The 144,179-nt window shown below is 37.0% G+C and overlaps 1 protein-coding gene across 1 annotated transcript; it reads left to right on the plus strand.

The window, feature by feature from the left end:
* Positions 1–67,809: 67,809 nt before the first annotated feature.
* Vsx1 (Visual system homeobox 1) lies at positions 67,810–112,583 on the plus strand. The gene is made up of 3 exons (XM_073972552.1): positions 67,810–69,268; positions 99,364–100,001; positions 111,269–112,583. The coding sequence occupies exons 1-3, from the start codon at positions 68,623–68,625 to the stop codon at positions 112,106–112,108; spliced, it is 2,124 nt and encodes a 707-aa protein (XP_073828653.1). The 5' UTR covers positions 67,810–68,622; the 3' UTR covers positions 112,109–112,583.
* Positions 112,584–144,179: the final 31,596 nt, after the last annotated feature.

Here is a 144,179-nt window from a genome sequence, read left to right on the forward strand (position 1 = left end):
CATATTTCATAATGCCGAAGCAGAAAAAAGTCATTTGACTCCTTCCCGCACTCTTTAATGGTTATTAAAATCATTCCTCTTCATTGTTGACCAATAATGAAAGTGTCATCTTTAGCACTTATCAAAAGTTAAGGCCATCATCACCATCATCCGCATCATCAACAACCAATTTAGGCTTCCGCTTGTTTCTCCCATGAAGACCCACATTTCAATGGACTTTGTCAAGAGTCGGAGAGTGGATCAGAAGAGTTGTTTTGTGGGAAGGAGGAGAATATAATATCCCGGAATGTAGAATATTAAATCCATCAAAGGCTAACATCTTCTTGATTATGTTGTTAGACAACTTTTGATTGATTGGAAAAATGATTTAATTTATTTTGTACGCATGACTCGTTTTCCTGGCTAGCTAAGGGCCTAAGGCTCTTTCCCATAATATGCTTGTCGTTATGGCTACATCATTGGAGGTTTCTGTTTGTTGTTGCTTTGTTTCTTTAAATGAGTTGTAAATTATGTTGTCTATTTTCAGCTTCAAACACAAAGTAAGTAAATTTTATTTGACATAAACGTAATTAAGCGTTAAATTTGCTTATGAGGTCAACGGGTTTGGCGAGGGATTTAAAGATGTAATTGGATGTCAAGGAAGTTGAAAGGAGTTGTTGTTTGAAAAATATTAATAATGTTCAAACGGAAGAGTTGACAGATGGTTCAAATATAAAAAAATTGGAACCAATGAAGGTGTGGATGTGATATCGACTGTTGGGCGCCATTTAATATTAGGAATTTATTCACCGAAATCGATTTCCATCAAAACTTCAGTTCATATACATATTCCTCCTAGCATCTAACATAATTTTTCGGTAGTTGATATCAAATGAAAAAAGAATTCCAAAAAAGAATTTGATAACACACAAAAAGGGAGAAGATAAAATGTACTTGACCACCTGATGGAACATCTTCTTATTCCGCAATGGTGCAAACACAAAAGGAGAAATTCCTGGTTGTAGTCAAAGGGTTATGTAGTTATGAAATAAATATCCTCCAATGAAACCAGTACTTCCAAAATCTATGTGTGTGGCCTTCGCAAATTCTCGGAGGTGCGATACAAGCTTTAGAGAAAATTTCAGCCAAATTGCTGAGATAACAAAATGCCAGGACAAGGAACCGACGAGCACAAAGCAAAGAGTAGATTAGTGATCTAACTCTCTGTCATCAGAAACTGGAATGTATCTGACAAATTTTCCTTTTCCAACCATATGAAGGTACTTTTCGAAGTCACTTTTAATTGGGCTTTGGCAAAATCCTTGTAGAAACCCGAGAAGAACAAACTTACAGAACTTACAAGTTCTCAGTTGTCGATTATTGAAAATATAGAAAAAAAGCGTGAGACCTTAATAAAACTGTGGGCAACCTGACCGATGTTCTTCTTCGCTGTCATAAGGGTTCCTGTCCACAGACTTACCGTAGTAAGAAATACCAATCGGTGTTGTGGAACAATGATCTTAGCGAATTGAGGACAAAACTTTACGTTTATTGGAATTCGTACAAGGCGATCTTCAATAAATATAGGAGCTAATCAAACGGGCCAAGAAAAGACTTTAGTTTCCGTGAATTGATGGAAGTAGTCAACGACGCAGCTAGGATTCGAAGAGTACTCTTCATGGATCCCAAATGTATTGGGAAATCAATCGAGACTCTAAGCCACCTAGCGGGGACCCATTTGACAGGCTGCAAGAACGTTGATACCGTTCGCACGAAGTGTGGCGTCTTCCAAATTCAAGCCGTGTGAATATGGATTATAACGAGTGGTTTTATCGAAGGCTGAGGTTAGCTCAGCCGCTGCCTGGGTTGACTTAAGGACCCAAAAGCCTTATGTAAGGAAAGCGATTAATTGCACTTCAAAGCTTTATTGATACAATTCAGTAAGCATGAGGATTAATTGTGTTTGCAGTTAGGTGGAATATGTTGGCTCGATGGTGATCGGGTTGATAAGATCGTTTCGATGTGTGTGTCGGCTCGTTGGCAGTCGTCGGGTGTGTTGCTCGGCTCTGTGGTAATCGGATACTGTCGGCAACACTCGCCTCGACAATACTCGGCTCGGTAATACTAGGATCGGCAATACTCGGATTGGTAGAACAATCTGGTTTCGGCTGGGTGACGTTCGGATGAATGGTGGTACTCGGTTGTGTGACGATCGGTTGTGCTACTCCATAAAGAGAAGAGTCGGGAGTGCTTAGGTAACGGAGCGAACGAATCGCAGAGAGCGAACGAGTTGAGAGGAGCGAACAAATCGCAAGGAGCGAACAAATCGCCAGAATCGAACGAACCGCAGATAGCGAACAAATCGCAGGGCCGACGTCTTATTTTGTACTTCGTTTAACGCCAGCTCTCGACAAATTTGGCGACGAAAACCCAACATCTTATTCATCCAGCTATTTGAAGTGAATGAGAATTATGTCCGAACATAACTCACAGATTGTCCATTGAAGTTAAAATTATGCATGAAGTTGTAATTATGCATGTACTTATGAGGTATTTTTGTACGGATTTGGGTGTCATATTGGGGAGGCGGCTGTGTAATGTAGCGGTCACGTTACAAGATCTCATTGGACAGGTTTTAAACAGAAACAAGATAAAATGGGCAGTAATTACATTCAAACCTTATAAGTCACCTGGTCCAAATGTTATAAAACCCGTGATGTTCCAATTTGCCTCACCGCGAATATACAAAATTCTGGAGGAGATCCACAGGGATAGTCTATCTTTTTCGTGAGCACCCGGTCTATGGAAAAAGGTGAAAGTTACTTATATCCCGAAAACTGGGAAATTTAGTAACTCTGCGCCGAAAGACTACAGACCTATTAGCTTATCCTCCTTTGTCCTCAAGACACTCGAAAAACTGATCGACCTGGAGATTGGGTGCCATATGGACACCGCCTCTAAGCAAATCGCAACATGCCTACATTGGAGGCAAAGCTATAGAACCAGACCTTCAGAAGGTGGTTGGTTATACTGAGAGGGACAGGGAGAATTCAAATTTTACCTTGACATAGAGAAAGCCTTCAATAATGTAAAACATGAATCAATTCACCTCTCATTTAGAAATGAAAACACGCCGGAACCCCGACAAATTGTATAAATAAAATGCTGGAAAGCAGAATTATAAAATTAAGTCCCCAGAGTGGGGTTCTCTCTCCTTTGCTGTGGCTACTTGTAATCAACAGCAACTGATTACTGGAAAATTGCTCTCTACAATTTCGGAAATTATGCAGAATGCCTTATGAAAGCTGTCCCGATGGCCTGGCAAACGTCGTTGGAGAAAATGCAAAGAAGATTCATTACGGCAGAAATCGATATGCAGCAAATTAGACAAGGTGCAAAGATCTTGACTTTAAGAAGTACTCAGCACGCTGCTCTGAATGCAATGCTGAACTTCCGGCATTTGGCACTCAGCATTTAATGTCAGGCGGCGTGTAGTGCTGAATAAACTGAATCTTTGGTGCGATAGCACCTATGAAGGTATGGAGGTATCCTAAGGGAATTAGGGGTAGACTTTAAAGAGGACCTAAGAGGAAATCTAGCGACTTTATATCACCAGTCTTGAGATTTGAAGATGTTAAGGTTACTATTCCAAGTAGAGAAAACTGAAAACAAAGAAACTCTCCTCTGGACGGCCTGGCTTTCTATACAGACGGCTCTCAGATGGAAGAAGATATTGTGAAAGGCTAGCTCTTGGCAACTCATACAAGTTGGAAAATGACTGTAGTATATTCCAAGCTGAGATCTTCGCAGCAAAATTGATAAATACCCTACATGCTGAGATCTTTGAACCCGTGAGTAACTTTGTGGCAAGTCAAGCGGCTATAAAACCAAGTGACGTAGTCACAGAAGTGACATTCCCTAACCATACTTAACGTTGAACTTCAGATAAAATTGTTGTGCAGTCATCCTCATACGACATCATCGATATATTTGCTGGGGAAGGTGGGAGATTTACACGATAAATGTAACGGTACTCCCATTTTAATCTTGCGGAACTTGCATTTTTTCCTCTGAATTTAAATGAAGACTTGCCTCTCCTTTAATTGAAAGCAACCCAACATTTGGAATCATTAGGAAGAGTGGACTTCCTGACATCAAAAATCAGCCTCGGGTGGCCGACCTTATCGAAAGCCCTGGACAGATCAATAGCTGCCAAAGGGATTCTAAAACCTTTGTTGCAATTGAAAGAAGGGAGATCGGGCGGCACGATTTTCCATTTGAAATGGGAATTAAACCTTCCACGTACCACTCTGGCGCCGCATAGCTTACCACAGACGGACCTATAGTGTTAGACGAGGTCAACAAGGTTTCTTTGTCTGCACAAATCAGACCAGACCATCGACAAATATGTTCAAAGGGAGCCTCAATTCAGCCGTCCAGGTGGTGAACATTGCGGAAATGGATTTAGCGGAGGATATTTTCCTATTCCTCAGATGGAAGAACGGTGCTAAGTCAGCTATGTAGACATTTAACCTATCACATACATATGTCATCGATAATAGGACTCGAAGCCAAGATTGTACGATCTACGCTGTCTGGAGGGTGTGACATTTCAGAAAAGGTAGAGATTAAATAGCTCTGAATTCTACAAACGAATGGCGTCATTCGGGATCACCCTGCTATCTTTCCAAGCTTCTGTACAATATGGGTGGTTAACGGTAGATTAAGGATTGCGGGTTCATCCATTTGCTTAAGCATTACCATTAAGATTCCGTGTGTGCCCAATACTTTGGATGATTTCACATTGCGGATGACATCTGCAACGTCGCTCATCGCAAATTGTGGCGGTTTCTTCTCAGCTGGAACTACTATTATATGGCTTAACACGTTCCTCTGCATTAACTGCCTTAATTCAAATTAATTCGTGCATTATCCGCATTCTTAATGCTCAAAATCAAACTGAATTTATACTGAATTTAGGTATTTCAATATGACAATACCGTACAAGAGAAACAATTTTCATATAGGAGAGAGAGCATATTCATGTTCTGAGATACAACGAAAACAACAAATTGCAGGGCACACAACAACAAAACAGTTGTCTACCAGCAATCAGCTCTTTCGTAAAGGCAGAAACTATCGTCTGTCATGGTAAAATTAAAAGCAGATCTTAATGCAAATTAACGCTGCCGTCTGTCTAGCGTATAACTCTTGGTGTTCTTGGGTGTTCAGGGTACGACGAAACCCATCACTCTCTCTTTTAGCTACCCAATAATCTGGGCATGGGCAACTCTCTGAAGCGGTGATTGGTAAATTCTCTGAACCCTTGCCAATAAGCTTTACGGCAGTCAGAGGTTATGAAGTCGTGTGATCTGTTTACGGAAAAGATGATCAGAAGTTGGCCTGAACCAATGAAAATAATCGGTTGCTAGGACACTTCATTTCACAGACCGTATGCCACAGTGGTGATGTTTAGCGAGCTGTTGCAATCTCCTCTTATTCTCGCCGGAGAGCCCTCGTTCACCGTGCAAAACGTGGAGCTATAAATTTGGTAGGTCAGCACTGTACCCCTCTGCTCATTGTCTAAGATGGAATGTCAAATCTCATGGTGAGCATTAAAGTCCCCTTGCACCAGTTGGTTATTGCACTCCAGAAGCGAATTAATGTCGGGCATGTAATGGTAAACATTAAGCAACTCAAAATCGGCAGTCCCACCCTATATTTCTACACTAAAGTCAAGCTGAAGCGAGATAGGTCTGTACTGGACTGACTGATGTACACGCAGAGCAAAAATATTTTTCGGTTTTGTTGGAACAAAAATATCTATTTTGGTTCCAAAAATGTGTTTGTTTTGTATAAACATTGTAATCCAAATCCAAAAATACCATCTTTTGTTCCGAACATAGAAAACAAAAACAACTTTCGAATTTCCGCAATATTGTAAAAATCGTTAACAATACCGATTGTAGGAACAATCATAATCTAAATTTTTTACAAAACATATTGTCAACCCTGAAAACCAGATACTAAATTTTTTGATTTGAGTGTATATACTTCTCATATACACTTTCCACACAACTTTGATATAAATATCGCGTATAATATTACGAGCATTGATGAACGCAATACATGGTTTGCTACTTTAGCTGACAACAAAGACAAACAAAAAGCCACAAGCAGCCACCACAACATAAGGAATAATTAAACACCATAACAAACATGAAAAGGAAAGAAGAATGAAACAAAACAGAAACAAATAAAAACAAGAGTTGGTATACATACACACAAAAACAAAGATAAAGGCAGCATGTCATACAAACACCACAACTCACCAAAATTGTTTTTTCAACACGGCATCGAATAGCGAGAGAAGAGAAAAAACTTTCGAAGAAAAGAGAGAAATATTGTTCAGTTGACACAAACTATTTTTGGATTCACAATACTACATAAGGAATCCAACAATATGTTAACAATACATATTTTGCTCTTGGAATATTGTTGGATCAAACATATTTTTTTCTCTGCGTGTATAAGAGCGCAAGTCCTCCAACCGAAGTCCTTCACAACTTCATTGATATTGCCACGAAGTCCATCACAGCAAATTTGCGGGAATGTCACATTGTCAAAAACTGCAACAACAATACGCGGTGTTTAAGACTGTGTCTGGTACTGGGAACGTTGCGGGGGAGTTTTATAATCCGATGACGACGAAAAATCACTGGGGATAAAACTGGCGTAGTAAGGAGAAATATAATCCCTATCGCTATACGCCCTCAGGAAGGTCGGGTCTGAACAATTCTTGAAATGTACCCATTCACGGCATCCGTTGCATTTCGCCCACACCGATTTAGGGTGGATGAAATGGTTACAAACGTAGCAAAACCATGGTCCAGGGTTACTCTCTATTCGGGCACAGACTAGAAGAATTCGGAGCAAAAATCCGGAACATACCGTTCACAAAATAAAAATAAAGACGAATAAGAGCATGTAGTTGCTGGGTTAACGGTCCCTGGCCCAAATAGTGTTAACTTGGATCAATCTGGTACATAGAACCGGACGTCGTGGGATTGAGTGCTGCTATTGTACTTTTCGTTTGGGGAATCCAGGATGATGATAGGCTTCTGTATAGCTATTTCTGATTTTGGGGAGGAGTAATGCCTTAAGGGTGACGTAGGGGATGAAAGATACCAAGGAACGGTCCTGACCGGCTTTAACATGGTAAAGTCCAGGATTTATCTTGGTCCCTCTCTCATCTCAAGTGGACACTGACCTCCCAGTGGTGTCACCTGGGGAGCTGCCTTTAACACCCGTTAAAGGTAGTGAGCTAACATGTGCCGCGCGTTCACCCATAAGAACGTTAAAAACTTGGGTTTGGGCGTCGGGCTAGTAACAAAATTCTTCAAATTCTTATCTGCGCTCATGCTCCAACCGACGACAAGGACGAACAGACCGAAGATATATTCTACGAGCGCTTAGAAGAAACATATGACCGTTGTCCTACCCATGACATTAAAATTGTTCTAGGCGATTTTAATGCCAAAATTGGAAAGGAGAATATCTTTTGTCAAACAGTCGGGAAATTCAGTCTTCTAAGTGAAACATCAGACAATGGAATGAGGCTGATAGACTTCGAAGCGGCAAAAAACATGGTAGTTAGCAGTACCAGATTTAAGCATCTCGATATTCATAAGGGCACTTGGCTGTCTCCAGACCAAAGAACAATAAATCAAATTGATCACGTTGTGATAGATGGAAGGCATTCATCGAGCGTGTTGGATGTACGATCGTTCCGAGGAGCAAACATAGATTCGGAACATTACCTCGTTGCAGCAAAGGTACGTACCCATCTTAACGTTGCAAATAAAGCACGGACAGTCACAACACGAAAGTTGGACATCGCTAAGCTGCAAACACAACAGATAGCCACAGCATATTCCACTCAACTGACCCAATTGCTTAATCAAAGCACTACTCATCCCGATAATATATCAGCGCAATGGCAAAGCATTGCCCACTCCATGCAAACAGCCGCAAAATCCATACTTGGATACCAGAGGCCTCCACCAAGGAATCCATGGTATGATCAGGAGTGTCGTGCTGCCACCGAAGAGGAAAATGCGGCATATAGGGCTACTTTACAATCCGTAGCAACGCGTAGCGCACGAGTGAGGTATGGGGAGAAAAGGAGAGAGGAGAAACGTCTTTTCCGCAGGAAAAAGAGAGAGATGGAAAAGAGGGAGTGTGAATAAATAGAGATGTACAGGAGAGAGAACGAAGTCCGAAAATTCTACCAAAGAGTGAAGCATCAAACTGATGGCTTTGGTACAGGCATATCCTCCTGTAGAGACCAACAAGGTAATTTGGTATCTGATACAGATAGTGTGCTCAGGATATGGAAAGAACATTTTTCCAAACTGTTGGTATCCGATAGCAGTGAAGACGGCGAAGATACCACAGATCCAATCCCAGAAGATGGTATTGAATGTATACCGCCCAGCCAAGATGACGTAAGGACAGCAATAAACCGGCTAAAGAATAATAAGGCGGCAGGGGCAAATGGCCTACCAGCCGAACTGTTCAAAACCGGAGGCGACACGCTGATGAGGTGTATGCATCAGCTAGTTAGCACCATCTGGCAGGAAGAACGCGTACCCGACGATTGGAACGTGAGCATCCTATGTCCAGTCCACAAGAAGGGTGGTAAGACTGTGTGCTCCAATTACAAGGGCATAAGTCTGCTCCCTATTGCATATAAGATAGTATCTGGTATATTGTGTGAGAGACTAAAGCCTATGATCAATGAAATTATTGGACCCTATCAGTGCGGCTTTAGACCTGGCAAATCCACCATTGACCAGATATTTACCTTGAGACAAATCCTGGAAAAGACCCAAGAAATGCAGATCGACACCTTCCACCTTTTCGTCGATTATAAAGCAGCATTCGACAGCCCTATACGTTCAAAGGTGTTCCAAGCCATGTCTGATTTTGGTATTCCTGCAAAGCTCATTCGGCTTTGTAGAATGACACTAACTGAGGCGAGATCCTTTGCAAAAGTCGAAAGAGAATCTGCTAAAGTTGGTCTGGCAGTAAACGGCGAAAAAACCAAGTTGATGGTATCGACGCGTAATATTTCCACAAACCCCGCACCATTTGTGAATGTTGGTACCTACAATTTTGAGGTAGTAAAGGACTTCGTCTACCTCGGCACCGCCATAAACACTACAAATAACATCAGTTGTGAAATACGAAGAAGAATAGTGTTGGCTAACAGATGCTACATTGGGCTGAGTAAGCAGTTTAGGAATAAAGCCACCTCTCGTCAAACAAAAGTAACACTTTACAAAACACTGATACTACCCGTGCTAATGTATGGTTCCGAAGCATGGGTACTTGCTCAAGCAGATAAGGCAGTGCTTGGTGTGTTCGAGAGAAAAATTCTTCGAAAGATCTACGGGCCAATCTGTGTTGACGGCGAATATCGGCGTCGTATGAACAACGAGCTGTACCAACTATACAATGACATCAATGTAGTTGAACAAATCGAGATACAACGATTGCGATGGCTAGGCCATGTTATAAGAATGAGTGATGATGAACCCGCTAAAAAGGCGTATAAATACGGGCCGCATGGAGGTTCTCGCAGATCTGGAAGGCCAAAGCTTCGTTGGAGCGAACAAGTGAAACGAGATATCAGTAAGCTACATATCCCAGATTGGGAAAATACAGCAGCAAACAGAGATGATTGGAGATTTTTTCTTAGTTCGGCTTATGGAACAAATGTTCTGTAAAAGGCCAGCTAAGTAAGTAAGTAAGTAATGCCTCAAGGGCCTTTGCTTAAATATTTTAAATAAATTTGGGTATAGTTATGGGACCACCCTGCTTTTTTCAGACTTCACGAACGATGGGGATGGCTATCAATAAGTTGGGCACTATCATGAGATACACGACAATCGTTTCATTCAGCTGTTTCTGCTCTGGATAATTTAGCTTCTCGGATGGTATTTTCAAGATATGTGAACGTGTTTTCCGTCATATACCAGCTCACTACATTTGACGGGTGTTAAAGGTAAAGGGTGCCACCGTGGTGCAATGGTATGCACGCCCTCCTTGCACGCAGAAGGTCGGTGGTTCGATTCCCCGGCCAGGCAACACCAAACATTTTTCAACGGTGGCAAAATACCCCTCAGTAATGTTGGCGACATTTCCTGAGTATTTCAGCCTTGAAAAACTTCTCTATAAATGGTGTCTTGGGACACGCCGTTCGGACTCGGCGATAAACAGTAGGTCCCATATCATTGAGCTAAATATGAATCGGGGTGCACTCATTGATATGAGAGAAGTCTCCCTTGTCCCGTATGGGATGTTGTGGAACAATGTTTTTTTTTTTGTTTTAAAGGTAGCTCCTCAGGTTTCAATACTAGAAACGAATCCAAAAGCCTGGATTTGCCATAATAAAGTACGACCGTTTATTCCATTCCCTACACATCAAAACTAGGTCTAATCGGCCAAAATACCAAAAAAAAGTCAGTTCCGTTATACAGTTACATATATATTGTGTATGCCATCCATCATAATATGTGTACCCGCACATAATCTATTCATAAAACATTGCGAACCTTATTACGAATTCAACAAATGAATGGATTCTTTATATAAGTGGTCCTTCTGCTTGTCCCGTTAAATTTCATATAACCCAGTATTACACCATACCAACCCAGTATTATATCACAAGCAAAGCAAAATAAGCATTTGTTATAAAACCTACCCCTATAATTAGCACAAACAAGCAAAGGCATCTACCACGAAAAACTTGCAAAGCGACCTCTGCCGTTAAAAATTTTGGCAATTTGGGGTTGTTAAGTTGCCATAAAAAAGTTATTGTCTAAAGCTTTATGCCATACGATATAAAGCTTATGAAAAAGGACAACAGAGTAAAAGAAACTTGATGTGAAATATTATTTCAAAACAAGCAACAACAACACATTGAATTTAAATACTGTCGCCGAACTTTTACTAATAAAGCGAATGTAGCTAAAAAAACAAAATACAATAAATTAGCTTAGATGATATAGAAAGAAAATAGATTACGAATGAGAAAATAGATTACGATGAGCCTTTTAAAAGGACCCTTTGAACATATGTTTCAGAATTAAAGAATATTTAAAATATTTTTATACTTGTTAGCAAAATAATTTTTAAATAAACAAAATTCTTAAACAAAACCGGCATTATAATTAATAATAACACTCTAATAATAATAAAATTCATTGTTATGTAAAAGACAGAAAATTGATGGATGTTTCATACGTTGCAACGCATTGTAAAACAAGGAGTAAAGGAGCGCTTTTCAGACAATATATGTATAGACAAGATGGTTTCAAAATATTATGGGTTTTATTATTCTCTAACAATTTCTTCCACTGTTAATTCTCTTCATAAAAAAATTTGTTATTTTATTTATGAAACAAACTTCAAATTTCATTTTACTAATCCAATAGCTGAAACAAACCCCAAACACCAAAACATTTATGAAGCATATGGTACAAGCTCTTCATAATTTTTTTTTTTTTTTTTTTCTTTCTTCCATGACATTTATGAACACTTTTTGCAATTGTTTTTTATATCCACATGTCCTTGTTTTGGCTTCAAATTTTTAATTGGAAAACTTAACGTGAAAATAAGGAAATGATATAATTTTAATTCCTCTTTGCCACAAAGAATGTGGAAAATTGAGCGGGCAAAATGTTTTTAAATTGTCAACTCTATAATAAACATTTTCGACAAATGAACCAACACACACAAAGTCATTATATTTGTTTTGTGAAAGAAAAAAAAAAGAAAAAGAGTTATTTAAGCCAAGTTCTTCTTTTTTTCTCGGCTTATGTATATTATGAAGGGATATCCTTGTCTAAGCATGTTTCTTCTTTTTTTGTGAGAAGAGTTGTTGGGGCAGGTATAGCTGCTTCACTTTGTATTCTGTTGGCTGCTTGCTGTCTTTGTGCCATTTTATTTGACTTTATTTCAAAATCTTTTAATTACATTTAAACAAAAGTAATGTTCAAATTAAAATCTTAACGGTGATTTGCTCATTTAGTGTGCCAAAGCAGCCGTGTTATCAAGGCTGCTTAAGAATTATATACAATTATGTACTCAGCAGATGCATTCAAAGCGAGAGTATATTAGGGCGTATAGAAAAACCAAAATTGAGAAATTGTTTCATAGCTACAAATTGTTAATAAGTTAAATATCACCAGCCTATGATTGTAAAATAAACAAGTGAAAATGGCATTAATTTCGACCGGGACGAATTTTTTTTTATGCCCACTGGGTACCTTAAATGTCAAATTACAGATACATCGGAAAATATTTAGCTAACATCGGGAGGTACCGTTCTGCGGGGGCTATACCAAAACGTGGACCCACGTTGTCAATTTTTGGGGGAGAAGTTTTGTGAACACTGGGCACCTCAAACGTCAAATTCAATGTAGTTCTCAAAATACCTAAAATAAAGAAATACCCTTATATGCAGGCTATAACAAAACATAGTTATACCAAAATATGTTCAAAAATTGTTAGGGAAATATTATTTGACCAATAAGAACATCAAGTATCAAATTACAGATAGTTCAGTCAAAAAATGTAGCACAAATCTTCAAAGTCGGGAGGTACCGTTCTGTAGGGGCTAACAAACAAAACATGGACTTATGTTTACAATTTTTTATGGTAAAGTGTTGTAACCGCTAGGAACCTGAAATGTCAAATTAAAACTAAAAAAAAACACAAAAAACATTGTTCCACAACATCCCATACGGGACAAGGGAAACTTCTCTCGGTTCGGTTAAAAAATGTAGTAGAAAATCGGCAGGTACTATTATATGGGGGCTATACCAAAACAGGGACCTATATTGACAATTTTTGCGGGAGAAGTTTTGTGCCCACTTGGAAACTCAAATGTCAAATTATAGGCAGTTTTTGGCCAAAAAATTTAACAAACATCCTCAAAATCGGGAGGTGCCGTTCTATGCGGTCTATAACAAAACATGGACCTATGTTGACAATTATTGTGGAGAGGTGTTGCAACCTCCAGGAACCTCAAATGTAAAATTACCCCTAGTTTGGACAAAAAAATTTAGCTAAAATTCTCGAAATACTAAACATCCGAAGGTACCGTCATATGGGCGCTATACCAAAACTTCGATTGATATAGCCCACTTGGCCTTCCTATGGAACGTGATGTAACAAAATTTCGGCCAAATCGGATAATCACTTCGTAAATTAGTGAGCAAATTACTCATTTTAGCCGGGGACGGCACAAGTTTTTAGAGCTTTTGGGCTGCTATCTTAAAAAAGTATGAAAATTGTACCGTCGTCGTAGCGGCCACGTGGACAACCTACTGCAAAAAATTTAAAACAATCCAAGATATTTCTTTAAACTGCACTTTTGTGAGAGGTATCCGAGAGCTTAGACCTCATATACATATGTATGTGTGGCAGAAATATTACGATGTGAGTTCGAGAGTTATCGTGTGCACCTTTGAGCGAAAACTTGTATACTTTTGAGGGGGGAGGTGCAAAATATTACAAGCGAAAATTTGGGACCAAACTGGTTAATCCGTCCGAGAGTGGGCACCAACCAGACATACCACCAAACGAACCAAACGGACAAACCCACAATGGCACCGTATTGACTCGGAGGAATCTTGGACCAAGGGCCGTCACCTCAACAATGATGTGTTTGTGTTCGTATATTTTTTCACCATGGTAGCGGCAATATATCCCGGAATGCTTGCTCCGAACCGTTTTGGTCCGTGCCGAGATAGAGTAGAATCCCGGGACATGGATCTGTTCCGTTTTCCAGATTAGATTAGGTGCACTTCACAGACTGATCTGGTCTTAGCTGCCTCCAGGACTACTGCAATAGAAGTTATGTTGCTGCTTGCTACGCCATGACATCTTCCAGCGTGTCTGCAACTTTGTTGTCGTCGGAATATGAGACACCGCAGTTTCCTCAATAACAACAAACGCATCATATAACACCCGATGCAATTGTTCATGGTCGAAAAAGGTCCGAAATGCATCACTCCTGGAATGCAATTGCAAAGGTATGCGCAACAAAGTCTGCGGAGGAACAGAGGATCTTACAAGAAACGGATGAGCTGGAGGACTAGCCTTCCTTATACACCAGTCTGTGCTAGCGGAAAAATGTGGGACTGCCGAGGTAGAGTTGCTTAATGTGTAGATACCGCCTATCAATAGTTATACCCTGTTTTATATGCCTGATATTAGTTCGCTTTTGGAAGGCAATAACCATCTGGTGCTAGGGAAACTTCAATGTTCATCACGAGTTTTGATATGCCGGCCTAGGCAATGACTAGAGGGGTACAGCGCTGGCCGAGCTAATTGATAGCTCCACATTTTGCATGTTGAACGATGACGTTCCTACGAGTAAAAGAGGAGATTACCATTGTGACAACCAGTCTGATAAATGACATGTCCTGGCAACCTGTTACTTCCCATCTTCCTACCATCGTCTCAACAAACCACCCGACTTCATAACCTCTGATCGCCGTACTTTTGAAAGCTGATTGGCAAAGGTTCAGAGAATATACCAACCGCCGCTTCAGAGAGCTGTCCATTCCCTCAGAACCCAGGGTAGCATAGAGAATTTTCCGGCACTTTATCACAGCGGCAGCCACTCTCTACATACCTGCTGATCGATTACCCGAAATAAGCAACTTACTCTTGAAGTCAACAGACTAATAGACAAACATAAGCGAAAAACTGACCAGACCACCCGAAGTAATGCAACGATTAAATCACTCTGGGAATCCGGCGTGACAATGGTAGATCCAAAGAGGTGCTCGTGTTTTTTTTTTTTTAATCCGTACCCAGTTTTGTTTTTTATAGAGTACCCTGAGAGAGATAGGGCAAAGAAGAGTGTGCTACTATAAGAGCTCTCTAAGCCCATTAGATACCACCACAATTTACAATGAGCGACGTTGCAGATGTCATCCTTGATGCAAACTCACCCAAAGCCTTGGACCCACATGGAATATCAAAGTTAATACTTAAGTAACTAGATGAAACCGGAGTTGACCATTCGACAATTCGCAATCTATCGTTAGCCACCCATATTGCAGCAGAAACCTATAAAGTTGAGAGGGTGGTTCCGCTACTTAAGCCAGGCAAGAATTGCAGCAGAGGTGAATCCTGCAGGCTGATCTCTCTCTTGACGTCAGTAGCAAAGCTTCTCGAGACAATACTCCTCCCCATGATGATAAGAAGTTTTTCAGTTGCCCAACATTAGCATAGATTCCGGAAAAAACAGAGTACCACAACAGCATTACAGGCCATATTTACACATATCAGTCGAGGACTGAACCAGAGCAAGCCGTGCTACCGAACTGTTATGGTTGCTTGACCAATCGAAGGCCTTTGATACCGTCAACCATGCCAAACTGTCCGAGGAAAACAGAAAACGTCCCTCCAGCCGTGTTTGAAAGGTTGGATAATCAGCAATGTTTGAGGTTGCCAGTCGTTTATGGAATTCAGAAGTGAAAAGTCCAAGACTCGTAAAATGAAAGTGGGAGATCCCCAAGGTGGTGTGATATCTCCGGAACTGCTTAAATTCCACACCATCCAGACGACATAGAGATCGTTATGTATGCGGTTGATTGTACGATCTTGTGCGACGGATCTTATCGTCGATGACATATGTGATAGATTAGTACAGTTCTTCCATCTGAGGAATTTCTCACACTGTTCACCACCTGGAAGGCTGAAATGAGGCTCCCCTGAACACATTGGTCGATGGTGCCCTGATTCCGATCACTAGAGAATGTGTGTAACGTTCATAGCATATTTAAGTCACCAGCTACAAGATAAGAAGTAGGAGCAAGGTTCTTAAGTCGCTGGATGGTAGCACATGGGGTGCGCTCAAACAAACCTTGTTGACCTTTTATAAACCAATAGGCCAGTCTGTGGTACGCTATGGCGGTATGCAAATATTAGCACTACGCAGTGGAAGAATATTAAAACCTGCCAGAATGCAATCCTGAGGACTGCAACAGGTTACCTCCTCATGAAACTAGTGGACCATCTTCATGAGGAGTCGAAGATTTTACCACTAACTGGAAGGGTGTTACTGCCAAGAGCATCCTTGCCACAAACTAGTGGAAGAACTTTCCCACCCAGGCATGTCAGGTCCCATGATCTAGAGAGAAAGAGAGGTGCAAAGGTACAACCGAGAACTTCTACATCAACGAGCCTATCAGGTAGGCCTGAATAGCATCCACACATATACAGTTAGGCATATCTTCATGATCTAGATGTCAAAAGGTATAAACGAGGACCTTTAAATAAACGAGCCTCAATTCGAATCAGGCCCAAATTGATGGCATGATACCCAACACATGCCCTGCATGTGGATCCGGACCAGACGCACGCTGCCCTGCTAACCCCACTCACCTGTCTTCTGATTCTTTATGGACGCAGCCAGTTCAGGTTGCAGAATTTTTGATTCTGAACACAGAGGAACCAGACAACTGAAAATGATATATGACAGAACATATTTGCGTTGCTACAACAACAACCAGACGGACAGGGCTAAGTCGACTCCAAATTATCTAAAACGGAGTTCGTTCAAACATGGATGGGGTCCAAAACCATTATTTTGATTAGGCACATTTTTGGTAGCTTCAAAGTTAGGCTAATGGCTGTGGATTTAGAAAGCCCAGCTTCGTGTCACGGTTGGTATGACTCACACTGTATAGTCTGCAGTCTTTTCGACTGCATGTCGTTCAAATACCGAGTACAGGCTGAGTCGGTGTACTTATAGATCTGCTGATTGCTCTATTGTTCCAATCGGTACATGTTAGAGCTTCGAATTCCTTTCTGGACCTTCGATTTCACGCTAGCCACTTGCTTGATAAAAGTAAGAAGGTGGTCGAGCACTACTCTTAGCATTTTAGGGTTCTACCATTTCAATTTTTCACATTTGAATTCCATGTAATGATCGAAAAATTCTACCCACACAACAGACAATGAAAAACGTTAACATTTACGCCGCCGTCAACGCAACGACAGCAGTTAACGTAGCAGCCGCTACTCTATCTCGCTGTCAACGTCCACAATGACGTCTACAAGTCTAATAATAATGAGCCACGACCATTTAAATTCGAACCGGCAAAATGGTTGCAGTCATCCATCCATTCACCGCTGCTGCTACCTACCATTCCTACCATTGAACCAACAATCAAATGAACTGTACCAATGACTGGCTGACTGACGGACTGGTTGGCTGGCTGGTTGATACAATTTTGGCGTCTGAATGACTGACAGAATAGCCAACAATTTCATTTCAGTGGGAATGCAATACTTTCATGTGTGTGTGCGCGTCTTGCCTTTCATTGTGATGAACACTTGCCCGACAAAACTTGGTCCAAAAATACCAAAGAAGAATAAAAGAACCAAACGAACAAAACAAATTATGATTGTGGGTATGAGACCACATGAAACATGTAATTATGAAATTAACGTTTTTTTACAAGTGGCTGAAATGTGTGGCTCATAAGAAAAAGAAGAAGCAGCAGCAGTTGAAAAAAACTCAAATGAGAAGTATTTAATTGGGGAAACATTCGACTTAAGTCAGCCATCTAAGGCAAGGCGTGTAGGTACTCAACTTATTTACAACGCCAATAGTAAAGTGTAGGAAGGTGGGAATGAGTAAAGGAAGAAGAGGGGGGACTTTCTTACAAACGGTGGTGGTTGAAATTTTTGTAGCCAAACGTTGGCTACAATATAAAAATCCGTTAATAAGTTGGTTGTTACACAAAAAGTGGTAGTATTATGGATAATAAAAAGGAATGGGTAAGAGTGCGGAAAGAAATCGCACATTTATTAATAATGAAATAATAAGGATGTGTAGACATTTCTTTAAGCAGGTCCTTGAATATGACAATATGCAGGGGGTGGTGATATTTCTTGTTTGCAAAAAATCTTCTAATTGAGTTTTTAATAATTATCCATTTATGTGAAAATGAAATAAGCGGGATTTGGAATAAAATACTACCCTTGATATGTACATATATATGTATGTGTGTATGTAAAGTGAGCACAGAAAGATTTATACAGAAGTCAGAAATGAAATATTTCGATTTACATACAATTAGAGCTGATAAATCCAAGTCCATTTCCGAATTTCAAGAATATATTGACGAATTCTATACAACTTGCATCTGTTAACAGTTACGTGTCATCAACTGTGCTGCTCCAATAAGGTTCCAGCTAGAGCTCAGCAATATTGACCAGTAGCCCTAGGAACCGACCATGAACACAACTAAATTTAAGTACATCTGATAAAACAGAGCTTCGTATAGTGATTCCTCTCCAAGATCTGAATTAAAAACATCTAGTTAAGAACCACGATCTGCGAATCTGCACCTAAAATGTTAGGACTCTTTATAACAAAGTTGCAGTTTGAGCTCCGGCAGATGTACTTGCTAAGCACAAGGTCTGGAATACAATGGCTTGGGATGGACGTCACAACAGTCATAATATAAATCAAAATATTTTTAAATAATTCGCGACAGATAGCAAAAACCATATTTTGGTGGCTGATGTAAACTTTTTTACTTAAGTAACCAAAATTACAGTCGGACTATCGACTTTAGTTTCACATAAAATGCTTCAATGTGTGGCACTAGAGTATGTGAAATGTACTGAATTGGTCGCGGAGGTACTTCCGTACTATTTATAGTGATATGGTACTGAAAAATACTATTGTACTGAATTTTCCATACCCGTAATGAGGTGCTGAAAATCAGGCTTAATAATTCGCGCATAGGAGAAAGTTCCCTAAGGTAAACTTTTAACAGAATCCTATACTCTGGCTACTGATGATAAATGAAATCCAGCCAACTGAAGACTAAAGTGGTGGCTTATGCTGATGATATAGCATTGGTAAATGTTGGGGACTCAGACCACAAACCATACACTAGCTGTCTGTAACAGTGGTTCTGTCCATCTTAACTGACGGTGGATTTGTTTGGTGACAAGCCCTTGGGAATATGGAATTTCTGTCCAAACTATCAAATGTGCAAAGGGTTGCGTCAATTTTTATTATCGGAGCAATCAAACGCGCTACTCCTGTAGTGCGATTCTCTAACTTCCTATCGGTAGAACTCTACGACTACTATTTTTTTGGTCGTTAACTTACCGATTGTTAATTAGCGAAATTATAAGCATTTTAATTTTACCGATTTTTGTCGGTAAATCAGAAAATGAGTTAGAGAATCGCACTACTGGTCTAGTTTTAGGCTGCGGTCAACGCTTTTAAGCTCCGAGAGTCGGCTTTAACATTTCGGACATTTGAAAGTCTCAAAAATAATTCATAGTCAAGATGAATCAAACGACAGGAACCACGTTACCGATTATATGCCCACTTCCTCCAGGTTTAACACCCTATCCGTTATTTTTCGAATAGGTATATTTGGACTGAAGGTAACTATCCTCTGGGCAGTCTTTCAATGTTTAACAATAGGTCCACCACCTTAAGAAAGCACTGTCGAAAAAAACTTTTCAATTTTCTGGTTTCCAAGTGGTGGTCAGGAAAGAGAACTGCCTCCGGAAGCTCCAATATAAAAAGCCACACCACAACGTATAGTCAAACGAAACAGGGAGTCCTCACGACAAATTTACCATCGTCAAGCAGCTAAGAGAGGAACCCCTATGGGTACACCTAAGGAGATGACGACGGGAGGAAATTTTTGTTCCATCGTCCACAGCGGCTAAGTCGCAAGAAGGGGTTAAAAATTAAAATTTAAACTCAACAAACAAATTTTGTGAAAATATTCCTGGCGCTAAGTTGTTCTTGTAACAGTGTTATTATTATGTTCGTATGTTCGTTCTTCTGTTCAAACTGGCTCTGGGTCTATCTCCAGATCCAGGAATGTGGCTGCTTCGATGGGATGAAGCCACAGATCCACTGGAGTTAAATGAGTAGGTTTGACAGGGCAGTTGAAAACGTGCTTTGTATCGTGCGGGCCCATACCGCATACTGGGCAGATGTCTTGCACGGCGCGTTCGATTTCCGCCGAATAAGAATTTAGTGGACTGCAATATCCCGAGCGTAGTTGAGCCAAAACTACTCTGGTTTGTCGTGGCAGATGACGCTCTTCAGCTGCGATAGATGGGGGATGCACTCCGGGGACATTATTCACAATATAAATATTTGCTTATAGCCTTAGCAACTGTGTCCGTGTAAATGCCATTTTAAACTGCCTGATATGCCTGTTGATGTAGAGGTTCTCTCCTGTATTGTTGGACCTCTCTCACACTAGAGCATGAATATCCTTCTTGATGTGCCTGAATGTGTCGGGCCTACCCACCAGATGGTAATTGGGATGGCTCTCGCCGTAACACCCGAGAAAGTACTGAAACGCAAGCATCTCATTGTGTTGCCGTACTGGAAGAATCTTTGTCTCCTAATGTATATGGTCCACTGGAGGCACCCTGTTGCTTGTTCTCAGGGCTCCATTCTGACAAATTTGAGTCTTATCCCACTTCGTATCACATAAATTTGGAGACCAAACTGGTCTCTTTATCTGCACCCCAAGTGCTGCCGGCTAGGGTCTTGATGTCCTTAAACAGGGAGTACCAAAGTCTTTTGATAAGTCAAGTGCCACCATCACTATTCTATCACACGGCGGTCTCTGCTTGAGTCCTCGACAAATACGTGTGGAGATGGCGTGCAGCGCCGATGTCGTGCTGTGCTTCTTACGGAATCCATGCTGATGATCGGCAACTAGATAGCTATTTCTGACGCTGGGGAGGACTAAGGCATCAAGGATATTTGCTACAGGCGACAAAAACGAAATCGGCCTGTACGATTCACTTTTGCTGGCATCCTTGCCTGGCTTCAGTAGCGAAACCACCCTGTCCCTTTTCCAGACTTCGGTAACAATAAGGGTGGCTAGGGACGGGTTGAGAACTTTAGTTAGATACTCCACTTTCGGCTCATCCAGCTGCTTCAGCATTACCATGTAGATTCCATCAGGGCCCAACGCTTTGGATGATTTAGCGTTCCCGATGGCATTGGCAACATCATCCATTGTAAACTGTGGTGGTTCCTCCCTGGCAGTAAGAGATCTGATGCGACGTAATACTCTTCTCTTCGCCCCGTCACTCTCGGGGTGCTCGACAAACTGTCGATTGAAGTAACTTGCACACCTCTTCATACGCAACATCATCCCATATAAACTGTGGTGGTTCATCCTCGCAGGAAGAGATCTGATGCGACGTAATACTCTTCTCTTCGCCCTGTAACTCTCGGGGTGCCAGACAAACTGTCGATTGAAGTAACTTGCACACCTCTTCGGGTCAGTCAACGTAACGTCGCCAAACGTGACTGAGCTCCTATTATCCCTCCTTCCGAGGTTCGAGAGTGACTTAACCGTTGCCCACCATTTACTTATTCCGGCTTCAATGTTGGAACTCTTCAGCTGATATAACAACTTGTTCCGCTTATGCTCGCAGACCAGCCTGTTAACTTCCAGTGTCAGCTCCCTGACTCTGGTGTCACTTGAGTTGGTACGACGAAGCTAATCACTCTCGTTTGCTAATCCCATCGCCTCTGGCGGGAAGTTTGGCCTTACTTCGGGTATTCGACCAGCAGGTATGTGACGAGCGGCTGCAGCAGTGATGATGTCTCGGAACGTCCTTTCCGCTACCCGAACATCAGAAGGATTGGGCAGTTCTCTGAAGCGGTGATTGGTGAACTCTCTGAAACTCGCGCTATCAGCTTTCCCATGATTGACGAAAGTGCGGCGTTCAGACGTGATGAAATCGGATGGTCTGCTGATGGAGACAATTATGGGGACATGAACTCATCCAAGAGAAATGACGGGTTGCCAGGTGACGTCATTTGTCAGACCAGGTGACACGATGGTTATGTCTGGCGAACTGTGACACACTCCTCTAATTCTCCTCATTGACCGAGCAAACCGTAGACCTATCAATCTGCTCAGCCAGCACTGTACCCCTCTGGTTGCTTCCGAGGGCCGAATGCCACATCTTATGATGCGTATTAAAGTCCCCCAGGATCAGACGATTATGAACCTCCAAAAGCGGGCCAATGTCAGGCTTGTAATCTGTGATACAGCTACGACATTGGCCCGCTTTTGTTCGGGGGAACTTTAATGCGCATCATAAGATGTGGCATTCGGTCCTCGGAAGCAACCAGAGGGGTACAGCGCTGGCTGATCAGATTGATAGCTCTACGTTTTGCTCGGTCAATGAGGAGAATTAAAGGAGTGTGTCACAGTTCGCAAGACATAACCATCGTGTCACCTGGTCTGACATATGACGTCACTTGGCAACCCGTCATTTCCCTTTGATCAGACCATCTCCCCATAATTGTCTCCATCAGCAGACCATCCGATTTCATCACCTCTGAACGCGCACATTCGTCAATCATGGGAAAGCTGATGCCCGAGTTTCAGAGAGTTCACCAATCACCGCTTCAGAGAACTGCCCAATTCTTCTGATGTTCGGGTAGCGGAAAGGACGCTCCGAGACATCATCACTGCTGCAGCCGCTCGTCACATACCTGCTGGTCGAATACCCGAAGTAGGACCAAACTTCCCTCCAGTGACGACGGGATTAGCAAACAAGCGTGATTAGCTTCATCGTGCCGACTCCAGTGACCCAGAGTCAGATAGCTGATACTAGAAGTTGTTGAAGTGGTTAAATCATCTGAAGAGTTGCAACATTGGAGCCTGTACAAGTAAATTGTGGGCAACGGTTAAGTCACTCTCGAACCTCGGAAGGAGGGATGATAGGACCTCAGTCGTGTTTGGCGACGTTACGTTGACTGAGACGAAGAGGTATGCAAGTGCGAAGAGAGGAGTATTACGTCGCATCAGATCTCTTCCTGCCGAGGATGAACCATTACAATGGATGATGTTGCGAATGCCATCAGGAACGCTAAATCATCCAATGCGTTGGCCCCCGAACGGAATCTCCATTGCAATGTTGAAAAAGATGGATGAGCCGGGAGTGTAGTATCTCACATAACTTCTCAACCTGTCGCTAGCCACCCTTATTATTCCCGAAGTCTGGAAAATGGACAGGGTGGTTCCGCTACTGAAGCCAGACAAGAATGCCAGCAAAAGTGAATCGTACAGGCCGATTTCGCCTTTGTCGCCTGTAGCAAAGACCCTTGAGGCCTTAGTCCTCCCCAGCATCTGAAATAATTATCTAGTTGACGATCATCAGCATGGATTCCGTAAGAAGCACACCACGACAACCCATCGACGACAAGTCATTGCAATCACCATCTGTGGTAGGCCCGACACATTCAGGCACATCAAGAAGGATATCCATGCTCTAGAGAGAGAGAGGTCCAACAATACAGGAGAGAACCTCTACGGGTTTAAATAGTATTCACACGGACACAGTTACTAAAACTATAAGCAAATATTTATATTGTGAATAATGTCCCCGGAATACATCCCCCATCTATTGCAGCTCAAGAGCGTCAGCTGCCACGACAAGTTTTTTCACAAACATTTTTTTGAGTTCAAATTTTAATTTTTAACCACTTCTTGTGACTTAGCCGCTGGTTACGGTGGAGTCTCCTTTTTCGAACAAAAATTTTCTCCCGTCAGCATCTCCTTAGGGGTACCGATAGGGGTTCCTCATGTTCTTGATGTGCGAATTTCGCTGAAAAGATTTGCCCTCTTAGTTGCTTGACGATAGTTCCTCTGAAACTTCCTCAGGAACTTTAGGTTACATCTTATCACCTGAAATTATCTTACGCTGATGGTGTTTTGATGTTTGTTTGCATACCGAGTGGCCTTCGAGGACTCCCTGTTTCATTTGACTATACGTTGTGGTGTAGCTTTTTTATATTGGAGCTTCCGAAGGCAGTTATCTTTCCTGACCACCAGTTTGAAACCAGAAAATTGGAAAGTTTTTTTCGGCCGTGTCTTCTTAAGGTGGTGGACCTATTGTTAAACATTGAAAGACTGCCCAGAGGGGTGTTACCTTCAGTCCAAATATACCTGCTTGGAAAAATAACGGATAGGGTGTTAAACCTGAAGGAAGTGGGCACATAATCGGTTACGTAGATTCATGTTGACAATGAATTATGTTTAAGACTTTCAAATGTCCGAAATGTTAAAGCCGACATGATTCTAAGTCTTGGAGCTTAAAAGCGTTGTTGCAGCCTAAGACTAAGGAGTGCTTTTTATTGCTCCGATAATCACAATGGACGCAACCCTTTGCACATTTGATAGTTTGGACAGAAATGTTATATTCCCAAGGGCTTTTCACCAGACAAATCCACCGTCAGTTAAGATGGACAGAAACACTGTTACGGACAGCTAGTATATGACTTATGGTCGGAGTAGAGTTCAAGAAGACAGCTTTTCGCCCCGCCTCATAATCGTCGGGTTCGGGGGAACTTTAATGAGCATCATATATATTTCTCGGCGGGATATATACGTTCAGCAAATCTATCTCGGCAGTTCCACACCTGAGTGCTACCCCCATAAATACCATGCACGGGTCACTAGAGTTAGGCTCAAGCGAGATAGCTCTATATTAAACAGACTGGTGCAATAGGAAAGCTAATCCCCCACCTCCACTTCTGGTGCTAATGATTTTAACTAATTCTTTAAAATCGAAAGATCGAAAAGTCGCCTTTTTAATATCCCTATCTCGAACTATACTCGTACCTTAACAGCCTTTCTGTTTATTGGAGAAGCTTTTAATAAAGTTAAGCTCGATTGCGGTATCAGGGAAGATATCATGCAAGATCTGAGACAGAATCTTTACTAAGAACCTTTTCAGTCTTGGCAACCCACATATTTGCCCACAAACCTTAACAAAATTTATATTCGTTTTTCTATGATAAAAAATGTAAGAACACTAAAAAGTTGTCCTTACCTGCAACAACAGTAATAAATAATGTGTTAATTATTACAACCGCACACACACACCGATAAATAATAATGAATTAACATTAAAAACTAATTTAAAGTATTGCGATTTTTGAACTGTTTGTCATTTGGTAATTTGCAGTATTTTTGTCCAATGAATAGCTGATTAATTTATTATCGTGCAGACCAGACGAAAGGAGAGAGAGAAGAGGCGAAGGGTAACAGTCTACTAAATGGGTTAATTTTATGCTTAATTACAGCACTTAATTGGATTTTAATAAATTTGCTATTTTACGACAATTATTTATGCATTCAATTAAAGATGTTAACAATTAAATTATTGTTGGAATTTAAGGGCGAAAGTAGGAGAGAGGGAAGGAAAGCGAGAGATGGACTACAGATGAGTACTAAAGAAGTAAGTTTTGGATGATTTCGTTGAATAAGTTATACTACGTAAACAGTTGAGTCGTACGGAAGTAAAATGAGCTGGGAGTTGAGTAGCATTTACATCAAACGGGTTTTAAGGAAACTTTGTCAGTTCACGACTTAAGGCCTCGGCACATAAGAAGCATGGCATTCTTGCTTAAGTCATATCTGGTAAATGACTAAAGACCAAGTTCGACCTAATTTAAATGTGATTCTGAAATCTTTATATTAGGTCGAACTTGGTCTTTAGTCTTTTATCAGATATGATTTAAGCAAAAATGCCATGCTTCTTATGTGTCGATGCCTTTATTTTAGGTGCCAGTAGCTATGACAGCTAAAAGAATTAGCGACTTCTTACAGAAATTTGATCTTAAAACTACAGTAGTAAAACTACAGTATTAAGAAACCAAGTTGATCGATTTCACGTTTTGAATTTAGAAGATGATTTTCTGAATTCGTGATAAACTATGAACTCCAACCAACTTCTTATGAATTTGAAAAAAATATTTCTGAAAATGATAAATGGAAACTCCGTTAAGCCTAAGCACCATGTATGAATTAGTAAATTTAAGTAAAATAAAAAATCTCCTCCATTTTATTCCACTTACAAACCTCTCCCCCAAAAAGTGGTCCATAATATGCGGATATTATTATTTTTGCTGTTAACAAAGATCAAAGAATTCAATCCGCCAAAATAAATATTGGGGGCGGAGACTGAAATGCAATGAATGAGAAGAAAAAACGCAGCATAGAAGCTACATAATGGATATTTGTACAAGTGGCGAAAAACATTTCTTTTTTTTTTTTTTTTGTATCGCTTCTTACCATGCCAAGCCAAAATGCAAGTGTGAGCTAGAATTGCATTGAACGAACGAATAGCCGAGATGTAGAGAACAAGAAAAGTGCCACTTGTATGCAAATGATGCATAAATCAGATTGCTAAAATATACTCAGGCGACAATCAAAGAAATACAATAACAAAAACAACAAAAAATGAACATCAAATTTATGTTATAGGCAGTATAGACGAGAAGAAAAGTATTCAGACAACAATAAGCAACGATAACATGTTTCATATTTCGACAAAAAAAGTGGATAGATGTTTGGTAAATAAGTCCTAAATCAGTGAACGAAAGTGTTGGCAACTAGATTTTGACGCTACTGCTGCTTATAATGTAAATGTGAATTTTGTACAGCCTACAGATTGAGGCTGGGGTATTAGAATCGGTGGGCATGGAGTTCCATATGAAAAATCTGTTCCAAAACAAAAAGAACGACATGACATCGCTTCTGCTATTTTGGCAACACTAAACTAAAAAAAATACTTTCCACGAACAACCCTTAAAGGGCAAAGGAAGACTTCTCTCAAACAATGAGTTCAGGCCGATTCTACATTTAGCCACCGGGATTGATCAATGTAGTTCTAATGAGTACATAGTCGACATAGGCTACGCTTTTAAGCCGAAGACACATCACATGTTTCAATAAAGTGTGGCGTCGATCTATTTTGCCCCCGCTCTTTTATTCTTTTATCAGAAATTACCCCAAACTTGATTACTAAAGGGCTCAGCACATACGGTCCGTTGAGTGTCGCGTTACAACAACCACATGAAAACTTCCAGAACAAACTTGGCATCACTTGCACATTTTTCATGTGGTTGTTGTTGGAGCAGCTTCTACATGTATGTGAATGTCTTCATTTTATTGATTCGGCTCTGACTCCAACTCCAAGTTCAGAAAGAACGCCACCTGAAAAGGATCATAGGATAGGGTTGGCTGGGCAGTTAAAAAGGTGCTGCGTAGTATGCGGACAGATGCCGCATGCTGGGCAGATATTCTGCGTGCCATCAATCTTGGCCCAATAAGAATGGAGGCGGCTGCACCATCCAGATCTTAATTGTGCCAACACGACTCTCGTTTGCCTTTGCAGCTGTTACTCTTCCGCTGCCAGGGGTGGTGGATAATCTTCGAGGACTATATTCGCACTATAGGCTTCTAGGGACTCAGCGACCGCATCATTGTGAATATCTCTCAGACCTGACTGATAAGAACGCTAATCTAGGGGTTCATCCTGTTGTGTCGACGCACCGGCAGGATCTTGGTCTCCTCATGTAAATGGTCCACTTCATACATGAGGTGAAACCCTATAGCTGTTCTCAGGGCAGCATTCTGGCAGATTTGTAAGTTACCTCATTGCGTATCACTTAGGTTAGCAAGCCACGCTGGCGCCGCATAGCTTACCACCGGTCTTGGTCTCCTCATGTAAATGGTCCACTGCATACATGAGGTGAAACCCTATAGCTGTTCTCAGGGCAGCATTCTGGCAGATTTGTAAGTTATGTCATTGCGTATCACTTAGGATAGCACACCACGCTGGCGCCGCATAGCTTACCACAGACCGACCTATCGCGTTGTATATGGTTAACAAGGTTTCTTTATCTGCACCCCAAGTGCTGCCGGCTAGGGACTTAAGGACCTTGTTCCTGATTCTCAACTTTTCGCAGATAACTGTAGCATGCTCGGACCGCTTGCTATATTTGCTATCAAATGTGACCCCCAGAACTTTGGGATAGTTTGTGGTCGGAATAATTGAACCGTCGACCTGTACATTCAGTGGGAGCTCATTTGCGCCGTGCATTGGTGAACAGTGTGGCTGCTAACTTAGTGGTGGATAATCGCGTGGAAAACTCTACTACAGATCAATGAGATAGGCGTTTAGCCTGTCACAAAAGTTACCGATGTTGGAACCTGACGCCATGAGTGTACAATCATCAGCGTACGTAATTAACTCAATGTCTCGGGAGGGCGTGGAATTGCAAAAAGGTTGAGGTTAAACAGTTCCGGAGATATCACCCCTCCTTGGGGAACTCCCTGCTTCACTCTACGGGGTATGGACTTCCTGTCTCTGACTCCCACGTATGACTGGCGACCACACAAATAGTTGATGTCCCAGCGTTTTAGACAAGGCCAGAGGGTATTATTCTCGATATCCTCGAACAGCCTAGCATGGCTGACCACATCAAACGTTTTGGTCAGATCCAATGCTACCATCACTGGTCTGTGGCATGGTCTGTGCTGGTTGAGTCCTCTGCCAATATATGAGGAACTGGCGTGCAGTGCTGTTGTGGTAGTATACTGCTTCCGGAACAGTGTTGATGATCCGCAACTAGATAAGACGTTCTGATGCTGGGGAGGAATAACGCCTCAAGCATCTTTGCTACTGGTAACATAAGTGAAATCGGCTCGTATGATTCACCTTTGCTGGCATCCTTGCCAGGTTTCAGCAGCGGGACAACCCTGCCCATCTTCCAGGCTTCGGCAACCATTGAAATTCCGTCAGGTCGAAGCGCTTTCGATGACTGTGCGCCACGGATAACATCGGCAACATCATCCATCATAAATTGTGGCGGTTCTTCTTCGGTTGGAAGAGATCGCAAACGAAGTAAAACACTTCCCTTCGGCAGAAATAGCTCGCGCACCTCTTCGGATCTGTCACAGCCACGCCGTTAAACATGACAGATGTCCGATCGTCCCTCCTACCAGGTTTCGATAACGCCTTAACCGTTGTCCACAATTTATTATAACCGCCTCCAATGTTGCAGCACTTCAGATTTTCTAGCAACTTTTTCTTCTTGACTTCCACTGTCAGTTCTCTGGCTCTGGGGTCATTAGGGTTCGTGCGGCGAAGCTCATCACGGGATTAGCTAATATCCCGTCGCCTCTGTTGGGAAATTAGGTCTTATTTCAGGTATTCGACCAGCAGGAATAAAGCAAGCAGTTATGATGTCTCCGAATTTCCTCTCTGCTACCCGAACAACAGATGGATAGGGCAGCTCTCTGTAGCGATGGTTAGTGAACTCTCTGAAACCTTGCCAATCAGTTTTCCCATGGTTAATGAAAGTACAGCGTTCAGAGGTTATGACGTCTGGTGGTCTATTGATGGAGATGAGGATTGGGTGATGGTCCGACCCAAGGGAAATGACGGCTTGCCATATCACGTCATTCGTCAGACCGGGTGACACGATGGATATGTCAGGCGGACTCTGGCAGTCTCCTCTAATCCTGGTGTATGCGTCCTCGTTCTATTTGCTCAGCCAAATATGTGCCTCTCTGGTCATTCCCTAGGGCTGAATGCCATAACTCATGATGCGCATTGAAATCCCCTAGAACCAGCCAGTTATCACCTCTCAACAGAGGTCTGATGTTAGGCGAATAACACGGGGCGCAGTTATTAATCGGCGGAATATACACATTCAGCAGTTCTATATCGGCGGTTCCACACCTCACCGCTACCCCATATACTCCAAGTATGGGACCCTAGAGTGTAGCTGAAGCGAGATAGGTCTGTACTGGACAGACTGATGCAGTAGGAATGCAAGTCCACCACAACCACTTCTCGTACGATCCAGACGAAGAACGTTGTATCCTGAATCGCCGCGACTATGATATTTCTTCGACTCATAAAAATCACGATCTCACTGATCTTGTTCCGAAGACCATCGCAGTTAAACTGCAGGAATATCACATTCTCAGGAACTGGAACAGCAAAACAGCTAAAACTCAGTGATGCTTGGGACCACATCAATTTGAGGAGAATTCCAGCGCAGGATATTCCAATGAGACCTGGTGCCAGAGTTTGGTTATCCAGGATAGAATGCGACGGCCCAAATCTGCTAAAAGGTCAGGCGTAGATAAACAAGGATACTCCAATGGACGAGTGGTCCGTAATTGGCACTGAGCAACCCAAAAACAACAGCAAAAGTCTAGTTCTCTCGATAACAGATACTGGAGAGAGGCAATGGAGAGTCTGTTTTTGACATAAAGGAGGCCAAAGTTAAAAGCCTACGAACGTACGTCACGAATGGAGAAGACGACGTAGATGAAGTCGACAATGCCGAAAAGCAGCCAGCATCGATCCACAAAAATGATGCTTAAGGTCGTGCAGATCAATCTGAAGCATCATACAAGAATCCTAAGCTTGCGAACATGAAGTTAAGGGTCTGGATAACAAATGCTAAAAAAACTTATACATTAGGGCTAACGGTAAGCCTACCGTTCCTCGAATCTTTTTATGTTCTAGAAAGTTGTTTGTTTATTGAAGTCTTGGGTACATTTTTGTAGTTGACTGTATCCTTAATTTTTGGGCGGTTCCGTATCTGTGGACCGGAATCGGAGAAAAAAGTATAAAAATCGAATATTTTCAAAAGTTTTTGGCTATTTTCACATTTAAAAACCGGTCATAGACATTTCGTATGTTCCAGAAAGTTATTTGCTGATATACAGTAATTATTGTGGTCCATTGTTTTCTTGAATTTTGAACGGTTTACAATCTATGGAGCAGGGACCGAGATAAGAGGAGAAAAATCGCAGTTGATTTGCTTTTTTGACCATTAAGAACCGTTTCTACAGAGTTCGCATGTTCTAGAAAGTTGTTTGCTAAGATCTAAGGTACATTTTCTAGTTGGTTGTTTGCTTCAATTTTGATTGGTTTGATATCTGTAACTAAAATCCGAGAAAAAATTAAAAGGGAAGTTTGAGATTGACGATTTTGACCTTGAAGGTGAAGTTGAATGGATTTTATGTGTTCGCAATTATTATTCTTTAAGACGTGAGCTAAAACTTTTCCTCTACTAGTAAACCCAAATTCTTAGCGGTTAAGAAGATATGTGACTGAAAAAATGATCCCTTTTGACATCAAGGTCTTTGGGGCCCATGACGTATCTTCTTACTTTAGGTCTTCTATCACGCTGCGGTGTCAGAATATGGTTAATAATTTTCGTGTCGCATAGTGAGTTTTTCAAAATATCTGAAAAATCAACGCCAATTAAATGTGTCTGCAATCCCTAATGAACGAACTGGGAGAAATTCAATAGGGAGATAAACTTCCGAAAATTCCACATAAAACGCTGTACATATTCAAGAGAAATCCCTAGATACAACATCAAGAAGTACAAAAAAGCTATAGCTAAAGCAAAAAAGCAATCCTGAAATGAATTCTGGGGTTTCGTGGATTTGAAAACTCGGTCTAATCTTTTAAAATTCTTCTTATGTCGCACTTCATCGGTTGCACGGATAGAACCATCGAAGAGCAAACCAGTATTATAGCACTGTGCAACACTGAAAATGCAAACAACTTCTAGTATGCATTTTTTGAAAGTACATATTTAGACTACAAAAACCCTGGTAGGGTTTTGTCCTGTCAGATCCAGTTCGGATTTTATGGTCTCATCTAAACCGGGCCAAATCTACACTTTTTTGCATTTATCAGGCCTTTACCTCAGAAACGAATAGGAATTTGGCCTTGCTGTCTTTAGCAATATTGTAGCCCTAAACTAGTAGAACTTATCTTTTGAAAAAACCACATAAGAAAAACTCCATCTAGGGCATCAAAATCTATAAAATATAGAAAATTTTACATAATTGCTGAAATTCTGGTCAGTATCGGCTAAACTGTTGGGAGTTGAACCAAGTAACCTTTTGCAAAACTCTTCCAAATAAAGTTCTCAATAATTCTTCAGAACATTCTGAAACTCTAAAATGCTTACTTCACGTTGTTTCGGACGTATTTTGCATCATATCTTTTACAGCACATATCTCAACCACAGTTCACACCAACAGTTTATTCTCGCATTTCGGATTTCACTACATTATTAACATTTTTATAAAATCGTCGTTGAAAAATGTACTGAAAACAACGGCAAAGAGACATTTTACAACAATGACATGTTCTGAAGAGTTGTGTATTACATTCCAGGGAATATTTTCCCAAAAGAAAGTACTTAGAAAAAATTAACGGTTTTTGAGATACGGTGCGAAATGTATAAAAATTGTGGAATTTTTGCATATATTTTGAAATTTGAGGTAGTAAATGTAGTTTTTCGAGTTCGTTATTTCTCCAAATATTTTATTCTTGTCCTTATCTACAAATTTGCTTCAGAGGTCAGAAGAAGATTCGTATTGGTTTCAGAGATATAGCCCCGGATTTCTTTAAAAACTCAATATTTAACCATGTTTAGATGGGGCTATAAAATCCGAGCTGGATCTGACACAACAAAACCCAAATAGGGTTTCTTGTCGTTTGGGTCTGTACTTTCAAAAAATCCTCAGTTCGAATTGTTTGCACAAGATCACCTTAAAAATGTTGCACAGTGTAGTTCATCAAACCATAATAAATAGTTCACACAAAGTCACATAGGCTTTTAAAAGCTTCTCTCTCTACAAATCTCCGGAGCCGGATGGGATTATACCTAAAATGCTAAAATTTTACAGTAGATGTCTATCCCTTAACTACGTAGCATCGAGTTGGAGATAGGTTAAGATTGTCTTCGTAACCAAAGCAAGACAATGTAGTGACGAATATGCTGAAGACTTTAGGCCCATAAGCTTTTCACCACTTCTGCTTAAAACACTCGAAAGGCTCATAGGCATGAAAAGATGGAAAACTCAATCAACTCATCTTTCAATCAGCACACTCACCTTAAAGGGCGCTCGACATACACACCTCCACACGAGGTCGTTAGAACTACTGAGAAGTCCTTGGAGCACAAACAACACACCTTAACTGCCTTTCAGGAACCTTTAATAGCGTCAGCAATCGAACAAGCTGGACAACCACCATGCTGCAGAGTTGTCAAAGCACGTAAATCGAGGTACTCCACAGGGAGGATGATCTCGCCACTGCTTTGACTCCTACATGATCTCGCCACAGCTTTGACTCCTAGGCAAACTTGACAACATGGGGTTTAAGGTGGTTGCTTATTAGAACGATGTAGTAATACCTAACAACCTCCCTAAGTTTCTGAAGTCATACAGCAAATTTTCTGTCAATCTGATGAACTAATTGTGCTAGCGAACTTTATTACTGTAAGGTAATGCAGCTTATTCTCTTGCGAACTCTAATGAAAATAGTTATGCTAGTGGCCAGTTTTTGAGATGGCAAATTATAGTTGAGCAGTTCTAGTTCAGATAGGGAACCCTTGTTCAGCTATCAGAAACTGCGAACTATGTCTTTTATACTATACACTTATACGATCAATAAGTGCATTATCTCGATTTATTTGGCATATATTGTATGAAAATGACAAGTTAAATCCACTGGATTTACTAAATTCAGCATTGTCTAAATGTACTGTATGATTGAGTTATCGAATTTTAGCTGAGCTAGCGAACTCTATTTGAGCTTGTGCAATTTAATCAAGGTTGAGCTAGCAAAACAGTACTTGAGCAGCCAGACTATAGTTGAACAAATAAATGGAAGTGAAATTGATGAACCCTTGTGAAATAAGCTAATTCTTTTAGAACTGGTGAACTCTTATTAAATAAGCGAAGTGTGCTGATGCTAGTCAGTTCAGATTGAGCTGCGAACTACGATAAGAACTCTAGTTGATCTAGCTGAATCAAGTTTAGCAAGGGGTTTCTAGTTGAACTAAGGGATTATATTTGATCTGTCTGACTCTCGAGTCAAGTTATTCAACTCTAGTCGAACCGACACACTGTAGTTGGGTAGTTATGTTGTGGTAGAACTAGTTAACTATTAAACAGATGAAGTCTAGAGACGGAAAGAACAATAAACAAGTAAAAAAGTATCAGTCGGCTTTGCCGACAGAGATATACCCTCAGCCTGTGTATATTGAAATAATTTTTTTCCATAAAATGCATGTATTTAGGGAGTTTTAAAAATTTTGGGCGTTTGAACTGACAAAAATGCTGATTAGGATTTAATATCAAAAGTTTTGCGGAGGAGATACTAAAAAGAATGGATCTCCAGCCACTACATATGGTACCATAGGGGTTTTTTAGAACATCAGGGATGTTTGCTCAAGAAGTATGAAATTGCCCATGAAACAACTTTTACCATCGCAATTGAGGCAGCAATGCAAGTTGCTTCAACAAAAATCAAAGTGATTCGAAAGCAGGTCTTAAAGTGAACATGTATCCGAAATTTTGAGTGGGAGGTACCGGATGGAGTGGACAAATATAGTCCATATTTGAACCTGATCTATATCTGGTAGATATATTAGGATGTGTAAAGTATGGACCAATTCGGCCACTCTCTTCAAGAGTTATCGTACGCACAATTTTTCCGAACATTTTTGAACTTTTGTGGGGGAGGTACCTGAAGGAGTAGACCGATATGGCTTATCTTCGAACTTAAACTATGTTTGGACAAAATATTACTAAGGCCAAACTTTGGACCGAATCGGCAGACCTGTTCGAGAGTTATTTTGCCCTCCAACCTCCTCACGGTGTCATAGGGGTTTTTTGCAACTTTCAGGCTATTTTCTCAGGAAGTATGGACTTGCCCCTGATGAAACTTATACCGTCGTATGGAGGGCAGTGAATACAAGTTGCTAAAGCAAAAATCAAAGCGATTCGAGAGATGTTCCTAAACTGAACTTTTCCAAAATTTTGTGTGGGAGGTACTCGACGGAGTGGACCGATTGAGTCCATATTAAAACCTGATCTAAGTCTGGTACACGCTCCACGATGGGCAAAGTATGGACCAAATCGGTTACACCCTTCAAGAGTTATCGTGCGTACAAATTTTCCGAACATTTTCGAACTTTTGTGGGGGAGGTACCGGAAGGAGTGGACCAATATAGTTCATCTTCGAACTTAAACTAAGTTTGGACAAAATATTACGAAAGCCAAAATTTGAACCGAATCGATTCATCCCTTCGAGAGTTATCGTGCGCTCCAGCCAGACAGACAGACAGACAGACAGACGGACGGACATTGCTCAATCGACTCCAAATTGTCTGAAACACATTTCGTCCAAACATACTTGGGGTCTAAAACCATTATTTCGATGAGGCACATTTTGCCCGTATGAAAGTGTATATACCCTTCATAGCCTAAAGGCTGAGGGTATAATAAGTTTTGTTCCTTTACTTTTTATTCCCTACACCACACTGTGGTAAGTAGATTTGTATAGTTCATGAACGAACTAGTTCAATTGAACGATTCATTGAAAAGAGCATATGAACTAGATCAGTCGATATAGTTCATTATAGCTCAATAGCTCACTGAGCGCTGACCGAAAGATCAACGAAGAACGATCAACGAACGAACGATTCACAATCTATGTAGTTCAGCATGTCATTCACGTATGAATAAAGTGGCGCCGTCTTCTCTGCTAAGTGATGCCTTCATAATGTAATGATTTTTGTTTATGTTTTGGACCAATGTGAAGTGTCAACCCCCATTGAAATAAAAGTAATTTCTACATAAAGAACATTTTTGACATAACATATCCCAATATATCGAATCCATTACCTATTCAATGTGCCTTGTCTTGGATAGAAAAAGGACAAAATAAAAAAAAAATACATACGCAAAGCTTTTTTCGCAGTGATAATATACAACATATGTTTTTGGCCATCCATGAAATTCTAATTACAATTTTTTCCCAAGGACGTTTTTTCTAAATTTAATGCAAATGTAATATTTTTGTAGTTTAGTTATACTATTCTAATATTTGTTCCTATTTGGTGTATGTGTGTTTTCATCAAGTGAAGGACTAAGAGTCCGTTAACGATTCTGATCCGAATGACTGAACTGGATAGTGAACTATGAACTAGATTACTGACCTAGTTCAGTTGAAAGAGCTGAGCTATTGAACTAGATCTTTCAAATGAACTAGATTGTACCACTCTAGTGGTAAGGGGTATTATGTCTTTGTGCACTTGTATGTAACATACAAAAGGAAACGAATAGACCCATAGTTCCTTTTGGGGATATACATATAATCTCTTTCCAATTCGATTTATGCATGTCCGTCCGTCTGTCTATGTATTTTTGTTCGCAACGTCGCTTTTTTTTTGTCCGATGCAGCTGAAAATTGGGGAATATAATTTTTTTAGCCATAGAAAGAACGCTATTGCTTTTGGTGAAAATCGGTCCAGATTTGGATATAGCTTCCATATATATTTTCGGCCGGTTTGACGTATTTGCTGCACCAAACACGCTATGTACGTCCGATTTTGACGAAATTTGGAATGTATGACTGAATTCGGTCTAAAAATTAATGTGCCAAATTACATCGAAACCGGTGCAGATTTGGATATATATATTTTTGACCGATTTTATGTAATTGCTGCACCAAATACGCTATATACGTCCGATTTTGATGAAATTTGGTATGTATAACTGAATTTGGCCTAAAAATAAATGTGCCAAATTTGATCGAAATCGGTTCAGATTTGGATATAGCTCCCATATATATTTTTTTAGGCCGATTTTATATATTTGCTGCACCAAATACGCTATGTACGTCCGATTTTGATTAAATTTGGTATGTGTTACTGAATTAATAGCTGCCATATATTATTTCGACCGATTTCAGGAATTTGCTGCACCAAACACGCTATATACGTCCGATTTTGATGAAATTTGGAATCTGTGACTAAATTCGGCCTACAAATAAATGTGCCAAATTATATCGAAATCGGTTCAGATTTGGATATAACTCCCACATATATTTTCCCCTGATTTCACGTATTTGCTGCACAAAACACCCTATCTCTGCAATTTTGATGAAATTTTGAATGTGTGTCGGAATTTGGTTATATCGAAATCAGTATATGTATATGAGGAAAAGTCAAAATTTTTTAGTTTCCATGAAGCCAAGGTTTGCACTATTATAATACGCGAACTATTGTAGTTTACCAGTAACTATGACTATGGCTGGATTAATTTAGATGTTTTTCTACAAAGCTCAAAAATGTAGCAAAAAAAATTTAATTTACGTGGTAGTTACGACCGCGTAAAGGAAAAAATATAGGTAAAAACACGTTGAAGCTAAACAGGTTTTTTTACATTGCTATTCGATTTCTGATTAAACCATTCAAATGACGGACATCTGTCCAAAGTAAAAGTAGGAGAATACAAAATGAAGATTCCACTTCTAATGTATCACTTTCCAAAATTTCCACTGCATCCACCTTTTATGGATGCTGACATTTTGAAGCCGGATTTCAGGTGTTTTTTGTATTTTTTATGTAACAATTATAGGATTAAAGAACTCGCGATTTCGCATAATCTGATATGTATATTGAGTATGTAGCCCACACAGCAGCAGAGTAATCTACTGCCAAAGGCCAAAATTTAGTGCGATATTTTTTCTAAAAAACCTATTTTTTGGGTACAGTATTTACAATATCGTTTTGAGTGTGCTGGTACCCCGCGATATTTTAGTTTTTCGACGATCCGGATCATATGAATCACAGATCGTAAAAATCCATCTACTAGAACGGCGAAAACAGCAACTGCAAAAATTTAAAAATTTGCGAAAAATGTTTTTTAAAATATCGCTGACTAATTCGCGTTTTATGTGGATCGTTTCCATTTCAATGAAGAAAGTGAATCATCACTCGCGTTTGTGCGAAAACAGCGGTTTGAAAAATTTAGTGGCATGGGAGCTGTATCCGATTTATCCAAAAAATACTGTGTGATGCTACATCCACGGTTCTTGATGGATTTTATTGAAATAAGTTTAGATCGATGTATTTTTTCACGGTTGATAGTGAAATCGGATGCGCATAAAAAGTGTATGCACTTTGTGCAAATTATAAGCATTATACAGTTTTTTGCACACTACGCTGTAGGCGATGCTACATCTTAAGCGCCAAAGTAAATCCTGGCAAATGTGTACAGATTAAAAGAGAAGAATTCGCCGTATTGATAAACCGCATGCGCATCAAGTGCTTTTGAGGATTTCGCGATTTACACGCATTTCAAAATGAACATTACCCGATACAGTTTTATTTGAAGATTATACCCCATTCAAAGGAAACCAAAATTTATTATAACGTTGCCCATATCTACCGCTAGATGTTAGCGTGTACTCGAGAAGTGATTAGAATAAAAAATGTGATTTTTTGCGTGAAATTTAACTGAAATAGGAGAATAACTCCGACCTAATTTTACTACATTTTCTTCAACTAACTCACAAAATAAATTTGAAAAAATATTTTCTCTTACAAAAATTTTATAAATTCTCTCAATATAATTTTTGCTATAATATGCAAACCGCTAAACAGATTTGTATAGCTTTGGTTTCATTTGAATCTTCGCGATGTTTAGATTACGTACATATTTTTAAAATATTTCTCCGATGCATAAACAGCTTAAATTTTATTAAAACAATTGGCAAGCCAGCAAATTTTTTTAACTCTTTCTCAATTCTCGCGAAAACTTAAAACTTTTTTACTAATGTTATGGGGCCTCAGTAATCATATATTACGTAGGGAGCCCCTCATTAAGAGAGTTTCTCAATATAACGATTTGAGTCTTTTAAAGATTTTTTTCTTTTTATCAGAATTGAAACCGCGATAACTTTTGCGCGCAACAACCAAAATTAGTATCTCGAACAGATTTAAGGATGGGATTTTTTCCCCATCTATGTACCAAAAATCTTTCATGTAGCTTAAGAAAAAATTTTTAATTTTTTTTTATGGAAAACTAAAAAATTTTGTCTTTTCTTCATATATATATTTTACGTAATCACAGTGGTGTAGGGTATCATATAGTCGGCCCCGCCCGACTTTGATCCTTTCCTTAATGGTTTAATAGTAAAAAATGCAAAAGAGAGAACTGTCCAAATTGCTCTCACTTAAGAAGTTTTGTACAAAAGTAAAGGAACGGAAAAATAGTAGATCTGGCAGCAATGCAAAAAAAGCACATCGCTGCTTAAAAAATAACAAACGAAATAAATTTCGTTGTTTTTTTATTTCACTGGTTTAATTTTTTTATTATTTTACATCACGGACTTTGTCGAGCAGAAAGAAACTTTACACAAAGGATTATTTTATTACTTTTCGACTTAATAGAGTGAGCGTTAAATTGGGACGCGACGTACAAAAATACTCAACTTCTCAAAACAACAGATACCTTTAATCGACGCTGATGCGTACATCAAGATTTAGGTTTGGGTGTTAAATTGGCAAAGGTAAAGTAGGCATGTCTAGATCAATTTCAGTTTGTCAGCGTTTGAATACTATGTAGAGAACCCTTTATAACTACATAGGTTTAAAATCTGACAGAGATCAACGTATGCATTATGTGACCCAATGCTGTAACTCATAACCAGACATGTATTATTTGAAGTATCATACACTAACAATAACACATCAAATCCTGTTCAAAGTGGTTATGGTTGCTCATATAAGTAGAAACCATGAAATATGTACTAGAGAGAGAAAGGGAGAACGAGAAAAAATAAATAAATTTATAAACGACAAAATGGAATACAAAATGAAAAGAAATAAAATAATATTTGATTTGATTTGTTAATGCGTCCGACTTGTTTGACGTAATGCATTTAAGTGAATTTCCTTTTATTTGGTTACAAGTGAGAACTTCATATTCGAAAAATGAACGGCTTAAAATCCATATTCTCAGCCATTAAAACACTTCTTTAAGTCATCGAAAAAATAAACATTAAAGAAAATAATGTAGGCGTGGTGAGAACATTTCAATTCTCAAGTAAATTTTCATTAAAATAAAATCTTCCATAGACTGAAATCGAACATCAAAGGATTTGGTGGCACTTTGCCAGGAAACAGTATTTATTTTGTTATAACATTAAAAGCAATCACAATTGTTGTGGGGGGATTTTTGTTGGTGAGATGGTGGGGAAAAGTATAAAGGGGAGGGAATTCTATATTTTCTAGCAGGGTAATGGGAAGTTTAGGAAATAGAGTCTTTTGCAGGTAACGGTTGCGAGATGATAGGTAATTTTAGGATAATGTCATTTATTTGCTGAAAATAATTAATTACGTTCTTAGATCAGTTTTCAACTGATACTTTAGATTTTGGTCCTTCGTTAGGCGTTGTAATTGTATTACAAGGTGTAAAGTCGAGTTTCATAGTGTAAACACGCCCTTAACAGTGAACATAACCTAGAAATCGCAACAACATCACATTCATCTGAGAACAGAATTCGCCTATCTCATGTGTGTATTTCTAGGAATAAAAAATAAAGACAAAACAGCCGCATATTACTAATTAGAAAATTGACTTGCCACGCCCATATGGGGCGCATTTATAATAAAGATTGTTCTGTATTTCATGGTATTTGCACTGTAACTCCAAAATGGAAGAAATCATGTTCCTCATATGAATAGCAATTCCACAATGCTACCTAACTAATTATTTTGAAAGCTTACTGCAAGTGAAGCAAAGCCTCGAGCAAATATTCCACATTGTCCCCAGATTTCAATAAAACTCATAAGTAAAAAATAAAAAGACTTCTTTTGTCCAATTGCATTTCAAAACTTGCACAAATGCACAATTTTCAAATGGCCTTCCACCTTAGAAATTGGCATTTGCGGTTTTTTTCTTCACATTCACAAATTTGTAATCAACGCCGAAACAATAGAAGTCCCTTGGGGATATACATGTGAAATAAAAAATCTTTTGTTAAAAGGCGAAAAGGTGTAACCAAATGCATATTAGCCGACACCGTTCAATGGATTTTTCTAAAAAACGAAGCAAAGATGTGTGAAATTTGCAGCATTTACTGATTAAAATTGCCTTTTTCTGAAGGCAAAAGTTTGGGAAGTATAGCAAGGAAGTGTTAAGATTTTTATACTTATGGAATAATTTTTGTTTCAGGGAGAGGATGAGGAGAAATAATTTGGGTATTATACACATTTGTTCAATTCTTATACACTTGACTGGGAAGGCAATTATGTAAATGGCTTCCATAAATGGTACATTCGGGACTTGCAATCTATGGATTAAAATAGCATGTACGAAATTGCGTTGTAATTTGCCCTTAGCAGAGGTTATACATTTCTTCAATGCTACAGAAATTTCCCAAGTACTTAATCAGCACATTTAGAATCCGCCACACCATTCTAAGATGGATAAACAGACGTTTTTGACATTACACCTTTCTTACACCTTTCTTTCTATGCTTACAGTTATAATTTCCCAGCAAATCTTGGAAGCCGTGATTTCAATGCTTGTTTTGATGCAAACATAGCCGTAAAAATGGTACTGAAGGCCAATACTCAATGGATTTTTCTTGTTCGCTTCGCTTTCTTGGCTTGTCATTTCTGGTAAAAGAATAAAGAACATACTTACTTACTTAGCTGGCCCATTACAGAACATTTGTCCTATAGATCGAACTAAGAAAATATCTCCATTTCTCTCTGTCTATTGCTTCTCTTTCTGGAATACCGCGCCTTTTCATCTCTTCATCCACTTGTTTACACCATCAATTCTTTGGCCTGCCAATTCTGCGTGCACAGCCTAGCGGCTCATACTTATACGCCTTTTTAGCGGGTTCATCTTCGCTCATTCTTATGATATGGCCTAGCCAACGCAATCGTTGCATCTCAATACGTTTAACTATATTAATGTCGTTGTATAGCAGATACAGCTCGTGGTTCATGCGACGTCGATATTCACCGTCAACGCAGATTGGTCCGTAGATCTTTCGAAGAATTTTTCTCTCAAACACACCAAGCACTGCCTTATCTGCTTGCGCAAGTACCCAGACTTCGGAACCATACATTAACACGGATAGTATCAGTGTTTTGTAAAGCGTTATTTTTGTTTGACGAGATGTGGCTTTGTTTTTAAACTGCTTACTTAAGCCAAAGTAGCATCTGTTAGCCAACACAATTCTTCTTTTTATTTCACAACTGATGTCGTTAGTTGTGTTTACGGCGGTGCCGAGGTAGACGAAGTCTTTTACTACCTCAAATTTATAGGAACCAACGTCAACAGTCTGCCCGATCTCTATGGACGCACTGCGCTCGACACCATCAACTTAGTTTTTCCGGCCGTTCACCGGCAGACCCACTTTAGCAGATTCTCCTTCGACCTTCATAAAGGTATCTGTTACTTCTGTTACTGATCGTCCCATGATGTCTATACCATCAGCATAAGCAAGTAACATGTGGCTATTGGCGTAGATTGTGTCACTTCTTTTGATGTTTGCCTCTCGAATAACCTTTTCCAGCAGGATGTTGAAGAGATCACACGAGAGGCTGTCTCCTTGCCTCCTTTGGTACAAAATTCTTCGGAGAGGTTCTTTCCTATTTTAACTGAGGATCTCGTGTCAATTAAAGTCATTTTACAAAGCCGAATGAGCTTTGCGGGGATACCAAATTCAGACATGGCTTGGAATACCTTTGTACGCAGCGGGCTGTCGAAGGCTGCTTTATAATCGACAAAAAGGTGGTAGGTGTCGATCTGCATCTCTTGGGTCTTCTCCAGGATTTGCCGCGGGGTAAATATCTGGTCTATGGTGGACTTGCCAGCTCTAAAGCCGCATTGGTGTGGTCCAATTATCTCGTTGGCCATAGGCTTTAGTCGTTCGCACAATATAATCGACAAAAAGGTGGTAGGTGTCGATCTGCATCTCTTGGGTCTTCTCCAGGATTTGCCGCGGGGTAAATATCTGGTCTATGGTGGACTTGCCAGCTCTAAAGCCGCATTGGTGTGGTCCAATTATCTCGTTGGCCATAGGCTTTAGTCGTTCGCACAATATCCCTGACACCTCGTCATCTTGTATGCAATCGGGAGTAGACTTATGCCCCTATAGTTAGAACATACAGCCTTATCTCCTATCTTATGGACGGGGCACAGGATATACAGGTCGGGTACTCGTTCTTCCTGCCAGATGGTGATAAATTGCTGATGAATACACCTTATCAGCGTGTCGCCTCCGGTTTTGAACAGCTCGGCTGGTAAGCCATCGGCTCCTGCTGCCTTATTATTCTTCAGCCGGTTTATTGCTGTCTTTACTTCATCTTGGCTGGGCGGTATACATTCAATACCCTCTTCTGGGATTGGATCTGTGGTATATTCATCGTATTCGCTGGATACCAACAGGTTTGAAAAATGCTCTTTCCATATCCTGAGCACACTATCTGTATCAGTTACCAAATTACCTTGCTTCACTCTTTGGTAGAATTTTCGGACATCATTCTGGCTCCTGTACATCTCGATTTTTTCACACTCCCGCTTTTCCATCTCTCTCTTTTTCCTGCGGAAAAGACGTTTCTCCTCTCTCCTTTTCTTCCGATATCTCTCTCGTGCGCTACGCGTTGCTACGGATTGTAAAGTAGCCATAAATGCCGCATTTTTCTCTACGGTATCAGCACGACACTCCTGATCATACCATGGATTCCTTGGTGGAGGTCTCTGGTATCCAAGTATGGATTTTACGGCTGTTTGCATGGAGTGGGCAATAGTTTGCCATTGCGCTGATATATTATCGGGATGAGTAGTGCTTTGATTAAGCAATTGGGCTAGTTGAGTGGAATATGCTGTGGCTATCTGTTGTGATTGCAGCTTACCGATGTCTAACTTTCGTGTTGTGTCTGTTCGTACTTTGTTTGCTACGTTTAACCGGGTGCGTACCTTTGCTGCAACTAGGTAGTAGTCCGAGTCTATGTTTGATCCTCGGAACGAGCGCACATCCAACACGCTAGATGAATGTCTTCCATCTATCACAACGTGATCAATTTGATTTCTTGTTTTCTGATCTGGAGACAGCCAGGATGTCGAGATGTTTAAATCTGGTACTGCTAACTACCATGTTTTTTGCCGCTGTGAAGTCTATCAGATTTGTCAGATGTTTCATTGTGGAGTTGGGCCAAAAATAAATATTTTTCCTTTCCAATTTTTCCTTTCCATCGTATTTCCTGTATGGCAGTAATGTCGGCCTTGTACTTTTCAAGTACATCTGCCAATGCGTAAACTACACCTTCTCTATAAAGAGTGCGAACATTCCAGGTGCAGATTCGCAGATCATGGTCCTTAAAACGTTTGCGGGGGTCAACTTTAGAGGGATTTGTTCTTCTTTTCTTTTGTTTTTTCATAGTAGGCTGCTTTTTCTAGGGGAGGGTTTCTAACCCGGCGCCAAACCCAAGTTTTTAACGTTCTTATGGTTGAAAGAACGGCCGAGACAAATTCGATCTAGGTTGCCGGTTGTCTTTTATTCATTTATGTTCATCCCTACTCAAATCCAAGCCAAATCAAGTTTATAGATCCCTACAAGCAGCGGCATCATTTGCCTCAAAACCAAAACGAAGAACATAAAGATATAGAAGCGGTGTAGGTAACCCTGTAACCCAGTACCGGCGGGGACCTATGAACTGCCTGCAAGTCACACCTCGTCATCATCAAGCAATAGGTAACAACAAACTCTCACAGATGAGGGTATCTTGGCGTCTGTGGTCGATAGGAAAAATGGAGACTTAAAGCTGGATCCAACCATTAGAAACTGGGACTCCGAATCTGAAAGCGAAACAGACACTATTCACTGCTAAAGAGGATGTCCACAAGAGGGGCTCAACGATGAAAACTCAAGAAGTAGATCAACAACACTCCCTCCACTTCCACGGAATCGATGAAAACGATTAGATTCCCCGGAGAACTGATAAGTGGTAAACCATCAAAGAATTAATAGGTCTCTTCACTTTTAAATGTGCCAAGTAAAACTTGACAAAAGCCACGCGGATGAGATTGTCCCAAGTTTCCTTTGGCAGATGGTGACCAAGTGAGCTCGAACTTATGAAAAAATCTGGGCCCCCGAAAAGAAATCCCGAACGCGGATGGCGGGGGACTGCAACGGAGCCGCCATCAACCTACGCCAAGGTAGTAAAAAGGCACTACATGCGCACGCTGTGCTATGCTAATGAGGATGTCCACGAGATGGTGGATGAGGTGAGCAAGTTCAAGAAAGAGATCAAAAACACTCCCTCCCCTTCCGCGAAATCGGCGTGGAAAAATAGATCGCCTTCAGGACAGAACACTGCTTAACCATCGAAGAAGAAATAGAGCTTTGTACCTTCAAATGTGGGAGTAAACATTCTCAAAACCCACGCGAAGGAGACTGTCTCAAGAATCCTTTGGCAGAGGGCGACAAAGTGAGTTCGGATATAAGAGGGTGAGACCGACCACTGAATCTTCTGAAAAGATTGATACTTTGAAAGGAAATCCTGGACCTTCTCCAAGGGGAAAAGGCCGGAGAGACTGGAAATGAGCCGTCATCAACTTACGCTAAAGCACTCAAAAGGCACTAAAGCGGCGCGCTGTGCTATGCGGCGACCGACTTCCCCAAAATCACTAGGAAGCAGAGGGCGACTAAGTGAGCTCGGACATGAGAGGGCGAGACCGACCACTGAATCTTCTGAAAAGGTTGATACTTCGAAAGGAAATCCTGAACCTTCTCCAAGGGGAAAAGGCCGGAGAGACTGGAAAGGATTCGTCATCAACTTACGCTAAAGCAGTCAAAAGGCACTGAAGCGGCGCACTGTGCTATGCTACGATCGACTACCCCAACATTACTAGGAAGCCATCGAAAAAATGGTCAACGACAAATTGTTGGAACGTATCCGTCAAGGACGCGTACCTATAAAAATAATCTGCATTGAGATTATGTGCTAATATACCACTTGGGCCCGAAACCGATAACCTTCCGACACAAATCCAAAACAAAAGTACTAGGTTCGGAAAGCAAGTAAGAGATAGACTATGGCAAGATATTTAAAATGAATAAGCACGGAGGATATATTAAAATAAAATAACGGAGGATAAAGTATAATCATTCAAAGAAAGTTGTCAACTGCGATGACAGGGAAATTCGTAACAAGGGCAAAGAGGTCCCCACAATAGGACAAAGATGCTGTATTCTGGGACAAACACCAAACTAAAGGAATACAGAATTTCTAAAATAATGAAGTTAAAAAAAACAATTTAGATCTAACCACCTCCAGACCTACGGAAATGCGACGATTAAATCAACCTAGCCTAACTTTTCGAAAATGTCTGATAAGAAGATAATAGTACCTACCTCATGTAAAGCCATTCTGCAATCATGGTTACGTCGTGAGTTTATTGCCCATGCCTTGAAGGGATTTAGGGCCGCCTATTGATATATATAGAGACTGGCCTCAAGTCCTCATACCAACTCTGCCTTTTTCCCGATAGCTATAATTCTACTTTAAAGACGCTACAACTATTGTTAAACTTATATGCTGGTGCAGTAAATATCGGCACTAGAGTCTTCATCTATCTTTGATACGTCTGTATATATTGACAGATCAACCAGGTGTGAATTACACTCCGTCCGAATGTCTCTGCTTGGAATAGTTATTGTGATCACTGGTGTGATTACAGTTATATTCAAGACCTACGGATGCCCAAAGTGTGAAACTCGCCACTTTCCTGATAACCGAAGTCTAAAAGTCGTTCTCGTAGCTTGAAACTGAACCAGCATATCGAGAGGTCGGAGATCCAGGATCGCATTCAAAGTAGACCTGGCAAACTATCGATAGTGCTACTATCGTTTTTAGTGCTGTCGTAAAACACAAGTTAGATCGGACACCAAAACCAGTTATTTGGGTTATCTGTCGCGAATTAATTAAACCATAATTGCTTCTGAGTTCAATATAAACAAAGCTTTACGACAGTGACCAAAATCATAGTCCGATTATCGATAGTTTGCCAGCTCTAATTCAAAGCAGATGGTTTGAACAGATGTGACCTATTCCCAAGTGTCTGTCACCAGTCAAATCCACCATAGGTTAGAATGGGCAGAACCATGGTTACATAGAACCAGTGTATGACTTGTGGTCTGAGTCCCTAACTTTTGACAATAGAGTTCTTGCAGGAACAAATGTTTCTTTTCTAGTTCATGCGGCGGTCGAGGATTGTGAAGAGATATTTCGCTTCGAGAGAAAGCTCTAATCTAACTGGAAATGGCTGGAAATCAGGAACTTGTGTATCCTGGTGTATAGGTTAGGTTCAAGGACTTGTAGTTATCTAAGTATGCAGCTACTTCACTAGGGCACGTTGTGATCCATTGTGTTCACCGTAATAGAGTGCTGAAATAGAAGTTATAGAAAATATATATTTTGGACAGAGGGAAGATATTACAGAACTTTAGGAAAGATGAGTGTTGTGTAGGAAGTAGATGTCAGAGAGAGAGAGAGAGAGAGAGAGAGAGTATTGTGGTGTGGCAGTTCCTTATCGCTTCAGCCATCTCAAACCCTTGGCAAGGAGAAGAAGACTAGTTGGATCGGTTTGGGAGAAGGTTGTCAGATTGTTGTCATCTGATCGTGAGCATTGGACAGAGACCTGGTGTATAGTACGAGTTCCTTACTAGGGCCCAGCCTTATAATTGTAACAAAGCAATCGTCTTGGCTATTGGATCACAAACATTTCAGTTAATAACAAAAGTCAGGGTAGTAATTCTGTGTGAATTAATGATTCTGTTTTCAACATCTCATCAGGATATCCAAAGGACGGAGAAAATTCCAGTACTATTGGGAGCGTTGTGGATCGATTCAAACTTTTCGATATTGAAAGACTGCCAAAGTAAAGTTTGAATTTTCCATATTCTTCTCAATATGTCCAACCACCTCATGTAAGGCGGATTCTATGGACTTGCCTTTGATGTATGCAGAGCATACACCGGTTCCGCTGAGTTTTGAAGTACACATTGCTTCTTGCAATTTGTAAGGCGGAAAGCTGTTTATCGGCCATTAATGTCTTGGGAGGCTATTTAATTTGTCTATCAGCTATTCATTCTATTCTGTGCGGGATTGATTATGGCTTGCTGATTGCCGGTCACAACCTAGATGCATGCAAGCGGAGAAGTTAACCTCTGATAGGAGATCCATACACTTCGTTCGGAGTTAGACCGCGTTCCATTGCTTCGCTTAATGCTACCTATGCATTCAGGATTCTTAGATAGTATCTTGCGAAACCTGGCCGCTTCGTTAACTCTCTCTATAGACACACAAAGGAAACCCAAGACTTACACCTAGCGAGCTTGATTCCACTCTTCTATTTATAAAATTATCCATATAGGGATCTTAATCAGTACTGAGTTTCGTCTGTGCTGTATGACCTTTTTAGTGAATTGTTTAAGATTGGGCAGGTTATTGGAGTGTATTCCTCATAGCATATTAGGATAGTTTTGTTAAAGACATCTAGATATACAATATCGACCTCTTAAACTGTGTGTAAATCAATGTGTTTACATAGTTTTGGCTCCGCCAGCGCTCTGAATTTGTCCTATTCTGTTCTGATTCCAAAGTATGTTTATATCAAATTATTTAAGTGGTTGCGTAAGCCGTTCCTGAATCTGTCTGGTATTGGGTTCCCTATTTCATTCATGGTTTTCTGGTGGTAGAGTTCGTAAAGAGTTCACCTGCAAACATTCTAAAAGGAAACTAATAAAAGTACAGTTTCATGCATACGTGATTTGAAAATATATCTTCAGGAAACTTGGGAAGTAGCCTTTGGGTGTTTCACAACACCCAAACTGACCAAATAAAAAAGCTTTAAAAACAACAAATGTATCAAAAAAGATTATTAGTTGACTTTAATAAAACTGAAAAAATATATAAAAAGCCGAGCAAAAATACCACTAACAAAACACCTTACAAAACCATTATAATAAAAAGCATGTCGCGCGAAGTGATTATTTTTTATCACTAAAATAAGTAGTTTCAAAATAACTAATACATATATAAATCAAATAATAATTTAGTAAGGGGTTTTGGAGGGGGTATTTTTACTAGGAATGTATGTATATTAGGTTGTCCCATAAAAACATTTTTTTAACGAAATACCCTCTAAATTTTTCTATATTATATTTCCTTGGATTTCTCTCAGTGTAATTTACTTTTGCTCCTTCAAATCTCTTTATTAACTTTCAACTTTTAAGTAAACTACAAGTCCCAACAACAAAAACACTTTAAAATATAACTCAACTCTCAACAAAAGTTATAAAGTAGGACTCCATTGTCAAATACCATGACCTCCTGACATTCCTTCCTCTATCTCTCTCATCCGTATAAACAAAGATAATTTTCTTTGTCATTAAGTCAAATTCTTCGCTCGCATTGTCTATGAAAATTTCTCCTTTTGGATTTTTCTCTCATTACCCACATAATTGGCAAGCCAATTCATGAAAATTGCTAAACATTTCTGCTCTCCTTTTTGGTCGGAGAAATAGGAGCAGCATACTTATCAGGAGAATAAATACTCATCATTTGCCACATTTCTCCTTCTTTCATTTTCTTCCTTTACGTCTCATTTTCATTTTATTTTTTTTTTTGTAAATGCTATCCTCTTGTATGGTGTAGTAGATGTTGTTGTCTAAACATTGAATAATTTTTGTGAATATATAAGCCAAATTACTGGCTTATATACAAGCAATTACATGCTAACATACATGCACATAGTAGTACACTTTAATACATACCGCACTCTTATGTGAGTAGCTAACTATTACAAACATTACAAACTTCAAGTACTCAAATTGTCTGGTTGAATTTCCAATTTTTCACTGCAACACAGCCACTTTCGTTGTTATTTTGAGATTGTGTTTCACCAGAATTTGAAGGGATAAATAAATTGGTGGGCCTTTTTGAATATATGATTGGAGCACATTTTTTCCACATCATGCAGATTTGATAAGGTGATGAGAAGAGATATTGTACGAGCAATCATATTCTAACAGCAAAATAGTGTATTTTAAAAATTTGAAAATATATATTATTGTCTCATCCACATAATTTGTGTCAGGAAACATAGCATAAAGGGTCAATAGAAGAACCCTTTCTTAGAGAAATCGTCTATAGAAGCTCAATTTCTTAGAGAAATAATCTATAGTAGTACCCTTTCTTACAGAAAGGGTCTGTAGAACCACTCTTTCTTACAGAAAGGGTCTATAGAACTACGCTTTCTTACAGAAAGAGTCTATAGAACCACGCTTTCTTACAGAAAGAGTCTATCGAACCACGCTTTCTTACAGAAAGGGTCTATAGAACCACGCTTTCTTATAGAAAGGGTCTAAGGAAGCACCCTTTCTTACCGAAAAGTTGTATGAAGCACCCTTTCTTACCGAAAAGTTGTATTAAGCACCCTTTCTTCCAGAAAGGGTCTATAGAAGCACCCTTTTTTACAGAAAAGGTCTAAAGAAGCACACTTTCTCACAGATAGGTTCTATAGAAGCACCCTTTCTTACATTAAGATTCTATAGAAGTACCCTTTCTAACAGAAAGGGTCTAAAGAAGCACCCTTTCTTACAGAAAGGCTCTATAGAAGCACCCTTTCTTACAGAAAGCGTCTAAAGAAGCACCCTTTCTTAAAGAAAGGCTCACAGAGGCACCCTTTCTTTCCGAAAGGGTATAAAGAAGCACCCTTTCTTACAGAAAGGGTCTATAGAAGCAAAAATTTTACAGAAAGTGTCTATAGAAGCACCCTTTTTTACAAAGGCTCTACAGAAGCACCCTTTCCCACAGGAAGGCTCTACAGAAGCACCCTTTTTCACCGAAAGGGACTAAAGAAGCACCCTTTCTTACAGAAATCGTCTGAAGAAGCAACCCTTCTTACAGAAAGGCTCTACGGAAGAACCCTTCTTACAGAAAGGCTCTACGGAAGAACCCTTTCTCACCGAAAGGGACTAAAGAAGCACCCTTTCTTACAGAAAGGGTCTAAGGAAACACCGTTTCTTACAGAAAGGCTCTACAGAAGCACCCTTTCTTACAGAAAAGGTCTAAAGAAACACACTTTCTTACGGAAAGGCTATACAGAAGCACCCTTTCTTACAGAAAGGGTCTAAAGAAGCACCCTTTCTTACAGAAAGGGTCTAAAGAAGCACCCTTTCTTACAGAAAGGGTCTAAAGAAGCACCCTTTCTTACAGAAAGGGTCTAAAGAAGCACCCTTTCTTACAGAAAGGGTCTAAAGAAGCACCCTTTCTTACAGAAAGGGTCTAAAGAAGCACCCTTTCTTACAGAAAGGCTCTACAGATGCACCCTTTCTAACAGAAAGGCTCTACAGATGCACCCTTTCTAACATAAATTGTCTATAGAAGTACCCTTTCTTACAGAAAGGCTCTACAGAAACACCCTTTTTTAACGAAATGGTCTAAAGAAGCCCCCTTTTTTACCTAAAGGGTCTAAAGAAGCACCATTTCTTACAGAAAGGGTCTATAGAAGCACCATTTCTTACAGAAAGGGTCCATAGAAGCACCATTCTTACAGAAAGGGTCTATAGAAGCACCATTCTTACAGAAGCACCCTTTCTCACCGAAAGGGTCTAAAGAAACACCCTTTCTTACCAACAGCGTCTAAAGAAGCACCCTTTCTTACCGACAGGGTCTAAAGAAGCACCCTTTACTACCGAAAAGGTGTATGAAGCACCCTTTCTTACAGAAAGGGTCTATAGAAGCAAGCTTTCTTACAGAAAGGGTCTAAAGAAGCACCCTTTCTTACCGACAGGGTCTAAAGAAGCAACCTTTCTTACCGACAGGGTCTAAAGAAGCAACCTTTCTTACAGAAAGGGTCTAAAGAAGCAACCATTCTTACAGAAAGGGTCTAAAGAAACAAGCTTTCTTACAGAAAGGGTCTAAAGAAACAAGCTTTCTTACAGAAAGGGTCTAAAGAAGCAAGCTTTCTTACAGAAAGGGTCTAAAGAAGCACCCTTTCTTACAGAAAGGGTATATAGAGGCACCCTTTCTTACAGAAAGGTTCTGTAGAAGCACCTTTTCTTACCGAAAGGGTCTAATGAAGCACAGTTTCTCACAGAAAGGGTCTAATGAAGCACAGTTTCTCACAGAAAGGGTCTATAGAAGCACAGTTTCTCACAGAAAGGGTCTATAGAAGCACAGTTTCTCACAGAAAGGGTCTATAGAAGCACAGTTTCTCACAGAAAGGGTCTATAGAAGCACAGTTTCTCACAGAAAGGGTCTATAGAAGCACAGTTTCTCACAGATAGGTTCTATAGAAGCACCCTTTCTTACCGAAAGGGTCTAAAGAAGCACCCTTTCTTACCGAAAGGGTCTAAAGAAGCACCCTTTCTTACCGAAAGGGTCTAAAGAAACACCCTTTCTTACCGAAAGGGTCTAAAGAATCACCCTTTCTTACCGAAAGGGTCTAAAGAAGCACCCTTTCTTACCGAAAGGGTCTAAAGAAGCACCCTTTCTTACCGAAAGGGTCTAAAGAAGCACCCTTTCTTACCGAAAGGGTCTAAGGAAGCACCCTTTCTTACCGAAAGGGTCTAAAGAAGCACCCTTTCTTACAGAAAGGGTCTAAAGAAGCACCCTTTCTCACCGAAAGGGTCTAAAGAAGCACCCTTTCTTACCGAAAGGGTCTAAAGAAGCACCCTTTCTTAGAGAAAGGGTCTAAAGAAGCACCCTTTCTTACCGAAAGGGTCTAAAGAAGCACCCTTTCTTACCGAAAGGGTCTAAAGAAGCACCCTTTCTTACCGAAAGGGTCTAAAGAAGCACCCTTTCTTACCGAAAGGGTCTAAAGAAGCACCCTTTCACACCGAAAGGGTCTAAAGAAGCACCCTTTCTTACCGAAAGGGTCTAAAGAAGCACCCTTTCTTACCGAAAGTGTCTAAAGAAGCACCCTTTCTCACCGAAAGGGTCTAAAGAAGCACCCTTTCTTACCGAAAGGGTCTAAAGAAGCACCCTTTCTTACCGAAAGGGTCTAAAGAAGCACCCTTTCTTACCGAAAGGGTCTAAAGAAGCACCCTTTCTTACCGAAAGGGTCTAAAGAAGCACCCTTTCTTACCGAAAGGGTCTAAAGAAGCACCCTTTCCCACCGAAAGGGTCTAAAGAAGCACCCGTTCTTACCGAAAGGGTCTAAAGAAGCACCCTTTCCTACCGAAAGGGCCTAAAGAAGCACCCCTTCTTACCGAAAAGGTCTAAAGAAGCGCCCTTTCTTACCGAAAGGGTCTAAAGAAGCACTCTTTCTTACCGAAAAGGTGTATGAAGCACCCCTTCTTACCGAAAAGGTCTAAAGAAGCGCCCTTTCTTACCGAAAGGGTCTAAAGAAGCACTCTTTCTTACCGAAAAGGTGTATGAAGCTCCCTTTCTTACAGAAAGGGTCTATGGAAGCACCATTTTTTACAGAAAGGGTCTATGGAAGCACCCTTTTTTAAAGAAAGGGTATAAAGAAGCACCATTTTTTACAGAAAGGGTCTATGGAAGCACCTTTTCTTACGGAAAGGGTCTACAGAAGCACCCTTTCCTACAGAAAGGGTCTATAGAAGCACCCTTTCTTACAGATAGGGTCTATAGAAGTACCCTTTCTTACAGAAAAGGTCTATAGAAGTATCCTTTCCTTTCTTACTGGAGGGGGTACTGGAGTACCCTTTCCTTCAGGGAGGGTCTATAGTAGGACCCTTTCTTACAGAAAGGGTCTATAGAAGACCCCTTTCCTTTCTTACAGGAGGGGGTACTGGAGTACCCTTTCCTTCAGGGAGGGTCTATAGTAGGACCCTTTCTACAGAAAGGGTCTATAGAAGACCCCTTTCTTACATAAATGGTATATAGAAGTACCCTATCCTAAAGAAAGAGTTTAAAGTTGCACCCTTTCTTGCAGAAAGGGTCTATAGATCAAAAGTTGGGCCCTTTTCCAATCCCTATCCCTCCCTGCAATTTTTTTTCATTCCAAATATCCTCGCGCACACACACAGACATTTTTCAACTTGTTTGTAGTTGTCTGGGAAACATGTTAATTAAGCTTTTAAGTACTAATACTCTGATGCTTTGGCTGGTTGGTGCTTCATGTTATTCTGCGTTCGTTCTCTCTTTTTCCCTCCCGTTATTTCCTCTTTATGCTAGTATGTCTGTTGTCCATGTCTTTTTTGCGTTTTCCAGGGCTCCACTGCACACAGTTGTTTTTTTTTTCACTCTCCCAGCTGAGGTTGAGGTTTTAATTTGACTATTGCCAATTAGGGACTGGCAAAGCAGCACTTTATCGATTGGCAGCTAATGGAAGATTTATTGTTCACCAACGTCATGGGTCATTGGGGAGTGAGTTTTTTGTTTCTTTATTTTCTTTACTGTGATGGCGTTGCTGGTACTAGTACCTACTTTTGACCTTTTGCCCCACACCACAGCCATGATGAGGTCATCATGGAATTTGTAGGGAAGGGCTATTTTATGTAGTCTTACTTATGTAAATGTGTGTACCTTTTGTTTGAATAATTTAATTTATTCATTAAAATGAATTTTGATAAAGTAATTTTAACAACTTAAAGAATGTGGAAAAAATGCAAAATTTAAAAATTTTGTGGCTTTGAATATTTGGGAATTAATTTTAATTACTTGTAATCGTATGACGGTACCTTCCGATTTTCGATATTTGGAGGATTTAAGTGCATTTTTTAACCGAACTAGGTGTAATTTGACATGAGAGATTCTCACGTTTCAGTATTTTAAGGGTTTTAGCTACAATTATAACCGAACTATCTTTAAGTTGACGCTTTCGAGGTTTCCAGTGGTCACAAAACTTCTCCATCAAAAATTGTCAACATAGGTACATATTTCGGTATAGTCCCCATATAGCGATACCTCACAGTTTTCGATAGAATTTTAGCTATAATTTTTAACCGAACTAGCTGTAATTTGACATTTGAGGTTCTTGGTGGTCACAACAATTCTCCAACGAAAATTGTCAATATAAGTTCATATTTTCGTATAGACCCCATTTTACCTCCACATTTTAGGTATTGAGAGGTTTTTATCTGCATTTTTAGACCGAACTACCTTTTATTTGACATTTGACGTTCTCAGTAGTCGGAAAACTTCTCCATCAAAAATTATTAATTTAGGTCCATATTTTGTTATAGCCCCGATACCGATTTTTGATATTTTGATGGTTTTAGCTAGAATTTTTAACCGAACTAGCTGTAAAAGGCGAACCGGCGAACCGGTCATAAAACGGTTCTTACCGATTTTTGATATTTTGATGGTTTTAGCTAGAATTTTTAACCGAACTAGCTGTAAAAGGCGAACCGGCGAACCGGTCACATAATGGTGGTTGTGCGGGTTCGAATTTTCGGTTTCCTTTTCCCCTTGTAAAAAATCATGGGTCATTAAGCTAGACTCGAACGAGAAATTAATTAAAATCAATATTAACAAGTAAAAAAGTATCAGTCGGCTTTGCCGACAGAGATATACCCTCAGCCTGTGTATATTGAAACAATTGTTTCCCAAAATACTTATGTATTTAGGGGGTTTTTGAAAATTTTGGGCATTTGAACCGACAAAAATTTTGATAAGGATTAAATATCAAAAGTTTTGCGGAGGAGATACTAAAAGGAATGGATCGACATTGACCATTATGGAAGTGGATCTCCAGCCACAACATATGGTGCCATAGGGGGTTTTTACACTCTTCGGGCTGTTTGCTCAAGAAGTATGGACTTGCCCCTAAAAAAACTTTTACCATCGTAATGGAAGCAGCGAATACAAGTTGCTTCAACAAAAAACAAAGTGATTCGATATTAGGTCTTAAAGTGAACTTATCCGAAATTTTGTGTGGGAGGTACCGGATGGAGTGGACCAATATAGTCCATATTTGAACCTGACCTATATCTGGTGGATATATTAGGATGTGTAAAGTATAGACCAATTCGGCCACTCCCTTCAAGAGTTACCGTACGAACAATTTTTCCGAACATTTGTGGGGGAGGTACCTGAAGGAGTGGACCGATATAGCTTATCTTCAAACTTAAACTATGTTTGGACAAAATATTACTAAGGCCATATGTTGGACCGATTCGGCAGATTCGTTCGAGAGTTATCTTGCGCTCCAATCACCTCACACGGTGTCATAGGGGTTTTTTGCAACTTTCATGCTATTTTCTCAGGAAGTATGGACTTGCCCCTGATGAAACTTATACCGTCGTATGGAGGGCAGTGAATATAAGTTGCTAAAACAAAAATCAAAGCGATTCGAGAGATGGCCCTAAACTGAACTTTTCCCAAATTTTGTGTGGGAAGTACCCGAAGGAGTGGACCAATTGAGACCATATTGGAACCTCATATTACTCTAGTAGAAAATTTACGCTATACAAAGTATGGACCAAATCGGTCACTCGCTTAAAGAGTTATCGTGCACACAAACTTTCCGAACATTTTCGAACCTTTGTGGGGGAGGTACCGGAAGGAGTGGACCGGTGTAGCTCATCTTCGAACTTAAACTAAGTTTGGGCAAAATATTACGAAAGCCAAAATTTGAACCGAATTGGTTCATCCGTTCGAGAGTTATCGTGCGCTCCAGCCAGCAGGACAGACAGACAGACAGACGGACGGACATGGCTAGATCGACTCCAAATTGTCTGAAACACATTTCGTCCAAACATACTTGGGGTCTAAAACCATTATTTCGATGAGGCACATTTTCATCGTATCAAAGTGTATATACCCTCCTTAGCCTAAAGGCTGAGGGTATAAAAAGACACTCGCCCTAATAGGCAAAATTTTCAACTAAATAAAAATCAGCTTAAGCTAGGCTGGGGTATGAACCCACGTCCTTGAAAAACATTTTGTGAACGCGAACGAATTTGAAACCGAAATTTGTTTCTTAACCTCATACCAAAAATCGTAGTTAGTAGGAAAGTTATTTTTTACCATATATATTTGAACCCAGTGCGCTTCGCTACCCCGAATAAGGAAAAATATATTTTGACACATTCATTTGTAGGCAAATTTTCTTCACACATTCCAACTTTCATAAAAATTGGGTATATATAGCGTGTTTGGTGCGTCAAATAGATGAAATCGGAGGAAAATAACCGATTTCGATATAATTTGGAAAATTTATTTCTAGACCCAATTCCGTCACACATTCCAATTTTTATTCTAATCAGACATACATATCGTGTTTAATGCATAAAATACACGAAATCGGCCGAAAATATATACGGGAGCTATATCCAAATCTGAAGCGATTTCAACATAATTTGGCAAATTTATTTCTAGACCATATTCCTTCACACATCCAAAATTTGGCGACATTATCTGTTACCATTCTGTAGATATTTGCATAAAAAAATCTAAAATTTTTGGAGGTACCTCCGATTTTGATGCTATATCTCCAAACGTACAAAAATTTGTCTACTTTATACATAGATGACTGAAGAACTGAATCAAAATAATTAATAATTCTTCTATTTGACTACTGTCGACAATTTACTTGGTACTGATTGAAAGCTTTGCTGGTCTTGTTGATTAGCAGTTTTATCATTAAAATAAAATCTTCAAAATATTAAAATTGGAATAGCATAGCGCCTTTTGCAATAACTCTGATATTTTACACAAATGCCATATTTTGTATTATTTTAAAGCTCAGATGGTCTATTTTCATTATCAAGCCCTCCCCTTGGAATATGGCCAAGAGAAGTCAAAATATACGACATGGAAATAATATTCCGCAAATTGGAAATTGGGATGTATGAGCGTCTTTTTCTACATCGTTAGTATTTAATAAAAATGGGATACATTACCGACTATTGTGATACCTCCGTTATTTGACCACCTACTCCAAACTACTTTGCATCAATGTAAAGGTGTTCTTTTCCTTTTCCATGGGCGAGATATTTTCGACGAAGAGATATTTGCATATGAATAAAACTTTGAATTTTCTTCACATAAATACGTTTTTTGCCCATTCCGACCCCTGAATAATATATTACCTTGAACAAACTCAAATGGCTTCAACTCCCAAAATTTCATGACGACCCGATCAAAATTTCGACCTGTAGCGTGATTTAAAAAAAATGAAAATGGAATGCATTACCGAGTTTTGCGATATCTCCGTTGTTTGACTTCTACTTTCATTGTCAGGTTTTGCTTTTGGTGCACCCCTTATAGAAGCGGAGATATTCGCTTTGAAATAAAACGTTGACTTTTTCCCCAAATAAGTTTTTTACCCATTGCCTGAATATTATCCGACCATCAATACGCTTCTTCGGAAGCCTCATCGAGACATTAATGTTGGTATGTTGTATATGGATGAACATTTCGAAAAGACTTGTTTCTGTGTCCCGACGCATTTAAGGTTGAAAATATTGAAAAAATTTAAATTCTTATACAAGGAATAAGTAAAACAAAATGTCCTTAAACGAGGCTCGAAAATCAAAATAAAATATTCTACATATTTATATGAAAAAAATTGGTCGCATGGTGCAAATACTCATTACCGTGAGATGTGTGTCCGTCTGACCGTCCATTAAAAACTGTACGCACGCTACAGGCCACAATTATGGACCAATCTGCACGAAATGTATGGAGGTCGGGTTAAGACCAGAATAGACCCCTTTAGTATTAGGCGATGATCGTAAAATGTTAAGGGGGGCGAAATGGACCCAAAACAAAATTTTAATTCAATTTTGTAGCGGCTCTGTAGGTCGCAATGATAGTCTGATCGGCGCGAAATTTTATGTAAGGTTTGGGTTTACGACCGAGAAGTAGGTTGCAATTCAACGTGATGATCAGATAATATTTAGCGGGTTAAATAGGCCAGAACTTTTGTGTGAAAATTGGTATAGTTTTTAGTGAAATGACTATATCCATATTCCAGTTTATGTATTTCGAAACGAAAATGTGTGCGCATGAAAGACACCCCAACTTTAGTTTTTGAAATATTATTTCATTTGCTTTTGCTTCAAAACAAAAAACAAATTTGAAAAACACACACAAATTTGGTAGTTTTTCTTCCGCATTCGTTTTCTTATCGACATACATAAACAGGCCCTAAACCATTGTAAGTTATATTTAGGAGAGGCACGCTTGACCTTTCCATTAATGCTAATTATGTTGATGTACGTGGTCAGATAACTGAGTTATAGCCTAGTATATACAGGGATCCCTCAGTTTTAATTGTGGGTAGTGTAACCTTAATCACGCTAGAAGTCGCAGTTATAGTTCAATACTGACAAATGTTTGCACGATGTAATAGTTTCGGTTAAGGATAGTGCCAATAATTGTTGATAATGATCGGATAGTATTTAGCGTGTAAAATTTGCAATAAGTTTTGTGGGAAAAATGTTCAAATTTAATTTTTAATCAGTAATCTAAATTCTAGGGGCATATTCGTACAACTTACGAAAACTAAACTTGAAAACCAACTCTTGACTTCTCACTTGATGCAAGTTATATCAATGAGGCAGTTAGATATAGGAATTACTGCATAACATCACCATGCGGTTGAACCAACTTTATCTGGAAGGTGCTTACATCTGGGAAGTTTTTGCAGATTATGAATCTACAATGTTTATAGAGAAAAATAAAAAAACAAGTAAAAACGTATCAGTTGGCTTGGCCGACAAAGAAATATCCTCAGCCTCAGACCTAAAAAAAGAAGTAACACACAATACTTCTGACCTCTACATAATAAGATGTACAATGTTTGGACCAAATCGGTTTCTACCATCGAGGATTATCTTACGTACTACCCAGGTCAGTTGGTGCCGCCAGACTTTTTGGAGCGTTTGGATCATTACCTCAAGAAGTAAGGACTTGCCCCCGAAAAAACAAGTACCGTCGTAATTGGGAAAGCGAATACAAGTTGTTACAAGAAAATCAAAGGGATTCGAAACCCAAAGTTTGAACCGATTCGGCGAATCCGTTCGAGAGTTATCATGCGCTCCAGCCGCTACACATGACGCCATAGGGTTTTTTCAGCTTTCGGAATTTTTTTTTTCACAAAGAATGAACTTACCCCTGTAATGGGTGCAGCGAATACAAGTTGTTACAAAAAGAAGCAAAACGATTTGAGAGCAGGCCACAAACTGCACTTTTCCCAAATTTTATGTGGGAGGTACTCGAAGGAGTGAACCTATATAGTTCATATTCAAACCTGATCTATGTCCCGTAGAGATATTACGATATGAAAAGTATGGCTCAAATCGGTTACTGCCTTTCAAAGTTGTCGTGCGCAACATTTAAGCGGAAAGTGTTGAACTTTTGTGTGGGATGTACCTGAAGGAGTGCACCGATATGGCCAATCTTCGAACTTATACTAAAATTGGACAAAATTTTATGAAAGCCAATTTTTTGATCGAATCGGCCGATCCGTTCGAGAGGTATGGAGCGCTCCAACCACTACACATGGTACCGTTGGGGTTTTTACAGCTTTCGGACTCTTTTCTCAGGAAGTATGGACTTGCCCTTGATGAAACTTGTTTTGTCGTAATGGGGGCAGTAAATACAAGTTGCTATAATAAAAATCTAAACCATCGGAGAGCAGGTCCTAAACTGAACTTTTTCGACCGTTAGAGTTCATATTGGAACCTCATCTATGCCTGATAGAAATTTCACCATGTGCATAGTATGGACCACATCGGTTACTGCCTTCAAGAGTTATCATGCGCACAAATTTCCGAACATTTTTGAACTTTTGTGGGGGAGGTGCCTGAAGGAGTGGACCGATATGGCCCATCTTTGAACATAAACTAAGTTTGGACAAAATATTACGAAACCAAATTTTGGACCAAATTGGCTCATCCGTTCGAGAGTTATAGTGCGCACCAGCCAGCCAGACAATCAGACGAACAGACGGATGGACATTGCTAAATCGACTCCAAATTATCTGAAACGGATTTCGTCCAAATATACATACTTGGGGTCTAAAACCATTATTTCGACGAGGCAAATTTTGCCCGTATAAACGTGTATATAGAGTTATAACTTTTCTGCAATTTTTGCAAATATCAAAAATAACACCGCATAGCCGTGTAGAACATGAAAAACTACTATGAAATACGGTGTCATTTTTTCTTTACCGCGAAAAAAGTTTCAAATGGATTGAAGTTCAGTAATGCATTATTTAATTTTATTTGTTATAATGACGTATACGTTTTTCGTAATAACTTATTAATAGTTTTAATCTTATTTAAAATCAATATCAAACCATTCCGGACCAAATTTGTTATCAAACCGCGACATTTAAGGGCATTTAATGCACCTTTGAAAATATTTAATTTTTTTGTTTTTCTTTACAAACTCGCGAATTTTATATTTATATTTATTGTACCTATGGGACAAGAGAATATGGGATCACTGGTAACGAATTTGCGAAAGTTACAGACTGTTTTTAATGACTTTGCATGTGCAAATGGTATTTATTTTCTATAAATATTTATTCAAACAAACCAAATATAATTTAATTAATTTCTCGTTTTTAATTAATTTCTCGTTGGAAATCGAGCTTTATTATCAATAATGCATCTGAAAAAGGAAAGCCGACGACTCGAACCCACACACCCACCACTATGTGACATGACTGGTTTCGCCTTTTGGTAAAGAAGGCTCCTCAGACATATCGGAAGTGGGGGCGGCTTATACCCTTAGCATAAATGCTGAGGATATAAACAAGAAAATGCTACGAGGTGCCTTTAAAATAACCCGCGGTCTTCTTTCCGTTATTTATATTATAATTTCCAAATTGATGGTATAGGTATGTTCATTTTTTATATTTTATAAAAAAATTAAGATTTGCACATTTAAATCCAAGAATAGTCATGTTTCCTTTATTACTATGTGCTCATTACCGTGGGTATTTTCTAACCACGGACATTTTCAATATTAATCTGATATTATTCAATCTATGATAATTATTTAATAAATTTATTGTATAATTATTAAACATACCATCAAATACAACATGCACCCTCAAAAAATATTGTTAGAAATGCAGAGGAAAAAATGTAATTTCTGTGGAACTACTGTCATTCCCGTGGTTTTTAAAAAATTCTCAAATCCCATATATAAGTATAGGTTTACGACAATTATTTCAATGCGTTACAATGCTTTTTGTGAGCTGTGTAGCAAAAATTCTTCTTGTGAGAGAGTTCTTAATAATTGTCTTTGCTACAATTTTCCTATTAGTTTTGGATCAAAAATCTCGATGGTTTGTTTAGTTGTTATATGCCAAAATAGCCAAAATAGTGGATAAAGATTTCAAGTCAAAAGCGGGAGGCTCAATTTTCACCTTAGACATATGCTGTTGTAGACTTTTTTGCTCAGTACAATCCCAGGAATCAGAAACGCGACGCGCCTATTAAGGTTTTTTCTAGAGTTGTGCCAAAGGAACTATATGGAACTATCTCGTTCACTTCGCAGTTCCAATACTTAATATTACACTTTATATTTCATGATTCCGTGCGGAGTTTTTTTTTTTCTTTCTTTTTTCTCCCATCGGACGCCCCTCCAGGTGGTGGATAGGGGAACGCTCACCAGATATGGCGGGTACCGCAAAAATAAAATATCGGGGCGAACCAAAAAAAAGGAAAAAGGCAGCGTCTGATCGAGATTCGGCGGCAGCAAGCAGCGTCTGTACTCCAGTGGAGCGGCTGAAATATAGAAGGAAACTATAAACCCATCAGAAGGCAAGGGGAAACCACTGATGTATAATCCCTTGAAAACCGTACAAAACATGAACAATACAACGCAAAACAAACGGCCCTCAGTCTCCGGCAATCAGAGGGTGCTAAGAATCCCCGGAGGTAAAACTAAACAAAAACTTGTAATTGGAACTTGGAATGTGAGAAGTCTTTACGAAAGTGGAAAACTTCATAACACAATAAGCGAGATGAACCGACTCCAAATTGATATCTTAGGTGTCAGCGAAACATGGTGGACGGATTGCGGTGATTTCAGATCAGAAAATATGACGGTCTATCATTCAGGAAACCAGGAGGGTGCTCACAGAAGAGGAGTATGAGTTATTGTTAAAAATCATATAGCGGCCTGTGTCACGGGATTTGTTCCAAAGTCAGGCAGGACAATGTTGTTAAAAATAAGCGGAAAACCGCTAAATTTTAATATCATACAAGTCGAAGAATTTTATAATGTTTGCTCAGTTACTAAAGATGACAAAAAAACACGAAATAACAATAATACAAGGCGACTTTAATGCCAAGGTCGGAAACCAATAATTTGAAAATGTTACGGAAAAATATGGCCTAGGCGAACGAAATGATAGAGGAGATAGACTAGTGCAATTTTGTCAGAGGAGAGGAGATAGACTAGTGCAATTTTGTATGAAAGTGACCAATACGTACTTTTCCCTACATCCCAGACGATTATACACTTGGAAATCCCCACAGGACAATGAAAACCAAATTGTGAGAAACCAAATAGACTACCCAATAATAATAAATAAAAGATATTTCTCCAGTGTTACAAAATGTTCGACCTACCCAGGAGCAGATGTGCTATCGGATCACAACTTACTCGTCGCAAATATACGAATTAAGCTCGCATCAAATCGGACAAAACAGCCTCAAAATAAAATGAATATTGAAAAACTTAAAGACTCGGCAATCAAACATGAGCTGCTAAACAATATAATTGGCAATTACAACAGTTGAATGAAGAAAATATGCACGCATTGTGGAACAAGGTGAAAGATGTTATAAACACGACTGCAAAGATCACTCTGGGAAAGAGAACATCATCAAGAACAGAAGAATGGATTACCGACGATATTCGAGAACTATGGAATGAGCGAAGCAAATACAGAAATAAAAACTATGAAAAATACTGGGATATAAAAAAGGAGATACGATGTGCGACCCGAACAGCCAAAAATGCTAATTTGAATGCCAAATGCCAGGAAATTTAATTTCTACAAAGTATACACGATGATTTTAACCTCCACAAGAAGCTAAAGGAAGCCGCCGGAGTATATGGAAAGAAAATAACGAATCCAGTTCTAATTAACAAAAACAATGAAGCTGTCTTTGACTTGGAGGGAAGGAAGCAGATATGGGAGGAATATATTACCAATCTTTTTACTGATAGCGAACGATCACCTTATGAGGATGTTTCGGAAATTCCAAGAAGAGGGACGCCTATAACGCAGGGCGACGTAGAAGGCGCTATAAAATCATTGAAAGACAAAAAGGCTACAGGACCGGACGAAATCCCATCAGAATTACTGAAACTTATTGATTCCAACAATATACACCCACTAGTCAACCTTTTTAACTACATATACAACACTGGAGACTATCTAGAAGAATGGCTAAAATCAACCTTCATCGCAATACCCAAGAAAAATAATGCAAAACAATGCAGTGACTTCAGACTCATTAGCTTAATGAGTCATGCCTTGAAGATATTTCTAAAAATTATTCATAGTAGAATATACAAAATATGTGAAGCACACATGGGAAATACCCAATTTGGGTTTAAAGAAGGAATGGGTACAAGAGAAGCATTATACTGCATCCAAATTATAACACAAAAATGTAGGGATGCCCAGAAAGATGTATTCATGCGTTTTATTGACTACGAAAAAGCATTCGATACCGTCAAACACGATAAATTAATGGAAATATTACATGATATAGGAATGCAAGACAATGAACTTATGTGCATAAAAAGTCTCTATTGGAATCAGTCGGCAAGAATTGAAGTAAGTGGAGAACCAACAAAAGAAATTGTCATCTCAAGGGGTGTTAGACAGGGCTGTCTTCTATCTCCCTTATTATTCAATGTATATTCAGAGAAAATATTCCAAGAAACGCTAGAAGGAGAAAACGTCGGAAGAAAAATACATAGGAAAATAGTCAATAACATAAGGTATGCGGACGATGCCACGTTACTGGCTGGAAGCATATCCGGTCTCCAGAAACTTGTAGAGAAACTTGCACGTGTAAGTGAGAAATATGGCCTTAAAATCAACATGAAGAAGACGAAATATATGGCCATGCAGATGTCACCTTAAAAGTACAAGGTACAGCAATAGAAAGAGTGCGATCTTTTAAATATCTAGGGATACTGATAAACCACCAATGGGATCCCTCGAAAGAGATTAAAAGTCGTATAGAGATGGCGCGAGATGCTTTTTGTAAATACAAAAAACTTATGAAAAGCCATGACATAAACGTAACAACGAAAGTACGTTTTATAAAATGCTATGTTTGTTCGGTGCTGCTATATGGAACAGAAGTTTGGACGCTCAAATCCTCTGATGAAAGAAAATTGGAATCCTTCGAAGTGTGGATTTACCGGCGAGTACTGAAAGTACCATGGACTGCGAAAATTTCTAATGACGAAGTACTAAGAAGGATGAATGTAAGCCGACAATTAATAACAACAATAAAAAGGCGCAAAATAACGTATCTTGGACACGTATTAAGGAACAACAAATACAATATTTTACAAGCAATTTTAAAAGGAAAAATTGATGGAAGGCGTGCTGGAGGAAGAAAAGAAACATCCTGGCTCAAAAACATCATTGATTGGACAGGTTATACCGATGAAACTGATGTGCTGAATGCTGCAAGACACAGAGAGCTGACAACCACTATACAATAACATAAATATAATGCGATAAATATTAAAAAACAAAATGAATTGTACGATCACTTATATTCGGATAACGGATGAGTAAATAAAGAAGAAGATATTTCATGATGTTACTCATACGTTTTGGAACTCGTACAAGGAACTAGATTACCCAACTCTAGTTTTCTCTTCCATACAAATCGTCCCTTCCTAATAGGTATATGGGGATTTCTGAGTGAAATCGGACACTTTTTTAAAATGAGGTTTTTGATTTCTTTTACTTTTTGCTGTGGTGAAGCAGCTCATCAGCAAAACATTTTAGTATATTTTCAGATTTTTTTGACAAAAGGTTCCAGAGATATAACGCCTTGAAAAAGTCAAAAAGTCATAACTTCTTTAATATTGATCCAAATAGAAAAATCTTTATTGTATTTTTTATTTTCTTATCAGCTATCTAATAAAAAATAGAAAGAAAAATTTGCATAGGGGGCTTGGATGCAATTTTCACGATTTAATATTTAAAATCATTTTTTATCAATGATTGCACTCCTCGATTTTCTGGAACTTTTTTGTATTAAACTAGGATTAATTACAAATATTTTAAGTCCTATTTGGTAGTCGGATTTGCATAATTACTAGTTTTTCTAAATTTTTAAAAATTTGTCACTAAAGTTTTTCCTATATACAACTGTGCAAAATATGTTATTTTACCAAAAAAAAAATAATACGTTGTATTTAATAACATTACATATAATTTTGCATATAATTTTTACAGAATTCGACTTTTTCGAGGAGCGAAATATCAGGAACCTTCAATCAAAAAAAAAAAAAAAATCTGAAAATATACTAAAATGTTTTGCAGATGAGCAGCATCATCACAGCAAAAAATAAATGAAATCAAAAACCTCTTTTTGAAAAAGTGTCCGATTTCGCTCAGAAATCCCCATATTTTTGACACCATTTATTTTATACAACTAAGGGCCATTATTATTTGTGTTCTTTTACTATCTGATGGATTTGAAAACGCAAACTAAACCAATTTGGAGGTATTAAAAATACATTTTTTTCATTGAAAGTTAATGCCAAGAAGCTCCTCCTTGAAATTCAATTATCAATTTTAACTTTAAGTTGAGCGGAACGCTCTAAATCTGTTCGGTACATCCAAAATATAACATAAGAAGACTTGTAATAATGGGGGTAAGAGCCACAATCCTTGAAACAAAAATAAAATCCAAAACTTTTCAATTCAATCCATGTAATTTTTTCTGTAAATAAATCTGGAATTTCCTTGACGCCTGAAGAAGAAAAACAATTTACACTAAATATGCGCATAAGCAGCGAAAAACAAAAAAATCCTTGGCATGGGTTGGTAATTTTTTATTCCTTTGTAAGTATTTTAATCCTTTATAAGTGTAGTACAGTACTTTATATTTATTATTTTTTAACTGTCATATTTTATACAATCATACACAACGATTTCCCATAAGTTAAATTAATTTTTTCATTGCACAAATTATTCCAATTATTTGTTTATTACGCACAACAAAAATTCCATTATTACTAAATTTCTAATTTATTGTATTTGCTCTTTAAATTATCATTTCAATTAATCAAAACTGAATTAAAGAGATCTCTTCCACAGCGAAAAGAAAAAATTAAAAAACAACGGCAAATTATTAGCAAAACTGAATGCCAGTTATGCGGCTAAAAAATTTTATTCGGCAAAGCAGATGAATGAATGGATGGATGGTTGTTAATAAAATAATAATGATACGGGTTATACTACTACGGAAGCAGCATAATCAAATTAAACATTTGCTAGCTCTTTCGCACTTGTGCGACAAGGTTTAATGTATTTCCAGTGCATAGAGATTCGATTAGAGTAAAAAAGATGGCATGATTTTGTCAAGAAGAAAGAAAGAATTTTTATTCCATTGACGATTTCAATGCTCAGTTGAGATAATTTCCGAAGAGAATGAAATTCTAAATGGAATTGAGCCATTTAAGGGGAATTTTTACTGGAATTGCAATAAGAAAAGAGTGGTACAATGTCATATATTGTGAGGTTAGAGAGAAAGAGATAGGTAACGGTATCTAACCGTTAAGGGACAAATTAGAATCTTTGTATGGGAATATATATCTCATCAAAGTATCTCTCAGATACTTTCCTGAGATATCTAATTGGAAATTATGCCATGAGTTGTGATGTACAAATTGCCCCTCTCTCTTGTCATTATTATTATTTAGTGCGTTATGAGAATTCTGATTAGTTAAAAGGTAATAGCCTTATCATGTTGTTTCTTTCTAACCTTAAGGATTGGCTTGGATTGCTATGGATTGCTGTGTGTTTCATTTAAGGGTAAATATGGCGTTTTTCTTTTGTATGCGGGGGATTTGTTTCACATCTACTCATCATCATGAATGGATGGATGATGAGACGGCGACTCTTTTTGCGAGCTCTGTTCAGTTGTATGGCTTCAGTTCATTTTGGTACTTTGAGCATAACAAAACGTTGTTTGTAATCGTCCGTGGTCGTCGTCGTGTCACATTCATACATAAATCAATGACGACAAATAACAGTCAGTTCAAAAAGAACAACACTCCACCAAACAACTAACACAGCTGAGCAAGAATTTTTGCTACACAGCTCTGAGGCATAACGGAAAATCAAGTGTCGCAGAATCATAAATACGCGATTTTTTAGGATTGAAAAAAAAACATACAAAACGAACAAAAAACCAACAAAGAACGCCACTCAATGGAAAAAAACACGTGCGGAGATTAATTTCTTAAAAAAAAATAAAAATTAAAAAGTGCAATATTTAATAAAAAAAAATCAATAGAAGTGACTAAAAATACAAAAAAAAAAAAAACAAAAGTTACGACAACAAGTGTAAAATATAACAAAAGCCTAAAAGTAGGCATTGCTATTTTTAAATTGCAAAGCCCCAAGACAAGCTATGAAAAACACTGTGAAATTTGAACAAGTTATCAAAAATAAATAAATTATTAAAAATAAATACATATAAACAAAATCAAACTAAAAAATTATGGAAATTTTACAACAATTTTAAACGATCAATTGGATTTTAAGAGTTTTTGTGCTAGTTTGAAACAAAAGAAAAATTGTGAGGAACCAATTTTTTTGCCGTCGGCAAAAACAACAAAAATTTTCTTTCAAATTTAAAAACTAGCCAGCAATGCAAGCCACCAAAATGCGTACCCCATTTGCCATACAAGAAATTTTGGGCCTAGGTGTTGGTTCAGCAGCAGCTGCAGCAGCCGCCGGCTATGCCCATCCAGTACATTTGCATCAACATCCCGCCGCTGCAGCCCTGCCTCCCAGTGTTAGTACACCTCCACCCTCCTCGGGACACAACTCATCGTCATCGGCCGGTAACAATAATTCATCATCGCAACATCTTTCCGCCCAGGGCCAGGGGCAACAACAACAACAACGTTTATCCACCTCATCACCCCCACCAGCCCATACACCTAATGATTGTACAAATGCTGCCCCCATATCACCTGCCTCCTCAACAACAACACCGGGACGTCATCGAGATTCACGTTCCATTTCACCGGATGTAACCCGTTTATCGGCGGCAGCAGCAGCTGCAGCCGCCGCTGCCCATGTCCAATTGCCCGTGTTTAATCCAGCGAATTTTTATGCGGCCGCCGGTTATGCTGCCGATCATGCTGGACCGCTAAATGTGGCCGCTCATCATCATCACATGACAACGCTGGCTGCAGCCGCTTATCTCAGGGGATTTCTACCGCCGGGTTTTAGTACACCGCATGAATTTCGCGGCCACTTTCAACAGCATTTTGGTACACAATTTGCGGGTAAGTTTAGAAGTGTTTTTAATTTTTACATTTTGGGATTTAATAGTAAAGTATTAGGTAGGCAATTGATTTGCACTGCAAATCCTGAACTTTAAAAGAAGAATGTCACAATTTTGAAATGAACTTATTACCAAACCAAAAGGATGTCTATTTAAGGAACTCTTCCCCTGAAATTTTCAAATTCAACCAATTCTTCCACCAATCTTTTCCACGCTACGAAGTTTTAACTAGGAACCCTCTCGAATAATAATTGTTGGGATCCAAGAGTTTCTTCGGTAGTTCGTTCAGAATTTAGATTCGTGTGTGTGTAATTTTGTGAGGAAATTTAAATCTACTTTTAAGAAACTGTCCGAATTCAAATTCGTTATAAGTTGAATCCATCCAAATTGATTTGGTGTAAGAATTGAAATTCTTTTCTAAGAGTATTTGAAACAAGTGAACCTTAAAATACTCGTATATCAGATTCATTAAAGCCTTAAATTTTTTAATCTCCAACAAGATATGAAGATTTTTTGACTATAAGTTATAGAAGTCCGTTTTGATATTTGTTTGAATTCAGATTCGTTCAGATCCAATGATCTTTTTTGGAATTTTTCTTTTGAACTTTGCAAAGTTCACCGAGTTTTCGGTCTCTTCAAAATATGAAGGATGTTTTACCTGGGAACCATCTAGAAATGTCATTATTGCGATCCTAGAGTTTGATCGATAGTTCAGTGACTGTCCAAATTCAGATTCGTGTAGATCTCATAATGCCTTGAATGCAAACGAATGAATTTTGTACGAGAATGGAAATTTATTTTTAAGAAACTCCCCGGATTCAGAATTATATAGGCTTTGTGTAAATCATCAAATTATTCAAAATTGATTCGTAATTGAAATTAATTTCTAAGAATATTTGCACCAAATAGACTATATATCACATTTCAGTGTTTCCTTTAGGCGTCCAAGTTTTAATCTCCAACAAAATATGAAGATTGTTTTGATTAGAAGGAATTCAAACACGTGTAGATCTCATGACGCTTTCAATCACTTCGAATTAATTTTATATCCGACTCGAAATTTATTCCTAAAAAAACTGTTTGAATCTAGAATTCTCTTGGCTTCATTATTTCTTCAATTCATCCCAATTGATTTGACTGAATTGAGATTTGTGTAGGCTTCAGGAGCTCTCCAATCGCTCCAAATTGATTAGCACTTGAATTGAAAGTCATTTCTAAAATATTTACACAAAGTGGGGCAAACGATACATGAGAATTTTGTTTGACCCTTATCGAATTATCATTTCTGGGATCCAAGGAGTTTCTTATGAAGATTGTTTTGACTGGAAACCACACAATTTTTATTTTAGAAGTGCCTATGTATTTGATAATTGTCCGAATCCAGTTTCGTACTGATATCATGACGCTTCAATTCATCCCAATTGAAATTCATTCCTAAAAATTTTCAGAAATATGTATGATTTTGGTCTCCAAGGAGTTCTTTATGATGCCTCTTCATAATGCCCTGAAACAATGCGAATTAATTTGATATGACAATTCAAATTCATGCCTAAAAACTGTCTGTATTGAGATTTTTAGGCTTTAAAATCACACCAATATGTCCAATATTAGCCGTAGAAAATGTCAGCCAGCGCACACCTGGGCTGCAGCTTTAAAAAGACATTGAAAGAATTGGTTTGACTAAAAGATTATAGTTGTTCGACGTTGACTTAGGAATGTAAAGGTTAAATTCGAATCGGACATAGTAAATCTCGAAACTATATCACCAAATAGATTTAAAATCACTTGGATACACATTTGCGTCAATTTTGCTAAAGGTTTTTATTTTGAGCGGGAAAACGACTTTGTCCAATCAAAATTCTTCTGAATAACAATTTTTTGGGGAATTTGAGACGTATATTGGGATCAGTCGAAATCAGATTTATTTTGCCTTTGTAAGGCACCACAAGAACTTGTTTTCAATTTTAATGTGTCAATATATTTTTCTAGGACGTATTCATCCCGTCTTATAGCAAAATATTGGAAATTTTCGACTAGGATGCAGTGCCTTAAGATTGAAAGCGAAGTGTAGATCGAATAGTTGAGTTTTAGAAAACTTATCTAGACGTTCAGCGACTCAAATATGACTTTTGGTATTCAAAAGTTCCATAGTCCCCCTTTGAAATTCCATGCATTTAGGACTTCATTTGTCGTTGTGGCATTTTTGGATTTAAATGCAGATTCACCTGTATTCAAACTTCAAACCAAAGCGCTGAACGGATAGTTTAATTTCTGAAAATTTTCCTAGCCATTAACCATGTTTTAATTCGAAATCAATGGCTTTATTTCTGGAGATACAATTCATAACAATATCCTCGAATTTTATTTTGGGAATTCGAGAGATAAGTAACTTTGGGATCAGTCCAAATACAGAATCAATTTGGTCTTTTATAGGCATCACAAGAAGAAGTTTTCGATTTTAATGCCCCTATACATTTCTCCTCATACACCTAGATATTATTTTTGGAATTTCATAGTATCTTGCAATCAGATTCAATTAGCATTTCAGATATCTTTGTGTCATGTTTTCTATTTAAATGCAGATTCGCCTGTATTCAAACTTCAAACCAAAGCGCTGAACCGATAGTTGAGTTTCTGAAACTTTTCCTAGACATTGACCGTGTTTTTATTCGAAACCAATGGTCTTACGTGAGGAGATTCGATTCATAACAATATCCTCTTTTTTTTTTTTTTGGAATTCGAAAGGTAAATAACTTTGGAATCAGTCCAAACACAGAATTAATTTGGCATTTAAAGACATTACAAGAAGATGTTTCAATTTTAATGCGCCAATAAATTTCTCTAGGATGTATTTATCTCGTCTTACAGCAAGATATCGAATTCTTTTCTACATGTTGCACCTGAAATATCACTTTTGGTATTCCAAAAGCCCCAGTCAGATTAATTTAGTATTTTAGATATCTTTGTGGTATGTTTTGTATTTAAATACAGATCCACTTATATTCAAATTCAAAACGAAGCGTAAGTTTTATCGACACAAATAAGATTTTTGGAATTCAAAAGTTTGATAGTTCTCTTTGCAATCAATTTACGATTTTCGATATCGTTTAGTTTGGGGTGAATCAATTCCTAAGACTCTTCTTTTAGAATTCAAGATCTCATTAGTTTATTGGAAACTTGAGTCCAGATTTTCCTTCCTTTAGCCTTCTTTATGAAGCTATAATCGAGTAGATTTCATAAATAGATTGATTCCAACTTGATCGTCTCACCAAAAAATAGAAATCGCTGCGATGTCCCTGATGATGATTTAAATCCAGATTCACCTGTAGTCAAGACTCAAGACGAAGCGTGTAGTTGACTCAAATAATATTTTTGGAATTCAAAAGTTTCATAGTTCTCTTTGCAATCAGATTCATTTAGGATTTTCGATATCGTTTCTCTAATGGTTTCATTTGGGGTGAATCGATTCCCAAGACTCTTTTTTTAGAATTCAAGGTCTCATTAGTTTCTTGGAAACTTGAGTTCAGATTTTCCTTCCTTTAGCCTTCTTTATGAAGCTATAATCGAGTAGATTTCATAAATAGGTTCAACAGAGTCCAACATGATCGTCTCACCAAAACATAGAAATCGCTGGGATGACCCTGATGATGATTTAAATCCAAATTCACCTGTAGTCAAGACTCAAAACGAAGCGTAGATAGTTGAGTTTTAAAATCTTTTCCCAGACATGGACAGTATCTGTAGTCAAGACTCAAAACGAAGCGTAGATAGTTGAGTTTTAAAATCTTTTCCCAGACATGGACAGTATCTTTATTTGGAACCAATGATTTTTTTTTCTAAAATTTGAAGTCACTTAAGCTTCTTGGCTAGTTAAGTTCCGATTTTTCTTCCTTCAATCGTCCGTGTGAGCTAAAGACGACTAGATTTCGTAAGTAAATTCAACCGGCTCCAAGGTTATCGTCTCACCAAGAGATTGATTGTGAATTTAGAAGTCGAGTCGAAAAAGTCTGGTCAACATACTGAATTCAGATTCAACGTATTATTTCTTTGGAATTCTAGGACCCATTAGTTTAGTGGCATGTAATATGAATCAAGATTCAGTTAGTCCTTCTGACTGTCTGTCCAGTATGAAACTGAAGAGAAATGTATAAGGGGTGGCATGGTTTCATAATGCGAAATGAATTTGGAGATATTTCCAAAAACATTCGAAAACTATTTTTTATTATTTTGAAGACTATACTTAAAAACAAGTGCCATGGGATTTTGTAGCCAGGGCCAGCATGAAGCTGATGTGGAATATCTTACGGAAACAGATTGAACGGGCTCGCAGATCGAGAATAAGAAAATTGGAATTGTTGGCATAGTTTCAAATGCAATGTCTATATAAATATTTCTCCACAAAAATGTTTGTTATGCTTTTTAAAGCGACAAATAAGTGGAGAACTTTTGTCTGGAAAGCATTTCAAATTATTGTTTAAGAGCGGAAGAATGTTCATTAGGTACAATTGTTTCCATTGAATTCACATATTTTTAAAAGTTTTAATGAATTCTCCTCAACTATTGTTTGATCGGAATGTTCAATAAATATAAGACGACAAGCCTCTTGGGTCTTGTAGCCAGGGCCAGCATGAAGCTGATATCGTATAAATTGCCTAAACAGATTGAACTGCTTCGCATATCGATGGGAAAAATGGTACGGGTTTCAAAATGAAAATCAGAAATGAGGTATCCCATATAAAGAAAAGAATATTCCCGTTGAGGTGGGCACACATTTTCTTGTGTGCCTAAACAGATTCAACTGCTTCGCATATCGATGGCAAAATGGTACGGGTTTCAAAATGAATGTTTTAGAGCGGAAGAAGGTTCATTAGGTTCAATTGCTTCCTTTGAATTCACATATTTTTAAAAGTTTTAATGAATTCTCCTTAACTATTATTTGATCGGAATGTTGAATAAATATAAGACGACAAGCCTCTTGGGTTTTGTAGTCAGGGCCAGCATGAAGCTGATATCGTGTAGATTCAGAATATAGGTATCAGAAAATCAGAAATAAGGTATCCGATATAAAAAAAATATTCCCGTTGAGATGGGCACACATTTTCTTGTGTAGACCTTAATAGACTATGTTTTCCGAATAGTTTGGGGACAGCTACTGCCCAACTATTGTTAGATAAAAATGTGTGTTTTTTGAGTAGTTTGAGGACTGCGACTGTCCCCAATATCAATACAGACTTTTGCTAAAAGTTACAGAAATGTGATTATCCCTGGATACAGACAACGAAATTTTAACCGATATTAAGATGATCGGTGTGGCGGATAGGAGTAAGATTGATTCTTCGAGATTGCTTTCTATAGGGTCCTACTAAGATAAAGAAATATAATGTTCTTTTGAATAGTTTGAGGACTGGAATTGCCGCCAATGTCATTATAAGCTATTTTTAAAAATTACAAAACAGTTCTACTTGTCTAGTGATCGCAGGAGATACATATGTAATTTTTTTTAATATCTGATACTAAAATCATTTATTTTTTGAAGTGTTTACCGCACATCTCTTCTCCATTCTAAAGGCACATCAAACTGCTCTCCTTTTCAGACTGCATGCAATTTCCTGAAATTTCCCCAACCTCCTCCTACCTCTTGATTAGCTTTACACTCAAGATCTCAAGCTAATTAGTGCATATACGGGCTTTTGTCATTTGTTTTTTTTGTCGCTGCTCTTGTTGGGTGTGTGTCTGGGTATGATATAAGATGTTGCAGTTGCCTCTTTTGGTTTCATGCACTCTGTGCAGAACTCTTAGACATTTTTTAACCCATCCATTGGATGTACTTGACGCAAAGACAAAAGAAATACAAGATACAAGCTTACAAACATATATAAAAGCGGGATCCAAACAAAATGCAAAAAAAAAAACTCTAAGAAAGGCAATAAGAAACAAAATGAAAAAAAAGGTAACATTTGGGGGCGCCAGCCTAGCTAGCCATGCACAAAACAATGCCGGTGGTTTCTTCAATGTCAAACAAAGAAAAAAGACGAAGAAACAGACATTTATCATACATACAGATTTACATGGCAAATATACATATATACATATATACACACATGTGTATTTATGTATATATTTTTGTATGTGGAAAAAATTGCCTCAACCACATTCTATCACAAGTGGGCTAACTTAGCTATCTAAGATGCAACAACACTTCAAATGCAACATTTTGTTAAAATACACAGTAAAGAGAAGTGGGAGGAGAGGGGAAAGATACACACATGTGTGTGGGAGAAAGGCATATATACATAGGGTCGGTTTTGGTTTTGCCTCCTAACTGTAACCAAGACCTTTTGAAATGGTCCCTGCATATGGCCATCAGGCCGTATGGTGGCTTTACTCATCCGTTCATAGATTTCTCAAGACCTTTGTGTGTGCGTTTCTTTTTTTCAAGACTGTTGCCATTCTTAAAGTCTTCTTCTTGTTGTTTTTCTTGTGTATTTTGTCTAGAAACAATGCCGCCCCTAACAAAATAAGCTTATAAAGCTTATGAATACATAATTCGCTCTTCTTATTTACATAGAATGCATTCATGTAACTTGGTTTTTTCGTTAAGATATGTTGGCTAGAGGTTTTCACTTTATAACTAAAAGCCAACCAAGTGGCAACTCTAATAAGCCTTATGCATAGAACGCCATGCATGAATAGAAAGAAATAAAAACAACAGCGGCCAACTAAAAGTATACTTTGGGTTTAAAGAGAATTACCATACGACAAGACACTAAAAAGGCAACCGCCAGCCTAAATACATGCTTGCGGTTTAAAGGAAGTATCCACATGACAATAAGTAGGAGCTTTTTGAAGTACTAACCATGCAAAGGCAGTTTAAAGAAGTCGGCTTAGTTCAAAGCTAGAAAAGCGCTAATTTCTAAGGCATCCTACCAAAGTCGGCGGTTCTTTTATTTCGCGCTAATCAAATTCCAAAACATTTTATAGCATAAATGACACAAAGCATAAAAACGATAGAGAGTTTCTAGCATGAGAAGAATATTCAGAGCATGTTTCACTTTTATGTAGGGCGTATGTATAATAACGTCAAGGGACAGCCATTGAAAACATTAAAGAAAGAGCCAGCATTTGATTAGCTATCTTCATGAATAGGTTGAATAACAAAAGCTTCGTTATGACAGATCTGTGGAATGATTGGAATTGTTTCTGACGAATAATATCAGACCATAAAGGCTGGGATTTTTGTCATCATAAGTCAAAAGTTGTGTCTTAAGTACGAAGTGAAGGCGAAAAAATCTCAAACAATATCCAAATAGTATCGAATTTGACACAAAACTCCCTCATAGGTTAACATATGGTCCAGCTTTCCCGACTGTTTTTCTGTCGGCACTACAAGAAATTCTTTTCAGGTTGGCAGAAAGTAGCCAACTTGTGGCAGTGGCGGCTGGTATTCTTGCTTAAGTAATTTCTGATAAAAGTCAAAGGGCAACTTAGATCGAATTTTGCTCGGCAGTCCTTTATTCTTTTATCAGAAATAACTTAAGCAAGATTGCCATGCATCCTTTTAAGGCCTCGGTACATAAGCGGCATGCATTCTTTCTTATGTCTCTTTTGAAGAGAGAATAAAAAAACAAAGGCCAACTTAGTTCGAATTTGGCTCTGCCTTTCCTTTTTCTTTCGTCAGAAATAACTTAAGCAAGAATACCATGCTGCTAATGTACTGAGACTTTTGGATTTCTTCTTGATTTTCTTCAGAGCATTCAAGGTCCGACCATGTCTGGATCAACAAATCCTTTGTAAGTCGTCACTAAGGCCGATACTTTAGGGTGATTGCACAGCAACCTATTTAGAATTTGGTTCGTGCCGTTCTTTATTCTATTGCCAGAAATGAATTAACCAAGAAAACGAAGCGGAAACAATAAACAACAAAAATCTATTGAGTTTTGACTTCAGTCATTTCTGGTAAAGGAAAAAAGAACAGCAATCCTCGAACTAATTTGCCCTTTGCGTTTTAGTCTTTTACCTGTAATAACTTAAGCAAGAAAGCCAGCCGCTTATGTACCGAGGCTTTAACATCGTAGCTCTCTTTACTTTCCTCACGTCTTGAAATTGACTTTTAATTTACCACTTTCCTAAATATCGCATTCAGGATACGGAAGTTCTAAATTCCCAAATCGACGGATGGTTCCGAAAGCTTTTTTGGTCTAGGAGAAACATCAAGGATTTTTGTCTATCCTTTCACCTTTGAATCGCAAAATTTTTCTAGGAAAATGACCTCAGATTAGATACGTCGGTACATGTGAAATTAAATTGAAATTTCTACCTTCCAAGAAGTCTTTGTAAAGGTCCAGCTCAAGTTGATGTACATATTAAGTTCCCATCTTCACATTCATACTTAATAATGTATTGAAGATGGAGCGATGTTCAAGATCCCCAAATCGATGGGTAATGTTTCGACGTCTTTTTTGGGATAATACTGGGAGAACGATCTGTGATTTTCTCATATCCGTACGTCTTTGAATCAACTTTGATTGCTCCCAGAAAAACTTGCAGTGGTCTCGCCCACACTTATGAATCCTCAAATTAACGAATAATATTCGCAATTTTGATAGGAAGATTATACTCTGGCTCTGTAATTATCTTCTGAATCCGAATACGGATTTAAACTGTAGAATATTATTTTTCGTATTTTTAAATGTCATCGATATGCAGGCACATCTCCACTGCTAAAATCCTTGATTAATCAAGCACAGTCTAGGCGTTAACCAGAAGAATTCAATGTGCAAGTCACTCATCCATCTAGAATTGGTGAAGAGCATGCATGTCCTTCCCGTGACTGAAATACTTTCTCCACCGGTCTTCTGCGTTCCGTCTCTAGCTGATATTTATTTATAATTTTGAATAGGATTCATGTTTATGGACTCATTGTATGCTGTAGGGTTTAATTTGTCTTTCGAAGTTGAATTCGTCTTTCCAAATTTCATAGTACGTTTATATATATCCGGATTTAACAAACCCACTGGCTTTCAAATGTCAATTCCTTTGCGTATACGTCAAAAAAAATCCTCATTAAGAACGTTAACCCTCCAAAAGGCTATAATATAAACATGGCCTTAGCTACAGAGATTTCAATTTTCCAGAGTCGCATTGCCCAGCTTATTTATTGAACTACTGAATAGAACTCCAATACCTCAACTACTTGTATTGGGTATATCCGTCGAGTTCTGTAGAATTTCTGTTGATGGTCATATTGAAGTCTGTAGTTATACATTTCTACATATTTCTTAAGTCGATGGTCAGACTAGCACGATTTCAACATGGCGACGTCAAGTTTATAGGCGAGGGGTATGAAGTAGTGAAACCCATGTACATGGTTTTCTGTGTTTGTTGTGTTGCCTCTTCTTGTTCTTCGTTGCAAGATTTTTTCTTCAATTTTCTTTCATTTTTATTTTCTCAAGCAAACGTTAACAGCAAAACAAACATAAATATATTTAATAAAAACATTTAATTAATGAAATAGTGAAAATTTAACTATTAATATTAATTTAATTATTAATGTTAGTTATTTTGTGTTGTTTTTTGGTTTATTTACATATGTCTTTTTTTGTTTTTATTGACATGAGAAACACAACAAACGCGAATGGTAAAATAAAGAGGACACGCAAAGATCTTAAATTTCGCGTTAACGTGTGTGGACATTAACGAAATTTGAAAAGAAACTTTAACGAACTTGTTTTCATGAAACCTTGCTAGTCTGACCATCGACTAACGTGCATGAATGAGGAAAGACTGAGCCAATGCTGATTTTTTTCCCTCGATCAATTTTTATAGTACTGTCGTCGAAAATTGTCGAAATACTGCAGATGATTTTCAAAATCAAATCATGACTTGAACTCCTATTTCTCCCCTAGTTCTGGCATTAGATATCGAGTTCTTGAAGCTGGCATTGTGGAATTCACAGATTCTTTTAAGATCTTCTTCGATTTGTCATCTCAAAGTGTGGAGTGGGCGTCTTCCTCTTCGACTTCTCTGTGGATTCCTGACATATTCTTCAATTATATGCTCCTACTTTGTCTACTTATGACCAGCATATAAATGCGTGTGCTTTAACTCAATAGGACCTGTTTATGTAGGCTGACGGCGCATACAAACGCCACTTGGCACTATTGGTTTTATATGCTTTGCAGCACAACATGTTAACAGTGCAAATTGTTTTTCAGCTCGAATAAAAAAGCTTCTATAGGTTTAGTAGAATGTAAAATCGGTTTAGGCTCTGTAGAACTTCTGACATTATTTTCATAATCTTCGTGCTTTTATATTATATAATTAAAGATAACGGTATTTAATCCTAGATTTTGTTTACTTAATATGTTCTTAATCATAACAATAACAATCCTTAAAACAACAGCTGCTACTTAAACTACTATCAGCTGATCAATATTAAGGTAGATCACATTGATTGATTCATCGTTAAATAATAGGTAAATCTGCAAAAATTCTTTTAAAAATACTAAAATTTTAGAGATATGTATAATAAAGGGCTCGGCACATACGGTCGTCGTAAGTCGCCTCAAGCGTTAAAAACAACAACCACATGAAAAAAGTGCAAGTGATGCCAAGTTTGTCTTTGAAGTTTTCATGTGATTGTTGTAACGCGAACGGACCGTATGTGTCGAGGCCTTAAAGGTTATGTTCAAATCTTTCCACACCACACAATGTTCATAAGTCTTAAATCCCCTTTATACCTTTCTCCATTAATTTCTATTCCATTTTAAATTAACTCCGAGTTAAAAATAAAACACACGTTTTTTTTATAAAAATAACCGCCATTTGTGAACCATAACAATTTGACACCTCTGGTCTGGCGGTTAGACTTGTTTTCCCTGTCTTGCTGCTGCTGCTTGTTCTTGTTGTCATTGGAGGTGCGTGTGTGTTAAAGTATTTGTTTATAAATATCAGTCGACGCATACATTTAAAGATTCCAATTAAATGCCATCATCCCTTCAACGAAATTACGGGTTTTTGTTGTTGTTGGTTTTTGTGTTTAATTAGCATTTAACACATACAAGTATACATATTTTTTTAATAAAAATAGGTGTGAACATTTAATTTGATGAAAGGGGTAGGTAGATTTTATTACTACGAAAGGTGTTTCTTTTTGTTCAAAAGCACTCAGAGTAATGCTTTGTTTACATTTACAAAATCCACTCGATTTAAACAGTCAATTCCTTTGTGTATACGTTAAATTAAAACTCATTTGGAATACATTGGATTAAGAAGGTGTTACATCAAATCATACCAAACGTCAAAATTGTTCACAATAACGCATTACTGTGAATTGCTTGTTTACATTCTGTATGTGATTTTATTAACAATAATGCATTTTGACAACTAGTGTGATAATCAGCTGTTTCCCCCGTTGTACCTGTATTATTGTGCCATGATTTGACGTTTAAGCAATGGATTTGACAGTTGAAATCGAGTGGATTTCGTAAATGTAAACTTACTATAAGATTCACGGAGAAACATTTTGGTGACAGTTACATAAGGAACAGCTGATCTGTTTTAGGGACTACAAGGTAGATTTTTACCTCATAACAGATAAATGACACTCAATGGGGATAAGAAGAGCGAATGAAACCATCGATCAGGCCACAGTCTATACAGTCGGCCATTCAGAGTTCTGTTAAGAACTTTTGACAACAAACAAAATAGATTGTTCATTATTGTGATTTGATTTCCTTTGTATTTTCATGCCACAATAATGTATTTGACAGCAAACTAAATAGTTAGGGCTAACTAGTTTGGGCTGAGTGTCCGACTGTATAGACTGTGGATCAGGCTTCGCAGCTCAGAAGAGCTAAAAGCTAAGACTCAATCAATTCTTTGCTTTCCGAAGCCAAATTATAGAGGAGATCGACGGTAGAATGGCAAAGAGGCCCTGGCATTCCTTTATAATTTGACATTTGGAAAGGAGATGAGCTGATTGAGTTTTGACTTAATATTTCTTTATTACAGCACATTTACACCAAACGAATTTTTATAAAAGTCATTACAGTTGTCATCTACATGAGATATATGTCAAATAATTTATGCGATTTCCCAAAACACCAGTTTTAGTCAACTTTGACCGGATTATGTAATTAAAACCTCATGAAGAAGGTTAACTCGGCAAAAGCTCCAATGCTAATGGGATATAACTAACCAGTTGTTGAGTACTAAACAGCTTTAAGTTGATTTATGGATACAATAGTTGCCGCTACACAATCATCAAGACATTCGTGCCAAAATTAGAAGAAATGTAAAACAGAACAATTAGTTTTAATAAACAATTTCACACATTTAACTTCCTCATAATTGTCCTTTTCTCTATCTTTCCCTTTAATAGTTAATCAAATACCCTCTTTATTATAATCAAATTAAGCACTTCCTTTTACCGCAAAACTAATAGACAACTTCAGTTATTTTGAATGGCATTAGGATAGGAAAAAATATAACAACGGCAAAAACTACAATAGTCATAGAGTAATCAAATTATGTTTTCACTGTAATTTTATACTACAGAAGAAGAATGAAAAGAAGAAATAACAGACTAAAGAATAGGATGTCCGGACTTAACACCTATTGTGCGAAAAACCATAACTTAAGTACCTAAAGAATCAACAACACCTTCTTAAGTCATGGAGGCATAAACACACGTACACACACTCAAAGAATAGTCTCAAATAAATCCACGCCATGATAGAAGAAAACCTCAATGATTGTGTTAACCTGCACTTCCTTATAGACTGGCATAGCATACTGACTGGTTGGCTGGCTGAGCAATGTGGTTTCTTGCCTTTTTTCGTGCTACCTGCTGATATTCTAACAACATCAGCTTTCTCAACTGACAATCGCTTTTGCTTTGACGAAATGTCTAACACAACATCAATCAAAACAAAGCTGAAGGATACTCACACACGTTCTAAACAGTTCCTATTATTGAAAAAAAAGCAACGGCTAAAATAGATAATCATGTGAGGTGTGAGAAAGTGAGTGGTATAATCAGTAAAGAAAATCAAAATAATTAAAAAAACTGATGGTTCTTCAAAAACATTCCAGCAATTCATAAAATCTTTTCTGGCAAAAGAACAAATTCCAACTAGGTTGTCCTTAGACTTTCTGTCTTTTATCAAAAATAACTTGGGAAAGAAAGCCAGCCGCTCATGTTCCGATGCGTATACAACAAATAAATCCTCATAAGGAAAGTTAAACGGTGTTTGCATTAGAGCTTTTTGCCGGGTTAACCTTCTTTATGAGGATTTATTTGACGTTTACGCTATGGAATTGATATTTGAAACCGAGTGGGTTTATTAATTTCGGGTATAAGGCAAGAGCAAAAAGCTATATTGTGAACATGGCGTTATACCCATTTCCAGTTTGTGCATGTGGAAGTTGGAGATGATTCAAATTTTTCTTCTTTTTTTCTTTTTATTTCATTTTACTTTTTATCACGACGTTCTAAATAGTTGTTGAGTTCTAAGCAGCTGATCTCTATTAGGGATCCTTAGAAATGCCTTGGACTCATGGCACAATAATAAGGTACAGCGCCAAAAACGGCTGATTTTCAGACTAGTTGTCATAATGCATTATTGTGATTAAAATCTCATACAAAATGTAAACAAGCAATTCACAGCAATGCATTATTGTGATCAAATTTGACGTTTGGTATGATTTGATGTAACACCTTCTTATTCCACCATGCTTGGACTTAAAGATATTCTTTCAATTCATGGCTTAAGTTTTGATATCTTTACCCAATTTGTTTCATGCACCTCTTAAATTTTACCATATTTTCTTTGTCATTACTATTCCAAAAAGAAGGAAGTACATTGTTTGAATACGAGAAGAATGAAAACACTAAAGAATGTTAATGACACATAAACTAACCAACAAAGAAAGGTGCAAATTGTTGTTTGCTCATCATAAACAAACAACAACAGCAACATCACTGACACGCCATGTCATCCCTACAACAAAACACTTGGCAGTAGTAGTAATAGGAAGAGAGTAGAAGTGCCAAAAAAGGTGCGAAAAAGTAGGCGTTTGCCCATTTACTTTTATGTAAACATTAGACCTCCTTTACACCACACAGTGGCACAATACTCTCAAAGCAAATATGAGCCTTAGTCAAGGCCTGGCCTAAGTAGGCAAAGAAACTACCTAGCTAGCTATCTAATTCTCTATTGTTGTTTATCCTCAACACACTTTACAGTTTCAAGTGAGGGCTAACAAACGTTAACCACAAAAACCACATAAAGCCCAGCATAGAAGTGGAAAAAGGTACGTATGTTTTGGCCAAAAAAGAAATTCTTGTGAATTATCCTGTTTTCTTTTCACACTCTCAAGTAGGGAATTTATTTCTTCAACGTAGAGTTTGGATTATTTGTAAGTAAAAGGTACTCAAGTAGTAGTTGCTACTGTTCCTCAGGAATGAAAGTATGCAACGTAAAAAGGTATAATCTACAAGAAGAAAACCATTTTTCTTCAGGGGCAGCCAAAAAGTCAATATTATTCTTGTAATAATCACCCATTATACGACAACAACACATGTCCTTTTTTTCTTCTTGTCTTACTAAAGGGTCAGGATATGTATTAGAAATCAATCCATATGCCTTTTTCTTTTTGGGAGTTTTCACACATTTTTTCCTTTTCAATTTTTGTTGTTAACACGTATCCACTTATTTGAATGACCCTAAGCGAGCAGCAGTGAGGAGAGAGGTAAATGAAACTATTATTAACACCCAAAATATTGGTGATATTTCTTACGCCTTCTAAAGGGATGTTGGACTGTAAATGACAGTGTTTTTTCTATTTTTCAAGTATTGTTTTGGGTGATTTTCTTCCACTTTTTCCATCAAGGGGTGGCAGATCATTTGTCACAAATTGACCAATTATTGAACGGTTGCATGTGTTGGATAGTTTTTGAATGGAAAGGTTAATGGAATTTAGGTAGGAAGAATAAATCGATTACAGAGAATGGGATTTAAATATATTTTGTTTATGGGAATTAAATGGATTACGTTTGAGGGGGATTAAGAGAGCCAAACTTGTGGATTGTTGAGGATTTCTTTGTGAAGGTTCCGTAGAGTCATAATCGTGGATTATTGAAGGATGTGTTGTAAATTTTTCAAGTTCAAACATTTTTATAAACGGCTGACCCAGCTATACTCGTATAGTATTAAAGAATGACTATTTATTCGATTACTTTTTTCTTTTTATTTCATTTTACCTTTCCGAAAGTTGTGGAAAATTATCGCTGCATCTTAAATTCTAAACAGTTGTTGAGTAGTTCTAAACAGCTGATTTATACAAGGATTCCTTAAGCCGAAAAAAAATAATTGTTTGAGTATAGGTTTGCGTCATATCTGGTAAAAGAATAAAAGACAAAGCGTAATTTCGGAAATCCATTTAATTTCATTTGACGTATGTATAAGCAATGGAATTGAAGGTTAAAATCGAGTGGATTTCGTAAATGTAAACGTACGGTTAGCTGGATTTATCGATCAGAGTCTGCTGTTTATTTTCTCTTCTATACCCATTGTTGCTTTCTTGCAGCATGATGCAATAAATAAGGTAAAGCAGTAACTACAACAACCAGACTATTTTGATTGAAAGTACTTCAAGCTGTCAAAATTTTTGTTTACGTGTTCACACGATTAATTCACAATAAAAGCGAATTTGGCAAATTGTGTGAAATCAGCTGACGTTATTTATTTTAAATTTGATTTATAGATCCCCATCTCAAACTATGTTTACATTAAAGTAATAGAACTAAAACATCTGTATCTATCTAAATAAAAACTGATTTACAGTGGCACTTAGATCTTGATATTTATTTGACATATAAGCAATGCGATTGACAATTAGATATAAGAGCGCTGCCCTTAGCTTTCAAAAGAAAAAAAAAACATATATTCCAAATATTTGTCATATAAAGCGATTACCAGGAAAAACTACTTTAAAAAACTGCTGATTAAACCTCAAGTACCTTCATCGAGAGAAAAAAATTGTTACAAATTTCCAGCCACCTTAGAAACCCAACAAATTCAAGTGGCACACTTCCTAGAATTTTCTTAACATAACCAAAATTGTTTGGTGATTATTTTTCTTTGGCACTTGGAATGAAAACAAACCACAAACAAGCAACCTGGTAACACCAATGTTCTTGCTGGTGTCTATGTTAGAAAAACAAGACCATGTGAAACAATTTTCTAATAATTTGATCTGTTAGCTACGCTGGCCATAATGGTTATGGGGATGACAATGACAATCTGAAGTATCTTGTAATGATCCCAAAAAATAAAAGAAAAATTAGGACTTACCAAACAGTTGGTTTCTTAAACTACGAACTCAAGTGTCAGGGCCTGACAACAACAGCAGCAGTGGCAACCTCTAAAAACAACCTGTGAATTTGATAATTTGCTTGTTTGCCTTTTTCTGTTGTTGTTTATTTTTTCTAGAAAACCAATTTTCAAATTATCTCTTAAGAAATGTTTATTTATTTTAGTTTTATTAAAAAAAGGGGACAGACACACAAACTACACCTAGAGTATGTGTTTGAGTAGGGGATTTTTTCTTCTTGTTACTATTTTTTAATTAAAAAATTATTAAGAAAATAATGACTAAAGAGTTTTTGCTTTGTTTTCTAGTGAGAGAGAAAGGTCAGGCAATTTTACAAAAGGTTTTTGGGGAAGAAGTAATTAAAGAAGTCATAGCTAGAGACTCAGGGATATTTGGCAAACCTTATAAATATCAATATTTTACATGTTCACCAAAATTTTTGTTGTGTGGCCTAAAACACATATTATTAAATAGTTTTTCTTTTTATTTCATTTTGCCTTTTTAAAGGTTCTCTTTTTTGATTTGAAGGCTGCATTTTTGTACCACAAAAAGATCAATTTTGTTGTGGGTTTTCCTCAACACTTAATCCTTGATAATGATCTTCGATCCTTACTTTCCGGCAACATAATTGCCTTTACTGCTCATATTTCTTTGCGAAAAAATACAATTTTTACTAGAAAATATCTTATTTCACCACTATTTAACAAATTTTGCCATTTCCTGCTTATTTCCCTTTACCTTTCTTTGCAGATTTTTATCTTCATCACCAATATCAATTGAGTCTCTCTTCCTTATGCCTTTTTTATTGGAGGTAAAAACTCCCCCTTTTTTCAAATGCCTATGATGGCAACTCGATAATTTGTTTAAGTTATTTTTCAATTAAATTCTAATGGATTGTTTTGTGTGAACGTTGAGTAAGAAAGAGAGAGAGAGGGAGATAGAGATATTATGGCTTATATGCTGTGTATTATTGGCGTGCGTGTGTGTGTGCCGGGGTATAATAAATTTTTGTCACAAACATGTAATTTCATTAAATTTTAAAAACGTAATCTAACTACTAATTTTGTCAACATTTATTGCCTATTAGATAGCAATTTTTATTGAAAACCCTTGGGTTGAGAAATAAGGTTTACAACATACGCAAATATTGTGTGTAAAAGGTGGGAGTTTTTAAAAAGAAAAGGGGAAATAATTGAAAAGGGAACAACTTGAGGATGAAAAAAGTCTTCTCTGAACAGGGAGAGACTTAGAATACGTTTATACAGGTACTTATTATCATGAAAATCATAAATCAAGATAGTTTCATTATCATAACAAGAAACTCCAGTGTAAAGGTACTCTAAGTATTAAGTCACATTTACATCTAACAGGTTTTACTAAACTGCGCCATTTATGTTGTCACTTCCATTGCATATCTGCTTATAAATTACGTACATATTTGCCCAAAAATTTGTTTTAGGTGCCAGTGTAAATTTTATTTTAGGCGAATTAGCGCTGAATTTCTACCATGGTGGAATAAGAAGGTGTTACATCAAATCATACCAAACGTCAAATTTGATCACAATAATGCAGTGCTGTGAATTGTTTGTTTACATTTTGTATCAGATTTTATTCACAATAATGCATTTTGACAACTAGTCTGAAAATCAGCTGTTTTTGGCGCTGTACCTTCTTATTATGCCATGATTTCTACGAAAATATTGCCATGATCGCGCTTTGCCATGATGTGCTGTAAATTTTTCTTTAGAATATTTAATATTTAAAATATTTAAAAGTTACTTTTCATTAGATTACGTATTTCAGTTACTTTTCTACAATTTTATTATAATTTTTAGAGAACATCTACTACATCTTAAATTCTAAACAGCCGTTGAGATTTATACAGCTGATTTACATACACATATAAGGCTTCCTTACGTAATGTTTACAACAAACCTTTCAGCTGGGTTGCTTTTAAACGAATTTTAATAAATTTCAATTGTCAATTACGTAGGCTATATGTGAAATAAATCATTATAAAGAAAGATAAATCGGAAAAAACTCTAATTTGCATGGCGTTTCAGCCTTCATTTATTTATTTGACAGATATACAATAGAGTTGACATGCCTATATCACAGAACTGTTCTTATTGCCGTTTGATATAGTCTTTATCCTCTTTGTATTTATTAATTTGCAAAATTTCGATTTTTTCTCTTTATTTCATTTTACATTTTGAAAAAACAAAAAACATTTTTAAAGTCGCAACATATAAGGTGTTCAGGTCACTCTTCTAGTTTATTCTTGACTAAATCTAGAGCTAAATCTCTTAATTTACTTTTAACTTGTTTCGTTTCTTATGTAATGTCATTTGGAGATTGAACGAAATGTGCAGTTCATCCTCCTTTCCCCATGTTCTGTACAAAATTGTTTCCCCAGCCATCCCCGGTTCAATTTCAAAATTAAATTTCCACAAAAAACGAAACAAGTTATCTTCAATTATTTTAAATTCGTTATGCCTGAGGCTATAATCTGACTTTTTCGGTAAATTTAACATCCTATTTAATGGGTTAATAAATATTTAAACAACACACATAAACCAGTAACATATGTTTGTGTTTGTTGTATTTTATCCACATTCAATGTGTGAATGTGTTTTGTGAGTGTGTCTTTATAAAATCAACCCTTTTTTATTTATTTTATCCAAAGTCATTTGTTCCGCATAGTAGAACCACAACACACATTTACAACACATACACACTAGGTGTAAACCTGCCATTATAATACAGGGTGGTAATTCGCACAAGGACTGTGAAATTGAGTGCAAAATAAAAAAATACTACACATTGAAATTGAAAAAGGTTGACAGGCAAATTTGTTAGATTTAGGATTTTTATTTTACCCCACCACTCTTTCATAAATCGAGAAAAACAAAACTTGAAAATTGAAGAAAGTCAGTCATACTACAGAAAGTAAGCCGCCGATGAGTGCGGGGGCATGAGAGATGTACTCATTTCAGTAAATAAATAACTGGATTAAATAAGAAGAGGAAAAGCTCATTGGGATGTGTATTTTTGTCGGTAGCTTACTTTGTTTTAAGTACAAAAGTTAAGTATGTGAAAGGTGGAAGAGAAGAAAATTGGGGTTGTATATTTAGATATGTACTTGCTTGCAAAAGTACGTGGGTTGTAAAAGGAAGTAATAGCCTGTTTATATTATAGCTTTTTGCAGGGTTAACCTTCTTCATGTGGATTTATTTGATGTGTGATGAAAGCGACATTTGAAACATAGTGGGTTTATTAAATCCAGTTATATGTAACCATACTATAAAGGCCCAAACACAATGAAATCTTCGCTCGCTTTATTTACTTTCCGAAGCCAAATTATAGAGGAGGAGGACGACTGAATTGCAAAGTGGTTCCTTTATATGTATGTACATTGACATTTGGAAAGCAAAGAGTTGATTTTAAACATTTAACTGGATTTAATAAATTCAGTGGGTTTTATTTATAAACGAAATTCCCCGTTTGCACTTAACCGGTTTTATAAAACCACTAGCTTTCAAATGTCAATTCCATAGTCCCGGTCCATGTTAGAGTGATTTCATTGAAATAATTTCACGAAATTATGCGTCCTTAGATCGAGTCCCATACTAAAGTAGTTTTATGAAATTGCTGTAGTCGGGAACTCGATCTAAGAAGCCCTAATTTCATGAAATTATTTCAATAAAATCACTGTAGTGTGGACCGGGACATAGCGCAAACATCAAATAAATACTCATAAAGAAGATTAACCCGGCATCTTTCTTAAGTATCACAAAAAGATCGTCAAAATATTTGGCTAAAATCACAAGTTTTTTGATTAGTTGTTCCATACAGGTGTCAAGTAGTTTCTCCATTACTATATCAGCTACAATCGGAGAAGCCGATGAATCCATTAGTAGTAGTCCTTTTTTCTGTTTAAAAACTTTATAATATGTATGTGAAATGGCAGCAAGTAATAATACTAAAAACTAAGCGTTCATATTGATGTATTCTTTCAGTTCATTCAATCTTTCTTCTTTTATTCTGATTTCTAGGTCAACTTGTTTGAAATTTGTGGTTAGTTTTTTCTTTTTATTTCAATTTACTTCATTATATTTATGTGGTTCCGGGGAGGGGGGGGGACAATTCTTTCTTCTATGGACTGTTTTCTCTGAAATTAAATTTTATCCAATGGCCGACTTTTCTCTGGCTTTTCGGCAGTCCCTCCATCCAGGAATTTATAAACATACAAACATATTTATAAATATTCGCCCATCGTTTTATATAAAATCACATGAAGCCCCCAATTAAATCTTAATTATATTGACTCACACCGATTTTTTCCCATCAAAATTGACAACAATTCACTTTAACTTCTCTCATTTTGTTTTGTTTCTCTCATTCATTCAATTTAATTGGCAATCACATCAAATATAAGTCTACTCATTTTACAACAAAAACGTAGAACAAAAAAAAAAAACAAACCAATTTTGAATATTCAATATCATGACAATCATTGAGTAAGGAACGTTGGATTTGTGTTAGCAATTCTTGGTACAACATTTTTTTTTCTTTTTCAATAAATTCTTGCTCCCATTGCCTTGGTGCTTTTGTTTTCAATCTTCTTCTTCTTCTTCAATTTACTTCTTATTCTTATTTTTGTTCAAATAACAATACCCATGCCAACATTTCTAACATCTACCTCAGAATTGAAAACCTAAACCTCTGCAAATTATCCAATTATTTAATTTAAGCTTCACTGGCGTTATAAATAAGTCTGTCTGTCTGTTTGGGGTATGGATGGTATAACATCTCAAGAGAGCGAGAGAGGCAAACAAAGACAAATTTTCCCTCCTTTTATTGTAGACAACAATACATAACAATCATTAAAATGTAAAAAGCCAAAAATATGTATATACTATAGTAGAAATTTGTTTGTGTATAAATAAAATTTCTGGTAAATGGTGGAAAACTCAATGAAAGTCTGAACTAGGGAATTTTTTTGTGTATAACTGTGACTGTATACATGTATGTATGTACGTTTGTATATAACTAAGTATATAGCCAAAACAATACTAGAAGAAAATTGGAAAATAAGCGTAACATAAAACCAACAATGCTTATTCACAGCACATCACACAGTCTTTAACTTTTTGCTTCGTTTGGAATTTTTCTCTGTTTCTCCAACTTGGGACGTCTCCTCGTTCTGGCGTTTTGCCTTTAACTAACTGGCTGACTTAGTCGTGTCGCCATTATACTCGTCGTCTCCCATGCCGTCAAAAGGAATATTATTTCCTTCCATATACTTTTTCACATCACTGGCTAAAACCCAGGGTAAAAGTACAGAATAATAATGGCAAAACGACAGAAACAACAACAACTACTTCTACTACTACAACAGCCAGCACTAGTAGTATTACCTACCAGCACTCGAGTATCAAATGATGAATAGCTGCAAAAAACAGTCATGCTAGTTAGCAATCAGTAGCTTTGGAAAATTGGCAAGCAAATAGAGCAAGCACCAGCACAAGAAAATAAACCAGCAAAAAAAAAACGACGACAACAACAAAAATATGAAAACAAATACTACGGAAATGGTTTCGAAATCAAATCTCTTACTCACTCTGCTGGAAATTGGTTGGCATTGTTGGTATTATTTTATGCTGATTTTTTTCTTTTTATTTCAATTAACTTTTCAAAAAAAATTGCCTCTAATGAATAGCAAATATTTTCCCTCTCATTTCCGTTGGCGATCAATGCGCGACAGAAAAAAAACCTTTTTCCATTTTTGTGATTAATTAACGTTCAACTTTAATCAGACACTTGATCTGTAGTTTTGTGTTTACCTTTACTTGGCAAATTGCAATTCATTAATTAACTTAAATTGCTTTCATGTCATGCGATTAGATAGTAAGTTGAAGTGGTAAATAAAGAGTTAGAAACTAATTAGAGGAAGAGAGAGAAAGAGACGGAAATACTATAAAATTATTAGAGGTGTAACCACTTGTTTAATTAGTACAAGGGAGATGAAGATTCTTTCTTCATCGTCAAAAGAGTTGTGTCACATTTACATCAAACTATTTTTAATAAACTGTGTCGTTTAGGTAGTAATTTCCAAGCAATATCTGTGAAATATATGACGTATTTGCCCTAGGGATACCTAGTAAAATTCAAAAACGCGTTTTCGGTTTTCGTCTAATACTATGTTTACATTTACGAAACCCACTCGATTTCAACTGTCAATTCCATTGCTCAAACATCAAATGAAATCCAATCGATTTCAGATGAGTTTTCATTTGACGTATACACAAAGGAATTGACAGATGAAATCGAGTGGATTTCGTAAATGTAAACATAGTATAAGGCTTAAAACTCGATTTTCGGTAAATCGTGATTTTAAGAGTGTGACTACGGACTTAAGCTGTAAACAGATACAACGTTTGGGTAAAGTTTTGTGTCGTTTTGGCCGTTTTTACACTGTTGCGCATGATGCCGAAAAATTCAAATTCATTTGAAATATATGCCGACAAACAGATAAACGCTGGACTTTGGCATCGTCGTCGCCCTGTTGTTGTTGTTTTTTTCTCGACGCCCAACGCAAAACTTTAATCAAACGTTGTATCTGTTTTAAGCTTTACTTTCTCACATCCACAAAACCGAAATGTCGCGTAATTTCTATAGATTTTAGGTCAGGGGGTTTTAATCCGATAATATCGATAGACAAAACTATCTATCGATATTGAATTTTTAAAAAAGAATCGATAGTGCCATCTATTTATGTCAGTTCATAGTGGAATAAGAAGGTGTTACATCAAACCAAACGTCGAATTTGGTCACAATAATGTGTTTTTATTCACATAATGAATTTTGACAACAGGTGTGATAACCAGCTGTTTTTGCCGCTGTACCTGTATTATTGGGACCTGTGTTCTACTTTACGTAGTTGTTGTTGTTTTGACAAAGGGACACTACAGTGGTTTCATAGAAACTTTAGGAATTTTTGGATCGAGTTCGTCAATTTTATGATATTACTCTAGTATGCAACTCGATCTAAGTCAAAGGTCACACTAGAGAGGTTTCATGAAAATTTCCGTTTAGATAGGCGTTCTTCGCTGATTTCGGCATCAGCTCCATTTTCTTTGTCGCCTGGGGAAAACAACCTCCTCCTGTTTTGGATTCCTCACCTTTCCCGCGTTTGAGAAAGCGACTGGCTTTCTTGCCGATAGTGCTTTTGCATATAACCGGATTAAATAAACACACTGGGTATAGGTCAAAATATATCCTCAGAAGGATAGCTAAGCAAAAAGATCTAATGCTAACAGGAATATTCAGTAATTTCTAGCTGTGTTCCTTTACTTACCTGAAGTTACCATTTTTAACATGCAAAGCGTTGCTTAACCCCAAAAAGTGGTAAAACTGGCAGCAATTGTTAAGAGAGTGAGAGAGGAGAGAGATCACATATGCCTTTCTCTTCTACCACAGGCTACCAGACAAATTTCTGCAGGTAAAAAATGGCACAACTGATTTTTCGACTTTTGTTTGACGTTTATTTCACAATGAAGAAAAAAATGGACAAAAACAGAAGAAAAAGTCGAACGCTCACAAAACTAAATTAGAAACTGTGAAATAAAAGACGAAAATTGATTTTTTATGTTTCTTTTTGACATTGCTACCAGATCTAAAATTTTTCCGTTCCTTTACTTTTCTGGTAAAAATGTTCATAAGAGAACAATTTTGATACCTGTCTCTTTTACCACTCTTACCATTAAAAAAGTAAAGGAACAAAGCTTCTGATAAATTAAAAAGACAAAGTTTCGAATTTGGCTCGGCCGTTTTTTTATCACAATTGACTTAAGCAAAAAAGTCATGCTTCCTATGTGCCCAGGACTTCAGTCTTCGTCAGGCTGTCCATGGAGAGTTGCTTAAAACCGACTACAAGGGTAGTACCATGGTGGAATAAGAAGGTGTTACATCAAATCAAGTCAAATTTGCTCACAATAATGCATTACTGTGAATTGCTGTTTACATTTTGTATGAAAGTTTATTCACAATAACGCATTTTGACAACTGTTATGAAGATCAGCTGTTATTGGCGTTACACCTTATTATTCCACCATGGGTAGTACCGTACTTCTGCTCCTCCCTGTGGAAAACTTCCCATCTCTTCACGTCAAAAGTATTATTTTGGGGATCAAAGGCTTCTACCAAATACGGATGCCTTAGTTGTGGAATTGGATATTTCCCCACCAGCAATTTTTTTTTTTTTTTAGTTTGCGTTTTCCTACTGCTGGTGACAATATCCTTAAGGGCGACAATGTTTGCATAAGGGAACACCGTAATGTCCGCTTTGACTCCGTCAAAGGTCTTGTTTTTGGTGATCAAAGGCTTCTAACAAATACGGATGCCTTAGTTAGTTGTAGAAATTGATTTTCCTCATCAGCAATTTGTTGTTTGCGTTTTCCTACTGCTGCTGACAATATACTTAAGAGCGACAATGTTTGCATAAGGGAACAACATAATGTCCGCTTTAACCCCGTTGCTGATAATTTTAATTGAGTTAACCCCTGCATTAGATGATCCAAAATATTGTTGTTAACCCGTTCCTGAATACCTTAAAAATGGTCTTTGGGCAACTTGCCGTAATCTTTACCTATTGGAATCGATCACTGCGTAGCAAAGTACATCTTTATAGATTTTATTGGCTATCTTTGGGTAAGAGGAGGCACCCTGGAGGCTTGCATTCTGCGCAAATTGGAACACCATCTTATTCCATTTGGCCTCTGAGCCGATGATTTGAATTAAATTACCTTGTTTCCTCGCCGCCCTGAATTAGATGATGCAAAATCTTGTTGTTGATCGTTTCCTCATGGCTTTTGGGTAATTTCACGGAACCTCAATTGGTATCGATAACTGCATAGCAGAGTTCGCCCCCCTAGAAAGAAAAGCTTGGCTACCTTGCCTCACTCTTCTGTCTGGTCCGGGATTTCTTGGTAGAATCCCCAGGTTCTGCAATCCATTCCTCGGCAGAGTACACCTTCTTCACGTTTGGGCTCATTTTGTCTACCTCTACCAAAGGATTCTCGAGAGTGTTCATGATGCTTTCGGGAGCAATCTGCGATATTGGATTTTTGCTTGCCTCTTGTTTTCTGAAATTGCGCCGTTGAGCCCCATCTTGTTGACCACTTTCTAATTTGTGATTTCCACTACGGCTATATTTGTTTTGCTTTCGCTAACGGATTCGGAGTCAGAGTTACTACATGTATTAGTTTCTCACTCTTCTACTCCCCGTATTTTCCCTTAGGCGGCGTGCTTGCTTGTTTCCTGTGTGGTGGGCTCTGCGATGCTCTTGCTCACTTCATTTACCATCTTTTAGACATCCTTCTAATTTGGGATTCCCACGACGGCTGTATTTGTTTTGCTTTCGCTATCGGAGTGAGGTTCTCTACCTGTATCTGAAGGCTGGGTCGGGCTTGAACTTCTCCTTAGTTTCTTCCTCCCAGTATTTGCCCCAGGCTGTATGCTACTAGCCGGATTACTGGATTATTTAGGTCCTGAGCCGTAACTTTCTAAAAGTTTTCCAACATTCTTCATTTTTTGTTCTAGGGGTGTTCCTACATATAGTCAGAATTTGGCAAATATGTAATATACTTAACAGATATACAATGGAACAAGATCTATTTAACAGGTCACGTAAGTAGCACAACAACAACTCTATTTTGGCCGAAAATTCTTCAATATGTCAAAATGTTTGTTTACGTTTTCATACAATTTATTCACAATAACAAAATATTTGACAGATTGAAACCAATCAGCTGGCCGTTTTACGCCACCTTATAATTTCATCATGCAATGGAATTGACGATTCATTAAAACATGTCTGATGTAAATGTTGCTTAAGGGGTAGTTTACACTATATGTAAGTGGCATATGACAGAAAATAAAATCAGTCCATATCTACCCACGGAGGCAATGTGGAGACGTAGTTTTATTACATTATTGCTTAAGGAAAATCTCCAATATTGCACATATTAGCGAATATATAACGATGGAAAAGTTCATGTCATATGAAATTTACATATAGTGTAAACTACCCCTAAGTTGTTATAAAAACTGTTTTGCTATTTTTTCTTTTTCTTTCATTTTACACCCTTAATGTTTTTCCACACATATGCGATTACTTCGCATTGATGTTCATTTTGTTTTCCCAATTTTAATGTTTTTTTTTTCTTTTTATTTCATTTTACTCCACAAAAATACCTATCGAAATTTTTGATGCTTTCCTATAAATGACTCAACATTACAAATAATTGCTCATATTGTAGATTTAAGTTTACAATGGCGGCTTGTCGTAGCAAAAACCTTCATTTCCATGGCTTCTTAAGTCTCTGCTCCAAAGGAATAAATATTGTAGCCACCTTTACTAAATGCCTTGGAGCATAAAAATACCAATTTTGTTGTTGTCATCGGCAACAGCATGTCTTCATTGCAAAATATACATTCCTTGGTGGTAAATGACGACTTTACTCCACGACTGCCTTCTATACCTTTAATACTTATTTATACAGACTATACTAAAGATGTTTGTAACTGTTGTAGCAGCACGAAAAAAGGACGAAAACATAAAGTAGCAGTAAAGTACATGGCATCGGCAGCAGCAGTAGTAGTAAAGTAGCAATACTAGTAGTAGTGTTGTTCCTAGTAAACACGCTTGAGTATTATTAACGTAAATGCAAAATTGCCAATTTCAAGTGTATTTCCTGTCAACAGTAGTTTCCGCTTCTACTCGTTTTTTTTTTCCTTTGTTGGAGTTTCCCTTTTTCGCTGCTAAGTACATATTTGTTGTGAATGTTACACAAAAAGCTGAAGAGGGAGTAGAAAATCCGCCAAGGTCTATGTAAATTGCCTTAAAGGTATTATTGGTAATCATCTAAGAGACGATTGCCTATAATTGGAATGTCTGGGTAATATTGTTGAAAATAAAATAATCAATGTTTTTAAATTTGATGGGAGATGCTGTAGCGATATTGTAGACATTCACTTAATTAGTATAAAAAATATCTATAAATAAAAGCTTGTGGATTGTTCTTTCCACTCTTTGCTTATTTTCCTCATAATTGCTAATAATCCTTCAAAACTAATTAAACAATTTCCTCTTTTTTCCTGCTGAGCAAGCACATTAGCATGCTATGGCTTTGGCTCTACTAACCGGCCACTGGTCATCATTACCATCATCAGCATATTATATACACATCAATTAACAATTATGTTTTGTTGCTTGTGTGGTGTTTCGTTCGGGCGGCCAGCGGCATTCCATCCCTCCTTCCAAGTCCAATCTTTTTTCATACTAATTGATTACAAAATTGGTTTAACCCAAAGACCAGCCAACCGTTGTTGTTGCTGCCACATCCTTTTGTTGCTCTGCTTCAATGAAGCATAGCAAAACACTGACCCTTCATCCATTGTTTCAATGCCTTATTTATACCTTTCTTTTGTTTTGTGTATATTTTGGGAGTATTAATTTCAATCCATATGTTTTTCGTTCCTCGGATGGAAACTCTTATTAAGTGACGAACTAGAAAATGAAAGCATTTTCCACGACAACAACTTTTGCTAGTTTTGTGGTCATGCGATACTTTAACAAGTTTTTCTTTATTGATTGCATTAGTAAATTTCTAAACATGCTTTCATCTTCGATTCTATTCAGAGTGGGAAATTGGCAAATTAATTGTTCAATTAATTTGATAGGCCCTATTGTCATTGAAATGATTTTGAAAAAGAAAAGTATGTTATTGGCAGCAGATCTAGAATCGCACAGGATCATATTACCGCAAATCAAAGAAAGTGAAATGAAAATCGAATGGGAAACAGGAAATGCAATAAAATTAACGTCGGTAATTTCCAAATTGAAATGAAAACAAATGAAGTGTAAAGTTTTCTACAATAAGGCTTTGCTTTCTGTTTCCAGAGAGAATCTGCAGATCCGCACTGTCATACCCTTTCTTTATAGGAGACAGAAAAATAAATGCTGGAACGCTTTTCTCGCGGAAACTCCAGTGTTGAAGTTTAGATATTTTTTCTTTTTACTTCATTCTACATCTCCTATTGTTTAGCTCGATCGCAGAAATTACGCTGCATTGTGATTTCTTTGGAATATAACTGTAGAAAGTCGTATGGACTTGAATTCTTTACTCAGTAGTAAGGTTCTCTAACTTCAACAAAAACTTCATGGAACAGTAGATAGATGAATGTTAGAGTGTTCTTTTCTGTAAGAGAGTGAATTAGGATGTGGGTAACAGCGAGGTAAGGGTGTGGGTAGTTAGAGTTTCTTGGAATATATTTTTTGGACATAAGTAGGTCAAGTTGCCCTTGTTGGGCGGGCAACGTGTGGTAACAAGACACCAAGTTCCCTTGTCGCCGGAAAATGAACATTGCGGCGACAAAATTTGACGGCGCAGGCGAATATTGCCGTACGGAATCTAAAAATTGCATTTGGCAACGCGACACGACTCGCCTCGCTGTACGGAATCGGCCCATAAGCCCAGACCAAGCGTAATGGGAACCCCACCATAGCCCCACATTAGGCGGTACGCAACAAAACTTCATAAAACATTCAGTTTTCGATACTTTATGACCCAAAAACAGGCCTGTGCATAGAATATTGTTTCTGTGCCCCCAAATACTTGGTTTAGCTGTAAGTGTAAATTAGGTTTAAGATGTCTAGTAGAAACTTCACTGTCTTTTTGTTTTTGAATTTTTCTAAAATATGTTGCTCTTTTTACCACAATGTCTCTTTAATACAATCTCTCTTTACCTCAATCGCTTTACATCTCATTTCTAATCCCTAATGAGTCTTAATTTATTTAATTTAAATCCCTTTTTCCTACTTAAACTATTTCAAAGAGCCATATTTTCCTCAAAAAAAAAAAAAACTATCACAACAATACACCCATTAAAGTAACGCCTTTTGTCCGCCATCCTTCCTTATCTGCCTTTCTTTAAGCGAAAATCACAATAATTGCCTTCACAATAGCCACAAGAATAGGGAAATTCTCTTAAATCGTCAATTCAATCTAAGATCAAATTTTGTGATTGTGTGCCAACAAACAGATTTCTTTTCGCACCTTTAACTGTCATAATACACCGCACCCATCGTACAAACGGAATGGAAATCTCATAACACAAAAGACAGCAGTTTGAAGGATCAAATAATGGCACGTTGCCTTACAAAACACATGTATGTTATTCCAAATAAGGAAGAAAAAGGAAGAATTTGTTGAGCAGAAAGTAAACATATTTCCTTGTAACCAAAATCCTTTTTTTTCTTTTGGCAAACTGTAAATACCTTTGCAAGATTTTTGAATACAAGATAAGCTGATGTTTTTGGCAAATGTTTTGCTCCATGAAACATGAGTAGAAGATTGATAAGTTGCCGGCTAGAGGATTATTGAAATGTCAATTGGTGGTGGTGAGGAAGAGGGAGACAATTGTGTTATTGTGGAAGGGTTAAGTGTAGGATTTTCACACATCTTAGAAGCAAAAAGTGAATGGAAGGTTATAAAGGATTTAAATTTGTCGTAAAATGAATTATTGTGCTCAATTATTTTAAACAAATCCTTATGTTTTTTCTTTTTATTTCATTTTACTTCTTACAATGGATTTCCTTTAGAGTGTTAATTAAGAAAAATGTATAATTTTTCCATTTTCTTCACTTCTTTGCAGACCAAGCCACCAGAGCCAATGCCTCAGATTATGCTGGCAACCTAACCGGCAACAATAACAACAACAATGATGAAAACTCACCCAGCAAATCAAGTTCAACATCAGCTAGCAGCCAAAATAACTCATCCTCCTCCGCCAATAATACACCAAATTCCACAAATAATTCCTCCACCAATCAGCCTACCACCCCCACCAGACCAACATTGTCGCCTGCGGAGCATGCTGCTGCTGCATTGGCTCATCATGCTGCTGCGGCGGCTGCAGCCCATCATGCCCACTCACATTCCCAGCATCATGGCCATCCGATGGCGGCAGCAGCAGCCCACCATGCAGCTGCAGCAGCCGCTGCTGCACATCATCATGCCCATCCAGCCCATGCACATCATGAAGCTTTTTTGAATGGTGCAGCTGGGGCAAATGGCTTGCTTGGCCATCATCCTGCCACTGGGCCAGATGGTGTTCTATTGGGTCCCGCTGGCAATAGTAAAAAGAAAAATAAACGTCGCCATGGTCGTACCATTTTTACGAGTAATCAATTGGAAGAGTTGGAAAAGGCATTCAAAGATGCCCATTATCCCGATGTCAGTGCCAGGGAATTGCTATCAATGAAAACTGGTTTAGCCGAAGATCGTATACAGGTAAGCATGAAAAAGAGATAAATTTTATGAACTTGAATTTATTGCCTTATAAGGCACAAAGGAAAAAAAAGTGGCACATCTATGAGAAAATGCAATGTTTGCGGTTAACATGTACGCTAGAAATAATTTACAGCTGGCAAACATACTCCAAGTTTATGTTTAAAGATTGATTGAGTTTGCTAAGGCCGCCTGCCTGCATGGCTGGGATGCAGCAAACCAGGAAATGACTTTCATTTGAAATTCTATTAAAGGCAACTTAGAGATTGCTGCAGTGGCCATAAAGCTTGAGCAGCATACACCACATAAAAGTCTAGATTTAGAAAATTAAATTTTACAAATTTAATGAGCTAAAGGAAATCACACGACCCAAAATATAATGGAACATATTTCAAAGACCTTGCGAATTTTCAAGAGCAACTTAATTAGTGACAAAAATCACACGTTTTCAAACTTGAAATTCATTTCCAAGACTTATTTGTGCTCTTTGTAGAAAATTTTGCCGAAAATAACAGATTTTTTGAAACGAATTTCTTAAAAAACCAAAATGCTACTTGAACGAAGCAACATACTCCCACCCTCCTCTAACTCCACAGGCCACTTATAAAGGCAAAATTGCATTAAGCAGCCATTATGGTTGCACTTCACACCCATTATAAGCCTTACCATTAAATCCACCACGTACAAAAACAAATGAGAACAATAGGCTACGGCAGCACACAACCATCGGCATATTCACAAACTAAGTGCATACATTATGGCCGATGGTAACAAGTCACTACTGCTGCAAACCAAAAAATTAGCAACGCCTTCATATAACAGCAAGTTCAAAACCTTACAGAACCCCACTGATACTCTTTTGCAGATGAACGAAAAAATTGAAATTAAAATTCAATTAACTACAACAATTGCCAATAACCTACACTCCATAACGGCAGAATTTTGCAACGCTTGCATTTATTGTTTGCATATCACCAACCAAAGAACAACAACGGCCTGCCGTACACCAACCATTCAAATACACATCACTCTTCAATTAAAAATTCTATAGATTGATTCCATACGAGTACGAAGGAAGAAGAATGTTTGCTACGAATGACAATTTTTTCATTTTTTGAAAAAGAAACCCCTGTTTACTTCCGAAAGGATTACAATTCTTCCCCTTTACACTGCAAATACCAAGACAGAGGCTTATTGAATTTCGATTTGGTACACTGTTGAACTTCTGCTTCAAAATATAATTGCCATGGGGCGTTATAAAATTTTGCACACACATCCTTGATATATGAATATGGTTGTGTTGGAAAAAAGTATGGCATACACAATGTGAAATGTGGAAAAAAATTCAGCCATTAATTTGTACGTCATTCACTTAACACACACACACCCAGCCAGAAAAAACTTTGAGTGGTTTTTTAACAAGTTTTCTTCCCTGTGTTTTTGCGTAAATTCTACCGTATTTCAAGGATAACTTGGAGTTGTTGCTTCCTTTTCTTGCGTAGCTGGGTATGGCATGGTAAAACAAATATGGCTGTCTACAAAGAAACAACAACAGCAAAAAAACGAATGGCAATAAAAAACGCGCCTGTGCAGGGCAAAGCTTTATTGGTTTCATAAGTTGTACTCTTTGGCATGGTAATTATTTTTAACAAATATTAGCTTATTTTTTCTTTTTATTTCACTTTACTTTTAAGGTAGATTTGTAAACTACACTATGTTTACAACAGTACGTGGTGATCTTTGTAGGTTCTTTAATAAAGACGTATGATCAGAGGCAGCTTTTACACCAAATGGGTTTCAAAGACATGCATCTTTTTTGTCAGTTCTACGTAAACGCACGTATTTTACAAAAAAGTTTTTTTCAGATGGCAGGAAAAGATTTCAAGACCTAGACCTTTTTGGACGATACGAGTATATAAAGGCAGCATTTGCCAAATTTCCGTTTAAGTTGTATTAACATCTAATGACAAAAAAAATGTCTCATTTAAGTGTTCAATTCCAATTAGGACTTTCGTTTTTTCCTGGTTTAGCTCTCTTTATAGCATGTTCACATTAGATCTTGAAATAGTTTACAATGAAATTGAAAATTTTTCTATGAATTCGCTAATGATTGAGCGTGCGGCAAAATTAAAGTCCATTTTGGAATCAAAGCACGTCTTTTTTACGGAGCGCTTTCCATATTTGCGGTGATAGATTTGTAGATTTCCATCCTGATACAGTTGATCTTCTCTATCTACTGTAGTCACGCTACTTGGTGCCTAGTAGTTGTACTCGATATGACATTCAGTATTTTTATTCTGGTTGAGACTGTTAATTATAAGACTGTCTCTCGGAGACGATGCCTTCCCAAGGAAGGTCAGTGCAAATACATCTATCCGGTCGAAGTAAATATACTTCGGTATTGTGAAGCAGCCTCCACATTCTATCCTCACCCCAATTGAGGCCTCTTGCGAATACAAGACCTTCTTCTTTATTTGCCTATTCGTCATGCGAATTTTAGCGATCAATTCAATTACAATAAAAATTCGATTTTAAATAAAAATATTAGATAAATTCATACATTTTTCACAATATCGGCAAATATGTCTCTACTTCTGGCAGCACTTAGTAGGTATCCAACATCTCGTAATTCAGTCCATTCTTGAATATTCGCAATCCAACATAATTCTTTTCGGCCTTTAGGATTTTTACCTTCTATTTTTGATTTTAAGATATCTTGCAGTATTTTTGAATTTCTCATGATATGACCAAGGTAGTCTGTTTTTCGTCTCTTGATGTTTATCATGATCTCTCTACTTCGATTCATTTTTCGCATCACTTCATTGTTTGTAATGAAGGCCGTCCACGGAATTTTTAAAATTCGGCGGTATACCCACATTTCGAAGGATTCTAATTTCTAATTAGATCTAATAACCATTATTTCCATTTGATGAGAGGTGTGCCCTTTCAATTAATAAATTTATTTCTTGGCAAAGGCGGCTCGACGATCATATTATTATTCATTGGTATGCCCAGACCATGGTGGAATAATAAGGTGTAACGCCTTATTGTAAATAAAATCACATACAAAATGTAAAGCAATCATGATGAAATTATAAGGTGGCGTAAAACGGCCAGCTGATTGGTTTCAATCTGTCAAATATTTTGTTATTGTGAATAAATTGTATGAAAACGTAAACAAACATTTTGACATATTGAAGAATTTTCGGCCAAAATAGAGTTGTTGTTGTGCTACTTACGTGACCTGTTAAATAGATCTTGAAAGCAATTCACCGTAATGCATTATTGTGAACAAATTTGACGTTTGACATGATGTGATGGAACACCTTCTCCACCATGGCCCAACCCATTTTCTTTGCCTAACATTACGTTTACACAAAACCGGATTTAATAAGCCCACTGGGTTTCGAATGACAATTCCATTGCATATACGTCAAATAAATCCTCATAAAGAAGGTTAAATTTGCAAAAAGCTATAATATAAATAGGCTATTAGCCAGTATGTAATCTACATGGTAGGTATTTAATTTGGTCAGTGATTTATATATTCTGCGCTACGTTGCCTAAATTCTCTTGTTACTTCAATGATAGCTTCTTGAGCCCTTTAAATAGAATGCCCTCACATTTGCTTCCACTGAGTCTTAATTTCCACTCGTTAAAAAATGTGGAAAGACACTAGATATTAATTTATTCGCCTATCCGCTTGTGTCCCTGCGACAAGAATAACGTCAATATCCTAATTGTAGACCTGGGGCTCAATTCTGTTTCTATGAAAATGTGAAATGAAAACTTTTATAAAGGAAAAAACTGTCAAGTGAAAAAAATTATAAAGGAAATATTTTTCATTTCAAATTTTCATAGAACAAGAATCCAGCCCTGTAGTGGGATTCTGTAACTCATTTTTGCTGTTTTCGATAATTGTCGTTAAAATTAAAATGCTTATAATTTCGATAATTAACGAAAATTTTCGGTAAGTTGACGTTGAATAAAAAGTAGTCGCTAGCCTCTACCGACACAAACAGTGATGCCAATTTTTCTTTATGTTCTTAGTCATAATTTTGTGATTTAATTTTACCGATTTTTGTTGGTAACAGCAAAAATGAGTTTCAGAATCCCACTATTGATCATGCAATGTTTAGATTACAGAGTTTAGTTATTATTAATCACTAATAATACGTTTAGACTTATAAATCCACTCGATTTCTAATGTCAAATCATAGTTATAAATCCACTGGATTTTATTTGACGTATATTCTATGGGATTGATAGTTTAAATCATAGTACAAGTTCAAAGTCTAACAGGCGTTTGACAGCCTGGCAGCTCTTCTAGCAATATTGCTGCTCACACTTGCGATGTAAAGTCGTTCTACCGACCCTTCTAACCCACACCTACGATGGATTGTTCTTTTTAATGAGCCACAAAATTTGAATTGAATTTGGCATTTTATGCCACAACACTTGTATAGCGAACGGATGTGTTACCACTTTAAAAACTGCATAAATGCAATATTAAAAAAAAAAATTGGATTCTAAGAACTTTTATTGAATAATAGGGAAGGGAAGGGTTTACCCTTTGCGGTTGGCGGCGGCAATTTCTTTGGAGTTGCAATATTAGCAGGTTATTTTCTCTTAATTGTACACGATTTAATGGGGTGCATATTTTTTGAAGTATTTACAACACTTTGTGCACAAGTCCTCAACCTTATGGCATAAAATTTACAATAAAAGCCGCCAAAATATAAAACGACTGCAAGGAAATGCAGTTTCAATGGTCTCACTTACTTTACTTATTATGTTCTTTTGAAAAGCATTATTTTCTCAAGATTTCCTCTAGCAGAAATTTGAAATTTATTCTATAAACCTTTTTGAAAATTTCCCTTAAGCCCTTAATTGCATTATAACCCCCCTTTTGCTTTTATGTAAAAAAAAGAAATTCAACAAAATTTCCATTGCAAAAGTCCACACTTTGCCAATAAAGTTCTCTTTTTTGTCCTCTGTGATGCTGAAACCAAATCTGCATAACAGGATAATAGCATAATTGTAATTATATTTAATGCCGTTTTTAATAGTAGTTGTTGTCCTCAATGTTTTGCATTTTCCTCTTCTTGTTATTTGTTCTTTCCGAGGCTGGCTTTCCGCTCGTTTGCAGCCTCATGATTCCGGTGATTTTCATAGCAACAATGTTCGTGGATGCTACAATTAATTATTTACTTTGGTATTTTGCATTAATTTGTATAATGAGCTGTTAATTTTATTTTTTGATCCTCCACAACAACAGCTACAACAAAAGAAAACATTGCGAAACAAGTGCTGAAAATTGCATAATTATGTAATTAACATTTAAAGTGAAAGTATCAAAACACAAGAGAATGAAAGAACAAAACAAAAAAAAAACAACGCATTCAAAGGTTATGGGAAGTTTTTGCAGTCAAGGATATCAAACATCAAATAATGGTCATGCAAATTTTGCATTTAAAAGCACTTGTTACAAATTTGTTGTTTACAAAAAAAAAAAAAAAAAGCATTGGACATTTATCATAAATTTAGAGTTTTCTGCACCCCAATACAAAACATGCAATGGAAACACATAAAATTTAACCCATAGCCCTGTTTTTTCAGTTGTCACTGGCATCCTCACACTGTGTTTACATCTAATGGCCTTTTAAACCAAAAAAAAGCAACAGTGTTCACAGGGTGGCTACGAGAGATGCCATGCTAAATGTTGAACAAGTCTAGTGGAAATAATTTAGTACCGTAAAACTTGTTTGTTTTTTTTTCTTCAACGAGAGGCAGTAAAAATCATAAATGCAAATATCGTCATAACATTATCTACGCTTGTTCAACATAGAGAGAATTCATTTTTAAAATCACTACATTTGTTAATCTTTACATTCAATTATTTTCCATAGTCACATTTTCATTACCCACCCCATCATTGCCATTGAGAGCGCTCACACAAGTTATCTCTTGGGTATACTACTTGTTTGTGTTTCTTTTTTCTTTACGCTTAATCATAAGGCACGCGTTTACACTTGAAATTGTGGGAACCAGCTTCCGTGTTTTGTTGTTATTCTCATCAACACAAGATTAAGTTGTCCCCAGGGATTTGTATGCTCTTGCCTAAATAGAAATGCAACAAATTGAAAATTGACCGTTTAATGTCAAATCAAGCCTACGCCTACTCCTTAGTCTTCATCATCCACCAACCAACAAAGTGTGACAATAAACAAAAATGTATCTCGAAAAGGATACATTTAATATAATTAGTTTTGGGAATTGACTTAAAAAACGTGTGCTTCTCTTTGTAATGTTTCTAACTTAATAGCAGTGGGCGTGTTGCATTTTGCACAAATTTGATAAATTAATGTGAGAATATTTTTACAAAAATTTACAAAGTCCATTAACAATTAGATTTATTAATTAAATTGCTTTGCGTGATTGCATCATTGAAACGATCATTAAGTATCCTTAAAAAATGTAATAAGTGAATCTAATATTGCTTGTTGACATGGGAACAATCATCAAACATTTTTAAAAAGTAACTTACTATAAAGCCGCACGTTGAAACTTTCATACAAAACTTTCACAGCTTTAGGGAGAAAGAAGAGGTGAAGGAGCTTTAGAATTAAACGCATTTTAAAGTCTGGGTACATAAGCCGCTCGGCTTTCTTACTTAATTCATTTCTGGTAAAAAACCAAAGACCAAGTTCGACCTAATTGAAATGTGGTTCTGACATTTCTTTATTCGTTTACCAGAAATGAGCAGCTTATGAGTCGAGGCCTTTACACTTGCACTTGAAACAGGTGTTTTGTCAGTTTACGTCATTGATTTGACAGATATTGTATGGAATTGACAACTTAACTCATGCATATTTTATAAACCATGTTAAATGTAAAATGCGTTTTAAAGGCCCAAATTCAATCAGCTCGTTGCTTGCTTTCTTCGCTTTGCTCTAGTAAAAGAATAAATGAAAAAAGCAACCTATTTCGATTTCATCTCGGCCGTTCTTTATTCTTCTACCAGAAATGAATCCACGCAAGCAAGAAAACCCCATTCTGTTTCTACCCTAATGCTTGGTTTACATTTACGAAATCCACTCGATTTCAACGGTCAATTCCTTTGCGAATACGTTAAATGAAAACTCATATGAGATCCATTGGATTTCATTTGACGTTTATTCAATGGAATTGACAGTTGAAATCGAATGGATTTCGTAAATGTAAACCAAGCATAAGAGATTTTTGCTAGATATTGCCGGTTTTTAAAAACCCACTAGGTTCATTCCAGAACTAAAAAGTTTTTACACATTTAACATGTTTTGAACATTTTTCCCCGAAATTCGTTCCCGTACACCAAAAAAGTTGCAAAATGTTCACTTCTCTTTGAACAAAAATGGCGCTGAATGGCTCTCTCTTTAGAAACTTTTTACACGACAAATTTGAGCGAGCAAAAATGTGCAACATGTTTGCCGGCTTCCGATGGGCTGACACGCCGACTTTGACATTTGTTCCAGTTTTTTGGCGTTTCTGCAATTTTTCCGTTCCCGTACATTTTGGAACTCACTTTTGACGGTTCTCTCTTTTGCACATTTTACCATTACAAAAGTACTGGAACGGAGCTATTGGTTTTCAAATGTCAATTCTATAGCGTTTAAGGCCAGAACAGAAGCAATCGTCGCTTGCTTTGTTTGCTTCCCCAAATGTCAAATTATAAAGGAATGCCAGAGCCTCTTTGCAAAACCGCCTGCGTTGCCCTTTAGGATGCTCTGGCATTCCTTTATAATTTGACATTTGGGAAGCAAGCGACGATTGATTCTGTTCTGGCCTTTAAGTCAAAGAGTTGCTCATAAAGAAAATTACTACCCCTATTACTTTGTGCCAAAACTTGTACGTCGCTGTTAAGGAATCGATTTGCTTGGGATTCTTCATGGTAACATAATTGGTCTGTTCCTTTACTTTTGAAAATGGTAAAACCGGCAAAAGTAGTAAAAGTTGTAAACTGCTCCCATATGAATTGCATGGTGTCTGAAGTAAAGGAACGCTTTCCGAGTAAAAATTGGTAAAACTTGAAGATTCTTGCACGTAAAGGAACAGGGCTAATGTGTCAACTGCATTGAATTGATGTCAAATTTTGACATCTTATGTTGCCAACAATTGCCGATGCGGCTACCTGTGTATTTAGCCGCATCGGCAATTGTTGGCAACATAAGGTGTCAAAATTTGACATCAATTCAATGCAGTTGACACATTATGTTACCATCAGCTGGCATGATAATGCTACCTGTATTATTGTACCATGGGATACTTCATGGCACAATTACCAGGTAGATGCATCAGCCAACAACTACAACAAAAACCAGTTCAGTGCTGTGAAATGTCAAAAATGTTTTCCAAACATAAAGCGATTCACATATGGCCTGTTCCCGTAATTTATAAAGTTGTAAAAGTCGTAAACGATTTTCATATAAATTTTGTTTACGGGAACGCGAAATGTGTAAAGTTGGTAAAAATTTTAAAAACTTTTTAGTTCTGGAACAGAGCTTTAATTTTTTCAACAAAATTTTGTTAGGCAGATATTAATAAACGCAGTATTACAAAAAAACACCAAAAATTCACAATTTTTCGTTTAAATTTTTGTTTTTTTTTTTTTTAGTTTTGTGTGTTTCAGTTACAACAACTTTTTTGACAGTTTGCAGTACATCAGCTGGTCTGATGTGGGTACCTGTATGATTGTGCCATGGGATACTTAGTCCCAATTTACATTGGGCGAGTTTACTTGCGGCAATTGTCATTTTGTAGGAGAGAGAGGTGAGGCATATGGTAACCCTTTGCCTCTCAGCACCCTCTCTCACCTACGAACTGACAATTGCCGCAAGTAAACTCTCCTAATGTAAATTGGGACTTATATCATGTTCACACAGACTTGTGGGATCTTTTTCGAAACAATTTCACATATTTAGTAAAACAATCAATAAAAATTCCTTAAATGAAGCCAGCATTGTACAATTAACATACCAATGGACCAAAAGACATACACAAATCACCTCTTAAAGTTCATACCCCTTTCATCTAATTAAAATCATAACCTTGCAAACGAGTTCTTCCTTTTCTTCTTCTCTATACCTTGGCCAAATCTTTCTTTTCAACTAAACTACAAAATCCTACAAGAATTTATGGTCATTAACAGATCAGAGATCCAAACAATTATGAAGTCACATAAATTTTTTTTTAAGAACACATTATAAATAAACCTACATACATCCAAACATATGTTTGTATGTTCTTCTTACTCATAATGTAATTTGATATTCAATTAAATGCAAAAAACACTAGGCAGTAATGTTCATTTTCCATACCGAAGGCAATCTCATTCATATTAATGAAAACATATACATTTATTTGTGTATGTGCATGAATATACATCAAGTGATATGTTGTAGATTTGTAAATAACCGAAATGCATGTATGCCTACATTTGTAAATAATGTATAAATATGTGAAGATTTGTACAAAGGTCACTTGTGTATGTGTCTGATTAAGCCAAAAATTTCAATTTGTAAATTTTGTTATAGTTTTGCTGTTGTTGTAAATATCCTTGTTAACAATTCTGGTTGTGTGTAAAGATGTAATATACAAATTGTATGCCTTTCATTCATTATCTTGGCTGAACCTTGGCTGTATTCTGCAATTGGTCATTCATTTGAAGATACATACATACATATGCAGATATTCAGGAAGAATCTTCAACACATATGTATGTCTGTTTGTTGTATTCTTTTCATTTTTTAAATTAAATTATAAAATGCTCATGTTTCACAGTAAACAATGCTTGACCAGCCTGCCTGCCTGCCTGCCTGCCTTGAGCTCCATCACTTCACCATTCTTATGTCATTCCGGGCAGCCAAACATATAACCGTCTGTCTTTCGGTCATTCATTCCATTCACTTCTCACACCTTAAAATGTAAAAATATTTTGGGTATTATATGTGTTTATTGTGAAATTTCCAGTGCAAATATTGAACAAATATTTATGGTGTGTTATTTGGGGTTTGTTGTGTCTTCTGGTATGCGACTATTGTCAGATTCTCTACCTTTTCTTTGGAACATTCAGATTTTTGTTTGCGATTTACTTGTTGAATATTTTTGTTTTGGAAAGAAATGTGAAGAATCGTGAATAGAGGAAATCATTGTCATAATTTGGTTTCTAAGGATTGTTGTTGCTTGATTTTTCAACATTAACTAACACTATGTTTACATTTACGAAATCCACTCGATTTCAACTGTCAATTCCTTTGCGTATACGTCAAATGAAAACTCATCTGAAATCGATTCGATTTCATTTGACGTTTGAGCAATGGAATTGACAGTTGAAATCGAGTGGATTTAGTAAATGTAAACATAGTACAAAGGTACTTAATAACCTAAAAAATGATTATGGTTCCTGGATTAAAAAAAAAAAAATTAAATTGGTCAAGGAACTAAAGAATAATATCCCGATTGAATACAACTCACTTGATTGGAACATGAATGAAATGTACGCAACACATTCTGAACCATTCCGAATAGGACAGAGATTCACACGGTGTCAAAAGGTAAAGAGCTTCTTCTAAAAATGTTTAATCGGCTATAAACCAAAACGCATTTTACATTTAACATGTTTTGTAAAACATGTGTCATTTAAGTTGTCCATTCCATACAAAACCTGTCAAATAAATGACGTAAACTCCCAAAACACCTGTTTTAAGGGTAAGTACAAAATGCGTTCAACATCAAATCACAGCATTATGGGGGATGATTTGATCATATTTCCTTAAAATTTTGACATATCAACATTATTGGGCCACAGAACAGGAAGATTGCTTTGTGAACTATCACGTTTTGTCCCAACTTTTCTCAGCAATCGCCTATAATGATAAAAAAACTACACAATTAATAGTTTTGCCATTCGCCAAAACTCGCACGTTCTCTTTAAAGACTTACCCTTGGTTATAATCTAATTATAGAACGTTTACATTAGAGCTTTCGCTATCCTATTAAATCCAGTGGCTTAATCTTCAGTAACTGTGCGTTTACATATAAGTGGATTTGGTAAATCCAGTGGGTTTCAACTGTCACTTCCATTGCGTACATGTCAAATAAATCCCCCTGCAAAAAGCTCTAATGTAACATGACTTAATATAAACATGCTTTTAATCAGAATGTACCACTTTTTTCTAGTTTTTTTCTCAATTTATCTTCTGAATAATAAAAATTTATTTTCCTTTTTTCAGGTTTGGTTCCAAAATCGTCGTGCAAAATGGCGTAAAACCGAAAAATGTTGGGGTCATAGTACAAAAATGGCTGAATACGGTTTGTACGGTGCAATGGTGCGACACTCACTGCCGCTACCCGAAACAATTATTAAATCTGCCAAAGAAGATGAATCCGTTGCACCATGGCTGCTGGGTATGCATAAGAAATCCCTTGAAGCTGCTGAAGTTCTAAAATCTGACGACAGTGATCGTGAAACTCCAACATCAGATGATACCAATACCTCATACTCGGCTGGCAGTACACACAATTCGCCAATTTCTTCCTTTTCAATATCACGGCTGCTATTCGATAACAGTAATCCCAATCATCATCATCATCCACATCATGCTCATGGCCATCATCATAAACATAAAGGACATGCAGGAGGACATGGTTCGAATAATGGTATGTCCGGATTACCGCATGATCTTATGACAAATGCTCATCACACAAGTGCAATGCAACATCACCCATACAATCAACAACAACATTTACATCATCTACAGCAATTGCATCAACAACATCAACAGCAGCAACAACAACAACAGCAGCAACACCAACATCAATTAATGATGGCCGAAGCTGCCGAGTTGCAGCGAAGACGTCAAGAAGAATATCAACGTGAACAACAACATCAGCATCAACAACAACAACAGCAGAAATCTTATGATGATGATGATCTCATTGCCGATCCTGATGTTGATCCCGAAGATGATGATGACTGTGATAAAGAAGAAATTGACATCTGTGATGATACCGAAGAGGAGCAATTGAAGGATTTGAAAATGATCAAACGTGAAGATGTTGAAAATAGATGAAATTTATTTATTGATGTTCTATTGTAAGGAGAAGAGAATAGTTCAGATTTTCTTTATAGAGACATCTTTTGAGTAGAGCTCTTTAGTTTAAATTGGGGCTGGAACCCAGTACTTTATAAAGACATTTTTAAAAGAAGATATGAGAGCACCCTTTATGGAATTTTTGACTGTAACAAATCTGTCATGGCAAAAAATTGTACATTTCCTAATAGAGAATTTCAAATTTGAGATCCCTATATTTGATAAATGCAAATGTAAACAGTCTGTAAGTCAGTTGATTCGACATCACTTCATGTTTTGTTGTTTGCATTTACATTTGAAATTCAGTGGCTTTATTAAATCCCGTTATATGTAAACGTACTATAAGTTATGTCTTTAATAACAACGAAAGATTTGCGACAATTTGACAATTGTAGATGCACCGGCGAATTGCTGCAACAACAAACATTATATCAACATTCGTAAAAAGAAAAAATGAATCGATTTTATCGAGTTACTAGGGGTAATGACCTGTTTATATTATAGCTTTTTGTCGTGTTAATCTTCTTTATGAGGATTTATTTTTATAGCAATGGAATGGTTTCGTAAATCTAAAGGCACTATAAGCTAGCATTACAAATTCTAATTAAATCAACACTTTCAATTGGTCATTTAGATATGAACTCATTAGCTCATTATAAATCAGGCGATAATCTACCAGATTTCCCATACAAAAATAAATCCTCGCATTGAGTGGATTTGTTTTAAATCTGGCATACATATATCCTCGTATACGACTTTGTTTTTTGTAACATGTTACTAGAAAATACAAAAAGTTGCAAGCTGGAACAAGAAACAAGGTAAATGCATCGGTGAATTGCTACAAAAAATTATTTAAAATGTCAAAATTTGTAAACAAGGCGAAAAAATTAAATTTGCTTTGACATACAAAGTTGATTTTAATCAACCTAAACTAATATTTACGATCAAATAATTCTTCATTTGCTCATTAGTTAGCATTGATGCTACCAATGAGCTAAAATTTTCAATATTAAACAATAAATTTGTAATTTGCCTTATGTTTCTTGAGACGAATTCAGTTTACAACAACTTATTTTGACGTTTCCAATTCGATCAGATTGGCTGATGCATCCACCTTGGTAATTATGCTATGAACAAAAATCAGCTGACTGCCATTTAAATCCTCCAAACGTATATCTAAATGCAAAGAGATTTGTACTGGATTTATTAAATCCAGTTGAGGATTTATGGCTAAACGCCTGTTAGACTATGAACTTATACTATGATTTAAACTGTCAATCCCATACAATATCCGTCAAATAAAATCCAGTGGATTTAGAACTACGATTTATTTGACGTATATACTATGAAATTGACATTTTAAATCGAGTCGATTTATAAGTCTAAACGTACTACTAGTCTAAACGAACTAGAAGACAACGTACACCTTGTGACGAATGTCAACCCCGTGCATTTAAAGCTTCGTTCCAGAACTAAAAAGTTTTTACACATTTTGCACATTTTTGCCCAAAATGCGTTTCCGTACACCAAAAAAGTTGCAAAATGTTCACTTCTCTTCGAACAAGAATGGCGCTGAGTATCTTTCTCGTTAGAAACTTTTTCACGACAAATTTGCAACATGTTTGCCGGCTTCTGATTGGCTGACACGCCGACTTTGACATTTGTTCCAGATTTTTTAACATTTCTGCCATTTTTCCGTTCCCGTACATTTTGGAAAAATGTGTGCGTTGAACTAATTTTTGACAATTCTCTCTTTTGCACATTTCACCATTAAAAAAGTACTGGAACGGAGCTTACCCCCAGTTTTTGTAAAAATTTTTATTCTTCTCACACGAATTGTCAAATTTTGTAGATCGATTTACTCGCTTTAGCGCAAATGTAGAGCGCTGATTTTTAAATGAGGAATTCTTAATGATATATGGAACGGGTATACGAAAAATTAGATGTGTATGTCATCTGGGGGCTGAGTTATGAATGCCTAAATTATTACGAATATAAACGAACGAACAAAAATAAGTTACAAAAACTGGGGGTTAAATCAGACAGGCTTTACGAAAGACTTAATTTAATAGTACGTTTACATTTACGAAATAGAGTGGATTTCAACTGTCAATTTCTTTGCGTATACGTCAAATAAAATCTCATCTGAAATCCATTGGATTTCATTTGACGTTTAAGCAATGAAATTTACAGTTAAAATCGAGTGGATTTCGTAAATGTAAACCTAGCATATGTTGTCGATTCCCAAAGCACCTGTTTTCGGTGCAATTGTAATAGCTGGTTTACATTACGAAATCGAGTCGATTTCAAACTGTCAATTCCTTTGCTCAAACGTCAAATGAAATCGAATTGATTTCATTTGAGTTTTCATTTGACGTATACGCAAAGGAATTGACAGTTTGAAATCGACTCGATTTCGTAATGTAAACCAGCTTTAATGGCCCGTTTGCACTTAACCGGATTTAATAAACCCACTGATACCCCGTTTAGGCTATGCTTGGTTTAGCAAATCCAGTCGATTTAAGCTGTCATTTTCATACAATATATGTCAAATAAATCGAGATAATGCACTTAATCATCGTATAAGTGCGTAGTCTAAAGTATGATTTTCAAATGTCAATTCAATAGAGCAAACGTCAAATAAATCCTCATAAAGAAGGTTAACCCGGAAAAAAGCTCTAATGCAAACTCCGTTTAAATAAGGTTAATGTTTGCACTGAAGGGATTTAAATAATTTATTTTATTTGATTTACGAAATCGAGTGGATTTCAACTATCATTTCCTTTGTGTATACGTGAAATGAAAACTTATCTCAAATCTATTGGGTTTCATTTGGCGTTTACGCAATGGAATTGACATTTGAAATCGAATGGATTTCGTAAATGTAAACGTAGTGTAATAATATGTTCAAAATAGCACAAATCTTTTAAAAATGAAACAGCACACAACGAAATTTCTTTCCGAACACGTGTTTTTTTAAATTATGGCATACACAAAAAGAACAATGTACATAAAATTAAGTGTAAAACAACAACATTGTATAATTATAATATATACTAAGTAAATAATTTAATCAGCTTATTGTGATTTTAGTTTGTTAATTAATTAATTAATTTTATAAACAATTATTCAATACCACATAATTGATTTTTGTAATAAAAAAACACATGCACACGCCGCCAGTATATTGCATTTATTAACTTTCACTTTTCCTTGTTTTTTTTTTTTTTTTTTTTATTGTGAGATAAATACCAATTAATATTATGTATTATAATTTAATTGGAAATCAATTGATATTATGTATAGATGATAAAAATGTCAATATAACATCATGAAGCATATTTTATAAAAACCAAACTCAATTCACATATTTTACTAGAGCCAATAAAAACATTACTTTTGTACATAATTAAATCAACAGATAGTCAGACAATTGGACATAAATGCATATTAAAAACTAATTATAATGTTTGTATAAAAAGGTATTTTTTGTGTTTTTCTTAGCTTTAAATATACATACATACATTAAGAATCTCGTTTAGTGTATACATAGTTGTTAGTTAAGTATATAAATATAAATAAATTGAATGTGTAATATATAGTACATATTAAAGTTTATTTAAATATAGATTTTATTATAAATATTATTACAATTAGACAAAACAGGAAAAACAAAAATCTCACTATGATCAAAAATATATAAACATATAAATATATGGAAATGATATAAAAAACAATTAACTGTTTTATTTGTCCAACAAGGTTGTGGTCCCAGGCTGATGGGAATTTTCTTTCCGTGGAATGCCCAATTTAGAATCCAGCAAAATTAATTGGAAGTAGTGCAATGTAGACTAGTTCTTTCATGGCATGTTTTGATGCAGTTCTAACAGAGTCGTGAAAAAGGCAGTCCATTCCCCACACTTTATGCGCATTCAGATGCATGAACATTTTAAATGCGTCCGGTGCAGTCCAAATGAAGTCGTGAAAAAGGCACTCCGTTCGTTACATTTTATTAGCAGTTGTTAGAGGCCCCTACAAGTACATAAGTTCCCAGCAAAATTAATTGGAAGTAGTGCAATGTAGACTAGTTCTTTCACGTCATGTTTTGATGCAGTTCTAATGGCCCCGGCACATACGGTACGTTGTGCGTTGCGTCACGTGTTAAAAACAACAACCACATGAAAAAAATGTAAGTGATGCCAAGTTTGTTCTTGAAGTTTTCATGTGGTTGTTGTAACGCGACGCACAACGTACCGTATGTGCCGGGGCCATAACGGAGTCGTGAAAAAAGCACTCATTCCGCACATTTTATGTGCATTCAAAAGGCACTCCGTTATTAGCAGTAGTTAAAGGTCCCTACAAGTACATAAGTCAGTTTGTACATACCTACAATTCGTCCAAAAACAGAAAAACTATTTCCAAAAATTTGTTTTAAAAGCTCTGTTCCTTTACGTGCAAGAATCTTCAAGTTTTACCACTTTTTACTCAAAAAGCATGCAATTGATGTAAGCACACAATTTTTACGAGAGCAGTTCACAACTTTTGCTAATTTTGCCACTTTTACCATTTTTAAAAGTAAAGGAACAGACCAAGGCATATTCATATAAGGTAAATGCATGAATTACAACAACTAACCAATTTACAAAAACAACATTGTTGTTATTGAAAATTAATTGTCAAAGATAAATATTGAGTAATAGGGTCGTTCCAAAAATTTATTCAGGAAAAACATAAATACATTTTGAAAATCCTCTGAAATAGAACAAATTTTAATCAAAATTTAATATAAAGCATTCAGAACTGTCGTAGGTCTTGCTATTACAAGTTTACTGTGAAAAAAAGAATTTTATGGTAGCAAATTTCGATGTTTCAAATTTCATGAGTAGACCCTATTACATTTTGAAAACCAAATTTACAAAAAAAGTAAGAATACAGCTGATTGTCACTTCTACCTTGTATAAATGTGCCTTGGAACATACCAAAAATAACGTAATTTGTTGTTGTGAGTAGAGGGGTAATGGCGGTTCTGGATCACAAAAGCGCCTTTTTTGCCTATTCGGCCCACTGTGCAGGCTGTGTGTGTGTGTGTGAGAGAGAGAGAGTGAGTGTGTGTGTGTGTGAGAGCGAGAGAGTGTGTGTGTGAGAGAGAGTGTGTGTGTGTGTGTGAGAGAGAGTGTGTGTGTGAGAGAGAACAAGAGAGAGAGATCACTAGATCGAGAGAGTATTTGGAGAGATCTTAAATGTAAACATAGCTTAAATATATACAAAATATTAGGGTGTCTCAAAAATATTACCTCCAAAAATATTAGGGTTGCCACATTTACCGCTTAAATTAAAAAATATTACGTTGAATCATGAAATATGGGGTCCCCAATGTGAGAGTTAGCATAAAGACCAGCCCTAAGAAGCAATTCTTACCCGAACAGCCCTATTGTGCGAGAGAGTTTTATTCAAACAAATGTATGGCATTAGAGAACATATGAGAAAACTAAAATAAGAGAGAGAGAGTAAACTAATAGACGGTTATACGTTTACCCATTTACATGCATGTATCTCCAGATAGTTAGGATAAAGACCAGCCAAAAGATGCAATTTTTGTCGATTTGAACCACTGTGCGAGTCAGTTGGAATTAAACAACTGATTGAGTGGAGTATATCTAGAGGACCACATTTAACCTGTATATGTGTGGGAGGGAGCCAGATCTTGATTTCGGGAGAGAACCACATTTAACCTGTATATGTGTGTAAGGGAGGCAGACCTTGATTTCGGGAGAGAAACACTTTAACCTGTATGTGTGTGGAAGGGAGGCAGACCTTGATTTCGGGAGAGAAACACATTTATCCTGTATATGTGTGGGAGGGAGCCATATCTTGATTTCGGGAGAGAACCACATTTATCCTGTACATGTGTGGGAGGGAGCCAGACCGAGAAGTTGAGAGAGAACCACATTTGATCGTTAATGTAAACAAAATACATTTCAATATATGTCTGTCTGTAAGCATGCCGAATCATGATCATAATCAAAGTGGATTTTTCCGTCCGTCCGCCAGTCTCTCTGTGAGCATGTTCAATCATGTTCATAACTTAACATATGTATGTCCAATTAATTTGACAATATTGTGAAATTCATGTTTTAGCATACTACAGTTTTCGTATAAAAAGCAAATAATCTTAAATAAGATTCAATGTATACCCAATTAATTTCACAAATTTGTGAAATTATTGATGATGGTCAGGTTCGTTCGTCTTTTGAATTTCATAATGCTATGAGTTGAGATGAATGTCAGAGTTTCTCATATTGCAACAAAAACCCAAGAATAAACATTAAGTGACCATGAAATGATTCGTACAAATTCTCTCCTTTGTTATATTCCATGTTAGCGTACTGGTGATCGATACATTGACCAAAAATTTGATTTTTTGTCACCGAGCATTTAGGCAATTTGTTTACATTTAGACAAATGTAAACAAATCTGCAGTATTCAATGCTAAAAGAATATTTCTTTGTTCGTAGGAAATCTTGCCCTTTGTGGGTATTACCCAGTTTGAGTCTGCAATGCATGTGTTTATGTTGACCATCAGGTGGTGGGGGGATAGGGGGTCAAGTGTGATGTGGAGGGGTATGGTTGAGGGCGGATTTTGATTCTGGAATACAATCAATACTTTGATTCATCCAAATAATTATATATTGATGGGAATTGTTGAGAACATCATCAGTACTTAACAAGTCACGGATTATTCAACATCGCATTCCAAAATTCTAATTGCTATAAAAATGGCTCCCCATATTTGTAATTATTGTGGAAATTCTTTCAATGTTAAACGCGAATTTTTTAAACACGTAAAATTGCATTGTAAAGATTGTGGACAATTGTTTGGCGATGCCAGTCAATTAAAATTTCACCAATTGTCACCACATACTAATCAACAAAAACAACAAGAACAACCAACTGTATCGCAGATGAATGCACCTAAAATAGACAAAATTAATCGGGCCGATAAATTATGTGAGGAGTGCAACGTTACAGTGAAGAATATGATATCTCATATTCGAAGTGAGAATCATCGCAGTGTTGTTAGAAAAAATTTGGAAAAAAATATAAAAATTATAAAAAGTGCATTCAATCAGAACATTACTTGTTATGAAATTGAAAACACTAAAGACATAATATTACCCCGTGATTTTCTAAGAGACGCTAAAGACTCAATAATAAAATGTTTAAAATTTGAGTTGATTGAAAAAAATTGTATCAAAGTCAATATGGAGCTGAAGGGACAATATGTGAAGCCCACCGCTGTAAAAGAGAATCAGTCAAAATCTACAGAGTCGATAGCAACAGAACAAGTGTTTAATCACATATCAAAGACTGTAATCCTGTCCCTAGGTGATGATCTAGATGAAATCTTTACCAACCAAGAGAATGAACTTGTCGACAAATCAGACGAGTTTCAAGAAAGAGGTTCTGGTTGGGCCTTGGAAAAACTTTTAAAAATTGACGTCAATATTAACAAAGTCAATGTAACTCGAGGTTCACAATTCATCCCAACACCAACAACATTGAGAACAAAACATGCATGCATAAACATTCAAAATAAAGACGAATATTGCTTTAAATGGTGTATGGTAGCGGCACTAAGTTTCCCGAGAACAATGAATGTCGATAGGCCATCTACATATAAAGTCGATGTCAAGCAGGATGTCATCCGTCTCGATTCAGGAATAACATTAAACTTTATGGGTTTAAGTTTTCCATTGGCTCTAAAGGATGTAAAACAATTTGAAAAAGCCAACCCCGAAATCAGTGTAAATGTTTACGGATATGAGCGATATTCCATTGAAGGCCCATACTACCTTACAAAAGAGGAAAAGAGACATCATGTTAACCTGATTTTACTCAACGATGGGGATAAATTCCATTACATATGGATTAAGAACATGTCACGGTAATATATCAACATTTAAATGTTAAATAAGTTATATACTAATAATTGTGTATTTATTTCAGCCTCTTGAGATCACAGTTAACAAAACAGGAACACGCAGCATATATCTGCAACGGCTGCGTTCAACATTTTCATAAGGAGAAGGACCTCGATGTTCACAAAAAGCAATGTGGAGGTGTAGTTTGCAGCATGCCCAAGACAAAGAAGGACGCGATACTCAAATTTGGAAACTACAAAAAGATGCTGAGGGTGGGCATTAGTATATATGCTGATGCTGAGAGCGTATTGAAACATAAGGAGCAGGAACCCAATAACAGCGGAAAAACAGAGCAAGTAAAAGAGCACGTACCATGTGCTTTTAGTTATAATATAAAATGTAGTTTTGACTCTAGTTTAGATAAGTTCTTTACTTATACTGGCCCTGACGCGCCTAAAGTTTTCTTAGAAAATTTAATTAATGATTGCAAGTTTTTTTATAATAACTATTTGTCAAAAGTTAAACCAATGATTACATTAACACCCGAAGAAGAATTACACTTTAAAACAAGTGTCAGATGCCACATATGCGATGAACCGTTAGGTGGTGATAGAGTTCGTGATCATTGTCACCTAACTGGTAAATATCGCGGGCCTGCACATAATCGTTGCAATCTGCAGTATCAAATACCTAAATTCATCCCAATTTTTTTCCATAACTTCTCATCATATGACTGTCACCTTTTTATTAAAGAATTATCTAATTTTGGTGGAGATATAAAAGTAATTCCTCAAAATAAGGAACTTTATATATCCATGTCTTATTTCATTAATATGAAAGATGATGAGTCGAATAACACTACTAGCTCCAATAGTAGTGTTGTTGTAGGAGAAGAGGATGAAGAAGAATGGAGTGATGAGGGAGAGGATTCAGAGGAAGAAGATGTAGGGGAGGAAAGACAATGTGAAAAAGACAAGAAGAAAAAGAAGAGACAAAACAAACTTGAACTACGTTTCCTGGACAGTTTTAGATTCATGCCTACAAGTTTAGACAAATTGGCGAAGAATTTGCCTAAAGACGATTTTCATGCGGTGAAATCATATTTCCCTAAGGAGAAAGATTTTACACTCTTGACAAGGAAAGGTGTTTTTCCTTATGATTATCTTTCATCATTTGAAAAACTAAAAGATACCCAACTACCACCCATAGAAGAATTTTACAATAAAATGACAGATTCTGAATGTTCAGTAGAGGACTATAACCATGCAAAACAAGTTTGGTCACATTTTCGTTGTCAGACTTTGCAAGATTATATGGAGTTGTACCTGAAAACAGATGTCCTCTTACTAACAGACGTCTTTGAAAATTTTCGAGATGTCTGTATGAATATTCACAAATTAGATCCTTGTCAATATTTCACAGCTCCATCTCTATCTTGGGATGCAATGCTTCTCTGCACCAAGGTTGAGCTTGAGCTTTTTACAGATATAAATATGTACAATTTCTGTAAAAATGCTATTAGAGGTGGACTAACCCAGTGCTCCAATAGACATTCCGTAGCCAATAATGAAGATGTCCCCAATTATGATAAAAGCAAGCCAGAAGTAAACATATATTATTTGGACGTTAATAATTTATATGGAACAGCCATGACAAAACCTCTCCCAGAAAAAAATTTCAAGTGGGAAGAGGACTTGGAAATATTTAATGATCCTAATGTGATACAATTAATTCCAGATGATAATATAACTGGCTACATATTAGAGGTTGATCTCGATTATCCTCAGCATCTTCATGACAAACATAATGACTTACCCTTTTGTCCAGAAAACAAATGTGTTGGGGGGTCTAAAACTAAAAAGTTAATTGCGGACTTGACAGACAAAAAATCGTACACAATTCATTATTCTGCTTTAAAACAATGTTTGCAACATGGACTGATTCTTAAGAAAGTACATAGAGTTTTGTCATTTACACAACGTGCCTGGTTAGCTCCCTATATACACTAGCAGTCATCTGAATAGGTTTGAATTTTTTTCTTTTTAAGTGTTAAGGTATCTTCTGATGTGTTCGTATTGCAGATCCATACTATTTACTTTTTGAGAGTCCTATACTATGCCAACATTCCCAAGAAAAAACTTGACGCTGTTGCCATATTTTCGGAAAATATCCCAATTATAATAAAAACTTTACAAAAAAGTGTCCAATTTTTGCGATCATCAGAATAGGTTTGAATCAAATAAAATTGAAAAATTGTACTACGCATGCAAATATTGCGCAGTTTTTTGGTATAGTTTAGTAAAATGGAACATTCTGATAAATCTTACAACAAAGTTGAGCCGCTTTATTAGGAACGTGGGTTCAATTCTCAACCTGGAAAAATTACCAAGAACTTTCAGATAAAATCAAGAAATATTCCAACAAAAACGTTTTATAAACCTGCTTTAAATGACTTTTTGATTTCGTTAGATCTCTTCTGAGCTTCGAAAATTGTTTGAAAGCAAATACGAAGTGTTGCCATATTATTATGATCGATAAATTGGAAAGGTCATTGAAAATAGTTGGTATTTTAGTTCAAGTGTCATTTTTTAACTATCCTTGCAGTACAAATTTAAGTATTATCATGCTCACAAATCCACCATAGTTGACCACATGTATCATAAATGTTCGAAAATTGGTATGGAAGAATGTTTCTTCGACGACAAAAAAAGTAGAAAATTGTAAATCAAATTTAGTCAAAGGGGCATGATATCGCCGATTTTTATAGTGCTGTATAACCTCAGTAGTCCATTCTTTTGGACTTATTCGTGTTTTTTATGACTTGTTAACAGAAAAAAGCTTTTTGACCTGACTATATAGGTATTACAGCACTATAAAAGTCGGCGATATAATGCCCCTTTGACTTAAGTTTGATTTACAATTTTCTACTTTATTGTCGTCGAAGAAACATTCTTCAAGACCAATTTTCGAACATTTATGATACATGTGGTCAACTATGGTGGATTTGTGAGCATGATAATACTTAAATTTGTACTGCAAGGATAGTTAAAAAATCAAACTTGAACTAAAACACCAACTATTTTCAATGACCTTTCTAATTTATCGATCATAATAATATGGCTACACTTCCTATTTGCTTTCAGACAATTTTCGAAGCTCAGAAGAGATCTAACAAAATCAAAAAAATCATTTAAAGCAAGTTTATAAAACGTGTTTGTTTGAATATTTCATGATTTTATCTGAAAGTTCTTGGTAACTTTTCCAGGTTGAGAATTGAACCCACGTTCCTAATAAAGCGGGTCAACTTTGTTGTAAGATTTATCAGAATGTTCCATTTTACAAAACTATACCAAAAAACTGCGGAATACTTGCATGGATAGTACAATTTTTCAATTTTATTTGATTCAAACCTATTCTGATGATCGCAAAAATTGGACACTTTTTTGTACATTTTTTATTATAATTGGGATATTTTCCGAAAATATGGCAACACCGTCAAGTTTTTTCTTGGGAATGTTGGCATAGTATAGGACTCTCAAAAAGTAAATAGTATGGATCTGTAATACCAACACATCAGAAGATACCTTAACATATAAAAAGAAAAAAATTCAAACCTATTCAGATGACCGCTAGTGTATTAAAGAATAATATGCATCGAGAAAATGCTAAAAATGCATTTGAAAAAGATTTTTTCAAATTGCTGAATAACTCGGTATACGGTAAGACTATGGAAAATATAGACAAGAGGAAAACTGTTAAAATTGTAACAGAGTGGGAGGACAAGAATAACAAGAAGAAAAGAAATGTAGCTAGCAAGCTAATTGCTAAACCCAATTTCCATTGTCTTTCTATATTTTCTGAAAATATGGTAGCTATCCAGATGCAAAACGTAAAAGTAAAATATGATAAACCATTATATTTAGGCTTTTGCGTGCTAGAAATATCAAAGCTGTTAATGTATGCTTTCCTTTATGACTTTCTGAAAGCAAAATTTGGCGACGCCTTTATTTTAAATTATATGGACACGGACTCTTTCATCATAACATTTAAAGGACTTAATCTATATAGGGTATTGACTTTGAAAGAAATAGAGGAAAGGTTTGACACATCAGACTTCTCACCCAACAATAAGTATGGTATTCCTCTCATTAATAAAAAGAAATTGGGTATGATGAAGGATGAAAATAACGGAAAAACCATGATTGAGTTTGTAGGTCTTCGTCCTAAAGTCTATGCTATCAAAGTAGTTGATAGCGACGATGTGAAGAAATCTAAGGGTGTTAAAAAATCCGTAATAAAAAAATATACAATAGATACATATAGAGAATGCTTATATGATAAAAAGGTTTTGTATGACACAATGTATACATTTAGGTCAAGACAGCATACTATAACCACAGACAAAATTACAAAAAATATCTCTAAGCCATCAAGACGATAAAAGATTTATTCGAGAAGATGGTATAAGTACATATGCTTGGGGCCACTATAAACTAAACAATATAAATGAGGATTTAAACACGGATAATTTAGATTCACCTGTCCCAATGGACATTGATTAAAATGTAAATATATTAAATTAAGGAATAAAATAAATTAAGGAATAAAATCTAATGTATAAATATTGGTTATTAATTGCCTTACTGCTAGTATTTCAACATATTATCATTAAAATTTCAGCATTATTTTCATGTTACTTTTTAGAAATTACACATGGTATTTGTATTAATCTTTTTTATCAATGTTTTACTAAATAACAATATATATTATTAATAATACTAACTTTACACATAAAAACCATTATTTTTACTAATTATCTATGTACTATTACAAACTACATACATTTATAACGTTTTTTGAAAAAAATAAAACAATACTTTTTATAATTGAAATTACAAAACAATGTGTTTTATTTCATTATTGAGTTTACATTATATAAAGGTAAGTATGCAAAGAACTTATACTATTTTTCGAACGATTCCAGTCAATGGAACATACTCCACCAGACGATCATGGATAATTAAGCAATATGCTGAGGTATTTTGAGGAATTGGTGTATTGGTTTCAAATTGAATTTTTAAATCGATGGGTCCATTCTTCACAGTTTCGTTTTGATTACTGATATCAATAACGGCAATTGGGTTGTCTTTAAAACTTGCATATGTGAGAAGTGGTTGTGGTTCCCTCATATAATAAGATTGTTGAAACTTGGCATACATGTCATAGAGTACTGCATAACGATTTTCTCCAAACTTTAGATTCAAATCATCATATGGATAAGTTTCAGAGTTCAAGTGAACTTTAATATTTTGAAGTTCACAGTGTTGTAGCTTGTTGTCTCTTTCAAATATCAAAGCAACGTATCGAGGTCTTTCATGATTGGCAGACAATTTAACACTCCAGCTGTGTTGTCTTCCACCAGCAAAAGTTGGATTAAAGTAGCAATCCCAGCTGCGGAAAGCTATCGGTAAAGTTTTTCCATCCTTGATTGTTTTCAGGAAACTAATTTTTCTATAGTCTGACAAATGAATGTGTTGTACTTTCCAAACAATGTTTGTAATGGTGAGTTGAATTTCTTCGTTTTCAGTAGTTGAATAACATACATTTTTATCGTTGGCGCTTCTCAAGAGAATCAGGTCATGTTTACTGTTGCAAATTACTTTATTAAAGTCCTCTGCAAAGCCCAGTAGACGATTCAAGGGAACACAAAAATTGAATGAGCTTGTATTTACGTCACCATCTGGATTCCAGCCTGCATTACTCATAACCTTGCTTTCAGATTCACTTAGAGAAATCCAATTTTTAACTTTTGTTGTGGTACCCAGATAACGAGTACGATCAATTTCAATTCCATTTAGTTCATAGCGAATTTCATCAAACATGTAACCCACACAGTTATTCCTTAGTTTAGCATTCTGCGAAACACCCCCCTTTGAGTTTTTCAAATTTCCTTCAATGTATAGATAGCTCTCCGATGGTAGTATGTAAAGATCTTGATTTTGTATACTTATACGAATTTCATCGTTATTTTTAAATGATTGAATACATGGAACATAGCTATGGTAGTCTCTCTTCACAATATTCTCGTCAGAGAGTGGGCGCTCATTAATATCGAGTATTTCAGACATTTGGTTTGACTTTTAATTTTATAAGCTTTAAAAATTCTTTATTTTCCTTGCTGACAGGAGGTCTTGACGGTTTGGCGCCTTGATGATGAATGTGTTTTGGTGTTTGTTTATGGGTGTATTTATTGTAAATAATCATGGCTGTCTGGGTCTTATATGAATTCGTAGCGTAATTTCTTCTCCTCTAAAGTTTATCAAGCGGCCTTCTTGATCTAATATGAGTATCTCCAGATGACTTATTTCTTTGACGTTCACCGGCAAATAAATGAGATTCATCGGTCTCTCTGCCAATTTATAGCCTGGAGGGACGTCAAGAGCGAATTCGTGCAGAATATGAGCAGGCGACCCATTCATGAATGAGCCGGTAACAATATTGCAATGTATTTGTATGGCATTAACCTTTAAAATGTTAACTGGAAGGTTTGAAATGTGCTTTTTGCCAGGTTCCAAAACTTTTCCGGTGAAACCAAAGAGTTTTGCAATGGATTTTTCTTTATCAAAGTATATGGGATCATGAGAGGATAAGATCTCTATCTGTAGCGTATTATTGTTGGCTTTAATCTCAATAGATCTGTTAATGTGGATTGCTCTATACTGTGTCTCCAAGTAGTGAGCAATGTCTTGTAGTTCATATGATCCTATGGGTATCTTTATAATTTTGTCTCCGATATGGAAGAGATTGTTATCATTGTCCACATTTGGAATGGAATTGTAGGATTGAAAATCTATTAAACAGCACTCATAACTACCCTCTCCCAATTCAATAGGAGGTGAATAGTTTGAGTGTAAAATTGATGATTTACCCGTCAAAGTAAACGTTGTTGACATTGTAAGATTCTTTCTAGTAATAAGTAAAACATCAAATATACATATGTTTATATAAGGTTTTTATTTATTTTATTAAAATTATTTAAATGTGTTAAGTTTACAATACATTTGTCTTATCTATCCAGGAATTATGCTTGCTTGAAAATCCCAGCCATTTAACAAAGACTTTATCACCCTTTGTTTTTAATATTTTTTCTACTAAGTATGTGTTGGGATATTTTGTGGGTAAAAGTTCTTCTTTATAGAAACATCCATGTATGGGATTTCCTTCGTAGTCTTCTAGTAAATAAGTAGCAGGGTTGGTTAATCGTATTCCTCTTATTTTGAATATTTCTGTAGTCCAATTTGGAGTATACCCCTTTTCAAATTGATGTTTATATTTGCTGATGCGAACATGATCACCAGCACGAAGATTTTGCCTCTTAAAGATTTTTATGTGGTTATATACAGTTTTTAACAACATCTGCTCATTCGATGAGTTTACTTGAATAGGTGCCATTTTTATTGTTCGATGACGAGTTTTGTTGTATTGATCAACCAGGTCTCTATAAATATCAATCCATTGATAATTTCCATTGTAGCTAAACTCCTTCCACATCATACCTTTTAGAGTTCTATTGAAGCGTTCAACAATTGAGGCTTTCAAGACACTGTATGTAGAGTAGTGGTTTATTGAATGTTTCTGCATTAATTTTTTAAATTCCTTGTTGAAAAATTCTTTTCCATCATCGGTTTGCAAATTCTTTGGAATTCTTCCATCTTTCAAAATTTTTTCAAATGCTTTATATACTTCCGTTGCTGTTTTTGTTTTAAGTGCTTCGCACCAGGCAAATTTCGAAAAGGTGTCGATAACAGTAAGCATAAATCTGTATCCCCTGTTTGTTTTGGAATAGTTGCCCATTTCAACTAAATCAGCTTGCCAAAGATCATCGATCCCCTTTGTAATAACCCTTCGTCTTTTAAAATTTCTTCGTGCTTGAGAGTGAAGTTCGTTCACCAATCCTCGTTTTTCCATTATTCAAGTTTTGGGGGATATATTAGAGCAATTGAGTTGAATGGGGGTTGAGATAAGACTTTAAAAATTTCCTTATGTGATTGTTTGAGATGGGATATTTCTTCTCTTAGTTGAGTACACTCCTGAATGATATTTTGGTTTAATACTTCTTGTATGTGCTTGATTTGTGAATGTATGTATGCTTGGTTGACCGCATCCGTTCCTTCTGTTGGGGGTGCAACGTTCCTAATTTTTTTATTTTGCACGTCAAGGTTGTTATCTTCGTCAATATTAATTCCCAGTATTCTCGAAACATTTTCTCTTACTTCTATTGAGTGGGTTTTTGGATTATAATGATGACCAAACTTGTCAACAGTCATAGGTTGTTTGTTTCCTTTAAAGTTTACTTAATAGATTATGTTGCCTTCTCGCAGTTCTTCGATAATGGAAACAATCTCATTAGTATGATTATTGTTTCCGGCTTGTTGTGATGCCATCAACAGCTTTAATCGTTCTACCAACTCGTTAGGATCGTCCCAGTATATATAGTTGGATTTACTTGGACTTAGTGTCATTAAGCCTTTGCCACTGTGAGTATCCCCCATTAACTTTTTAATTATCCGCTTATATTTTTGTCCTTTGTTCCCCTTGATTCTACCATTAGGGTCATAGTTTATTTTAAATGCATTTGAGTCCAACAAGATTGTTTTATATATGTCGAGTTCTGTAGGATCATATTTTTTGGGGTTTTGATAAAATAAGAGTTCAAACAGTCCTGGTGTAAATGCCCAATTTTTATTTCCAATCGTAATCTTTTCATCGCTGATTTTCAGTGGTTTATCTCCAAACATCCATTCTCCATTTTCATCTTTATGCGGTCCATATACTGTATCTAGTTTTTTATTTTTCTTCAAGAGTGTTAGACTAATAGGATCGTCTTCATCATCCTCATTTTCTGAATAAAATGTGTCATCTTTTGAGGTGTTGTAAGTATCATCATTTTGTAAATAATCTCCTTTATCCTCTTTCCCCTCCAATATACTTGGTTCAAGCTTAATCTCCGGTTTATATTTTTTAAAGGGTGTACTTGCGACAAAAGATTCTCTAAATGAATCCATATTCTCCTTCTTGGGTGCAATCATTTTGGTTGCATTCTCAGTTGAAAGCTTTAGTAGTTTGTTTATGGGTTCTGTTAATGGTTTAAAAGTGTTTGTCAATTCAGTAGTTTTAGCATCTTCGCCCATTTTAATGCTTTGAAATTTTCTTTTCAAAACATTTTTGGACTTTACAAGTCGATTCAACATTGCTTCCTCCATGGTTGCAGGTGTACTAATGTAAATATACTATATAACATCTTTTAAATAATATTATGGTTGAATAAATGTATGAAAGCCTTTCCGATATCTCCCAGAGTGAATTTCATCATCTTTAGAAATCGTCAGAAATCCATACTTTTCTTTCCAGCATTCATGACACATGTCTTTGAAGATATCAAAACTCATGTCACATCCAACATGATCGTTGTATATGTGTCTTAAATTCAGATCGTCTTGTTTAAACATGATTATCATATTGGCATTATCACGCAACAAATGCTTTGGGATACGGGTGTATGTTTGACATAAGTAAAATGAGTCAACATTCTTATGTCGTCCCATACTAAAGTAGTTTTTAATATTGTTTTGTTTATCACACGCTACATCGTCAAAAATCATGATTGAGTTTGGTTTTATTTCATCTGGTTGTATAACATCATCATTATTGGTGAATGTAAACAACCCCATCCCTTTTACAGAGGAAATCAGTTTCTTTAGGTACTCATATGTCGGTTGATATAGCGATTTTGAATAAATGTAAACATTTTCAAATTTTAATCCATTTGGGCTTTCAATCAAACTAAGCATAACATTCGTCTTTCCACAGTTTGATGGACCCACTATTAATGCTCGTATAGTATTGGGTAACAAAGTACTATGTCGAGGGGTTTTCTTTTGTATAAAGTCCCCATTTCGTACTGTAATTTTAGCTTGTTGCTCAACTAATCTCATGTTTACAACTAATGACTAGTATAAGAACACATGACTATTTATAATATATATATAATCAATTTACATATATATTTTGTTTAGCACATGTGAAAAAGTATAAAATGATTGATTACAACGCAAATCGATTTATTAGAAAGAAAGCCGTTAAAGGAGGAGGACTTGTAAATAAGTTGATAAACTCTCTTCCAGTCGAACTTCATCTACCAGGTTATCAATTTTGTGGCCCAGGTACAAAGCTAAGAAAACGTATACAAAGAGGAGATCAAGGTGTTAATCCACTGGATGCTGCTTGTAGAAAACACGATATTGCTTATTCACAGAACAAAGATATTGAACAACGACATATTGCTGATCGTGAACTAACTGAACGAGCTTGGGAACGAGTAAAATCAAAGGATAGTAGCATTGGAGAAAAAATAAACGCATATCTTGTAACTAATATAATGAAGGCAAAGACAAAGCTTGGAATGGGGGTGGGTAATAAGAAACCCAAACAAATACTTGGTCAACAAATATTTAAAAATGCTATAAAGAATGCAACAGATTCCCTTAAAAGCGTTAAACCAACTGATATTAATGCTGCCATCAAAATAGCAAGGAAAGAAATACAAAAGACATTCCGAGGAAAAAAGTCAAAGGTGGTTATACCAAGAGTAATAAGGGTACCCAAAAGGGGAGGATTTCTTCCTCTCATACCTATTCTAACTGGGTTGGGAGCGTTGGGTGCATTAGCTTCGGGCAGTTCAGCGATAACCAATGCAGTTTTGAATGCTAAAAAAGCCAAAGAAGAGTTGCAAGAGCAGACCAGACACAACAAAACCATAGAAGCTATAGCTATGGGTAAAGGTCTCTATCTCAAACCATACAAAAAAGGCTATGGAATTTATGTTGATGAAAATGAAACGCCAAAAAACTAATAAAACAGCTGCCCAAAGGTCCACTTGCCGATACACATATAAATACATTTGGAAAGAAATACATCCCTTACTTTAGAGGTGTTTATATGCGAGATAAACTACCTAAAAAGCCTTATCGAATCGAATGTGGTGTCGTAAATTTGGATATTGACAGTGGGCCTGGCACACATTGGGTGGCATATTATAAGAATAATAATATCATCGACTATTACGATAGTTTTGGCAATCTTCAACCTCCAGCTGAAATTTTACGTTACTTGGGATCAGCTACAACATATAATTATAAACGAGATCAACGTTTCAATACATACAACTGCGGCCATCTTTGTTTAAAGTTTTTAATGGAAATGAGCAAGATTTTATAAATAAAATACACCAACAACAAAATTACTCACTACAGTCTAATACAACTTATCCAAGATGTCGTACCTAATCCAAAGATCGGATGTCGCATTTGCCGACTTTCAATATTGTCATGGAAATGATAAAACCATTTTCATGAAGGAGCTATCATTTATGTGTGGAACTTCTGTTATTCCGAATCATTTTTTGTTTCGACCACCTTATAGTGCAAAGGAGCTTGATGGAGAAGCACTCAGAACAATCAACTACACCAAAACTTATGTTAATGGATTAGACTGGACCGATGGAGAAATCTGCTACAATGATATCGAGGATGTTCTCTCACCATTAAACAACTATCAATACGTTTTTGTAAATGGGAAAGAAAAGAAATGCTTTTTGGAAAACTATCTTCAAACTAATATTGTTAATTTAGAAAGTAATATGAATCTTAGAACTCGTCAAGATTATTTCACCAACTGTCCAATACATATAGATTCTAAGTATAAATGTGCTGTTAATAATGTATTTAAGATATTTGTTTTCATTGAACAGAAATGGTATTATATTCGTGATATAATACAAGATGGATTGTAAAAACCAAAACATAAAATAAAGATTATAAATAAAACAACAAAGATTTGAGTGTTTTAATTTTTCTCAAATTTTATTCATAGAAGTGCAAGCAATGAATGTGAACAATAATACTAATATTGTTTAAAACTCTCTGGTGCCGCAAACATCTAGACCAATTTCAGGGAGGATATCATCTAAAATATCTTGATTGATGGGAATATTGTTTGTATAAAGTCTTCTCATTAGCGGACAGCTGTATGACATTCGTAAATGCTCTGCAACAGGACAGTCAGCTTCTTCCCATTGATGAATAACTAATTCACAAAAATAACATCTGGTCAAATCTCCTATACCAATATAATAAAATCCAACTGCAGCCATCGTCTTTGTATCTGGATACGGTAATGGCCAACCATTGAAGGTTTTTAAACGCTCGTCTTCCCTATTAAGCGCAGACATCTTTCTAACTAAAGTACTATTTTCATACTGAAACCTCTATCCCCCCAAATTTAAATAAGAAGCCACAGAAACTTTAAATGTTATAAAAATTCTTTATTTTTGTTTAATACGGTGGATAATAAAATGTTGGAATTTCCAATTGTTTTAACTCTAATTTATATACATCTGCTCCGATGGAATCTTTCAGGGTAGATTTTGTGATAGCATATCCTCCACCAGCTAATTGTTTCACATGTTCGTCTCCTAGTGAAAGAAATCTTGTTGGCAAGTAAAGAATAGAGTCATTTATCCTCAATACAATTCTCTCCCCATATTTTGTTTTGCTCTTGAATGCTCCGGTGATGATGTAATCCTTGTTGTCCTCCATATCCTTCAAAGGAATTATTGATTTGATGTTGAAGGAATTGAAGAAAGTAATTAAATCTCCGCTCGCCATGTCTTCACTTGTACTTTAACTTTTATACTGTGAATCTTATTTTCAAATTTTTGCTTTTTATACGAAAACTGTAGTATGCTAAAACATGAATTTCACAATATTGTGAAATTAATTGGGTATACATATGTTAAGTTATGAACATGATTGAACATGCTCACAGAGGGACTGGCGGACGGACGGAAAAATCCACTTTGATTACGATCATGATTCGGCATGCTTACGGACAGACATATATTGAAATGTATTTTGTTTACATTAGCGATCAAATGTGGTTCTCTCTCAACTTCTCGGTCTGGCTCCCTCCCACACATATACAGGATAAATGTGTTTCTCTCCTGAAATCAAGGTCTGGCTCCCTCCCACACATATACAGGTTAAATGTGGCTCTCTAGATATCCTCCACTAAATCATTTGTTTGACTCCAACTGACTCGCACAGTGGTTCAAATCGACAAAAATTGCATCTTTTAGCTGGTCTTTATCCTAACTATCTGGAGATACATACATGTAAATGGGTAAATGTATAACCGTCTATAAGTTTACTCTCTCTCTCTCTCTCTCTTATTTTAGTTTTCACATATGTTCTCTAATGCCATACATTTGTTTGAATAAAACTCTCTCGCACAATAGGTCAGTTCGGGTAAGAATTGCTTCTTAGGGCTGGTCTTTATCCTAACTCTCACATTGGGGATCCCATATTTCATGATTCAACGTAATATTTTTTAATTTAAGCGGTAAATGTGGCAACCCTAATATTTTTGGAGGTAATATTTTTGAGACACCCTAATATTTTGTATATATATAAGCTATGTTTACATTTAAGATCTCTCCAAATACTCTCTCGATCTAGTGATCTCTCTCTCTTGTTCTCTCTCACACACACACACTCTCTCTCACACACACACACTCTCTCTCACACACACACTCTCTCGCTCTCACACACACACTCACTCTCTCTCTCACACACACACACACAGCCTGCACAGTGGGCCGAATAGGCAAAAAAGGCGCTTTTGTGATCCAGAACCGCCATTACCCCTCTACTGTTGTGGTTGTAACAGTGTTTGTTATTATGTTTGTATGTTCGTTCTTCTGTTCAATCTGGCTCTTGGTCTATCTCCAGTTCCAGGAAAGTGGCTGCTTCGATGAGAAGTAACCCCAGATCCACTGGAGTTAGATGGGTAGGTTTGGCTGGGAAGTTGAAAAGGTGTTTTGTGTCGTGCGGGCCCATGCCACATACTGGACAGATGCCTTGCACGGCGCGGTCGATTTCCGCCCAATAAGAATTTAGGCGACTGCAATATCCCGAGCATAGTTGAGCCAAAACTACTCTAGTTTGTCGTGGCAGCTGACGCTCCTCAGCTGCAATAGATGGGGATGTATTTCGAGGACTTTATTCACACTATAATTGCCTTAGGCCTTGGCAACTGCATTCGTCTGAATACTATTTAAACCTGCTTAATATGCTTGTTGATCTAGGGGTTCTCTCCTGTATCGTTGGACCTCCCCTCTAGAGCATGGATATCCTTCCTGATTGTGATTGGGATGGCTTACACGGTAACATCCAAACAGGTACTGCAACGAAAGCATCTCATTGTGTTGCTTTACTGGAAAAATCTTTGCCTCCTCATGTAGATGGTCCAATGAAGATTTGAGGAGGCACCTTGTTGCTGTTCTCAGGGCGGCATTCTGGCAAGTTTGAATGTTTTTCCAATTCGTATCACATAATCTCGGAGACCAGACTGGCGCCGCATAGCTTACCACAGACCGACCTATCGCGTTATATGTGGTCAACAAGGTTTCTTTATCTGCATTCCAAGTGCTGCCGGCAAGGGACTTGAGGACCTTGTTCCTACTTTTCAGTTTGTCGCAGGTAGCTGTGGTGTGCGCGCACGACGTGAAAGTAGTGTCGAATGTGACCTCTAAAATTTAGGGGCAGTTGTGGTCGGGATTCTGCTACCGTCGACCACGACATTCAATTCTCTTCCAAACTGCGCTGTCCATGCGGTGAACAGAGTGGCTGTTGATTTTGTGGCGGAAAGCTGCATATTCCTCGAATGGAAAAAGGTGGTAAGATCGGTTAAATAGTTGTTCAGTCTCTCACAGATGTCATCAGAATAGGTACCCGACGCCAGGATCGTGCAACAGGAGAGGGCGGAATAGAGGTTAAACAGTTCCGGAGATATCACCCCACCTTGTGGAACTCCCTGTTTCACTCTGCGGGGTTTGGGATTCTTGTTCCTGAATTCCACGTACGACTGGCGTCCACACATATAATTGACTATCCAACGTTTCCAGCTTGGCCGGAGGGTTGTATGCTCAACGTCCTCAAACAGTGTGGAGTGCCTGACTGTATCAAAGGCTTTTGTTAAGTCAAGCTCCACCATTACTGTTCTATCGCACGGCCGTCTCTGGTTGAGTCCTTGACAAATATGTGTGGAAATGGCGTGCAGCGTAGTTGTCGTGCTGTGCTGCTTACGGAATCCATGCTGATGATCGGCAATTTGATAGCTATTTCTGATACTGGGGAGAACTAAGCGAAATCGGCCTGTACGATTCACTTTTGCTGGCATCCTTGCCGGCCTTCCGTAGTGGGACCACCCTGCCCATTTTCCAGACTACGGGAACAATGAGGGTGGATAGCGACAAGTTTGAGAACTTTAGTGAGATACTCCACTCCCGGCTCATCCAGCTGCTTCAGCATTACCATGGAGATTACATCAGGGCCCAGCGCTTTGGATAATTTAGCGATCCTGATCCATTGTAAACTGTGGTGGTTTCTCCTTGGCAGAAAGAGATCTGATGCGACGTAATACTCTTCTCTTCGCCCTGTCAGTCTCGGGGTGCTCGACAAACTGTCGATTGAAATAACTTGCGCACCTCTTCGGGTCAGTCAACGTAACGTCGCCAAACGTGACTGAGGTCCTATCTTCCCTTCTTCCAGGGATCGAGAGTGACTTAACCGTTGCCCACAATTCACCTATACCGGTTCCAATGTTGCAACTCTTCAGATGATTTAACCACTTGTTCCGCTTATGATCGCCGACCAGCCTGTTAACTTCCAGTGTCAACTCCCTGCCTCTGGGGTCATTGGGATTGGTTCGGCGAAGCTCATCACGCTCATTTGCTAATCCCGCCGCCTCTGCTGGGAAGTTTAGTCTTACTTCGGGTATTCGACCAGCAGGAATATGTCGAGCGGCTGCAGCAGTGAGGATGTCTCGGAACGTCCTTTACGCTACTCGAACATCAGAAGGATTGGGCAGTTCTCTGAAGCGGTGATTGGTGAACTCTCTGAAACCCGGCCAATCAGCTTTCTTATGATTGACGTTCAGAGGTAATGAAATCGGGTGGTCTGTTAATGGAGACAATTATGGGGAGATGGTCTGATCGAAGGGAAATGACGGGTTGCCAGTTAACGTCATTTGTCAGACCAGGTGACACGATGGTTATGCCTGGCGAGCTGTGACACTCTCACCTGACTGCTTCCCCCATACACCTGACTGCTTCCCTCATACATTCCATGTACGGGTCATTAGAGACAGGCTCAAGCGTGATAAGTCTGTATTGGACAGACTGGTGCAATAGGAAAGCTAATCTCCCACCTCCACTTCTGGTGCGATCCTTCCTTAGCACGTTGTAACCATCGCAACGTTGTAAGCTACAGTTGTTGTTGAGCTTGGTTTCTTGCACCGCAGCGACCTTGATATTCCTCCGACTCATGAAATCTACTATTTTCTCGATCCTGGAGTCCATTGCAATTAAATTGCAAAAAGGATGCATTTTCCGGGATTGGGACAACAACGGCTGGTGTTAAAGGCTGCATGTGCGGTTGTTGTCGAGGGGACTGCGGTGGAGTCTCATAATCAGACGACGAGGGAGTTTCGTAATTCGATGACGACTCACTGGGGACTGTATTCACACAGCATGCAGCAACATAGTCCTGTCGTAGTCCCTCACGTGGACAAGTCCAGAGCAACCCCTTAGATGCACCCGCTCCTGACATCTATTGCATCTCACCGAAGGCTGGATGTTGGTGAAGATGCGGATGTGACAAACCGAGCACAAATATATTGGTCCTGGGTTTTCCTCCGTCCCGGCACGGACCAAAAGGATTTGGAGCAGGCATTCCGGGATATGCTGCTCCCAACACAGAAAAACGAAACAAATACAAACATATGAACACTGAGGTGGCAGCCGCTGGCCGGAACAATGATGTTGTGTAGTTCCGGGTCAATCCGGTACAGAGAACCCGCTGCCGTGGGATTGTAATTTGTGAACTTTTGCGGTAACTCATGAGAAGATAATTCCTAATGGAGTGCTGCTGGAATACATGTCGAAATCTTAAATGGCGATGGGAAGACAATATAAAATCAAAGTAAGATTAAATGGAGAGCGGAGGAAACATACTCAGTTGCGATTGAAGCAAATTCATAATTTGTGTTAAACGGCGTTTACAGTAGAGCTTTTTGTCGGGTTAACCTTCTTTATGAGGAATTATTTGACGTGTATGCTATGGAATTGACATTTGAAACCCAAATCCACTGGGTTAATCCGTTTAAGTGCAAACGGGGTATTAATGTCATAAAATTCTTATTATTCTTATTTTACACAAACAATAAATTATTTTTATTTATTCTGGAATATTTTGCAATGGCTTGCATTTTTATTGCACATTTTGAACTGAATAAAAACACATTCCGAAGAGTGCCTTTTGATTCACATCCAAAGCAATGCATCAAAACACGTTCTTTGGATGCAAAATTTACTGCATCCTATTCTACCCTAAAGGGTTAGTTAAAATGCGATTCCAAAGGGTTAGTTGAAATGCAATGCCAAAGGATTAGTTAAAATGTAGTGCTAATGGAGTGCATCTTTCAGTAGTCACGCTCTTGTAAAAATCATAAGTTAAAATGCATAATTTGATACACTTCCAAGTTACTTGTACATATGATTTAACTGCATCTTCGGAGGCAAACTTTTTGCTGGGAAGCTTTTTACTCAGAAGCTGTCCCAAAATAAATTCGATCTCTCACAATGTGGAGTCGTGATTGTACTCCAACTCCGCTTTATCCTGATATCATATGATATTTTCAACATATTCAGTCAATACGAGATAGGATAGGTTAAGGATGTGCAGCCACCAAGTCCATTGCGTCACTCGAAAACTTTCCGGTCCATTGTGACCATCCAAAAAAGTATAGGAAGAGGTAGAGTTGGGGTGAAAGAAACCTGTAAGATAAGATATGTACAAGATAAAAACAAGAATGCAGAAAAAGAAAAGGTGATAAAAGATACAAGTAGGAAAAGCGTAAAGTTCGGGCCGAACTTTTTATACCCTCCACCACAAATTTCCATTTCGGTGGATTAATGTGGCCACAACCTTCAAAATACCGAAAATCGGAAGGTACCGTTATATACCAAAACGTGGACCTATATAAACCAACTTTGGTAGGAATGTTTTTTGGCCTCTGGAGACACAAAATACAAAGTTACAACCAATTCGGTGGTAAAATGGGACAAATATCTTAAACATTCCTTAAAACGACGACGCGTCACGCGTCATTTTGTATGAAGGCTATACGAAAGCGTGGACCTACATATAGCCCGCTTTCAATACCAAAAGTACAAAGTACGATTGATGTTTGGGTATAAAAAGTTTCTTGTTGAAGAAGTTATTGAAAATTAACTTCGGTGGAGAATATCCACAAACAAGAAACAAGGGAACTGATGAGATCCAGTGGCGTGGATCGAAACTATAGTATTCCCTGCCTTACCCCTTGGCGAACAATGCCAAATCTTTTCCACTAATAAACTAGTTGTTTTAAAATATTAAAACAACAACAATGGGATTAAGCCAGACTATTTTGAAAAAAAAAACAAACTTTCAAACGCTATCCCAATAAAAAACGTCACAATGTTTCTAATTGAAGACACTGGCACGACGTGTGTTGTTTTTGCTGTAAAGCAGACCAACCAAATTTTGGTGTGTGCACTCGTTGAAATTCGACGACACATACTAGTGGAAGAGCTTTGAATTGTTTTCGCAGACACTTTCGTCGGAGTTGTGTGAGGTTGCCAAGGCAAAATTCTCATTGAACTTTTTTCCTTACCTTTATACTTCGAGCTGACGATTGATGTTTGGGTATAAAAAGTTTCTTGTTGAAGAAGTTATTGAAAAATAACTTCGGTGGAGAATATCCACAAACAAGAAACAAGGGAACTGATGAGATCCAGTGGCGTGGATCGAAACTATAGTATTCCCTGCCTTACCCCTTGGCGAACAATGTCAAATCTTTTCCACTAATAAACTAGTTGTTTTAAAATATTAAAACAACAACAATGGGATTAAGCCAGACTATTTTGAAAAAACAAAATAACATAGATTTGGGTAATGATGATTGGAAAAATGTCAAATATACGGTTTTCGTGTTCAGCTTGCGCTGTCCCAGCCACTTCAGATTTCTGATGATGTTGTTGATGGTAGCGTGTTCAAGAGTTGAATAGAAGGCTAGACTTGGTGGAAAATGTACACCCATTACCCTATGCCGTCTACGGGTCAGTATTGGGCAGCGACATAGGAGATGCTTCTCCTTATATTCTTCGTCCTCACAGAGTCTGCGATAGCCAGCAAGATTTCAGTTTGAAATACACTACAGTCATTATTCTTCCATCTTGAAATAGTCTGTATAAAAAGCCAGACCGTCCATCTTCAAATCTTAAGACTGGTAATATATAGACGCTAAGTTTCCCACTTTGATCCATTTTAAAGTTCTCTCCTAACTCGTTCAAAATACATCCATGCCCATAAATACAAAAGCTGTGTTCCTTTACTTACCTGAGGTTACCATTTTAACCATTTGTTACCATTTTTAACCTGTAAAGCGTTCCTTAACCCCGAAAAGTGGCAAAACTGGAAGCAATTTTTAAGAGAGTGAGAGGGGAGAGAGAGCGAAAATGGCTTTTAACCATTTGAAATACATGTATTTTGTTTTTTATTTTTGAACGCAACACGCAGAGCTGTAGGTTTGGTCCTTAGCTCCGCTGGCAATCGACTAAGCTCATTGGCATTGTACTGTAGATTAAAGAACAACATCCAGTAACAATTTGTATAAATTTTGAGTAAACGAACTCACATATTGTGTATGTATCATGGCACAATTACCAAGGTAGTGGTATCACACCAGCTGTTCGAATATGAAGTGTCACATCCCATTATAAACAAATATTTTTGTTGTAATTTCCCCAACAACATAAAGAAATTTTTTAAATAACATATTACAAATACATATGTCTATGCCACTACCTGGAGCTGGATTCTTATTCTATGAAAATTTGAAATGAAAAATATTTCCTTAATATTTTTTTTTTTTTTTTCATTTGACAGTTTTCTCCTTTATAAAAGTTTTCATTTCACATTTTCATAGAAACAGAATTGAGCCCCAGGTCGATATGACTTGGTATGTATTGGATTTTTCGAACTGTCACTGGCATGTGTAAACGCTGGGTAAATTTTCCGTGCTAGCAGAATTTTGAACTGGCTGCCAGTAAAATGCCAAATAAAGAAAATTATTTAATTTCAAGTGTCATTTGTGTTGTAAATACAAACATATTTTTGAGTATAAATAAGAAGAAAGAAGAAAAATCAATTTAAACATGGAAAATAAATTAAATAAAGAAGAAATTATTAAATAAATTTCTTTATACGGATCGATTGAATGTTTGTGGAACATGAACAGCAAATGCTACAAAAGAGCGGGTTTAAAAGAAAAAGCTTTCGATGACATCGGATCTCAAATGGGCATGTCGTCTGAAGTAACTAAAAAGAAAATCCGTTCTCTTCGAGGAACGTACATTCTTGAAAAAATGAAATAAATATGACGTCGGGATCAGCAACAGAGGAAATTTATCAGCCTTCGTTATTTTGGTTCCACGAAATGGAATTTCTGGACCAAAGTATAGCGGTAAGAAAGTCCACGGATAATTCGGAAAAGGTTGGTTTCTCTAAAGTTTTTCAATTGGCTTTTAATAATATATTCGAACGTGTTTCAGAAAATAGGAACTTTCATGATGGCTGTGGTGAAAATGAAAATATTCCAAATAAAAATACAATCAAGAGACCAACGGAGGATGATGGTAATAAGGAAAAATTTGATCACGCAGTAGAAAAATTACTAAATATTGGCGAGAAAGAAAATTAATTCACAGCGTTTGCTACAAGTATCGCTTATCAATTGCAAAAACTTCCGAAAGAAGACGACTATGAATTGATGAGCGATATTCAAAGTTTATTATTTAAAAAGAACTTGTCCAACAAGGAATAATTCATGAGAAATCTTGCCTTTCGGAAAATGAAATATGTTCCTCGTCATTAGAACATTGCCGTCCATTATTAAATACATATCATCCCTTATTCGGAAAGAATATTTGTAGGTGTTAGATTCTTGCCGACTAATAGTTGAAAATGTCGGGGCCTGCTTTCTGTGGAAGACTCTCGTGAAACATTTTTCATTTTCGTTAAAAAGTTATGCAAAGCACAGGCGGTCAGTACAATTAAGTCGACCGTTGTCGTTTGCACTTCTATAGGTCGATTAAATATGCCAAATCTTTTGGCCAGCCTACCAAAAGCACCTTCAACAACCATTCGAGCGCGGCACAATCGGAAGTTGAATATTTCTTGCGATATACATATTTAATTTTAAACACACGCTGAAAGGTTTTATTAAGTGTTTGTCAAGAGAAAAGGCATCGTCGCCAATGAAGTAATAAGGGTTTTTGTTCCCTTCGCCAGGCACAATATCTCTGCTGCAGGGAATATTTAGGTTTCCAGTTTGTAAACTCTTGTATAGGGTAGAATCCTGATATATTGTGCTATCGGGCGCTTTACCATTTGCTCCAACATCTATAAAGAGAAACGAGAATGGGCATCGACAGCCGCAAAAAGCACAATGCTAAAGAATCCCTTGAAATTATAAAATTGTGATCCAGAATTCGATGGAGCTTTGATGCGAATATGTTTTCCGTCGAAGGCTCCAAGGGTATGTGGAAATTGCCAGATATTACGAAAATCCTTTGCAATGTCTTCCCATTCTTGTACTGAATTCGGAATCTGCAAAAATGAATTGTCTATTATTAAAGAACTCATTAAAAGCGAATAGAAACAGGAGGATTTTGAGAAGAACAATTGTAGATCTTTTTCATGAGTATGTGTGTATATGTATGTATATGAAATGGCGGTTGAAATGTACTTTCCTTTAAATAAGTATTTAGAAGAGCTTCATATACATATAGCACGAAAAACGCTTGGCATAAAAACCGAAATTGTGCTCCTTGAAACTCTCGATAAAAATTCCAGAGAACGGAAAGAATCTCCTGTACGTAAGTGTTATAGCCAACTTTGTTCTTGCAGAAATAGCTAATCGCAGTTGAGTATTATGTTTCTTGATTTTATATTCAACCTATAAATAAGAATATGTATGTACGTATAATTTTGTCACAATCGCAAGAATTATGACGGGTTGTATCCCAAATTCGTTTACGTACAAGGCTTAACATTTCTTCCAACTGCTCCTTGTGATGACGGCAAAAATTTTTGAAGTCTTTGTCATCCTCCTCCCAAAATAAATCTTTCAGCAAGTGAGCTTCTAGATTAAAATCACACCTTTTTATTAATATGGGCTTAACCCAATATTTCCTTTTTTCAACTTTTTATTTCTGCAAACTTCATGTCGCTCTTTCTTTTTGAAATTTTTCAATTCCAAAAACACGGAAGTTGTTTGCTGTTTGAAAACATTTTGAAAATGAACTGACAAGAAAATTTGCTGACAATCTACAATATTTCGAAATTTTCGAGTATGATACAGCAGCGTTAGAAGTAAAGGCCTCGGCACATACGGCGCGTTGAGTTTCGCGATGCGTTACGCGCTGCTATGTCACACGCGTTAGATTTTGCTAACGCATATGAGACGCGCCACCAACACACCACCAAAAAACATATGTTTTCTGAATGCAATAGTATGTGTGACGCGCTCACAATTAAAAATTTGTTTGAAAAGAAAATCTTGAAAATTATTTATGTATCTTGATGGATATTTTAAAAATACGCTATTATGCAAATATTGCCTACGAGTTATATGAGGCTTTGAAATGTCTACCAAGACCAAGAAGGTATTGGGTGAGACCTCTCTTTGAACTTAGGGATGAGGACGGCTTCTTTGCTCTGGACTTTGAAAGACTATATAATACTGACTTGGAACAATTCCAACTTTTGGTAAAAATACCGCCCGCAGTATTTGATGTCCTCTTCAATATATTGGAATCTGAATTAACCACAAATTCAAATAGACCCACAATTTCTGCAAAGTGTCGTTTGTTTTTAACGCTAATGTAAGTTAGTAAAATAATTTTAGTGTTTTTTAGTATAACTATATGTACTTACTTTTCCAGATACTTTTTTCAACAGTGGGATATATATAATAAAAGATACGTGCCAAAAGATTTGGGAAAAACTCTCGACTCAGTACCTAGAAACTCCATTGACAGCAGACTGGTCGAAAATGGCGCAAAGGTTTGAAGAAGTATTGAATTTTGGTTTTGTTTTTTTTTGGTTTGTCCTTACCTGGTTTGCCGACAGCATTTGCCACAGCGTCCCATGCCTTTTCCTTCGAGAATTTATTTCTATATGCCTTTGAGGATTTGTCGTATATACATGTGTGTTGCTGGACGGCATTTATCAGGGCTTCTTCCATTTTGAATTAAATTATTTGTCATTTTTCCCTAAAAATACAAGCGAACGCAGAAAATGAAATAAACAATAACTACAACAATTTCCAATTTACGCCATTTTGATTTGTAACATATGATCACAAAATATAAACAACAAATCTCAAAAGTGAACGCGCGTCGTAACGCATGGAGTTAAAAAATGTTTAACTTCCGTGCGTTTCAAATTGCGTTGATCAGTGCAACTATATGGATTTCCATATTGTTTAAAATGCCGGGCGTTAACGCGTGACATGAAAAAACGCTGACGGACCGTATGTGCCGAGGTCTTAACGGTGAGAGCACTCCACCCTGACGATGCCCCTAGTTACTGTTTTCCAAATTTGTGTCTCCCCAATGTTTAAATTTATAATTGAGCTTTTAAGCATTTTACTTATCCAACATGTCAGGGTTTCCGGTGTACTGACTTTCTTAAGTGAGAGGTAAATCAATTGAAGTCCTACATTGTTAAATGCTCCTTCTATATGGAGAAAGGCGGCCAACGAAAGGTTTAAAGTTTCCATGTTCCTCTCAATGTAAGGCACCACCTCATGAAGTCCAGATTCTACAGATGTGCCTTTGATATAGGCATGTTGCGAATTGCTTAAAGACGTAGTGTCCACATGACTCGTAATCTTTCGAGAGT

The sequence above is a fragment of the Musca autumnalis genome, unplaced genomic scaffold (assembly GCF_047663935.1).
Source record: "Musca autumnalis isolate F117 unplaced genomic scaffold, ASM4766393v1 scaffold_3, whole genome shotgun sequence".
In the NCBI taxonomy this organism is placed as follows: domain Eukaryota; kingdom Metazoa; phylum Arthropoda; class Insecta; order Diptera; family Muscidae; genus Musca; species Musca autumnalis.

What these genes read in the sequence shown, in the direction of transcription:
- Vsx1 (XM_073972552.1), top strand. Translation starts at nt 68,623, where the DNA reads ATGCAAGCCACCAAAATGCGTACCCCATTTGCCATACAAGAAATTTTG. An exon ending in TTTTGGTACACAATTTGCGG is followed by an intron (nt 69,269 to 99,363) that starts GTAAGTTTAGAA and finishes ACTTCTTTGCAG; the next exon opens with ACCAAGCCACCAGAGCCAAT. An exon ending in TAGCCGAAGATCGTATACAG is followed by an intron (nt 100,002 to 111,268) that starts GTAAGCATGAAA and finishes TCCTTTTTTCAG; the next exon opens with GTTTGGTTCCAAAATCGTCG.